The 144,179-nt window shown below is 42.6% G+C and overlaps 1 protein-coding gene and 2 long non-coding RNA genes across 8 annotated transcripts; 1 reads left to right on the top strand and 2 right to left on the bottom strand.

Moving 5' to 3' along the window:
* Nucleotides 1-16,794: 16,794 nt before the first annotated feature.
* Nucleotides 16,795-65,509, bottom strand: CACUL1 (CDK2 associated cullin domain 1). 2 transcript variants are annotated; one of them, XM_083843631.1, is made up of 9 exons: nt 65,002-65,509; nt 58,894-59,020; nt 54,299-54,401; nt 44,592-44,687; nt 39,169-39,271; nt 27,530-27,619; nt 24,096-24,234; nt 20,803-20,846; nt 16,795-19,848 (listed from the first exon to the last, which is right to left on the bottom strand). In XM_083843631.1, the coding sequence occupies exons 1-9, from the start codon at nt 65,492-65,494 to the stop codon at nt 19,808-19,810; spliced, it is 1,236 nt and encodes a 411-aa protein (XP_083699757.1). In that variant the 5' UTR covers nt 65,495-65,509; the 3' UTR covers nt 16,795-19,807. The 2 variants fall into 2 exon arrangements, with proteins under 2 accessions (XP_083699757.1, XP_083699758.1); XM_083843632.1 differs by lacking the exon at nt 44,592-44,687.
* A 22,894-nt stretch (nt 65,510-88,403) lies between these two features.
* LOC310902671 lies at nt 88,404-116,815 on the bottom strand. 5 transcript variants are annotated; one of them, XR_014586895.1, is made up of 6 exons: nt 116,056-116,742; nt 115,718-115,967; nt 95,595-95,692; nt 94,285-94,347; nt 90,686-90,849; nt 88,404-90,560 (listed from the first exon to the last, which is right to left on the bottom strand). It is a non-coding gene; the product is annotated as an uncharacterized lncRNA (long non-coding RNA). The 5 variants fall into 5 exon arrangements; XR_014586891.1 differs by having other exon boundaries at nt 90,686-90,865; nt 115,718-116,815; XR_014586892.1 differs by having other exon boundaries at nt 90,686-90,844; nt 115,718-116,812.
* A 184-nt stretch (nt 116,816-116,999) lies between these two features.
* On the top strand, nt 117,000-118,978 carry LOC310902673. The gene is made up of 3 exons (XR_014586897.1): nt 117,000-117,080; nt 117,161-117,265; nt 117,734-118,978. It is a non-coding gene; the product is annotated as an uncharacterized lncRNA (long non-coding RNA).
* Nucleotides 118,979-144,179: the final 25,201 nt, after the last annotated feature.

Genomic DNA, 144,179 nt, shown 5'->3' on the forward strand with positions numbered 1-144,179 from the left:
GACCACGCGTATTCATGGATGCTGAATCAATCATCTCAGAGCACTTCCAGTGATAAATTCAGCCCCACAGCTTATGTGGAAGGTAGTAAATGTTATTGTTTTCCACTTCAATAGATGCACAGAGATGTGGAAAGTCATAACATGTCATTCACACAGCAACAGGTATATCTAAGGACTCCTGACCCCAGTTCATGGCTCAAAGAGCTATGCTACTCTCCTGTGCAGGAAGAAAAGTGTTACTTGGATAGTTGTTGCAGTCAAATTGCTGGAAAAGTAGAAAAGTTTAGGAATATTTATTTTGGTGAACTGCATCCCTGAACATTGTAACATGCCAGAATGCAAATATCCTTCTTTCAAATAACAGATGGATTATTTTACGAACTTAGGACCACGGTAAAGGTGTGGTTTGCAGTGTGTGTTGTTCGCAGAACAAATAGAAAAGGATGCACACGCTCAGGCGCCAGTTCAGTGCCTTGTCTGGGACTCCAGGAGTCTCCCTCTGCACAGAAACACTTGCAGATAAAAACAAACCCACAGATTTTCCTGAAGCACGTCCTGGACACCATCGACTTGTGTGATTTTAAATGGTTTTATCTTGGCTGTAGCAACAAGCCCAAGGGCATGGACGAAGGTGTGACAGCAGAGACCTGGAGGAAATTAATAAGTACAAAGGAACTGCACACAGCACAAAATCTAAATATGAGAGAGACAATGGAAATGACCCATCCCAGACAGCCCGGAAGGTGAATTCCCACCATCAAAAGGCATCCTTAATCTCTTAGTGCATTAAGCAAATTCTGCAGTCATTGCAACTGTCTAAGCATTTAAAGATTAATTGCAACCAAGGTCTTTCAACATACGGATGCTACAGCATAAAGGTTTCAGGAAAAGAAACAACCATATTTAAGAAGCTAATATCACAGATTCATGTCTCCCAGAGCTTTGTTCGGTGTCTATTACTGACTCTTCTGGTTTTTTTTTTGTTTTGTTTTGTTTTGGTTGGTTGGTTGGTTTTGTTTTTTTGTTTGTTTTTTTTTCCTCTGGGACTCCAAACAATACAAGTAAATGCACTTTGCTGTCAGGCTGAAGGCTTGAAAATCCAACAGATCATTTCTGCTGGGCCTAATTGTTAAATTCAGAGCTAGATGTGGAAAATTGTACCCACATCTTTAAAATGCTTGGATGAATAATAGCACCCTAGATACACATATTTGAATTTCCTTTCCTGTGGCTACACTTTTAAGTGTTTTTCTTTTGCTTCCCCTGTAGACTGTTATGGACACAGTCCCACAGTGACCCACAGAGGGGCACACTATTAAAAGCTAAGCTCTTGGGGCGTCGCTTCTTTCTAAGGCAGACGGGAGGCTGGTTTGGTCACTTGCGATAGACTTTATCACCCTGTACCCTTGTGTTTCCGTCTGCCGGGGCTGGGTGCCTGACGAAGTCCTCACCCAAGATTAAGATAACCAGGAAAGACGTAGAAAACTGGTTGTGACATGAGAAATCTCTGGATGTGACAGATAAGAGCACAAGAACCTGACGAGCATTTTGTAGTCGAGTGGTCCAGTCTCTCTCCAATCAAGCAGCTTCCTTCAAACCCAAGAACATTTTATTAGCAAAAAGAGATATCCAAAAGTGGACGGACATAGCTACAAGATCCTAGCCAAGCACGCAGGACAATTTGGGCTAAGAGCCCAGTTTTTCCCCCCTCTGTCTTTACACAAAGGCCAAGCAGATGTAAGATCAGATCTTTGCTAATTCAAAATAGTAGAAAAACAAAAATGTAAGTGAAGGAGAAACAAAGCAGCATTGCTATCCTATAAAAAGTGTAACTGTTGGTTCAGCGACATAAGATCTCTGCTTTCTTTTCAAAAGGAAATGTGAAAGCAGAGCTAGTGTCATGCCAAGAACACTTTTATTTACAAAGCAAGTCAGGAAATAAGCTGGATTTTCTTAGGAATATGCACGGCTCTGAACCTCTCCTCCGACGTCCAGTCTGCCTGTTCTTTAGGACTCCAGGTATTTCAAAAGGCTCTAAAGCCCGGTTATCATGGTAACAGCTAAGTGCATTGTTCACATTTCACATTGTGGGGGAAGAAACTAAACAGACAAGACCTTTTGCATTACTGAATAGCTGAGAAACCAGCTCTTGCATCTGCCTCTTCAGATAGGGATTTCTACCTGCCTTGCACACTTTTGCATTACTGCTGTGTTCAGGGAGCAGATTAAGACCGAGATGTGAAGGTACAAATGCACATTTGCAACACATTCCCATAACAGAAGCCAGATGGCCTCCTCCAGGTCTGGTAGGAGCCCAGATCTGCCCTGCACGCAGACCACCCAGATGGAACAAAACCCAAATACTGCTTTTGTTGTTTCCTATAAGGAGTTTTGGTCAATTTGTTGTTCCCTGGGGGGGAAACGTTTACTTAGTCTCGATGTCGTTTCTTATTAGCAAGGCTGCTAAGTGAAATGTTGGGCCATCCGACTTCAGATCCAGCAGGACCAGCTGCAAAGGGTAAGGCTGATAAACAACCAGCAGGAAGAGTTCTCTGCCGCTAAAGGTCACAAAGTTATGCAAAAGCAATGCCAATAACCATGTGGACTGATAAAAGTTGCAGAATTTCTAAATCTAAGCAGCAATTGGCTCTTACATTTAGCATTTGATTCGTCACTCGCTTAACACAGAAAAGTCATCATTCCTCCAATTAACATGGCAAGTAGAGAACCAAGGATTAATATCAAGTAGTTGAATGCTCTATTATCCTGTGCTAACAACCCTCCACAAGTCAGAACTGGCTCCAGGCACCTTGGGCACTCGAGAGCACTTCTTCAGAGCCACAGAGGTATCAAGATCAAACCCAGGAAATTAGCTTTCATCTGTAACACAATAGCAATGCAAAAATTTATGACTGCAACTAAGCCTGTAAAATAAGCTCAATTCCTTTTCGTTCGGAAAGTGATTAGGGCAGCATTGTGGAGCAATGGACTTGCGGGAGCCCCATTTGAGCTCACTTTTACTGGTGCAGATGTTCACACTGAGAAGGCTGAGCACTTAAATTGCTGGGAGGTAAATGGGAACAGCAGGGCGTAAAGAAGGATGTGGGAAAGGCTCAACAGGACTGCTGTCATGTTAACATGACTTCGTCTCCACAGGGAAGTCAAACCCTCACACCAACACGCAGGAGGCCTGGCTGCTCGGGGGAACAGGAAGGCCCCGTGGTGCGGAGGCCCTGCCCCAGGCAGGGATGTGTGCACGAAGGTGTAGACAGAACTGAATCACGAAATGGAGCTCTTTCTCCGCATAGATCCATCCCTGGGGGCTCCCCGAGCTCAGCTGTGGGAGGTGATGGCCAGCCGTTGTTGGAGCTGGGAGGCCTCCTGGGGCCTACGAAGACAGGCTTGTCTCTGCCGCCACAAACAGCACGGCTCCTCGGGCTAGCAAGGTGAGCTTAAAAACTCATCTCCACAAGAAGATCAAGAAGACTTCAGATATCTTCCCCTGGCAGAAACAAGAGTGAAAACACCAGCCCGTGACAGAGAGATTCTCCTTCAGGAAAGTGCCCCTGCTCAGCTCAGCACATTGCGCAGCACAGAAAGCAGGCAGCAGTAAGGTCACTTGGAAATTCAGTTCTAAAAGAGATACTACACAGTTAACATTTTCCAGCCTCAGGAGGACAGAATTGAGTTGTTTATTCAGAATGAAGCATGTCTGGCTAATGTAAAGTTTGCTTGTAATTGGCCCCGATGAACAATAAAGTTGCAAACTCATTTCACCAGTGCCTGAACGTGCAGAAAGCAATCTGCCACAGGACATTTTATAGGAAGCACTGTGCTCCAGCATCATGCAGCCTTGTGCTGTGTGAATCACAGCCCATTTAACAGTGACATTGATGCTAGGTTGCTCCAGAGAAGGAAAGGCAGCTCTGCCCATTACCTACCAGCCAACATCATTAAGGTCAATTACCCCATTAGCGCTGAAACAGACCACAGATTCCTTACATGTGAGCAGAGAGCTTCAATCCTCTCCAAGTATCACTTTCAACTAGCAATCACAAAACAGGCACATGGAGATATTCAGCTACTTACAAACAGCACTGAGCACCCAGCAGAATTGGGTCCTTAATTAGGATTTAATAAGCAGCTAATTGTAATGGCAGTGGTCTGATTAGCTTGATGCCTCATTACTGTGAACACAGATCAAGTTGAGAAAGCCAGTCAGCCTTGCAAGCCTCTCCAAACAATGCAACTGGAGTTGATTAAAGCAAGCACTGCTTTTGTGGCAGCTACTAATGAAAAGCAATTTCATAGCCAATGGGAAACTAACAGTAATTTGTGTCACTCTTTTTAAGAACGTCTTTAGTAAGAAGCATGGGACCAGGAAGTTTGTTAATACTAAATAAATGCCAAAAATGGAGAGGAAGAATTCATAGTCAGCACTGCAAAATCAGGAACACTGGACTGGAACGATGTTTGCACCAAAGACAGTGAATGGAAATTACTAACGACTGTTAATTGTAAAATCTCTAAAGCAAACCAATGCATTTCTGAATCATGAAGAACTTAATGGCCTTTGGTTACCTGTTATGTCTATTTAAGCTGTAAGTTCCAGTATAAATTTGGGTACTGCCCCATAGGAGCTGAAATCACGCTGAATTTTGACTGCAGTGTTCAACCTGCCTTTGATCAAACAAAAACATCTGTCTAGTGATTCTCATCTGCCTCCATTTGTAGATGATCATAGCTACAGGTCCAAAATCAAGTTGTGCATTTATTAAAAATAGTATTTATTGCTATGTGTTTCATATATCTTTTTTCTTGTGATTTCAGGAATTTAGAGAAACAGAGTGCTGCTTCAGCAAAATTGACAATCAATTAATTATTTCTGAATGCAAATCAAGAAGGTGTAGCCTCTATGCTCTGCTGCTCACCTGCTTTCAATCAAGAACATGAAGTTTACTGAGGCTAGGAGTTTGCATCTTTGCACCACACGGAAGCAATGTGAGAGCTGGTAAAACAAACTCAAAAGAAATGGCTCATTAAAGAATAAATATTCTGGTCTTGATCTCCATGTATCAAAGTTTCTGCAAGTCATATATGAAAAGTCTTGTACAGAAGGGAATTGAAACTTTTTGAAGTTGATAGTGATATGGAAGATTACCAGTCTGTGTGGGTGTGTGTGTGCGTTTGTTGAAAAGATGCCTGCGAAACAAATCTTTGCCTAGACTGCCCTTCAGGTGAAAAATACAGTGACCTACCACAGAGAGCACACCATGCTGATACCGTTGTGAATCACTTTACACTGGTACAGGCCGCATAGCAGCAAGCAGCTACACCCTGTGTGGACCATCACAGCTCTTGGTTAGCAACTGTTATGAAAAGAAACAATGCTCACAGCCACCAAAGCCAGAGAAATCCCTTGGGAGCCTGAGGATGTGATTTCTCAGCAGTTCAGAGGCATTACTTATTAAGCTGTGGTGTTGACACTGCCTTTCTCCTGCACAGGTGCCAGTATCTGCAGGCAACAGGCTGAGGGAGAGGGAGGACAACCAGCAGAAAAACCCTTATCTCTTTCTTTTTTTCTTTTTTTTTTTTTTTTCTGGACTGTTTCTTTATTGGTTTAGATCCCTGAACTTGCTCACCCTGAGACCAAAAAAACAAAGCATCAATATCTTCACTTGGAGCATCAGTTGTGTGCTTACAGAGTCCATGGTGAACAAAGAGCACCACTCAACGATGTTAACACACACAGAGAGGTTCTCAAGGATAGCCCAGCACTGTTACAAGAGAACAAACATGGATTTCACTCAGCCAGTTAATACAAAACAAGAACAAAGAGTCATGATGCTAGGAAGTCCGGCTGCCTGCTATTGATTTTATACCACAGGCTGCTGAAATCCAATGAGAAAGTCTTTGTGAAAGGCTCAGTCAGCCTTCAGAGAGCTCGTTTCACACCAAAGTGCTGTGGCAAGCACAAGATTTGGGGCTGACCCAGGGATTTCTCCCAGCAGGCTGTCCCTGCGAGCTGCCCCGCACCTGCACTGCCAGGAAGGCTGCAAGAAGAGCAGCGGGTGCCCCAGCAGGCCCCACTCTCAGTTCTCCTGTGCTTTATCCAGGACACTGCTCATTGCCCAGGAGCTCCGTGGGGCAGGAGGTCAGTGGATCGTGGTTTTCTCCAGCTACAGAACAAGAGGCTACACTTGCCTGGCCCACGAGCTGACCAAGAGCAAGCAGCATGCCCATCAGGCAGCCCCAGCCTCTTGTAGCCCTGTCCACACGTGGTAGCGTTTTACCGGTGGAAATTACACCCAATCCTCCTCATCTCCAGTGCTGCACAGAAGGATGGAGCAGCTTGTAGAGGCTTCATGCCTCCTGCTGTCAAGTAACTAGTTGTGATTGCATTGCTGCGAAGCCTCCAGGCAGCAGCCAGATCAGCTGGGCAGCACAGGAGCTGGGAGAGGAATGGTGGCAGGTCAGGATCTGTTCAGCTGGCAGCAGTTGTCACCTCTGCTTCCCTCCTTGAGGCAGAATTGCAGAGAAAAGAGGATCTGAGAAACGCAATTCCAGTAAGGGAACATGCTGCACTGAACGCAGCCAGCTGTGCTATGCAACCGCTCTCTGGAAGGAAAGAGCTACCTAATTACCAAAAGTGCCATTTCTGGAGACTGAGCAGCACCAGTCCTGGCTGTGCATGCTGCAGGATTTAGGAGCAATCTACATCAAAACACTGCTGTGCGTCAGAGAGCGTACAGTCCAAACCAGACAATGTGGTGGACAGCAAGACGGAGGACGTCAAAGGCAGACAAAGACTTTAAGCTTGTAAATTATTTAATGAGGCAAGGAGAGACAGGATTTATCATCATCTGCGCAGCATCATCTAAGGGGAAACAGGGCTGGGAAGACTGAACTAGGGAGACAGACAGACAGGTGCCCTGGTCTGTGAAATATCCAAAACAGAAATGAGAAAAAAAGCAATAATGGCCTCTTCATGGGTGAGGAATGGAGGCTTAGCATGGCTATAGGACATTTTTAAAGTAAAGTACCTTAGTACTTGGAAAAGCATCGAGAATACTGGACAGAAGAGGGCTAAAAATATCTGATACCAAGCTCAGCAGCATTTCCATACCTGGCTGCTATTTCCAAAGTTGAAGCAGGTACCTAAGTGATCAGGTACAGCTGAGGTACAGGAAGAAGTGAAATACAAGTTTCCAAAATCACTGGCATCCTCCCTCTCACCCCCCCCCCCTTACCTTATACTGTAATTGCTCTCCAAAAATTACATTCAAAACTCCATAGTCAGTGCAGTTTCAACAGTACAGTGTGTGCAGAACTCTTAAATCCCCAGGCTCTCTCAATGGCCACAGAGATGGAGAACAGCAGGTAAGCAATCATTGCAAAAACAGGGTATTTGCCTTATTCTGGAAAGATTTGTGGACTTGTTGTGCAAGGGACTGTCGTACTAGCAATCTGTGTGAGAAAAAGCAAAGCTAGATGTTTTTTAAACTTATAATTCTGTTGTAAATGTAAGTGCTGAATACTTTTTAAAATTGTTCACAAATTGCATTACTCTAGCATTAACATTAATTTTGATGTTAGTGACTAGTTGTACTTTATGGAGCTCTAAGAAATACATCAAGCAAAATCTGATTTTAGCAAAGATCTTGCAACTGGAACAAAAAGTCTCTCTCCCTCCTGCCAAAGCCATAAAATTATTTATCAGAAGTCAGCGGGGCTATTCCCACAAAGGTATGCATTTCCTGATAGTGCAGGTAACAACCAGCTTTAGATATTGATGGCTCACAATGACCACAAGCAATTTTCGTTAGTAAATTGTGCAGCCACCCCCTGCAACAAGCCCTCCAGCAGGAGCAGAGCCCTGGGGGACACGCAGGGACCGGGGACATCTTGCAGCCAGACCTGTGACTGCAGGAGCCCAGAGTCACCTTGAGGGGCAGGATGCTGTGCCCACCCAATTAATAGCTTCAGCCATCTTAGGTACCTTGTCGTTGGACTTGCAGAGATGGGGTGGGGAAGGGACAGGCGATGGTTATGTTCAGTCTTGGAATACCAATCACAGTAATTCAGCAGCAGGAGGGAGGGCCTAAGAGCATAGGGGAGGAGGAGACCTACAGAGAAGAAAGGAGCTTCATGGCACAAGCTTCACCCTGTGGAGATGGGGTTCAGATCTCCACCTGCCAGCAGAAGTCCTTCATGAGCCCACTAAGCCAGGAGCGCCTGCCTCCCCCCAGGAGATACCATCTATCACCTCCCAGGTTAAGGGACATGCTGTGGAGAAAATTACCTGAAATGCTGAGAACTATAGGAACATCTTAGGGACGAGAACCCATGTGAAAACACCTAACTATTTGTCACAAGCTGCACGGCCAAAGCCCTCCTGAGCGCTGCTCCAAGACCACAGCACGCAGTCCAGCACCGCACCTACACAGGCCTTCCAAGCAGCTCTGCTCTCCCCGCCCAAGCTCCGTCACAGTTTATGAACACACATTCCCGCAGAGCAGAAACTTGACAAGAGGGAAGACAACCAGGGTCAGACTAGGTGACCACAACCTCCCTTCTCGCCTCCTGCTATAAAAGCAATATAGTCAGGAATACAAATGGTGCTTCCTTCTCCCCTCTACGCTTCCTCTCAGGCGGCGCGCTGCGCACAGCACATGGAGGAGGTCTGAGAGCTGCTTCTGCTCGCTGGGAAGAGGGCAGCAGCTTCCCACATGGCAGGGATTTTTGTTAAGGGCAGATATTGGGCGGGTGAGTGAGGAACATCCTCACACGGCTCTGCGCGTGTGCCAGGCCTTGCTCGCATGCCAGGCCTCGCTCACCCCAGCAATCGGTCGGACGAGTTCAGGTTGGCCAGCACGTGCCCACCTCAGACCCACTGTCCTAAAACTGTGTTTTGTGCTGCCACACAGACCTCAGGCTTCACTCTATTTCCCAAGAGTCCAGACAGCTGTTACCCAACAGGGAAATCCATCTTTCCATGCACTTCTGAGCCTGACAAACTTTGATAATAGTTGTCTCTTCTGCCCTTGCCTGGTGTGCATTTATCCCACCTGCTCCTCAGCAGCACTATGCTCGCTGTCCGTAGAGGAATAGCCTGTAGGGCACCCAGATATTGCAGGCTGACCGCTTCTCCTGCCATATGACCGATTTTCTTTAGCCTTTTTTTCTACTGCCAGTCCCCAAGAGCTGTGCCATTTATTTTGGGCAAGACAAGACATTCGCTCCAAGCTCCTGCTCTCAAAGGGCAGCTTTATGAAGTGGCTACTGAGAAACCAGGCTCATGTCTATGAAGGGTCACATACCTTTGCCAGGATCCCCAGACATACCTCCATCACCACCTGTTCTATCCCTTGGCAAGGGCCCTAGTTCTGATGAAATCCTCATTAAAAGCCTCCTAAGTCGGAAAAACTATCTTCTACCTCCCATATCACCCATATACACAGAGCTGGGGGCCTCTTCCCCTGGCTGCCCACGTGGTGTGCACGCAGAGGGTCTGGAGGCAGCCCTCAAGGCCAGCCAGCTCTGGTGCCACTGGGACACCTGGAGGGGATGTGTGCTCTGAGGAAATGTCCAGCAGCCTGTGCTAAACCTGAACAGCACCTCATGAGGTTGTGTCAGGGCTTCAGGCAAAGGGAGCCAAGCGATGCGACAGCCAATTCAGCCAGTCTGCCCTCATCACAGGTAGCCTTTCCACTCCCTCCTCCACCAACACCCAGAAAACGTCCCTCAGGGAGCCCGCAAACACCTCAAGAGCCAGGCACGTCTTGTCACCCACTGTGCCAGCTTTCATCCACCCCGTTCGCCTCCGCACCATGGAGGTCAATTCTCTCTGTCCCCACAACTGCTCCACCTGACTGGCACAGCTGAAGGACAGAGACCGAGGAGATCTGTAGCACCCACAGCTGGAACAGAGCTCCACTTCCCCCACGTTATACCCATTTTCAGTGGCAAACTGAACTCGTCACCTCTGTTACCATTTCTTGCTAGTGATCTGCCATGAACTCTCGGAGGTCAACAACCTCAGCAGAGCCCAGTGTCTTGCCTACTTTATTGCCTAACCAGTTTCTGTATGTCTGGGCCATTTGTTTAAGCCACAGCCTCACACAACATCCCCATTTGGCTTGTGCATAATTTAGGGAACAGATGAATGCCATATCCGTTGTTGCACAAGAGTGGATGTAGCCACGTGTCTGAGCACTTGCTGAACAAACACCCCAGGTCAAAACCACAGCCTTCAGTATTTCACAGAGAAACTCCTGCTGGGGTCAACGAAGGCAGAACCTCCATCGGTCTTCGTAACATCTTTATAACACTGGCATCAGCCATCTTGTGCCCCACCTTGTTCTGCTGTTGTCTTTCCAACTGCTGCTTCATTTTGTGGTGTGGGTTTTGTCTGCAGCTCTACAAAAAAAAACAAAACAAAACAAAAAAAAAACACTTGAACTATATTTTCTTATTAAATGCAGACAAGAAAAATGTTAGTCTCCAGTGAAACAACCCTCTCACAGTGAAGTAACTGCTGGCACCGTCCTATGGCTAGATACATGCAACCCCTTTTTGAGCACAGAGCTGTCCCCAAGGAACTCCTCTTGCTATCACCTGGTTTGTAAGAGAACAGCCAACGCTGCTACCAAAGGCAGATTACTGAAAGTTACTTTTTCATATCCTCAACTTCTAGGAATTCTTCACAAAATGGGAATAAGCCTTTCCGACAGCTCTGACTCAGAGTGATGGGCAGAAGTGACAGGTTTGGACAGCTTGAGAATAAAAGCAGAGAGAACACACCTGCAAACAGCATCAACTTCATGCATATTGACGTAGACTATAAAAAGGTGAAAGCAGAAGAGAATTGTAAATCATAGGAGCGATCAGGAGTAAATCAGAAGTACTTGATTAGCAGCATATTAACACCTACAGAAAAACAGACTAGAATTGCTGGTAGAAATTTTAAACATATTTAAATTAATTCCCCCATTCCTGAAGAAGCCATTATGTTGACACTGGTGGTACCTAACATTTCGATCTGTTTTGGAACATCAAGCTACCAGCATTTTAATCTTTTCTGCAACATGACTATTAAGGAAAATTAAAATGCAGCTCTGCTAAATGATTGCCAGTACATCATCCATGCAGAAGTGGGAGCAATCAAACCTAATTTGACAACTGCAACCTCACCCAGGGTAATTAATACAAGCAGGGTTATTAAGCCTAGAGGAATTCAGGTCATGCTATTTTGCTTTAGAAAGAGGCAGAAACCTTCTGTTTGCATCATTGCCCTTCCTTGACTGCTCCTGTTGGAGCAGCCCACTTGCGAGCACGTTAGCCACACAGGGAGCCTAGCATGGAAGTCAGGGGGATACGAAGGAATTCAGCCTCTGCAAATCAGAAGACTTTGGAGAGCTGAAATAGAGACTTGGCATTTAACATTAAGTGGAAAACTACAAGTTTCAATCCAGGCATTGCTTTGGAGAAGCTAGAGGATGCTGAAATTGTGCCTACGAATGTACACACTTTTTGCAGAATCTTAGCATGCAATCAAAGACAAGTTCTGAACAAAGTGCTGTCTCCTCTCTGTTCATGACTTGTCATATTCCACATGACCTGGCAGTTTTATTATTAGCTCTCTGTGATTCCAAAAATTCTCAAATATTAGTATCATCAGTATCAGTTCATTAGCCTTAATTTGACTCATATAAAACTAAAGTCAAAATGGCTCAATTAAAAGCAGCCAGATCTGCTTTATTTTTCCCCTCTGTATAGGTAGCTCATGGAAGAAGTAAAGAGAATCATTTAATAATTGCTAAAACATTTGCTTGTATATGACACAAGAGGAACTCACCAGATTAAACTAAGCTTGAAATAAGTCATTCTGAGGATGCACACCAACCCAAAGCTAAATTAGCTCCAGTGGGAACTAACTTCACAAGCATTATCTTTCAGGATGCTTTTAAAAATCAATAAAGCTCTTGAAATACTTTAAATACAACCAAAGACTTGCTGCAAAGTAGCTAAATCTACTTAAGAGTGGAGGTTTGTTAAGTCCTGGGGATTGCTAAATGGAAATCTAAGCACCATTTGGTGGTACAAATAATAACGTCCTCTGTTGCCCAGTATGCACCTCCAGCCTACTTACTTCACTTCAGTAAATCCAGGGACAAAGGACAATCTTTTGTTTCCCTGTTTGTTAGGCAAAGCAAACCCTAACCCCAAAGGTTAGCTATGGGGCACACGCGCACCCTTCATTACACCTTTAACTAAAAATATAGCATCAGGGCCTTGGGTACCCCTGCTCACGCAGCCATCCCAGGGCTGTCCTGGGATGCTCGGAACAGCCGTGCTGATCTCTCGGAGGTTTTGGAAACAAAGCCACAATTTTGATTTCTTACAGAAGAGCCCGGAGATGACATGCTTTGGCAAACGTGCCTCAGAGATGACTCCTGAAGTGTAGGTGAAAGATCGTTCTGCAGCAACAACTGCGGATGTTAAACCTCCGCCACAGCAGCCGAGTTGCTGCCAAACTGCTCTGCTCAGTCTGCTTCGCCCATTTTGGATCTTCAGAGGCAAGTAGATGCTTAGAAGATGAGTAGTTGCGCTGGCAAGCTGACAAGAGGACTTGGCAAACTGTAAGCGGCTTGCTGTCCTGTAATGGCAGATCCTGAAGTGGCAGATGATCAGTTCGTCCGACCTCAGAGGATTCGCAGCAAATAATCAGTGCACTTTTCACTGCAGAAACACTTTGCTAAATAAAATGAATATTCTCTTGCTAAAAGTTTTTCTTGTTTACTTTTACCCACGGAAATCAACTTGGCAATTCCCACTTCATCAGCAGGATCTGAGTGTGATATCACAAATTCCTGCTTGAAGTCGTCATCTCTGATGTCAGAGTTTGGACACTGGAGTCTATCCAGCAACACCTACATGCTACAACAGTGAGCTCAAAAGCGTGAATGATGAGGGCTCATTTCGGTAGTTTATAGCACGGGTACATGCATTCATATGGCAATACAGTAGGGCAGATTATTCGGCAAGCCTGTGGCAAGTCAGAACATCCGATGGTGATTTCCACAAAGTGCTCAGTGAGCTCCCTCACCAAAAGCTCTTTTAAATAAATAATAATAAGTAAATAATAATAAGTACCATAAGATAATGGAGAAGCTTTTCCTTGTGAATAAACTGCCACTTGAAAGCTACAGAGTAGAAGCTGACAGCTCTCTCAGCACAGACAGGTGACCAGCAGACCACCACAGTGCCTGGTGGACCACGCCAACCGCTGTATTCACCAGAACCCAAAAAAGAGGTAAACAGTGAAAGTAGCATCCAGGGGAGTAGAAAAGAGGGTTGGCTACAAAGAGCTACAGGACATAATTACACCAAGCAACACAGTAAGTGACCCAGCTTACTCAATGTTACATCAAATGTCAAAATGATGCATTAGAAAAACACAATCCTAATTTTCCTCTCCCAGGAGGAGCCCTGAGTTACTGTTACCCACAAATGAGGTCTTTGGACTAGAACAAAAGCTCTAAGAAGCATCGATTCCATATGTACTGGTTATCAAGATAAGGCAAATGTTATGCCAGAAAATTATAATAAAGAATTTTTATACCAAACCATGAATCAGGTGAGGGATTTATATCAACAGTTGTGGGTGAAGTTTTTCAATTCATGACACATCCCTTGAGGGAGACACAGAACACAAGAATGCAGGAAGGATCTCATTTTAATTCAGGCGTGTCTCCTGCATATCTGTATTTAATAAGTACAGTGCTCTCTGAAGCAGAAGATTGGAGCCATAACCAGAAAGCATACAATCACTTGAACATGCTTGTAGAAGTTGTAACTGAGGGAACAAATAGGCTAATGAGTTTATTTATATTATAAGCAGATAATCACCAGGTATGATGCACTTCTGCACTTGGACGAAATTCTGCCTAGCATTCATTGGAACAGACTAAAATGTGGTCAGCACAAAAGCACAGCAGAAGCTGTGGCCATTACCAAGATACAACAGTGAACCCCCTTGGGACGACGATAGATACACACTTTTTCCATTAGATAATTTAAAGAGAACTTCAAGGCAACCGCAGGCATGCAGCAGTCAAAACCATGTACCTTGAACAACGTGGGCTATGCAAGGAACTGGGAACAGCAGGTGCCTACTCAATACTAAACAAAATTCATCTAAGAAGAAGAACCAAGCAGGCCTGTTTTCCTGCTGCTCTTGCACAGCTAGGACAGGTCTTGCCTGTCAAGTTCTGCTCCCAGCTCCTCTGATGAGAAAAGTTCAAGTATCAGCAGGCCATGGCTGGCAACACAGAGAGCCAAAATGGAAATCTTGACGTATGCACACGCAGTGCTACGTGGTACCTGCTCAAAGGTTTTGCTTTGTCTTATCCATACAGGGAACCTAAGTCAGGCATCTTAAAAAAATGGGCAATTTTAACACTGCATGCCCTAACCTACTTCATGTGTGAGGCACACGTCACTGCTCAGCCGTATCTGCCACAGGAACAAGTCACTCTGAAGATAAGATGTGAATTTGCAGTACATCAGCTATTCCATGGGAATTGTCCCTGCAGACTCTTTTTGGGCATACGCTCACAGATAACTTACTTCAGAGTCACGAGGTGCTTCTATGGGACAGCAACATGAACCTAATCACACGCACCACCTCACCTCTTCAGCAGCAAACTCACGGCTCTGCATCTTGTATTTCGAAGAGGTGCTCTTGTCCTGACACAGGATAACATCTTCTGCCCATCCCGGGATGGACGTTTACGGATTGCTCTCCGTACAAAACCATTCAACTTGCTGACAGATGGCAGCCAACAAGTAACTCACCTGCTGCCCACAAGAGGAACTGGCGATAACCCAGGTCATCTCGGAAAGTTTGTCTTAAGGAATGATTAGCTGAAACACAACACTAAAGAGACAGTAAGTGCTTTTATTAAATTTGTTTTGATGCCATCATTAGGAGACTCAACTTTCCTGTTCTGTGCTAATTAGACCAGCCGGCAGAAGCGCAGAAAGAGAAACATCAATCAAGGGCATCTGGAGCACCTCAGGAACAGACAGAGACAGCCAGAAGGGATTTCTGAGTGCTCATTGCCTACGAAGTTTTGGAATCCCCTTAAACCAGTCATTCAAGTTAGGTCAACATACACGGATTTAATCCTTCCAGCCCCTCTAGCAAAGTGCAAAGTACTTTGTCAGGGAGCTTTCAACTGAGGCCAAATCAGCAGGTTTGTCTCTAACGCAGGAACCTCCTGAGCCTCCTGACAGATGCTGAGACTTCCCCTCACACGTGACTCTGCTCCCCATTCAAAGGCAGCACATTTTACTAATAAAAATGAATTTACATTCTCAAACCTTTTTCTGTAACCATCGGTACAAAAATACCTTGTCAGGCCTGTATCACACCAACCTGTGGTATAAAAAGTAATATCCTATTGGACAACACACCTTCCTCTGTGCTGTAATTACTAAGAAAATGACACCTACCAAAGCCTACCCTGGTACACACCTTCCACGACTGCCATTTTATCCTAAGTTTGCAAGGCTACTAAAAAAAATCGTTGTTTATCCAGAATTCAAAGGCTGCAGTGCTACAAGCGCAGTACCCTCGATGCAACTGTCTCGGACCAAGTTACGGTGGAGACCAGCAAGATCAGCGAGATACCCATAGCCCTTCCATGGAGGAAAGAACCTTCTCCTCTATCAGCTACAGAATATTTCAAAGTAAATCTACAGAAGGCAAATCCCCGACTCTGCCTACAGTCTCCGCTATCTTACCTAGCGATAAAAGATTCAGTAGGACTTCCATTTCCTTTCACAAAAGACATACTAGCTATGGACTGGGATCAGAGATTGTGCTGAGAAGCTGCCTGACGGGACACGACTACGTGCTGTAGTGCTGACCTGATCTGCGTGCATCTGCCTGGCACAGCGACTCCACCCTCCCGGCTCGCACTTGGCCAAAGGCAGAGCAGGGATGGCTGCGCCTCACGGCAGTGAGGCACCGTGTCTGCTCGCGCCCCTTCATGACACTGTCTTATTCATAAGAGCACCTTCTCAGCTTTCCACGCTTAGGAAAGTGCTGGAGCACTACAGTTAAGATTTCAAACAATCAGAATAGCCCAACTTGGGAGGGACCCACAAGGATCTTCGAGTCCAACTCCTGGACAGCACCACCCAAAAATCAGACCCTATGTCTTGAGAGCGTTCTCCAAACACTTCTTGAACTCCAGCAGGCTTAGTGCCATGACCCCTGCCCTGGGGAGCCTGTCCCAGTGCCCGACCACCGTCTCTGTGAAGAACCTTTTCCTGATATCCAGCCTGAACGGCCCCGCTACAGCTCTATGCCGTTCCCTCAGGTCCTGTCGCTGTCAGCATTTCCTTGGGGTTGTCATCATACACATGAAAAGCATTGATCTGCCACTCAGAACTTGCCTCTGTAGTTTTTTGTTTGTTTCTGTTTTTTTTTGTTTGGTTGATTGGTTGGGTTTTGTTTGTACACATGTAGAAAGGAAATGATCATTTTAAAAGGCATGAATGTGACTGATCAAAGAGCAGGAGTCAAACTGTTGCTTGAATGTAGTCGGTTCACTAACACTCAACTGCAGAAAGGTGTCAAGGAAATCCAACTCTAAAAGAGCTGAGTACTTATCTACGTGGACTTCTTTGTTCGTGCCAAACACCCTCTTGCCCATATCCTACCATCACAGTAGTCAGCAGTATGAAATTAAGTACTACAGCCTTCAAAATCAACAACTGAAATTCGTCTAAAAATAGTTTAATGTAGCAAGTTTGGCTATAGAACCAGTGCAACATAAAGAGGACACCCATCGTATAACCAACTTTACTGCTTAATCTTAACAGAGTAAGCTACAGATGCAACGGATTTACCACAAGTTATTTGGTTAAATTAAATACTGCAGTTAGGATCATGCTGTTCATAATTGTGGCTTTACAGTACCAATGCTTAAGTTGGCTGAGTTAGTTTTACTGTAAAATGCAAGTTTACAGAGAAACAAATAATTTAGTATAGTATGTTGTATTCCGTTTCATGCTCCGTCACAATGATAAAGTCTTAGACAAACAATATTTCAGCATTATGTGAATAATGCCAAAACATACAGAAATTTTAATGCCAGATTTACAACATAATACAGTGCTTAACAAACAGATTTCTTGTGTACGTTGGCCAAGTGAGAATGCTACACAGGACTGAGAAGCATCCAAACGCTACTCGTAGTGCGTATGAAGTGAACCACGCCAACAGGAATGCTTTACCTTCTGAAGGAATTATTCTCCTAGAAGATTGTGTCCCGAGCATAACGCAACACAAAATGAATGTAAAACCCTTGCCTCAGCCATGAAGCAAGAGCACTCACTATATGATACTTAAAAACTTAAACCAGTAAAACATTTCAAAAACAGGAAGAAGAGTTGTAATCTCTCGACAATGACGACAGAACTTGATTACTGTACTATGTGAACGGCCGTGAAGCTGTAAACAAACTCCAACCAAATTTGGTTAATGCATCTACTCTTAACCCAAGAACACTGTCATTGCAGCACAGAGTGGTTTGTAAAGCTAAGGACGCTACCAGAGGTTTTATTTTTGTTTAAAGCCAAAACTGATAAAAACCTGGAAGCTGGCAGATCATTTTTTGTTCCCTACTAGTGTTCATCAACTTCTCCACTGGGTACTGCAGCAAAATTTTTCAAAACACCTGTTTCTGTCTAACGCTGCTTCAACTGAAGTAGCTGGTAGCAAAGCTGAAACAAACGCTCTGAGCATTTGAAAATCCCTACTCAGAGTGGTTTGCTTTTCTACTGTTAGGTACGGGGTTAGACTGCTGGCATTTTTCTACACGGAAAAGAAGACACTAACGTATTCATTTTTACTTTTACAAGAAAAACTTCCTCAAAATTAAATCAGCTTTGCAAGCATGCAAAGAAATATATAGGTAAATCAGACTGGGGTCTCAATCAGACTGTCAAATTGCAACAATGTCCTTTTCCTTCTCTTTTTTTTGCTCCAAATTAAATGCATTGCCAGAGTAGTTGGTGTGAAACTGATGAAATTAAACTCATTTACGTGAAGTCTGGTTACAAAGCAGAAAGAAAATGAAACTTTGTCCCTGCCGCTTCTGTTTTTTTTATTATTAATATTTTTCCTGCATTTTGTAATGTAACACATGCAAGCAATAAAAGGGTTTCTGGTGTCTGTGGTGTGTTTTTCCCCCCAACAGGCTTAAGAGTTGTGCAAGACAAAACTGAATAAACTTTTGCTTCAGTTCAGAAAGGCTTTATATTACCAACTTATTTCTTTTCATAACTAAAGATGATAAAAATAAATCCATACTAATAGAAAAACAGTCAAACTGCTCTTTCAAGTACATTTCTCCCCTCATAAAGGAATTGCATTAGCCATATACGGATTAAAACCCATGTCACAATCATTAGCATTCAGACCTTAGGTCCAGATCTCCCAGCACTGGACTCAGCTGGACTTCCAGCTGAGTTTATACAAGACTGGAAGCAGGAGGCTGATAGGTACATGTGCATGCATTACACCACTCTCGAACTCCCTGATTCCGACTATAACCACTATCACACCCCCATCGTGTCCCTGAAGCAGAAGTAGTGGCACAGGAACCACAAAGTGATCTTGGACGGGTGCCATCATTCACTGATCAGGTGCAAAGCTGGTTTCTGCTGACAGAGATGCACTTTGCAGACCTACTAGCCTGGAGAATTTTGTCCACAATCCACGCTAAAAAAAAATTAGCCTTGGCAGCTAATATTTCTACATAACACAGCATAAAATACAATTTAGTATTTCCTTTAGTCTCAAATTCACATCTCAAACTGTTGCAATTATGGAAGCCAATGAAAAGTTAGAGAGGGGTTTTTACAAGAGTTGGTCCCAGCATTAGACGCTAATACATACGAAAAATGAAAAGGGACAAACTTCCAAGACACTATTAGTGATGGTAATAGGTTCAACTTTTCTTCTTTCCTTCTGAAATTCACCTCCTATCAATACAAGAGAAAAGTGCAACTTTGCAGCGTGTTTGTTCACATCAAGTTTTTCCTCAAGAACACATTTTGCAGTAACAAAGTATGGTCTATAAAGTTGCAAAGTGCACAAGCTGAAGGCACAGAGTACAAACACATAGGAAAACAGAGTTCAAAGTAACAAGTAACAAATAAAGAAAAAAGAAAAACCTGGAATTTAAAACTCCCTGACAGAAGATACATTTATATGGGACCAACTCTTAAAAGGTGACAACTTTTACACTAATGAACAAATACTGCAAAATAATGAAACTTTATTCTTATTATTTAAGTAAAAGATCCAGAAAATACCTTGAAGTTTAAAAACTAATACACTGACGTGTTAACTAGTTTTAAGAATGTCCTTAATATTAAGAAAAGAGTGCAAAAAAGGTTCTTCCATTCTAACGCTTTTGGAAGCTGCTGATTTTGGCTGCCCATTCCCACTTTGAAAGGATTATTTTTCAAGGTGCGTTCCTCACAATAATCGCAGAGCATGAACTTGTTGAGAGACTAGACCAAGGAAACATGTCTTTCAAAGTCATCCCAATTATAGCAGCAACTGACATTTTATCATATAAAGAAGAAAGTCCAAAACTCTTCTTTGAGGCATAGTTCGTGTCAGAGCTTGAGTATCAGCAGTTGCCAAAGGAGGCTCCAGTTACCTCCTGTGCTCCTCCAGTGTCTGTTCTGGCTAGGAATAGAAGCTGATCCAGTATATTCACTATCTGTACCCTCTGGAGCTTGCACAAGTTGATGAGCCATCTGAAATCACATAAAAAAATTGAAGATATTCTCTTATTAAAAATCCGCTCTACGTCCTTTGTCCCCTTACCCAAACAATTCTAAAAACAGCATTGCCTGCGAAACACTAACAGTGGAGCCTGAAGATGATATACCAAGCAAACAGCCATTCATTCATTTCAGGTTATAATAAGCATTCACAATAGAACCGTATGACATTTATGGCAGGAAATAAAGCAAACATACTCTGCTGAAAAGACAGGAGGAAACTTGGTGGAAAGTGTACAATAAAATGAACTGAAGTTAACAGCACCAGGAATAGACACTATTATCCAAACCTGAAGGCTATTTAAGGACAAGCAGTCAAATGCTAGAGGCCACACAGCCAGCTAGCTGCATGCAGAGATACAGCCCCCGAGATCTCACCACCCTGAGGAACCCAGAGGTCTGCCCATATGCTCAAGCTGGGGGGGACTGCAACACACTGGAGGGCAGGGTTAGAAGCCACATTCAGTGCAGGTCCGCATTGTTCTGCTCCCAGTTTGTTCGGAAACACTGAACTTCACTGCACCCAGAACAGACCTCTGCAGAACTACATCTGGCAGATACCCATTGAACATCCCTCGATTTCATCTTAACGCTCTGAGAAGACTCCAGAGCACTGCATCTTTCTTGTTACAGGTTTCCTTGAGATGCTTGACTTTGGGCAAGACTTTCCTCGACTGTTGGGCAAGACAGACACAATCCTCACTGAAGCCAACAAATAAAGCTACAACTACCACTTGTAAGCTGCTTACAAAACCTATTATTCTAACATAAAAGGAAACTAGATTTGTTACAGAGTACAAGCAGCACAGTTCAAAAGGAATACTTGGTAGAGAAATACGCAGACAGAGAAATATCCTCTCTTCTTGCTCGGTGGGAAGAACTATAACCAGAGCTGGTACAGTAACAGAGTAGGAGATTCATACTTACTGTAAGTTAACTCTTCTCCAGCTCTCTTGCGTGACTGGTCACCTCTAGGAAAGAGGAAGAAGAGAGAGATGTTTACTTGAAAAAAGGAAAATGGTAACAAAATACCTCAGCACAACCATCAACTTCTCATGGACTTTTAAAAACAGAAAGTAAACACGGTAGCAATAATACATGACTGCAGGATTCTCAAATTACTGAACAGAAATACTAGCTAATTTTATTTAGTTAATTAGTACAGACAGGAAGTTCAACTTTATAGAATAATATTTTTACAAAATGAAGATGAGAAAGTGCTCATACACACTGTGGTCTTGTCATGCATAAAGTTGTCTTCTTTAGTTCTATAAGGTTTGGTTGAGAAATTTGTATTATATTTAAAATTCTGTGTCTATCAGCCTAAAAGAGTAAGATACGCTTGAAAACCCAACAGTCAGACTAAGTAAGTCCAAGCTGACAGCATTCCCTCTCCAAGCAGGATATTTCAATAACCAGATTTGTATATATACATGTTGACAGCATTCCTCCTGAAAACCCAAAGCAAAATTCCTATCCATTTGGGAAAAAAAGAACACCACTCCTTTTATTCTTATGCACACAAACTCTTAAGGCTGGAAAATCTTGCTCCTTCACAAGTTTCTTATGATGACAGATATACTGCTGAAACTGTTGTAAAAAGAAGAGAGGCTCTGATATATTTTCATCACAGTAGTTATAATTTCACATTTATCTGCTGGAAACTGGTTGAAATTGGGGATTCTAATAATACGAAGCGTTCTTCCTCTAAAACCACTCTTAAGGTGATAGACCTGCTGTGTATGCCTTGATTAAGGTCTTTCACAGGAGAAATACCACTGGGTGACTGGCTTGCGTTCCCATTTTTTGCAGCAATCGTTTATAATAGTGCTGACCAGCTGACTATTTCAACTAGAGCCTGACAGGCCATTAATGCTGGAGACACCTCACTGTGCTGTATTCCTCATGGTTATTGTTGTAGGAAATGCAGCAGTGAAGACATCACCATTTTTTGACACAATTATGGAAGAGCGAATATTTCTTGCTAACCCAGAAGAGTACAAAGGAGGCATGCCAAGTCTGTTAAAAAGAAAAACAACCCTTTTATACATACGTACATATAAATCTATATGTAGAAATATAACCTTATCATTTATAACCTTTCAGAATTTTCTATATTTCTGAACATGGAAGGAGGCTTATTACATCTTGAAATACATTTCAAGGCAAAATGCATTTCAAATATCACTGCAAAATGCCACGCAACAAATATATTAACTGTACTTCAGTTTTAACTTTTACTGGTGACAGACTGTACTTTAACTCTTTAAACACCCTCCAGGCTTACAAGAATACACCAACTCCCTGACAATACAGCTACATATAGAATATTGTGCAAAAACACGTTCACCACAGACTAAATGCAGTCAGTTATTCTACTGCAATGTCATATTTTGCATTGTCTATTTAATAAATTGAAAGCAAGCCACACAGAAAGAGCAGTTGCACCACTAGGGTGGGCCAGTTTTCTAAACCTACAAGCCACATCAACACTCTTCACGTGGCCAATAACTGGAAGGTCACATACTGCAGAAAGCCAGAAGGACAGGAACTAAGACTCTGCAAACAACACGTGACACAGAAACCTTCACTTAGTTCTTCCCTGTATGACCATCCTCAAGCCTTAATCTCTTCTGTGTCCCCACCTACTGTACATGACACAAGGCAGAAAGTTTCCTATGGATTTGCAATGGTTCCAGTGCTACACAATTACTTTCCTGCATAAAACAGGAGTTACTTAACTGCTTCTGAGGATCCCTCCAAGTCTCTTAACAGGACAGCACCCCGGAGGGTGCATTCGCAATGTCCAGTACTGTTCCTACCACCTTTCCTATCTTTTCACACTGTACCCTTCCCACAGTACCAGTCAAAGAACTTTCCAATCAAGCTGACAAGCCCGTCTTTATTTCCAAGTACCTAGGGAAAAGAAGTTTTTGAAACTGATCTTTTTTTGTGGATACGTGCTGTTATTACTTGGAATTCCATTCTGAATTCTCTATAAAATGTGAAACTGGTGAAATGCAGTTGTAAACAGAATTATGTCATCTACAGAATTAAAAAGGTTGAAAAATACATGAAACTAAAATGTCCCTTTTTTATTTTCTTGTGCATCGTGTTCCTTTGTCAGCATTATACATCTGCTCAGTTTCAAACCATCTCAAACTTGTACTTCCTGGACCAAATGCTCTGCATTTCACAGCTCTTATGGTTTTGTTTTCAGTGCCCTATCTCACGCACATCCATACAAAAAAACTTTTTTCTCAAGAAAAGGTCAGTAAACAAAAGCAGTTTTCTCTCTTCTACCTTATAAAGAGTGCACTGACAACGCTATTTTTATTTGGGTCAGTAGTGCAGTTTTGAAGCTCACTGATTCACTACGCTTTGAAGAGAGAGAGCCTTAGATGACCTTAGAGGAAAACTACACAAGAGCATGAAATCCAGGACTACATCTAACAGGAAACATACCCACATCAAGTAGGTGTTCAGACTACAAGACAAGGTTCTCAGTGTTTCACAGGTAAAGTGAAAAAAGTTGTGTGGTTTTCACACAAATTAAACTACCAGGAACTGAGCATGATAGCTTCCCCAGCCTGATCTTGGTTTGTCAGACTACTGCCAAAGCAGTACACAACTGTGGTAATTGTGCTCTGCTCTCACCAAGCCAGACTGATAAGAGCACACAGTAACTGGCACAGCCCACACCGAACAAGATAGGTAAGGAAAATTTTCTACTGTCTCTTACTGTTTGTTCGTCCCCCAATTCAAAGCTCAGTCAGAAGAGAAATTCTCATTTAAACTAAATACCTGGCCTGTATAAATAGCTCTGAAGGTAGAAGAAGAAATCATCAACTTAATAACATTGGGAAACATCATCAAAAAGTCAGCTCAGAAAATAAACAACCAACGTAAAAGGCTGAATGAGACCATGACCGTACATTAGAAATGCAATCAAAGCACAAGGAAGCATGAACTGTTAAGTAAGCTGTTTCATGAAAATATTTTTAAGATTTCTGATCTTCTGACTTTTGGTTCCATCTGCCGGGTTGGTAGTGCTCAAAACATGCAGAATTAGGCCATATTTTAGATACTGAGCTTTGAAGGTTCCTTATTAACTATTAAAGTAATTCTTCAAAATTTTTATGTGTATCCATTCTTACTATTTCAGCACTCACCATCACAATTGTTACAGAAGACTATTAATTATTAATAATTATTATTACCTAGCAAATCCATTCTGCATAAGTTCTCTTTGAAGTTTCTGGTCTTGAGCAGCATATTCTTGAAGCTCAGATTCCACTGCAGGGGGCAGAATGTTTGGGATGAATTTAGAAAATAAAGCTGGTGCCATCTGTACCCATTCTGTAAGAAGGAAAAACAACAAAAAAACATGTGGAAGGAGATCATTTGCAAAAATTTTGCTGTTTGTAAAAAAATTAGTAGCAAATTTATTAAGTACTTTTGTTCTGTTTTAAATAACTTTTGCGATTTTGAATTAATAAAAAACAGGTCTTAAAGCAGAACATATATTCAGACTGTTACAATCAGATATTTACATGTAGATAAAGGAATTTCTTTGTGTCATCAACTTCACTATCAAACTGAAATTCACTTCTTGCTGCGTCTCTCCAGGCCTGCTGAATCTTTGGATGCTCTCAGAGAGGCACTGCAGATGCAAACTCACCTTGAAAAATAGATTACTTGCAGCATTTTACTCTGGGAAGGAGATTCTCCGAACTTGCACCACTCCTCCCTGAGCCTTACCTTCTGGGAAGCACAGTAATAACACCATACAACCCTGCTTCTCCATCCCCCACTTCAGATCAATCAGTGCGATTCTTTCACTGATCTTCCAAAGCTTAGATGAACACTTGTTAATACTCATTATATAATTTTAACTTGTATGAGTTCAGCTTCAGGATAGCAAATGTGATTTAATCTCACCACAACAAACATTGTCTTACAGAAGCAAGATTCGTTACATTCGTTTACCTTAAAGCCTCTTCAAGGCAGATAAGAAACACAGACGACTGAACAAAGGATGAAAACAGGGTTTATAGCAACCGTGTAAGAAGTTCTGAGAAAAAACCCATACTCTTCAAGTATTTCTAAACCTAAATCTTCCAGAGGTTTGTAGCAGTTATCTTAAACTGCATCTTTAAAAAAAGGGGTACTTTTAAGTACACTGGCTAAGGCACATTGTAAGTTTTTATCCAATTCCCACACATGGTTGCTTGGTTAATGCCAAGCTTCAACAGTCTTTCATCAGCAAACTCACAAAGTAATGATTACTAGTGTATATGTCGTTTAAACAACAACAACAACAACAAATGCACTAACCTCCCTCATCATGATAGCAGTGCTTGATAACAAAATAACCATACAGACTTGAAACAGCACTTTTCATCTTATACAATACAGTAAAAAATAAAAATAAAATCCTTAACAACTCCTTCAACAGCTGTGTTCCTAAAAAGAAAAGGAAAAATTACAGAGCAATTCCTGAAGAGATGATTGTGCACATCTCTGTAGGCCCGCTGAGAAGTGTTGCTTTGTGCAACTGAATTCAGCCGAGAGAGAAGACATGCTAAGAGTGGGTGAATTTCTCCATTTCCGTTACCCTTTTTGTTCTTCGTAGAATGGTATGGATGGAAACTTAAAGATCATCTAGTTCAATGCTCCCTGCTGTGGGCACTAATGTCACCCACTAGATCACGTTGCCCAGGGCCCCATCCAACCAGGCCAGGGACGGGGCAGCCACAGCTTCTCTGGGCAACCCGTTCCAGTGCCTCACCACCCTCAGAGTAAAGAATTTCTTTCTAATATCTAATCTGAATCTACTCTCCTTCAGTTTAAAGCTGTCACCACTTGCCCTATCACTGCACCCCCTGACAAAGAGACCCTCCCCAGCTTTCCTGTAGGCTGCCTTTAGGTACTGGCAGGCCACTGTAATGTCTCCCCAAAACCTTCTCTTCTCCAGGCTGGACAACCCCAACTCTCATCCTGGCTTCACAGGAGAGGTGCCCCAGTCCTTTGATCATCCTTCTCAGAGGCTGAAGAATTTGAGGAGCAGGTAATTAGAGTAAACGTGTACCTGTTTAAGCAATAAAGTCAATTACCTGGGTCTTCCTACCCAGCTGTTGAAAGCAGATTTCACAAGCTGTTGGAACAACCTTCATACTCAAAGACCTTACAGACATAAGGCAACTATTCAAAATCTGATTAGGCTCATGACACCAAATCAAACTAGTATCTGCCTGTGAAGTAAACAAGCAAGACAGGGATCATCTGAAATGGATAAGACCACCACCCATAACATTAAGTGCAGTACAACACAACCACATGGGACTGCTTTCAAAAGAAACCATACTTTCATAATTACTTATATACCCTTCCTTTGTTTGACATTGAACAGTGTATAAAAATAAAAGAAATACCATGATAAAAATAGTAGGATGTTAATTTTGTTGTGAAAAATAACCTTGCTTAGTAAAAGTGATTTATCCATGCATTTTGTAAATGGAGGGTCCACCGCATTCCTGTGTTGCATAAATGCTAAAGATTGCTCTACAAAAAAACGAGGTTTTTGTGAAGCTTTCCCATCCCCTTTTCTATTTCTATAAATGGGGACTCCAAAACAAAAATAGACTGAAGCTGGGACACTGCAGTACTACAAACAAAACAAAAAAAAATAGAAAGAAAGGGAAGGAGATCTAATTTGCTTAAGTTTTTTTTTGATTGATTTTTGTTTTTGAAAGATGTAGAAAAGAGAAACATTTTGATTCTGAAGTTTCAGAAGATGACCAAACCATTTCCTTTCCAATTCTCAGGGGCAGATAGTGATTGACAGCAAGACTGCAGTACATCATTAGAGAATGAAAAATCATTTCAACATTGTTAGAACAATACATCTTACTTTTACAAGCTGAACTGCCATTTCAGCATGGAAATCAAATTCACAGCAAGCTTCAGGTACCATTTATTTATGGACATTTTGAACATTTCCTGCGTTGCTAAACTCTTTACAAATGTAGGCTAGAGCTCTGCTCTGTTCTCCAAGTATTACAGAATGAAGGATTTCTGTACAAAATTGATTAAAATCTGCAACACGTCTTTGCTGTCAATAGAATTGTTGCACAAGACATCCATGATGGATGTCCAGGAGTTAAATTAAGCTCCTGCATGAAATAATACCAGTGAAATAATGGCTTCACAGAAGAAACTGTCATTCATCTTACATCAGAGATCCGGCCTTTTGAAGGAGCAGCTCACAACAACTCCCACCATTTCAATACATCAGCTTCTAAACTTCTGCCATAATTGACCCATTTTGAAGCCCGCCTTATCTCTACAGAGCACAAGAAATAGGTCTTCCCATTATCTTCAGAACAGAGAATTTTTGTTGTTGTTTCCCCAACGCTGCCCACCACACGTGATTTCAGTACCCACATGGTTGGTTATCAGGCCACCTGGTGCAGGTCACAGAGATGGGCAGCAAGAATTGGGCCCCCTTTACACAGCCCAACTAAGCACCACAATGGACAGAATACAACACCTTTGCATGTTAAATATACATTAGATAATTAGCAGCTGCATTCATATTTAGTGAAACATGTATGAACCACAGTACTGACAGACAAAGATTTTTCTGTTTTACCTGGTCTTAGTGTATACAGGCCTTTTACAATGTTTGCCATGGTTGACGGAGTTATTTGAAACGGTGTTGACTGAGCTTCCAAAAGTAAAGCTGAAATAAAATTAAGGGAAGTATAATTAGCCATCTTTCTAATAAATACTAGGGTCTCATATTTTCATATATTTTCATACTCATTTTTATATAAAAGAAATACAGTAATTGTGCTTTTTGTTGTTGTTATCAGATGTCCTCAAAGGAAAGAGCCAGGTATCTGATTGACAACTTAATTCTCAAGGGTAATAAAACAATCACCTTCATACAGAAGTACTCTGTTCATATAAAGTAAAGAATGAAAGAATAAGTTACTTCACATTTTCACCTTTTCAGAGAGATAGCAGGAGCTGTGAGGAAAAACCAAGCAAGCAATGGCTTTAAGTATTCAGATACAGAACAGAAGTAAACAAATTTATTTTTAGAAGCACTCTTATACTGAGAGCGTGGTAAACACCTGGAGATTCGCACAAATCCCCGCATTGTATTATGTACCAGCTTGCCTATAAAACTAAGGCTGGATTGAAAGCCTATGAATGAAGTACAAGCAGTATAGAAAATATGCAGAAATTAAATAACAAAGTTGTTTGTTCTTTTATTTAAAAGTGACCGTTTCTGTTTCATTCTTGGTATCCCCTGTAGTAAACACTGCATTAATTGCATCTTCCTCTAGTGGAAAAAACTGTCAGCAGCACGTTTGGTGTTTACATGATGCTATTCAAACATTTATACTGCATTGTATTTGTTTAAGGTACGTACTTACATCTGAATTATAAAAACACACACAAAAATAAAAACCAATATGGTTTGAACCAACTGCTGCCTCCCAATTTTTATGCCTCTCTGAAGCATCTGAGCAGTATATAAACCCTTCTGTACCCGGTATGCAAAGAAGAAAAGACAGTTACAAATCTTCCTAAAGGGCATCTCTTGTGCTTACACACTAGAGACTCTGGTTTTCACACTTCAGAGCTTCTCCAGTTCTATTTTCTGTACCTGCCACTACGGTACTTAGCACAAAAAGAAAAATCTTCGATACTGTTTTTCTCCTTCTGAAACTGTGCAAGTGGCTCATGAAAGAGATTACCAAAGGAAGTATTTTTTCTAAGCTCTCATCCCAAGTAATCAAAGTTGTTATATTTAACCATTACAGATTAATTTATTTTACACAGAACTAGAAGTGCTTGCTCCTTTCAGCTGAAGCCTTGATGGGTGAGGGTCTGTGATTTGTTTTATAATGATGTATTTACAGCCTATTTCCCAAAGATTCTCCAAGCAGCCTTCTGGCAGCCAAGAAAGTTACATTAAAAATGTGCTAATGCTTTGTAAGGAAGACAAGTAGACACTCATGCACAATCCATACAATGCATATATACAAACACACATATTTGATTAACTTCACTACAAGCTTCACCAGTAGATCCGTAAAGTATCCAGGGAACTGTACATTTGTTCTTCATGTACAGATTGCAAATTATGTTCTAAAACTACAACTTGCTTAAAATAAGCCTCAGAATTAATACTGACTCTGGACCACAAAGTCAGTTAAACAACACTTGAATTTTTTAAAAGAGGTTAAGAAACAATTAAATGAACATAGCCTCTTGCTTCTATTTCTGTTCAACTGAGAACTGTGCTTTCCAGTAGCATCCAAGTTCTAACTAGCAAAGGCAATTGAAAAAGACTTCAGAAGCTGTAATTGTTTATGTACAAGACATACTGTGGGAGAGAAAAAAGCTATTCAGAATTGCTCTGGGCACAAACCCAAGCATTAAAGGAAGTTTTACAACCACATAACCAACTAGAGGGCACCTGACTGCTTCGATACCCCAGAGCAAAAGGAAAATTGTAGACCATACATATTCCACGTATGGATGAAACCATAGCTATGGCGCCTATACCATGACCACACTTTTACATGTACTATCATCTTTCTTTTATATATATATATATATATATTTTTTTTTTTTTAATAATACTGGAAAAAGTAGGCAGAGAAAAAAAAATATGGCATATCAAAGACAGGAGATGACGATCACGCCAGACTGACTGCCCCCCTCTTTCCTCTCAGCCTGTAGTCCTGGGGACACACTAGGGCTGCAGGATGCTCCACCTGTTCTTCCTCCCTTCCAGAAGGGGAAAGCCCCTGCAGCCACCTGTACGTACACTCTCACATGTGGTCCTTTTACATGTTCAAGTCGCTGACCAACAGATTTAATTGTGTAATAGTTTAAGAGGACAGTCTGCACTGTACAAATAGCTCACCATTATAAACATGCAATAGTGTTTGCCAATTTATTTTAAGCTAATATTCACCCACAAAACTAATTTCAATTGCAATCCTATCAGATAATGTGTGAACAGACATATTTGCAAAACAAAGCAAGTAAAGAGTAATGAGCAGCCACTTGTTTCTATTCTAGATTGCTGACCATGTCACCCAGCATTATGAAGGGATTTCATGAACAAAAAAACCAAAAAATCAGTGGATGGATTTACCTGGAGATCAATCCTACAGAAATATCTTCACCGCTTTATTGCAGCTTTGAAAAATCAAGATTTCTCGTCTTCGTTTCTGGCAACTGCTTACACCACATGCCACAAATCAGGTTTAAATTGCTCCCTCCTTCCTGATTTACGGTCATAAGTACATCATGATAGCATCGTACTCAGCAAAAGTACAAAGTACTGGCATATATTTAATGTTTCTCAATAGAAAAAGGAAAGCTAAAAGAATATGCTACTCATTACACCGTACAACACAAACTGCCACAGAGTCGCAGGCTGACTGAGGTGGGCAGGGACCTCCGGGTCCCTCTGGTCCCCCCCTGCCCCAGCAGGGCCACGTCCAGGCAGCTTTAGGAGATCTCCAAGGTGACCCCATGGACTCTCTGACAACCTGTGCCAGGGCTCAGCCACCCGCACAGCACGGGCGGGCTTCCTGATGTCCAGACAGAACCTCCTGGGCTCCAGCTGGTGCCCACAGCCTCTTGTCCCGGCACTGGGCAGCACTGAAAACAGCCTGGCTCCATCTCATTGAATCCTCTCAAACAGGGGGGGAAGGCTGTAGCCCAGCCAACACCTTTTCCAAAAGCTTGATACCAACACCTGAAGGATGAGTAACAGTACTGCTAGGACGGGTATTTTCAGAGTGATTTCTGTAAGAAGGAGTAAGAAACCAAATCTTTCTGGATAGATCTGAAAAATGCAGGTTGACAGAGTAAAGGGTAAATGCACGGATGAAGTGAAACTTCTTTGCACAGATATTTGTCTTCAGCTTTGCAACGAAACCTAACCAATTCCTACCCAAACTTTTAATCTTGTATTATTTCTTAAGAAGCTGTGCCAGTCACACTGAAGTTAGCAACGTCATTTTACAGCCTTACGCTTACAAAAGACCGTCAGATACAAAAGCTTTGACTCCTGCTTTTTTTTTTTTTATTTAGCAATTAATGAGACTCCCCAAAACCGAAGCTGCAGACTCCTTCAAACTCCTGCCAGGAGCTCCACCTGCGGCACCCAAAGACAGAGCAGGGTGAGGCAGAATCACACCAAACCTCAGATGAATGACAGCGGTAATGACACCGTGATACAATCTGACCACCTCCGCAGTGTTTATGAACTAAGATCGCATTTTACAGACTAAGTAACCAATATGTAAAGAAGTTAATTACCCTGCAAATAGTCATGAAAATTACTCATGGCAGAATCAAAGAAGAGAAGTGTGGGTTCCCATGATGAAATGCTTTGAGTGCAGGAAAGTACAAGATGCTTTGAAACACCGTTAGGCTGATGGAAGACAATAGCCTTAATGGCCTCAGGATTTTTTCTGAGGAACAGTGGAGGAACTGCATGGGAGTAAGCAAGGTGTGAGCCTGCAGCACTTCACGTACCCTGCAATGACTGAGTTACTCCCCCACTCCACAGTAATGCTGATGTAGCCTGTCCCTTAATGAAGGTTTAAGCTACTTCATAATTATGGTAGGGTACCTGGGGCAAGACCAAGGACCCCAATAATTACAGGAGTAGCAGATGATACACTACAAGTTCAAACTCACTTGTTCATAACTCAAGGTTTACTTGCAAAAAAAAAAACCTAAAAGTTAACTGTTTAAAAAAAAAAGTCTCTTTCCACATTCCTTTCAAAACAGCTATTTCATTTGGCAAACATAATTTTTCCTGGGAGAGCGTTAGCTGTGTGTTAGCTCACAAGATCTTTCCTCCCTTTGCAATAATCTAACAGAACTTCAAAACAAGATATTCGAATAAATCATACTTAAGTGTGGCTTAGGCAGATGTGTTCCAAATTGTAATTATTTAACCATGCTCTTAAAATTATAAAGTCTTCAGAAGCAGAACTGATTGCTTAACAAAGCTGTGAAAGAAAACAAATTCATTAAGGAGGTTTTTACCCTATCGTACAAACTGTGCTCTAGTACCTCTAGTCATTCTAATAGGTATATAACACTTACGTTATTTTGCAGAATAACAGCTCTGATATTCCCACAGAACTTGAGCCCTTACACAAACGTACGTGAGAAATACAGAGAGGCACTAGCAAGGGAGCTATTGCCAGCGCTCAGTTTAAACAAGGCTTACCTGGCATTTTTGCCCTTCGGAATATCATCAGAACACACAAAGTCAAATCAATAGCATAACAAATTACCTTTCTGTCAGCCAAATCATATCGAGTCCATCTGACCACATGTACCCTTCTACTTCACCTCGATGATGTCATTCACCTTGGCTTCTGAATCCCCGTCTTTAATCCCAAACCCCGTCGTCCATGCAAAGCATTTGGCTTCACCATGCCAAATGCAATGAAACAGGAAGGGAAGTGCTGTGACTGGAGTCCCCAGCGTGTGGATGTGGGTGGTTGGCTTGTGTTTGGTTTGTTGTCGGCTGGCTTGTGTTTTGTTTCGTACACCTGCTGCCTGGTTTCCTACTGAATTAACTAATGAAGCTTGATCACGTATTACCTTTTCATTGCTTTAACCCCCGCACAATTTAATAGCATAGTTCAGTTGGTAGGGACCTACAAAGACCATCGAGTCCAACTGCCTGACCTCTTCAGGGCTAAGCAAAAGTTAGCCCTTATGATCTAATTAAGGGCATTATCATATCATCAGTATTATTGTACACGTTAACCACTGATCTAGAATTTTAAAAGCCTTCTGCATGAAAGTGACCTTCCGTCTGGCTTAACGCTCACATTTGCAGTTACATCAAATCCCTCCTGATGCTGCATTTGTATTCTCTTTTAAAAGGAACTAAAATAAGTTCTTATCAACTTAAATGCTTCAAAAGTCTGAAATACATTAAAATGTAGGAGAGAGAAAAACATAAAAAATTAGATTTATAACTAAGAATTTGCCACTAGGCATTTTAATGAAGCCACAGATTACTTTTAAAATATTCATTATATAGCCCAAAAGCTTTATTAAATATCTAATAAAAATGCTACAAACTAAAACTTTCGAGTCTTAATCGCATGGAAAATATTCAGCGCTGTAACAAGAATAAATATGAAAAACAAAGCTATAAATGGAGAAATGTAGACCTTTGGTTTTCTGTAAGTGGAGAGGTGATATTTTCCATGTTGACAATTTTATGCAGACTTATTGAAATGCAAACATTATTCCTATTCCTTTACCGAGGAGCCAGGTTAAACATGACAGCCATTTCTTGAGAATAAAATTTTTGATTAAAAAATTTCCTTGCTTTGTGGCGCTGCAACTTAATCATCACGAAACAAGAAAAATAAGAAATGCATCTGCAACTTTCTAAAATAACTTGGTATTTCAAGTGCAAGTTTAGTTCAGTGACAGAATTTGTATTTAGATTAAGCATTACTTAAAGAATCTGAGGGTGTTTTATAATGCTTGGTAGCAGTACTGTTGTCAGTGTGGTTACACTACAATTACCTAGCCCTGTCAAATCCCAATACCATTTCAGCACAGCTCTTACCACCCTTAAACTGGTGAGAGTGTTGTTCTCATTTACTCCATCGGGTCTGCAGAGCACAGCGGGTATAGAAAAGATTAGTAGCTAAATAACTTTATCTATATTGCCCCAGAGAATGCAGAGGTACCCTCTGAGGTCAAAGAACAGGCTGACATTAACCTGTCAATTCAACGTTTTCATGGAGGAATGGCTGATTATCCCACAACAGCAGAGCCACAGCACACTGGGACAGAAATAGAACATACCTGCAGCTAATTTTCACTGTCAACCGTCTGTCTACCAGTATTTGGAAGGAAGAGTATGGGAGCTTTTCAAGAAGAATTCCAAAATAAATTGTCTCTGGAAATGTATTTGTATACACATACTGTTTTAAGGTTTTAGAATGGAAATTTGGAATGGAAGCGATGGGATTACACTGTTTGCATACATAGAATAAACTAGGAATTAAACATTGTGAACCAAATCACAATCCTGTAGATGCATAAAAAATTAAAGTGGCTTCCAGCAAATAATGCAACAATAAATGCATCCCTTCACCACCCCTCAAGAAGGACCTTTGGTTTTGTGTTACAGAAAAACCCCAAATCTCATAGAATCTACTGTCAAAAGCTGATGGATCAACAGCCTTATAGCTGGGGAAAAAAAGTGAATTAGCTTTTTGTTGTAGAGGAATTCTAACAGACACCACCCATTGGAGTCTAGTACAAATACACTGGAATGGATCAATATTTTCTGCTAGTGCTCCAATACCTTCCTTCATTTTTAAGGCCCTTGGGAAGGAATTTTCTCATCTCATTTCATCTATTGAGACACCCAGGCTGACTCTTCAGCAAGTCACTCCACAGGCAAGTATTTCTCCTTTTTTTTTTTCTGTTTCAAAAAAACTATCATTTTATTTTTCCCTATCAAACTTAAAAAGCAAGAAATATAGTTTTATGAAGGTGGCAGACTAAGGTTGTGCAGATCCTCTTCTTGTATTGATTTCTCCACACAGAAAAAAGTAAAGCAGCGTCTAGGGGCAGAGCAACATCTGGCATATTACAGAAGGAAAGAGCCTCAGCAATGAAGTGGGGTTTCTGTGGTTTATTTTTTTTTTTTAATATACCATACTGCTTCTGCCATCACAGTAGTCACTCCGTGTCTCTGTGAGGAAAATAATAGTGAATCCAAATGCTTGAGGGCACACTCCACGTTAGTGCTTTAGTGCAGGTTAGAAACGTACTTCTGAAGCAAACTCACTCACTGTCCCCACTTACTGCTCCTCGGTTCGTATGACAGAGCTGCCTTGGAGCACAGTAATTTAATTCTTTTTTATGTAAGATTAACCAGATGTGTTCAAACTGCCAAATGGCATTCTGTCCACAGGAACAGGTATTAGCAAGCCTGAGATAACACTCTCCAGAATGCACATCAACATGAACAATGAGTCCTCAACACCAAGATATTGGTGTTTCACACTCTAGATCTTATCCTTTTATACCATGCCACCTGTTAATTAATATTGATATTGTCTAAATTGTGCAAAGAAACTTTCAGTTCTTCCTAGTGTAAAAATACTGATATAAAAAGGCTGTGAGCAATGGTTTCTGTAAGAACGAGAAAAATACAGTGTTCCCCCTATTTTCAGGGGATTTTCTGTCCTGTTTGTGGGTCAGGGTGATGAAAGGCTGTTTCTTTCATGCAGGCCATTTGAGATCGATATCAAAATGGAGGGAAAAAAAAAAGAAATGCCAGCTAAAGGAGGGGAAAAGTCAACTAATCCATCTTGTTCTTGTCTAGTTGCCAAAGGGTGAAGCACAGGGAATAAATAAATAAAAAAAAAAAACAACACACCAACCTAAGCCCTGTGTTATCTCTTGTAGCTGTACAGGCTACAAACCTGGCATCAGTCACGGTCCTTCTCTCAGCCTTCTGCACTGCTGCTCTCCCGGGCTATTCACAAACAACGCTAGATATGGAATGTAATGGTGCAAGGCGTTATGCCACGGCAGTAAGCAGCCAAAGAGATAAGGGTCCCTTGCTTCACTGATGGTAACAGGTTTCTGGAGGTCAACAATACACATCTGTTAGCAACCTAGGTGTACATGTGCTGGCACACCCTCCCTGCGTACCCACAGCATAAACACGCAAGTCTCTGCCAGGCAAACGCCTTCCCTGCTACGTTCATCAATGCCCAACAGTTACAGCCTCATTCATCGTCTGTCATTTTGTACCGAATTTGTACCTGTTGCAACCAAACAGGACAACTGCACAACTTCATCATCAGAAAGCTGTTAGGAGCCTTTTTCAACTTTCAGGTGAACTCTTCTGGTACCTCTCAGAAAGCAACAATAGAAATATCTATCCTACCATCTTTTTAAAAGGATTTTTTTTTTTTTTTTTGCAACATAAATGGCCCTTCTCTTGAACCATACCTCCAAAAACAACAAATTAAAAAAAAATAAGAAAATGGAGCAGCAGTTTTCCCTTCATTTTAGCTGAATCTCAGTGACATAAGTGTGTGTGTGCACGCCTCTTTAGTTTCTGGAAACGGAACAGGGGCAATTCAAACTCTTACAAGTGGGAACCAACTCATCTATCCACCAAGCAGAAACTACAGCGCACTGTTAACAGATAGCTTCTTTCATCTGTTAAGGAACAAGCCTGTTTTGGGCACCCACCTTGAGATCTCCAAAAAGAGAAGAACAGCAGCTACTTACAACCACGCTCTGTCACTGAATTTTACCTGTTGCAAGTACTAGAAATAGAGAGTTTCAGGAGCTGTTACCTATTTTCAGCACATTTAAAGTTTGCAATAATTCCAGACACAAGAACAACCAGGCAGGTTGTTTCCAGGGCACTAAGATTTCAGTTCAGGAAACCCACTTATGTAGTCAGTGACATAAGGACACAGTCAACGGCATAAGGACAGGAACACACTCAGTTCTGGAATTTTACTGCTTACAGCAATCTAATGCAGGGATCTAGAAGGAACACAGACAACATTCTCCTCCACTCCTTCCTCACTGACAAGTAGGCATTATCTGCTTTTTTATTTTTAAACATTTTAAACGTTCTTGTAAATAAGATGCTGTATCTTTGCTTGTTACATTCACTTGAGTGGTTCTGCACGAGAGCGTCTCCCAAGCCATTTCATACAGCAGTCTTAGCAGCAAGAGCCAGCTACAGACTTCATAAGGAAAATCATCAGGTTATTTTCATTTAGTTCCTATGTATCCACTTTAATTTGAAGAGCACTGACCTGATAAACATGTGCAAGTGCAAAATTATTTCATAAAAACACAACTGTGTTCATGGATCTGCATATTATGTAATTGTTCATATATTTACTTTAGCTGCTCAGAAGTGCTCTATTTTTTTTCTTAGTATTTCCTCCAGCCACACAGCACAAGGACTAGGACCTACCAAGCGCCTGAGCAGCATCAAGCATTAAGAACAGATCTAAGAAGACTTTCCCCTCTACTTCAAATTTTAAAAAAGTGTCAGGAGAGAAGTTTTACTGATATAAAATGAAGCTGAAATTTACTTACAGTCCTTCCTGAACAACTTCACATGGAAACGCCAGCTTCCAGGCTGACCGAATGACAAGATGTTACAAACAAAAACCCCCACCTATGAAAAACCCAGCAACGGTTTCAAGAGCAAGAGCAGATATTCTCTTCCTCTAAGCCTAGATCACAAACTGATAAAACTTTTTCTTAGAAAAAAACAGAGGGAAGGCACGCTTCTTCATGCTGAAGTGGCAGCCACATCATCCCTAAGAAACACCCCCAGAATTTGATTTTTGGACATAGACCTCAAACTCCTGGATTTTAATTTCCTAAACATACCCATTCAAAACCTTAATTTTTTTCTTCAGAATACACTAGCACTTTTTTGTTGACGCAAATCTACATCCAATTGCAAAAGATTGTATCACACATATTGAAAATTACATCTGAAAGTAAAGTCACAAAACCCTGATATATATCTTTTTTCAGAGCTCTCTCACTTCTGGAAATGAAGGTAATCATCTCTTTTCTGGTAGGAATTTCATGCTAGAACAGCTGAGAAAATAATGCAGCCAGAATTTGTCATCAACTCAAAAGTACTGTATTATGTGCTGTGTATCTTCAATTATTTCGTAGAAGTCTGCTAACAAGTTTGGAATGGTATTTCGGCATACTTTAACTCAATTTAAAGAGCCTATTATTCAATATTTAACCAAGTCAGATTACAATTAAGAGTTTATACAAGTCCTAAAAGTAAAACCAATAACTAAATAACTTAGCTTTAATAAGTTGAAAGACTAAAATGAAATTCAAGCACAGTGCTTATTAAATAATACTCTGCATACACAGCAACGCAGCAGGTGAGAGTTTATTTTCATTTTTCAATTTCTCCTTTAATTTTACTTCTGTAACTATCACACAGATGGGAAAAGTGTATCAGATTCCGCCCCCCCCCACACCATAACCATAGGTCTTTTCCTTTCGTTGCAACAGATTATCTGTAATTTCTATTGGATTCTTGTATTACAATTCCCAGGAAACTAACTGCATAGCAACACACATCTGACATTACTTAGTCAAATCTTCAGGACATAAAAGCGTGACCTTTGCTTTCCTCATCAAAAAATCCCAGTAATATTTTCACTGCCTGGAACGCATACGTGCTAAAATTAAATCTAGCAGCATCAGTTGCATTTTCCATGGTTCCGCTGGAGGAATCATCTCACCAGGTTTCACGATACTGTTAAACATCTTCGGCCCTAAATAAAACATCAGGTGATAGGTGGGCGTTCCTCATCGACCTGCCATTTCCTAGGTGATCTGATGATGCCTAAAAGCTTTCTGTAGGAGACTTTTCCAGATGGCAAGAACAAGACGGCATTAAACTGCTCATTCTTCATTCTAGTGTGCCAGGTTCCCCAACCTTGCTCACCCACCCCTCTCCCAGGATAGCAGGTCACACGGGCCCTAAAAAATACAGCAAAGATTTTTTCCCCAAGTCCTTCACTCAAAGAAGGACATTACTGGTCAAATAAAGTGAAAGATAAAATAAAACTTGACTCTTAGCACCCATCGTTTGGTATTTTCTACTCGCATTAACACACTGTCTCAGCTGAGAAGCTGCTCTCAGCATTATGCAGTTCACCAACTACCTCGGAGCACACCATGGCAATAACCCCAATGACAGAACAGTTCTTGGGCCAAGCACGTTCTTAATGATCTCTCTCATTATTTTGATAATGAAATTAAGAAGTGACAGCATAACTAGCATTTTATTGTCTTTCTGCTTATGTCATAACCTCAGGACATATGGAAAACATACTGGTCTCCCTCAAATACTCAAGCAACCCTGACTTCACACAAAATATTTTAAGAATAAAACAGTTGGTATGTGCCATATTTGTTCACGTGGTATATCAGAAGTTACTAATTTGGTAATGAAGGCTTAATTTTAATACACTTAATTTTCAACTCATAATGAAAAACAAAACAGAAAAAAACAGCCTTCCTTCCTATGACTTCAAAAGGAATTTGTATTTAAGCCCTCTAACCGTTTGCCATTCTCTCTCTGTTTGCTGTAGATTTCTGCAATATGTGAAACCACTGCAGTTTTCCAGACTCCCATTATAAGAAAAATTCAATAAGCTTACTTACGCATTAGGTTGTAAATGTGCTTTTCTGCAACATGTTCCGTAAACAGCTTTATAAGGTCATCTTTTAAGTCTCTGTTAAGCTTGGTTTCTATGTAAAATTTATTCTGGAAAATAAGACAGAAGTTTTCAAGATTGTTTCTCATAATACAAAATAAAGTTAAACTTCCCCCCTGAATAAAATAGCTCAAAATTTAAAAACCATTGAACATTTGACCTGCAAAGTGCTTCCTTGGTGCCTGCGTTTATATTGCATAGAACAGTCCTGTACAACAAAAGCCATGAATTTAAAATTAACCATGCATGCAGTACTACTGACATTAATAATTACCTACAGATGTGCTTTTTTTTTTTATATATATCTACTGATATTCCTCCGTATTAAGTAAGAGGAATCTGTAGAAAAACACATAATTTTAGAACACTATAGAAGCTGTAATACCAAAATAGGGCTAGATATCATGTTTATAACAAAAAAAAACTTTTTTTTTTTTACCAATGTCTAAAAGTGATTAAGCCATTAAAATAGGTACGTTACAGTAATAAATCATCAGTACAGCTATCCACTTCTGTTGCTCATTTATAATCCCAGAGGACACACACATAGAATGAGTGAACTGCAGAAATAAGCGATATATACAAGCCCATACAAAACTAACCTACATTAAAAATTTGGGGATTCAATTTTCTTGGCCCACTCATCATTAATAAATTCATCTCCTTAGCCCTCAGAGGAAATTCTATTCATGAGTTCCTTGAGGGACTTTAAATCTAATGTACTACTCGGTGCTACTCCTCAACTCCAAGCCTGCAATTAATAGAAAGATTTGTTGCCTGTATTTTATTTATAAGTGAATTTTAAATAACTAAAAAAAAGTAGTTGTTTCAAGGTAGATCTCCTATCATTTCAGTACTGACATGAAAATAGACCAACTGAATTCATCTGGACAACTTTCATTATAAAGAGGTGCATATAGATGTTAACAGAAAACCAACTTCCTCAGAAATTCTGTACTGGAACACATAATAGATTTATTGGGAGAGAACACCTTAACCGTCAGAGCAATCATTACATTTTCTGTAAAATCCATACTGGTAGGCATTAACAAAACTATAAACATAGCATAATGAACTTTGCATGCAGGAACCACTCACATTTTCAAGGCAAGCATTCAGCATCGTTTTTTGGTTTTGGATTGGTTTGGGCTTGTTTTTATTTATTTTGTGGGTTTTTTGTTTGGGTGGTTAGTGGCTTGTTTGTTTGGGTTTGGTTGTTTGTTTTTCTAACCTTTCATGAAAACTGAACCAGTTAGAAGAAAGGCAGTCCTAACAGACTAACCTCATCTGTAATTTTTTCTTTTGGTCAACGGTTAATTGTTACTGCAATCCAAATTCACAGTAACAGAAGAAGTTCTCCTCTACGTTTTCTAGGAAGTGTTAAGCTACACACTGTACTTCGGTCCTTCACCAGACCTGCCTCCCTATAAAGCACTTCTACCTCCAGCTTCCTGACTTTGTGCCACCGGGCAGCCACCAGCTACCGATCTCAACCAGAACGGGACAGGACCAAACTAATTCATCTTACGAGGTGAGCTGACAGACGAGATGCACCTAGCTAAGGAAATAACTTCTCTCCTTCTCTTCCTGTCCTCCAAACCTTCTTACATTAGACACACCTGTCAATGACGTGCAAACAGTGATGCTTTCTTTTGTTCAAGACTTGAAAAGCTCATATCATAAGTTCCATAACCAGAAAATATCAACAACAAAAAAAAAAGAGTAGTTTTAAGTAGAAGAGTCATGACACAGTAGTTATGGATAGAGCAACTGTAAAATATTTCACTTGCATGGATTTAAATGAATGATGAAAAATAATCTAAAATAGGTACTTCGTTTCTAATCCAGAGTGCTGAAAGGAAACAGCAGAAGTGCTGTCATCTTCCCCATTTTTGCTAGCAGAAAGACAGGAACATTTTTCATATAAGATGTCACTAGCTAGGTTATATCAGTATTTCTTGAAAAGAGTGCCAATGTCACCTAGGGATTTAGCAGACGGGTAAAAAGTACCTATATCAATACCTGAGAAACTCGGATATGACAAACATTTCTTCTAGAAAACGCCATAAAGCGATCTGGCAAACATTTTATAATGTGAAGCTGCTAATACTGTTAAAGGGAGAGCAAAAAACACTTCAGAGCCAAATAACCTAAAAGAATGCTCATTACCTCACCCATATACACACACACAATGCCCGCTAGCTAACCAGCAAAGCACAGTGCCTCCCACTAAGAACAGTAACATTTCAGAGGTAATGAAAAAAGTTGTGATCTCAACTATCCAAAAACTACAGGGCTCACAAGTATTGGGCTCATTTCAGACCACAAAATAACTGATTTTCAACTACTTCTCTACATTTAATTAATGATTAAGAACCTATTACCTTCTAAATGCTGGCTTTAATTTTTCTTGAAGTAGAAATGATTTTTATTCTTTCATGTGTGCAGTAATACTGTCATATTTACAGTCTAAGCATATAGAATAACGTTGTTTAGATTTATAAAGAATACAGAATACAACAGTTATTTACTAGGAATTGTTATTTGGAATAAAGCATTATGTGCACACTTCCAGTTTTGTTTGCTCTTTCTGTGGCTCTATCCAAGAACTTTTGAAAAGGCTTAAACCCACTAAATCTTGGAGGGAAAAAGTATTTTGGATCTCCAGCCTTCCTTAAAACGCCCCATGTAGCAGCAGCAGATGGAAAAATCCATCACCATACGAAAACCATTCCTAGCAAAAGAAGGAAAAAGAAGTTTCCCAGCAAGTCAGCCCCCTCAACCATCACTCCAGAGCTTGGTCACCACATACAAGCTGGTTAAGAAACCCCATTCCCTGTATTTCCAGCATTCAAACAGCAATATGGCTTGGTAAGTATCAGTGGAGAGAAGAGAATTGCTGCTGTTTGTTTCAAACACACAGGATTGAGCCTAAAGCAAATTGCAATGCCTCTTGCAGCCACTGAGAGACAAAGACATGTCCCAGTTGTACTAAAAACCTCTCAGTTTTCTTTGGTTTCCTAGATTTTTAAATATGTACATGCATATTTGAAGTTCTCCTAAGCAGTAATATAAGCATCCTCTCAGAACAAGCTTTATCAGTGCAGCTGATAAAGGCATCCCTGCCCATGGCAGGGGGTTGGAACTAGATGCTCTTTAAGGTCCCTTCCAACCCCAGCCACTCCGTGGCTCTGTGATTCCATTCTATGAACTCCACAACCTTGGAAACTCCCAACTAAAACAGCTACATCACTGCCAAAAAAGGAAAACCTCGCAATTCCTGATAAAAAGGCAGAGTCCAACAACTTAGTCCACTTCATCTAAAAATGCTTTGAAAGAACCTATGAGGGTAACTGCAAAGCTGTAATTTATATTATAGAATAATCAGGCTTTCACCTCTTGTAATCATTTTGTTACTGTATTTTCTTGTCTAAATAAAGGAAACTGCTGCTGCTTGAGAGAAAATTCAATTAGATACAACAATGTAAGGCTGCAAGCGGCTGTATATACAAGTACTTCCAAACACATACAGAAAAACTAAGAAAGGAAAACATTTTTTGTCCTTTCTTTTCTAAAGATATCTTCCACATCACGTGCAGTCACTAACTCTCAGGCCTGTTGAATTAAGTCACCTGAATGACAAAGTGTGTGCAGGAATAGAGTTTTACTGTGTTAAAGACATTCAATTTAAAATAACAAAAACAGAGTACTTGCACTTCTTTTGGATCTCACAGAAAACTAGCAAACAAAAAAAATTACTACCCAACTCTTCATTGTACAGATCTGTTTATTACTCACTAACCATTCTACGTTCACGTATCAGTTAGACTCAAACTCTAAAAATTAAACAACGAGGGAATATCAGACAGTCCTCATTAGAGGACACCACAGTTGCGTACAAAGAAGGATATGGAAATCTATTCAGGAATTATACCTTGTCTAGCCATATAGGCAAGGCTTATAATGATAAAAATAGCCCCGTTTGTGTCTATCATGAACATTTTTTTTTGATGTTACAGGTTCTGCAGTCTTAATTGTTAAAGATTTGTTGACCTCCGTGGAAGAACCTCTGTGACAGAGCTGAGAGCATTCAATAAAAGTACCCACAGAACAGCTTATCTCCATTTGTAAACGGATATTAAATTCTGAGATCGCTTAAACACCTGCCTGCAACAAGTCAAGCACACACAAGCAGAAAAATGGCTAGCATTTAAAAATGCCAAATGCAAGGGGGTGAAAGTTTCTCCCTTGTTATTTCATGATAGGAACTGGGAGAAAAATAAAAATCATCACCATGAACACATCGCCTTGCTTACAAGTGAAGCAGTAGCAACTGGATTTCATTTTGTATAAATTAGATAAAGGCTAGATTAGAAGAAACCCAGCTCAAGAAAGACAACTTCCTGTTGTAAAGCAACAAATTTGTATGACGCTGTGCTGAAAGACTAGCAAACTTCATTTCAAGTACAGCCACAAAAACACAAACCATTCTAAAAGATATTGCTTCTCAAACTTCAGGATGCTACCAATAAGAGTAACTTTTTGAAGAGTTTGAGGTTAGGCTATTTAACCTAAATATTTTTTTAAGGTGCTTCTTTCCTAAAAGACAATATTTCCTTTCTTATTTATTTATTTATTTCTAAGCAATGCCAATGTAAGGGCCATTTCTGGGAGAAGGGCAGAAGGGCAAATTCCAAGCTTGAGTTATTCATTACCATAAAAAAGCAATAAAAATTGGCATTTTGACAGAAGTCAAGCAGATGACAGACTTCTTCAGAGGTACAGAAGACTTCTGAAAGTACATACTCTGCAAGACAAACAGTTATAGTCAATGGGTTCCGAACCTCTGCAAGTATGCCTGACATAGCTATGAAAATAAGTTCACCTTCATCCCATCAACACTCTGAATTGCTTTATCAACTGACACAGACATTTACAAAATTTACATTTCTTTCAGGCAGAAGTCCTTGGCTGTCTAGTCTGAATCTGTGCAATTTAAAGCAAGAAAATCATCTTTGGAATCTGCCCAAACTACCAAGCCAACGTATAATAAGCCAATAAACTATCTCAACCAGATAAAAATAATAGCCTACTTGGTAAGGCTTTTTTCCAATCAAAATAAAAATCATTCCCAAGAAAGAAGTATCAGGGCAGAAAACCAGTTGCGAAGCTCTGCGTTTAACAGCATCGCCTCCCCTTCTTCTCCCCACACAACTTGATCAGAACTATAGGTTATATAGGTGGCAAAAGCAGGCAGGAATCATAAATTCTATAAGAAAAACCATTATAGCTGCATTTTACCCTTTTTACTTTCAGACAGCATCTTGCGTACGGACATATGTTATTTGAAAAGAATTTTCTAAAACTTACCATATATATGAAAAGAGGCACAATGCTCTGCAATGCTCCCATATACTGTCCAAGAGCTACGTTAAATCTTTCAATATAGAGATCTGGAGGGCTGGCCTGCAAGAAACCGTAAAAGTCAGGTTGTAATTCGAACAAGAGAAAGATCTGGAACAGCATGGGCTATGCTTTCACGGCAAACTCCAAAATCTACCAAGTATTTGATACACTACATCTACACAAAGCAAGCCACACATCATTCCAGAGTTTCTGCTATCGCTCCCTCCAGCAAGAACAGTTCTCACCAGTAAGAGGTTTCTGCTTAGGACTGCGTGTCAGTGCCCAGCAAAAGGCGCATTGAATAAGCAATACAGCATGCCTAGGGCAAACCTGTATTTAGCATACGCAAATAAAAACAGTCATTAAAGAGCAAACATTCCTTTTGAAAAAGCTGCCTGTGAGGTCTAGGGTCCATAATGAGATTCCATCCAGTGCCGTGGTGTATGCACTGACCCCCCCACGGGCTCCTGCTCCAAGACAGCAGGGTGACGTTAAGCAGCTGCTTGGCACCCGAGCTGGCACGCAGCACGTCCTCCATCCAGCTCCAGGGAGCCCTGTCCTGCACAGAAAGCGTTTCTGAGTTTCAGCTGGGTCACCTAAGGCAAGGCAAATACTCAGGGTGTCGAGCAGGAAGGGCTGTGAAACAATGTCTTCAGATAGAGTTCTGCACCTGGAATCCCGCACAAAGCCCACTGCAGGCCTCCATCTCACAGCACCGCCGTGCAGCCCCAAGCAAAACGCTGCCGTACAAAGCCTGACAGTGCCAACTTTACGACAGGCACCACAGTGACAGCGCTGCTATTTTCTGTGTAAAGTACCACCGTTCTCAAAGAAAAAAAAAATAAGGAAGCTAAAAAGATTTATTCTGCAGCAAGCGAAGTTAAATTGAGAGGGGAAGCAGGAAAATGGGAAGCACCAACCACGGCTTGTTTCATAACTGCCTGGTTCACAACGCCGGGGAGCCACATCAGAGCATTCGGGAGTGCACTTAACTCAGCCAGGGATGGAAGGGGAGCTGGGGCAAAGTGTTCCTCCACTTCTCCCCGCTCCGTCCCAAGCCGCCCACGTTCAGCGCCCCGCTGCTGGCCACCTCCTGCCTTCCCTACGCGCTCCCTCCGGAGGCAGGGGGGTGAGCTGCCGGAGCTTCTGCTGCTCAGGGCCCTGCACGCACCCCAGGACAAAGCGCTGCCTGCCTACAAGAAGCACGCCTTCTCTCCTCTTGCACCACTTTCCTTTCCTAAAGCACTGTGCAAGAAGAGGATGAAAGAAGCAGCAGCAACCCAAACCTTGCGAGAAAACAAGCTCAAAGATTTTTCTCAAGCCAAAGCATCTGCGGTGTGAGGAATGCTCCAGGCTGCCTGCACCTTCAGCACCTTATGGGAACTTCCAGCTCTCATCTTTTAGAAGCAGATTTTTCAACCTTCGCATGGACATCCAAGCAGGGGCCTAATAGAACAGTTAGGGTTCACACTGACTTTTTGCTCCATTAAGTGCTCTCAACCCATGAAACATTTTTCCTTCATATTAGCTTCTTCAGCTTCCCTGCTTAATACGCTTGATGAACACATGGGTAATTCTCACAGCAAACGCAGATACAGAACAGACATTTCAGAAAGGAAAGCAAAAAACTGGCAAAGGAATAAAGAATGTTATTCCATGTGTCGCTGCCAAAGGTTATATATGGTTATTTCTCATTTTGATCATCAGTTTTTAATCTTTTTGCAGATGCAGTTCTCAGGGGCGGCCAAACAAATTTTAGTTCAAAATTCCAGCAACGTATAGCAGTGAGCTCCAGGTTCTCCTTTTCATACGTAATTACATATACAATTTGTTGCAAATCACTTGCAGTGAAATCTGCATTTCTAAGCAACGTGTATTCTTGCTTCCCTCCTTTCTAACCTCAGCTTTAAATATGGTTATACTCTCTGATTTGTAACGACTCAGTATACAACTTAGAAGATTAAAGAAAAAAGAAAGTTCTATTTCAAAAAACACATCAAACAAAAGGAGACAATAGTCTGACACAGGGTGCTGCTCTTCTCACACTGAGTTTGCACTCTTCATTTTAAAGAAAAAGACTGGAGTTGTCTGGACAGTAAAGGATTTAGTCGCATGTGCAGCCTCTATCCCATGGAACACATCCAGCTTGCCGTTCCTTTTCACTGGAGACATTAAGGTTTGAAACCTTTTTTCTCCACAGAAACCTGTTTGCTCACTTCACAAAGCCTGTGTCACATTGAGAGAGCAGTTTTAAGAGAGGAAAAACAAATTCACACCCAACTATCTTCTGGGAACAACCTCAAGCCTTCAGAGAATACCTGAAGTTGTTGACTTGTTGGCTACCTCCACCCTACAGCCGAGCAGAAAACAACTGCTCTGGGTGAAGACGAGGAAATGGGAGAGAAGTCCTAAAGCTCCAGGGGAGGCACTCACTAGCATCAAGCAAAATGCTCAGCCTTGGTCTTAACCTCTGGAAAGCAAAGTCATGACCTTATGGTATCTCATGCTGACAGAGCAGTTGCCGTTGAGTTTTATTTTTCTGACATTGTTTCGTGACAACCCTCACAACTCCGCAGTGAAGGCACAAGCAAGAAGGCACTGGCTGCTCGATCCTCCTTGTTTCCAAAGAAGGAGTTTGACAATCAAACACTCCTCGGTTATTGTTTGATATGTAAACTTCAGGGGGAAAAAAACAACACATAGGCCAAAGAGAGCTCAGTAACAGTGTTTTCACAGGTCATCTGTGAGTTTCTGCACTCAGCGTGGGGAAAACAAACATCTCGCTGTTTTCTGTTCATTAGAGTGTTATTGTACAGCTGCTCAAAACCACCAGCCTGATCTCAATTACTTGTTTCACCAGAACTTCCTCCACATAGTTACGTTCACATTATTAAGACAATAACTAGAGTGGGACTAGCTTTATATAAACTACATGGATTTTATAAACAACCAGGAGTGCATGGCACCAAACTGAACATCTGTTGTCACAAGTAAATAGATGTTGCTAAGATTATTCTATTAAATCAATACCATTAGAGTAGACATGCATTTAAAATCTCTATATATTCTGACATAGCTATTATAAATAAAAAAAAAAAAAGAGAAACTGATTATACTAAGATTTATTTTAATTCTTGGTCTTATTAGCCCAGAAACAACAACACATCCGTTCAGCTACTTTAATTACAGATGGGGGTAAAAAAGTTAAGGAAGACATTGAGTCCTTACAACCCCCCAGAAAATATTAAGTCTTTAAAAACCACTCCTATTGTACCTGAGGGACATATGAAAGCAGCTCTTCAAACAGAGAAAGAAAAATGTGCTGCTAGCCTAAGGTTGTCTTAAAAGGAAGAAGAACCTTCACTCCTCCACGCCCCACTCTGAATCCCATCCATCTGACAATTCAGTCCCTTTGTCAAGAGCCTCTATATGGGGAAACAGCTTAAATCCTCTCCTACAATTGCTCTCATCTACCACTCATAGGTTTAAGAAAAGTTTTCTAGCAGCAAACATTTAACGTGCCTGTTCACAAGAGCAGCGAAAGCATGGTCAGACTTCTCCATTTGTGGTGGGGTTGCATTTGTTTAACACCATCAGCTTGCTTTTGAGAAGACTTTCCTAGCATAAAACGCTATGGCTGCTGTGAAATGCTGATGTTAAACAGCATTTACACATCTCCTTGCACATCACAGTGAACATCTCAGCACCAAGAGACATGAGAATTAACAAAAAAAGACATTTGAGAAAGGATGACACAAGATGTAGATGTCTTCAAAGAAAACAAGCACTAGGAGAGCTAGTATACAAAGTTACCCTTTCCCTGTTTGAAATCTATCTAGTCATTTCAATGAACTTGCGCATACATGAAAAATATGTTTCTTAGTTTTGTTTTCCAATTTGAATGTCACACTTTGACAGAACACATGAAAGAACAAACGTCAGAAGAGAGGCTGCTGGCTCAAGACAACTCAGAAATGGCTCACAAGAGAGAAACGATGACAACAGGTCTTTGTTTGAGAACACAAAGCTAATCTGTTTATGAACACTCATCTGGCACAATCAGCAATATACTTGGTAAAGCTTGCATTCTTATACTGAATGGGCAGTTCCATTTTCCTGGGAACACACTCACTGCCAAAAAGCCAGCACACATGCTGCAGAATCTCTCCCACGCCTGCCAAGAGAAAAGGGAGAACAGCTCTAACTACACAAACGAACTTGTAAGGGGTCTGAATCTTTTAAAGCAGCTTTTGTTCTTCCTCAGTAAAGCATCATTTATTTACTTTGCCCTGTGGACACGATATGCGATCCCCAGGTCTGTGTCACTAGACAAACGTGCTATCAAAACTTTTTATGAAAAACAGGTATCAGTCCCAAGTACAATTCATTCAAAGATTGACTGTGTCACCCTTTTCAAGTCTGCCCTCGAGCTCTACAGCATCATTAAAGACTCGTAATTGTCTCAGAGCACAATCCTTCAAAGGTGTGTGTCGTTTCCATTTCCATTCAACATGTCTGTGAAACAAAACTACATGATATCGAAGCACTGCCAAAATCATTTATTCCTAAGAAATCTTCAGCACCTTCTCTATCCAGTAAATACACGTTCACTTGTGCTGCATTTGCTTACCTCCTTCTGTAACTACACCAGGGTCTGCTGCTCTTGGTTCAGTGGGACAAGAAAGCAAAAGCAACTGCAGGGATCTCAGCCTTTTTGAAAAGCTGCAGGCAAGGACGCTTTTCTCAGGTGAGCTTTCTTGTAACAATGGGATTGCTGATGGCAATTCTGGCAACATGGTGATCCCTACCTCTATCTGAAGTCAGCCTTCTTTCTGATGTCTACATCAAGACGCACACGTTTCTACCACATCTGGCTTTGGATAAAAAGTTCTACTACCGTTCATTTGATCTGATTCAATTGGGTGTGATCGCAGCATTAAAAGCTTGTTTCACAGATGGTTAAGCAATGTTCCCTGGAAAAACTGATGGACGGATGCCCATGGCACTAGAATGGTATTTTTCTCCCTTGGAAATATTATAGAGCAGATAAATGGCCAGTTTGAGTTTCCTCTTTCAAAAACGTACTGTAGATTAACCAGCCATACACTTGATGCTAAAGAACTTCAAGAAGCAGTAATATTTAACATACCTAGTAAGGAAACAGTTAGAAAATGCAAGTTCTCACTTTGTTTTTTCCCCGTCTATTTATGCTCTTTTCCTACAGGCAGGATATAGTGGTGGCAGATTTGTTTCCTACATAAGTGCTGGAGAAACTAATACAACTGTGGTTGTTTCAGGGAAACAACCAATTTTACATTAATAAGAGCTAGTTTGAGTGGTATTTCTATGCTACAAGGAACGAGACATCGATCACAAAGGCGGCTCAACATTTCTTGTTTAGGCTGCAAGCCAAACAGTGCCCATACAGACAGTGGAATCAGGTGCTTCTTCATAAGGGGAATAATGAGCTTCCTCACGCGGGTAGTGTACAGAGCCTGGTCTCACGTGCAACAAAAACAACAGCCAGATATGTCACTGTCAAAAGTCCCATCAAATAGCCTGGCACAACCGTTCAGTTACAACACTGCACTATCTAAAGGTAAAGGAAAGCAAAACATATCTGCAAAACTATTTGGGGTAAAATACCTTAAGGTATAAATATGAAGAATTGCTGTGAGGCACCGAACACTGCCCACAGTTCAGTTTCACCACTCACTCAAGGCTCTGCTTGGCTGCATTTTATAGCACCTGACTACACGGTAAAGCTCGTAAGGTAAACATGACAAGCCACTTGAAGCTTCATGCTTTACTCCTGTAATCAGGAAAAATACTGAAAGTTACACAACTGTTTCTAAAGAAACGAACAAAGAAGTTCAGAACCTAATCTGAAGTTCAGAATCTGGCTTCTGACAGCCCCACCGTGTTTATCAGATTAGTAACTGTCAGATTAATGTTTCACTTATTAACTTCACTGAACACAAGAATCACTTACAGTTGGTGAACTGAACTGTTTCTGGTCAGGATTTAAAAATCAATAGATCCCTTTTTCTCTCTTACTGTAACATAAAAGCCATGCATAACATGACAATTGTTTTTCAGCTCTCAGTCATTTCCTAAAGGAATTATTGAGATTTTTCTAACTAAACCAAATTACTTAACTACACTTGCACAAAAACGTACTTTTGACACAGGCCAGCCATGGGTCAATTCTTAAAATAGTTCCCAGTGTCATTTGATGAAGAGATACGTGATGGACACTATAATTAGTTTTAAATGACTACCAGAGCACATGAGAATATGCTCAGGCCAAACACTTGTCATTAATGCAAATACGGTTTTACTATTTTAAAAAAATAAAATGCATTTAGTTTGAAAGTATGTCTGTGTATCCACCCTATCTCATACACCTGAATGACTCAGCACTTACCCACAAAAACAGCTGCCATTATTTTAAACCAGAACATAATGGGCTATGTCCATTACCAATAAAATGTTTCCAAATAAAGCACCTTGAAAAAAAATCATCAATATGCGTACAGGCGTCATAGGCCTCAAGACAACAGGAAATATGTTCATTTGTGCGTTCTGCAGCCAGCCAATATTTTTTTTTTTCCTCCTAAACACAAATAGTCCAAAATTCTGAGCAACTCAAGAGTTAGGGAAACTTCATTCTCCTAATTACTGGAAGTTTCATGTGGCAACACATCCTTACTCAAGCAGAGAAACTGGTCAGACATCCACTGCAGGAAAGGAAGGCAATCCTCGCTCATATATGGTCTCTCCATGAAACAGCCTGAAGAGGGATCATTTCCTTGTGTAGCCAGGAGGGAGCTAGAAATGTCCTGAGATGCAGGAGGCCCCATCTCAAAGGGCTGCTGATCCAACAACTGGTAATTCATCTCATTTAAACGCACCTCCCGGCAGGTAATGTTCACTGCTTTTCTTTCACCCAATGCCTTGCACGCAGAGCATTCATCAGCCCACCCGCATTTTCATAATGCCTCCCCCATCACAGCTAATTAATCTCTTGAGCTGAAAACCCAGGGGGCAGACCTTGGGGAGCGCTCAGGGTAACAAACAGCAACGCGGCGCAAGGTGACACGCAGTCACCACGAGCAAAGTCAGCAGGGGGACGGATGACCAGGGAGCGTGAAGCCACGGGGACACCCAGCCCAGCCTCACCCACCCGCTGCCACCCCTCTGCTGACTTCAGCCAGAGGCAGGCTCGCCAGGCAAGCTGAGAGCAAAGCACACAGGAAGGAGAAGAAGAAAAAAAAGGAGCTTCTGCAGTGAATGCCACAAAGAAAGAGGATAAACTCCAGCACAGCAAGAAACAAGCAAGAGCAAGTCTGACCGGTCCACTTGGATGCTTCCACAATTTGGTATCTGACAGTTTTACTGCTTTTGCTGCTGATGAGTTGTTCTTGGAGGAAACAGCTTGCTCTGGCATGTTGGTTACGCACAGATATTCTGCAATCCACCTGCCATAAAAACTGTTGCATTTCTATGCAATAAGTTGTTTGCCTGCCATTTCAGTTCTCATGGTATCTGCTTTCTGACATAAAATCAGTATTCCGGTATCAGGCTACTCGTGCCTCTCTACATGTAAAAATATATATGTATCTTGCATTAAGGTGCACATTGACAACTAAACAGAACTCCATAATTTGGTTAAATACTGTTGGCAGGTGGAGCAAGTTTCTCAGAGTTGGCAAATCACCACTTACTGTGCATTAAAAGGATTCACATTATATACTTATTATTTGCCTGTATGAACCAGAAACCTCCAAGTGACCAACATTTACAAAATATATTTTTTGGTGGCGGTGGTAGGGTAAAGACCTAGCACCACGTTTCATCATTAAACCCAATAAAGTAACTAAATGTCACCAAAACCTATTAAGATCAAAGAGATAAGAATATTAAAATACAATGCAGTAATTTCTTAAGAGACAATTTAACAGTCTATAGTTAAAACAGCTTCTTTATAGAACAGATTTTAAGGCATACAAATTTTTCTTCAAGCAGCTCAAGAAAGCTGGATTTACCACCCAAAAACAAAGTCACTCCAAGATGATATCGTGCCATATGACAGCAGTCTTGTCACCTGCCATAAGGCGTGTCTAACCTACATGAGAAACCTTTTGCAAGACAAAGACTGCATTAAATAGTTGTCTCAATTATTCTTTTAACAACAGACGTTCAGAAGACAACCTTGGTTTTAGGCAGAAAAAGTTAATGCGTGTATAAAGCAACCTTTAAAACCAGCTGCTCAGTTTCAGAACTTAGGGAAAACCAATCAAGGACTACCACCCAGAAAAGAATTTGGGGTATTCCCAAACTCAAAGCAAAGTAGCATACCACACTACTATGGGATGTATCATAAGAACTAGCCAAACCCGTACAACTGCCATGATTCCTAGTTCTCACAATCAGAGAAAAAATGTACAGGCTGCACCAGTTCAGCAGGACCAAGGGAAGACTTTATTCTAAATATATTATATCTACTTCAGCAGATTTTTTACAGAACCAAGGAGAATGTCACTGTATGAGAAAAGAGAAATAGTAAAGCAGAAAAGGAGCAGCAAAGAACCTAGCTCAAGATGACCTAAACATTTCCTAGTCAAAGACTGTCCCAGATACCATATCCATCAAATTTAGGTTGTTGCTTTGCTAGCTTTTTATTATTTTTTATAAGGAAAGCAACAAGGGGAGTAGAGTGAGAAGGGAGAAGAACACCAGAATGATCACAGTGATGTGTATTTTGACAGACATGCATGTTTAGACAGAAGTAGCTGCTGCAGTTAACAGCAGTAAGACTGCTTTTGACTGACTGAAATTAGCTCTCAGTTATTAGAAGCACTGAAGGAGCTGCTGTAGTTTAGGGTTCCTACTCTTTTAACAGGTCTATTCGACTCAACACAAGTCAGTACAGAACTCAAACATCAGTTTTGTAAGTGACAAAAGCTGTAAGGAAATAAAACAGCGTTGTTGCTAGAGTGATGACAATGTCAAGAATATGTCTGGAAATTCTAGTCCCAACGTAATTTTCAACAAGCAACACACATGAAAACAAACATGGATGCACAAATAAGATGTAGAGAGGATAGGGATATACAAGTTCTATTAGGACTGCTGTAAACCACTGACATCTAGAGATAGGCAAGAAAAATGCAGAATAAATTGTAGCACACGGTTTTCATATGCAGTTATTCATAACTGGCATTTCACAATTCATATTAAATTCACCTCAACTTCTTCCTTTAGATTTTCATTTTTGTGCTGCTTTTGAGGCACGAGGGCCATAAGCAGTTTATATAGATTAGCACAGCTATGGCAGACATCAATGTCACGTGCTCGGATCATGCTTGACTGAAGTGTTTACATACTAGATTACACAATAGATTTCCCATTCTCCAGTCTTTGATTCTACATTATATTAAACGTTAGGCATTGCTCTCCATCCACATAGAGCATCTCTCAAAGGCTAAGCCATGCTATACAACCAGACCTAGCAGCTGGTATTCTGTCAGGCAGTGAATTAAGTAGTCCTCGATTTAGTAAGCTAGCGTAAATTAGTCTTAATGGCAATCCCCTCCATAGGCCATCTACATGCTGCAATATAGTCACAGATCCCAGGAAAGATAGAATTAGATTGTGCAGCTTCTTACCTGCAGCTCCTTTGAGACTCTCTCTAAGTGGTTAGTTATCTTTTTTATTAGGTCACTATACATCTGTTCCGAATGCTGCTGGCATACACACTTATACACACAACTGCAGAAACAAATATAGGAACAAACGATGAACTTACAACAGTTTGCAATGAGGGATAACAGACTTCAAAATATTTTGTTCAAGTCTCAGTTTAGAGGCTAACAGGTTTAACTGAATGATTGCTGAACTTTTAAATACAGCCCTAAGCTTGGAATGAGCTCCAGCAGACTCTCAGGTCTTGCCTGAAGGCCCCGGTGTCCATCACCCCTTGCCCCCACCCAACTTCGCTTTAATTTACAATGAATTCTCTCAAGAATGCACTTCTGAACAGACAGGGTGACTCTGTCAACAGCACACTCCTAGTCCTGGCTTTTCTCCCCCCACAAATTATAATGTGAATAAAGTCCCCAGGAAACTAAGCAGGTTTAAGGATTATTATACATATACGTTCTAGGGCAAAACCCCTGTTAAAAGATGGACACCACTGGCATGCAGTCACAGAAGTTGTCCTGAAATCATACTAGTGCTTTAAACAGAAGCAGCAAGAAGTCCTAAAATAAGGACGTATACATGTTATTCCATCTATTATTACTTAAATCCTAAATTAAAAAAAATAAAAATATATATATTTCATAATAAACAAAGATGCAGAGAAAGAGCAACAAAACTTTCATTCTACATTCCATGGCTTGGCTGTATTAACTCTGTTGTTCTTCAGCGCCACTTTTGCTTTATTAGAACATTTTATTGTTTTCATACTGCAGTAACAACATATCTGCAATGAGTCTATGTATTGAAAGCACATTTACAGCAGTTGTCAAACTGTTTATATATATGTATATACACACACACATAATGGTGTGCATATCCATGCACACAGGTATGGATATACACATGTACACACACGCGCTATTTTCAGCCCCAAGTTACGTTACAGTATTCATCTTCAGGACATTAGCAGCACCAAGCAGCTTTTACTTTACTTCGGCACTTTCACTCTTTCAAGTCAGCACTTTGAAAGCTAGCTGCTAAAATTCAAGAGGCAAAGGAAGACTTCACCTGGTACCTTGGGCAAGCCAAACCTTCTCCCCCCACTCCCTACTGCGGAAGCAAGCAGTTTAGCCCAGAGACTGCTCTTGGAACATGCACAGACCAACTCATTTCCAGCCAGGTCCAGATCCCAGACTTTAATACTTAATATTTCTAGTAGTACCTAAAGGCTAAAGACATGGTACAGCAACATCACGTCCCTCTATGGGAATAATCACATTCCAATTCCCTACTGAGCGGGCGTTACAAAGGAAAACAAACTGAAAAAAAATAAAAATAAAAAAGGGATTAAAACAACTAAGGGCTACTGTAATTTTGTAATGCAAGGGAGAGGTTAGGTACCAGCTCCAAGACTTCATGGGCCTATCCAATGTTCTCGTGCAGCAACTGACACTGAGTCTTCTGGAAGGTTTTACAAGCAGATTATCCTTAACAGATTAAACATTCCTTTACCTTTCAGAAGTTTTTATTAATTACCTTTGACAACTTCAAAGGCACCAAAAATACTTTATTCACCCTTATGCAAAGTCTTTTCATTTGGCAAGCCATGCTATTTCTTAGAAAACACACCCCACACCATCCCATCTATTATATTTGGAAAATAATTGCCTATCTGTAGTTTAATGTTATTTAAATAATAGTAGAAGTCGTCCTGTTTCTTTCACATGAAGTCTATCAATGACAGATCCTATTTTGGAACAAGCAAGTCCAAAGACATTTTGGTATGATGCAGTCACAACAAAAATATGAATTTAATTTTGATCAAAGAAAGAAACACAGGCAAGGAAAGCCAGAATGACTTTTGTGATCTCTTGTAAACCACCCAGCGAGCCAACAACAACGAATGGCCTTAAGCTTGCTCAATAACTAACCAGTGCACAGCCACTTCCCCAAGTTAACAGCTTCATTTATAACTCTGCAACTAAACTGAATTCTAGAGTACACCTGCTTATTGTTACACATGGCATCGCTACACTTACTTCAGCAAGGCATTCTTGTAGCCAAACACTAGGTTTCATATGTACACGCACGGCATTTTTACTTTTTATCTCAACGTTTCTATTTAGAGGTTACTTCCCCATTTTCAGATCCTGTTTTCAGTTCCTGATTGCAAGCTGATTCTGTAAATCATCCTTGCCCTGCTATTACCCCAAAAGAACTCACCAGTTTGTTAGCCTTTTAGCATAACCAAGCACCTTAAGAAAGAGGGAAGACTCAAGCAGGACATCAGGAGATCAACATTTAACGAGAGGAACGAAGATTTGAGACTTGCAAGTTGTCTTGAAGAATGCTGATCTAGCTGCATTACCTTAGGAAAGGACTGCCAGAATAGAACTTAACTGCTCCCATTTCCCTCATCTCAGTTTCCATTACAACTTCCTGTAACTATGAAATCCTTTTAATAGGAAGAGACTATATACAGGCAGGCTTTGGACTCAAAGATGAAAACAGTCAAAAATCACACCGTGATAACTTATGTGTAAGCTGATCCACGGTAAATATCTGTATACACACCTTACAAGTTCTCTCCCAACTTTCACTGCTTTGGAGTAGACACCTACAGGTACCACCAACCACATCAAACACACTAGCTAGTGTATCTATTAACGTATTTCTAGTCTGCATTATAGAAACCGTGATTCCTTTATTCAGCACAAAGATGATCAAAAAGGCCACTGTATTTTCAGCTCGATTTCACTGTAAAAAAATATAAGATAAGTAGCTGTTTGAACCACTTGAGATAAAAAACAGCCTATTTTTCAGAGTAAAGAACTAGCCTATGGAAACAGAGGATCTAAACCCTAGGTCTGATATATATTTTCTATAATACTCCAAGCAAGCATCATCAATAAATTCAATAAAAAGGAACTCTTTTTCTTCCATCTTCAATCTAGCTTGTCTAGATTGTAAGTCAAGCAAAAGGACACTCTAAAATTAAGTAAATAAATCTCCCAGCTGGAAGAGGCTGTGTCAGGGTAACTACACCCACAGACATAATTTTAAAAGAAAACTTCAGAACTGACACACTAGCTTTATGAGTAACACTAAATTATAACCTATCGTTTTGATAATAGTAAAAATTAATGCAACGGACATTTATGCATCACTACAGTACTGCATTAAGTGTCACCCTGACGTATAAGGGTTAAATAGGAGGAACTTAAAACCTATTACTCCTTTAATATATGTGTTTCTTTTAAAACACACCTACTCTTAATTACAGACAAGTATTAGTAGATGTTAACTGTTTTTGATGCCTGTTTGCACATAGCTGATTTCCAACTGGGGAGAGGATTTTCATTGCTTACACTCAAGCTGCAAAACGCATCTCAAACCAAACTGACCGTCTTTATTGTCTATACAGATGCTGACGTCTAAGTCCTGACAACAGCAGTTCCAAAAGTCTGCAGAGGAAAGAAGAGCTTTACTGAAATTTTTAACTGGAGATAAGAGGGAAGACTGAACACCTGCCAATCTTGTATCTGGTTCCCTAATCCAAACAAGAGACAAAGTGGCTACGAGCAAGTGGGCAGAAGACAGCAGAGCTGAAAGGCTCCAGAACAGATGCCTGCCTTATTCCTTAGGGTGCAACACTAGGTTACTAGTTGTGCGGCTGGCAAGGGCCAGTAAACACAGCAGCAGCTCCCCAGTTTCTGTCCTCTTCACCTACAACCTGGATACGTGTCACCTGTCACCTACAAAACAAAAATACCTATTTCTGTTGCTCTTGTAAGAAGCTGTCAGATCCCAAAAGCATGTAGTATGTTTGTCTAGAGCACTAGCATGGCTTTGAAGCACATCCCCCTGCCACTCCCAACTGTGCACTAGCTCAGTCTGCAGGGCAGTTCTGATGAATGAATAAATTCCTTCTAAAGCAAAGTAAAGCAAAGCTCCAGGCCAGGCACGAATCAAGCGTTCTCCAGACAGGCAAGCAGATGTAAGGGACCGAACTGCATTGCATGCCAGTCCTTCACACGGCTCTACCACACATGCATGCAGCAGGATGGTTGGTCAGAGGGGAGGGAATCAGACCCCATCTACTGATTCAAAGCACACAAATGACAATTGATATGGAAATATCAGCTGCTCCAACTTACTCCCACACTTCTACTGCACCAAGCTGAATCCTACTAAACATTTCAAAATGTTTTTTTGTCATGTCAAGTCAAACACATGCCATTCTCTTCTTCCCCTTTGAGGAAAGGGATGTTGAAACTTCGATGCATTTCTTAATATATGATGCCAAGCAACTGTGGTAGAGCTTACTATAATGTTAACATTTTACACATTTTCTTCTTTAGCATTTATTCCTGTTAACCTGGGATATCAATGTATCTATTTGTTACCTATTCCAACCATTTAAGAATATTGTACTTTACGTAACCTTCCCTCTTCCCTCCCCATAAATACAACAAATGACATATGCATAGGCCACAAGACAGAACAAACATTTAAATTAAAAAAAAAAATAGGTCATGAAACACTTATAAGATTTCCTTACCTGTATATTTGTTCATAGGAGATAGGGATGTAGTCACCAGGACTCTGAGTTAAAAGCTGATCTATGGCACTGTCCAACTTTGGCCAATATGTGCTCTTATAGTCTTCAATTGTTATAACATTCATTACTGCAAGGAGAAGACAAAGCTACAATTAGTGGTTCTTTTAGCACAACTTTAGCCAAAAGATCATAACCAAGTGAACTAGCTGCAATTCTGATCGCACTGATAAGCTGGCCTTAAAAAAAAAGAATAGGAACAGTTCACTTCTGCTAAGATAACCTCATCTAAAAATAAAGCCCATACTTGAATCTGCATCTTTTTATTTAAAAAATAATAAGAAAACAGAAAAGCTGCCAAACCAGCGCTTAGATAAATTTTAGGGGCCCAAGAGGCAGGGGAAGGGAAAATTAAAAAACAAAAAATCAACTCCTAGGAATTTTAACATGACAAAATTTATTAAAAACAGCACATTTAAGTCACTTGACTACTAAGTTACAGAACTTTGTGAGAGCCCAGAAGCAACAACTCTACCGAGTCCTCGCAGGCAGAAGAGCAAGCTTTGGCCAAGACCGACGAGTTTTAAGACTAGTCCTTCCAAGCAGCTGCATGAATTTTACAAGCCTCAGATGACAGCAACAGCTTCCTTGGCCTAAAAGCTTACACAATTCCCTCTGCCTTCAATTGCAGTTAGGCTCCTGGGAGACTTTTCTGGATCTGCATTTCAGTTCCCCCTCTATCTCCTTTTCCCCACAGGAGGCATTTACGTTAGCACCATCGCTCCCTGATTTTACTCCAGCGCTTCCCAACTGCACCCTCTTGCGCAAACCACAGACACAGGAGAGTTTTATGCTCTCTTTTCTCCGGGAAGATTTCTGAACTACCTGCGTACGCGCGGCTCAGTGCCAACAGCAGCCACGTTAGGAGGGGCAGTACCCCTCCCTTCAGACACCTACCTGCTGGCCTGTCACACCACCACAGCTTCTCAGCAGCCACTCCAAAAAAAAAAAACACCAAACTCAGTAACTAACAGCACAAGCTACACTTAACATCAAAACTATCTACTTCAGGAAATCTGAAGGCATTTCTTCATTTGAGCACCACATGTGGGCCAGTATTACATGGAACAGAGACTACAGATAATTCCCACCCCGAACTGCCGGGTTTAGACACCACACAGAACTACTGCTTTGAATAGGGCCGCACTGTAAATGTGTGTCTAAATGTAAATTCACTGCTGGGTTTGGGAAGCAAGATTTACAAAATGTTATTTCCATCAGGGCTTGAAGAGAGCTCAGTAGGTCACTGCTGGCAGCATTGCTAAGAACAATTTCAAAGACATTGGACAAAACAGTTAAGAGCATCTTGATGAAAAGAAGAGTGTGAAGAGGACATAGACTAAAGAGAGGTGCAAGCCAAGAAAAGTGTTCAAACACTACCTGTAAGAGCAGGTACTACCCATACCATGAGCCTTTTGAGGGTATCCCAGCCAGAACCCTTGCTGAGCAAGGCATCTGAGTGCCCAGCTGCATGGCAAGGATCCGCTCCAGGTCTCAGCCCACACAGAGCGCTGGCCCGGGGCAGCTCTCACCCAGGGGCCCTACTACACACCTGGGGGCCTTACTACTCACCCAGGGGGGCCTTACTACTCCCACTTGCACTCAGCAGCTTTGAGTTTGGACTTTGAGGTTTGCATTTCACCTGGTTACCTGAATAAGGTGGATCTCTGCAGAGTGCTGGTCCACTGAAAAGATTAAACTGCAGTCAGCAGAAACATTAGTCCAAATCCTGGTTGTGGATTTGAGTGTGTAACAACACCCACATCTGGTTTAACGCATTAAGCTCTATTCGTTTAAGAGAACAGAAGCAAGTAAGAACTGAGAACACTGCACAATGTAAGTATTTCTTTTAACACCGTGGAAATAGAAGGAGGCTGCAGGTAGGAAGGCCTGCCCGTTAGAAGCACCCCACAGATAAAGGTCACGATGCTTTTATGACCGGCCCCAGCAGGTCTGCAGAGGAAACACTCCTGGGTTCCAAGTAACTTCCTAGAAAAGCTTCGATTTTATTCAAAAGACTCTTACAAGTATTATTTCATTTGATTTCTACACTTCGTTTCTGAAAATAAGCCAACCATAATGTTTACAAAGTTAAGAGTCCAAGGACTACCCGTTCAGTATCACTATTTTTATTCTCCTAATCCAGAAAACAAGCTCCTTTCAAGTCTCACCAGCTGCCACAAGCCGGCAATACCCTTTTAGTTTTACAAACACACACAAAAGAGCAAAGGATGGCTCAAAGCAGTATCCTACAGTCACAAACTCTGCAAGAACAACCTCAAGGCCAGGAAGGAAAGGAATCACAAACAGAAGGAAAGAAAGAAAGAAAAAATATTGACCCTTTAAAAACATCTTTCCTTTTTTTTTCCCCCATCTTTTTAGGATGACATCCTTAAAGTTTTCCCTACACTAGGTATTCAAGATTTAAAAGAAATTTGTCCAACAACCTCCATTTCCATTTTGCAAGGCAAGGGTGATTCTGAAAGATGAGCTTCATTTCCTCGAGACTTACTTTTCTGGGAAGTGACACAGATATTTTGTAACAAGGCATGCTAGAATGCATGATTTTACCCAACTACAGCAAGTCTGATTTCTCTCCCCGCCCCACCCAAGTCTGATTCAATGGAAAGGAAGCCAATATTCTCCAGTGATTTATATTTCACAAGTAAAGCTAGAGAAGCAACTGATGCTTTTCCATGCACCAAAAAGTTCAAAAGAAAACCTGTGCAAGTCAAACGCAGCAGTGAAATCATTTAGGTGAGAAAGAATATGCATGAGCTTCATAGGATAGCCTAGATATTTCAGCATCACAGCCACAACTGAAACACACCCTGTCCCAAGCTATCAAGCAGAAGAATGGCGAAAACACTAAGATTTAAAAAAAAAAAAATTAAAAAAAATCCAAGAGTAGGCATACATTGCCCACAAAAGCGATACAAAAAACTAACTTACAAACTCACGTCTTCTGCATAGCTCAAAAAAAGATGCTAGAAAGGTAAGAGGCACAGAACACGAAGAATTGAATAATAGTAAAAATCAATGATACCATTGATTCTGTTATTTATGTGAGGCAACTTTACCCGAAAAGATACTCAAAAAGTTTACTATAGTCGCATAGAAAAGCTGTCCTTTTAAAGCTGTGGCTAAAGCTATGTCCGTCAATTTTCTGTCATTTACTCAGTCAATAAAAACAGAAGCAAGAGAGCAGCAAGACATCTCTCAGAAGTTTTGATTACTTCACTTCAAGAGTGAAATATACGAAGCTTTATTGCTTCATTAGCAACGCTCACTACAATCCACAAATATTTTGTGCAAAGAGCAGAAGCTGCAGACACGTGCCTGACATTAACGCACAGACTTGCTGCCACCACCGTAGCTCCACGCTTCTCCTTTCTTTCTCAAGACAGACACTTGCCGAGGAGACTTGCTACGTCCTCTGCCCGAAACATCCTAGCACACCTTAGCAAGTCCGTGAATCTGCGGCCTTCAGTTCTTTCCTGGGTTTAGTGATACGTTTCTTCATCTGCACTAAGACTGGTTAGTAAAAGAAATGTTGAGCTCCTTGTTTTTTCCTCACACCGTCGGTCTATGCTGTGTTAAACTACATTATGCAACAGGGTGGGCAGAGATGTAAGGGATATGCTGACACTCACAGCCTCACGTGCCCATCCAAAATGAGCCTGGCATTAAACACATTCATAACCACCCTGGCTTGAAAAGGATGAGAAAAGGAAAGCTACGTTTCCCCCCACAATTAGGGTATGCTGCAATTGCTAGCAAGAAGTGGTTTCCCTTAACGTACTAAAAGCTCTGCTCTTATGTCCTCCCCTATGGCCTTTAAAAATATTTTTCTTAATAGAACTGCTTTGTAAATCCTTGGCTATGACTGAATTGAATCAATGCAAATAGATTTAGTTATAAGTTTACCGCAACATGGAAAATTGTCTTTCATTGCTCTAACCAGAATAAAAGCCATTAAATGAGCTATGCATTATGATACCTGATTTCTGATTTTACTTCTCCGTCTCACCCAAATCTCAAGGGAGGAAAACTGCATTTGTCTCCCCTAGAAAGATTTTGAAGTTTCCGTCTAATCTTCTTCCTCCTTTAATGCACAAGCTGAATTAGACCAAAAAAGGGCCCGCTAGACTGCTTTAGTCTGCGACTAAAAACATGAACAAAAGGAATAAGCTGCGAGTAGTTATATACTAAGATACAGGCAACAGATTTATCTTGTTTTGGAGGAAAGAATCTGGACGGGGAGCCCAACCTGAACGTCACTGGAGCTCCAGTTACCACAGACAGCACTGCAGGAAACCGTCAGCCATCTGTGCTTCTACGGCTCACCTGCAGGACAACCTAACCGAGCTGAATACTGCTTCGTGCCCTGCTTCATGACACAGGCAACGAAGGAGCCTTTTTTCTGAGGGGCAGAAGAGAGCAGACAACTTTCTTATCGAGCTCAAGCCTGACAAGCAGCTTCTGCAGGCATGCTGTGCCACCGGGAAGACACAGCAGGAGAACTCGCACACTGCCTCCCTTCTCACTGCACGTTCACCTCACCTCTGAAGTGACCTCTCGCTCTTTTTCCGTATGTGGAAATTACACAGAGGAGATCAAGGGGTCTTCCGTCAGCATCAGGATTAGAGCATGCGGGATCCCTGCCCAGCACCTGTACTACATCACTGGACTTGCGTCCTTCACGTACACACACCATCAACACTACCTACAACGAGCAAACGTGCACAAAAGCTCTACTGACCGCACTGCCTCGCCGAGGTTTGTATTTTACAAGGCTTAACAAATGCTGAATATCACTAAAACAGCTGTCACGTTGGGAATATCGAGGCTGGAGAAATGAAAACAAGAAGCCAGAAGCCACACACGCAGCAAAATCACGCAGAGCTTTCTCTTCTGCCCCGATAGTCCAGGACCAGACGGAAAGCCACCTTCCCATCTGGGGAAGGTCCAAAGGTCGCAAACACTTTCTGGAAAGCGAAAGGAAGGAGGAAAAACGCAATCTCTACATTTCTGAATTGGGAGTTGAGCAGCTCGCTTTAGCGAGGCCAAGTGACATTTCATTTCAACCTCCGCGAGTGTTTACGAGCCACCCTAAGGCACCTGGGGCCCTGACGGCAAGGCCGGCAGAGAGCCAGGAAGCTGAAGGAAGCTGGGAGCCTCGGCTTCAAAGCAGCCGGCCCTGGCAGCGAGCCTGGAGCCACGAAACCCAGGCGGCCAGGGAGCCAGGAGCCCCAGCTTCTGCCTTCCGATCGGCTCTGAAACTGAGCTGCTGAGGAACTATACGGGTGAGCTGGCGTGGAGGGGAAAAAATAGAAAAGAAAGAAAAAAAGGAACATTTCCAAACAAAATTTCAGCATGGCAATTGCTACAGTTAAAGGAACGTATTAGCCAAATTCGTGCTTTCTGAGAGCCATTAGAGAGAAGGGCCTATTTTGCCTAGAGAAACAACTTATGTAAATACAACCAAAATCAAAAGGAACAGCAGAGAGATCTTCCCTTCCCTTGCCCTTAGCTCAGCAAAACCACAAAGAAAAATCTCTATATTTGCCACCATTACTGTTAAAAACTAGACTCAAAAGATGACTTGAAACTACTTCCTCGGCTCAGCACACCCGGTGCTGCTCTCAGGCCTTCCCAAGCGGGGCCCTTGGAGGCCAGCGGGTTGCTGTGCGCGTATCCCCCCCTCCGCTGCCTCAACGGGCTTCGCGCAGGGGTTTGCAGCGTTTATTTCTGCTGCTGTCAAACACCCGGGGCTACCGTGTTTTTTTCTACCGAAACCTGCAGGAAGACGCTGCCCGAGCTACGAGCTCCGGGCGAAGCCACCACACGCCCCCACCACGCCACCCTGCCTGCACAACACCCCCCGCGCCTCGCCACGAGCCCTGCGAGCAGCAGGGGCTGCGAGCACCGCGCAGGGAGGGCTCTCCCCCCCCCCGCCTCCATGGGGACAAGCGCTGCGAGCCACCCCCTCCCCTCAGCCCCCCGACACCCCCCCGGCCGGCGGGGGCAGCCCCGGCGGGGCCCACTCACGGAACTTGGAGGTGGAGGCGTTGATGTTGATGGCGGCGGCGATGGCCCCGGCGCCGGCCGCAGGCCCGGCCGCCCCCCTGTGGGCGCCCCCCGGGGTCTCGGCGCCCCGCAGCACGCCGTTGGCCTCGGCCGCCCCGGGCAGCGGCGGGGACCCCGCGGGGCCGCGCAGGAGCCGGTCCCCGAGCAGGTGGCGCCCGTAGCCGCCGCCGGAGCCCCAGTTGTTGTGGTTCTGGTCGTCCATCGCGGCCTCAACTCCTCCTCCTCCTCCGCCGCCGCCGCCTTCCTCCTCCATGCTCTCCTCCTCCTCCTCCATCTGGCCGCGCTCAGCGCCCGCCGCCCATGGCGGCCGCTCTCGTCTCCGGGCACGGCCCGCGGCGCCCGGCCGCGTAGCGCAGAGCGGGGCAGGACGGCCCGACACTTTGCGACAGCGGGGCTGCCGCGGGGCACGCTGGGAAGTGTAGTTCGTTTTGGGGGGGGGCGGCCCCGCCGCCATTAGGGGGTGGGGAAGACGGGGGAGGTCCCCGCGTTGGGCACGGCGGGCGCCAGGCCCCCCTCAGCGGTGCCCCGCGCGGGGTGAAGGCGGCCTCACGCTGGGTCATGGCGTTCCTTCCCTCCCCTCAGTGAGGGGGCGCCGGCACGAGGCCTGTCCGAGGCTGTTTGTGTCGTCCCGAGCTCGGTCACGGCTATAACAACAAATAAACTGTCTGCTTTCCTTCAAGCGTAACTGCTCCAGGGCTTGTTTTCACTCGCAGTCGAAGGTTCTGGCTGCTTTGTTGGATAAAATGACACCAGGATTTTTTTTTTTTTTTACTGAAAATGGGACTTCCACTGTCTGGGTTTTCGCTTTTGGTTGGAAAACAACAAAAATAAAGCTGTTAAAAGGAGAGGTGTCCAGCCTTCTCCCTATTTTACCGTGTCACAAAGTTTTCCTATTTTATAAAAGCAGATGCCATTGATTTCACTGCACATCGGAAGGGGTCTCTTTTGAGTTGAATTTGAACCCAGTTTGTCCCTAGTGCATTCTTTTCATTTATGTTTCAACTAACAGTATTTTCCTTAGATATCAAGATCAAACTCTGTGACCACCAAAGGTTTGTTCACACCAATACACAGCACTCAGGGACCAAAGGCTGACTTGGTGCACCACACACAGAGCCCAGGTGCAGGATTTGCACGCCTGTTGTGGTGCTTGACCTGTTGCTGTCTGCACCTTAAATGCAGCTGGAAAAAGGACGGGATTTTGTTGTTTCTGTTCGTGGCCTTTGCTGCATCTTCGGCTGAGTAGGATGTGTGATAGCATGCAAATATCTGTAGTCACTTACTGTGAATATTAAACTTTGAAAGCTAAAGCAGAAAACCATTTTTAGCTTAGCTAAGTGTTGCAATTTTCTGATAATTACAAAGAAACACAAGTAAGGTTTGCATGTCTTCACTGCGTCAAGAAAGACGTGTTTGTGCTCTCAACCTGCAAAGCAACTCCGTTGTAGCCTCCTACTCATCCACTTCCACTGATCTCAGCAGCAGCGCTCAGGATGCCAGTATTTAAGAACACCATGACCTGAGGAGAAATCAGGAACTTACCAGTACAGTTTTATCTTGATTAATTCCAGAAACTCTCATGTTAACATCTAAGAGCAGTTAAAAAAAAAAAAAAAGCAAGACAAACACAGTATTTTTCAATTCTATGATTTCTCATATTCTGTTTCATAGCCTCCTGTTGCACACGCCTGTTATTGTTACTGTCTCTGTAATTTACTGGCTGGCTGGGGTCTTTTAATTTTCTTTGCCATGATGTTTAAAGGTACATTTCCTTTGTAATCCATTTCACAACGTTCCTTGCACCATGACTACACTCACTGCACTTCCTTGTGGCAGAACTCCAAAAAAGCTTGGGGAGTACTTCACTGTGGCGTTCTCTGTATAGCCTCCTCTGTTGCCTTATGCAACGAGCTGTCTCATCTTACAAATTAAACAAGGAGCTCTTTCTTGCCTCCCATATGGCAAGTGGCAAGCCGAAACAGTAATCTGTGGCTCATGCTATTTAAACACGACTGCATGCCGATAAAGCTACTGATGGAGGATGGACAAGGGAGGTTCAAATGCCTGTTACTTTTGAGACGTATTTTGGCAGTGTCCAGGAGGTGACCTGCTCAGGCTCAGTGAACCACTCATCCCTCTGCAGCCTGGCAATCTGTGGCAGTCCCCTTCCAGCAGTGACTAGCACTTAGGGCAAGCTGATCAGTGTAAAGTTTCCAAGCAAGTGCAGGCTACGTAAGGCGGGCTACGGAGAGATGACCCTTAGCATTTCTTTGACTATATACAGACTGCAAACACAGTCTGTCTCATCATATTACAGTCTTGTAGCGTATGTGATAAGGTCTTGAGAACTAAAGGCATTTATGATTTAATGACTCGCATTTTATCAGCAGCATTGATTTCTTTGAAGGAAGGAAATACAGCACAAGCTGAAATCACAGCACAAGCTGAAATCAACTGCACCAAGAGAAATCATCCTTGCCATCTCCCACAGGCAGAAGAAATCCAAAGAACCAGAATATTTCAGAAGTAAAGAAATCCCAGCTGCCCACTCCCCATAGAGCAGGGGCGTGCTGATGCCCAGTGCCAGCCATGGGTGGAGGAGAGAAGCACCCACCCTCCGTGCCACCAGGGAACAGCAGCATGAAAGCTGCTGGTCACAGCCAGACACGGTGCTCCAGGGGCACTTATTTGTCCCTTCTGCACCTGTCATGTACCAGAAACATATATAGGTATGTTCCTGTTGCACAGCGCAAAACAGAAATTCATAGAGGAAAATGTTTGCACCTCACATTAAGCATTAATGAAAGATGCTAAATCAAGAGAAATTAAATGAAACTTCAGATTGTCAGGGACGAACAGGAAGAGACATGTGGTTTCATCCCTGTGTTGTGACAGAGTCCAAAAAATATCCTCCTGAAACTCCAAAGAAGTCATAGGAGACATGCTGTGTTCTGCTCGCGGTTACCCTGGGTGTATATGCAAAACCTCAGTGGGATAATTTGCACAAGGGTAAATGGGAAACTTTTGCACTAGGTTTATGTGCGTACCTGCTTGTGTCCTTCAGCACATAAGGCTGCATTCCTCCTCTCCAGCCAAACAATGAGATCAGGACCCAGAAGTGTATGAAGCTGTTTATGATGCAGATTTACTTCCCAGCCAGCTCCCTTTTCTCTGCCCAACCACCAATGTCAGCAGCGTACTAAAAGCACAGTGACTGCTGAGATTTTTCTGACTTCTCCACTAGTGGTCACCTTCCCTGCATGATCTGTGCTTGATGGCAGGGCCCTGCATGCACTAATAGGCCTTAATTACCCTGACCAGCCTCGCACCCCCACCCCACAAACTCTCTGCCCTTTCGTCCAGGAGCTCAGGGCCGATGGTTCAGCCCTTCCCTGTGCTGTTTTGTGTCCTGTTACCTCTCACTGCCAGGTCTCCCGGTGTTACTTTCCCTCAAAAACTACTTGACAGAATTATTTGAAGGTCTGTGTCGCTCAGCCCCTGGATGTGAGGACAGCTCTGGGTTCAGCCCATGGAAACAGGCAGGAAAAAGACTGAAGAAAGGCAAAAGGATGGATGGTGAATGTATCCTGTAATTTTACAGCCCATGTATTTTGCTCATTGGATTCAGTTTTACAGCACTGATACAAAGCACAATTCTTTTAGCATAATCACACTGAAAGCATTTTTGTGGCATGCGATACAAGTTAATCCTTCTTACTGTGGGCATGCCCTGACTATTCTGCCCCATAAATCATTATCATAAGGAACTCACGCTTAAAAAATAAAGCCTATTGGCCATTATTCATTTGGTTGTTTCCTGAGTCTTTAGTCAGCCAGTCCAAAAAGTCTGGTTAAAACCCCTGGACCAGGGGACTGCACGTCTCTGGGCCATTGCCACCCAGAGCTCCCAGGACAGCACAGCAGACCATTTTCCCAGATAACAGGCTTAGGCTCTTCATCAGCAGTGGTGAATTCAACACAGCAAAAGAAGGCAGAGGACATTTCACTGAGGCTGTTTTTTATGGCATTAGATGTCAGCACGCTCCCCTGGGGCTGGCGGGGCTGTGCAGGTCATTACCCACACAAGTGCATCCAGTGGCACACACTTATCGTGTATCATTTGGCGATAAACACGACAGCCCCGGTTTTATTAAGGCAAAAGGAAGAAGCAAAACAGCATGTAAATTTTCTGCCGTTTCATCATGTTTTCTCATTTGACTTGCTCCATTATCTCCTGGTAATCTTCTGCCATCCTACGTCTCTGCGCATGTGTGCAGGCTATTGTAAGCCCTCTAAAAGCACACCATTTATCAAACAAGTGCTCCTTGACTAAAAGCAAAATGAAACTCAAGGCTTCTCAGAGCAATTTGTTTATTGTGTCATTAAGTATTTCATTTCCTTCCTACAATGTATTCAGAGAATATGCATGAATCTGTGAAAACTTAGTTCCAGTTAAACAAAGCTAAATAATAGAATACATCAGGTAATGGTTTCTGAGAACCTGATGATACTTTTTTTTGCACTAATTTCGTTATGCTTTAAATCTTTGATCCAGGTTCCCCTTTCCACTTCATAAGCTGAGAATTCAAATACAAAGATGTGTTGGGCATAAAAGCACAACAATTTTAGTCATTAAAAAAAAAAATAGGATCTTCTCAGTAGTGAGCAACTTTTTTTTTTTTTAAAGGGACATTACCAATACAGTTAAGCATAAATATATATAGGGAGTTTTATAGACTGTCCCCAGTTATGTGTAACAGCAGCATTGTGCTGGTTACAAAGAACCCTCCATGTAACAAAACATTCTGGTTTGATTTTTTTGCAAAATAATTGAAAATAAAAACAAAAAAAAACCCACACAGTATAAACATTGATGGGCAGATCATCCTGCAAAGTGAACTGTCATTCGCCTAGAGGTGGAGCCAGTCATCTGCAGGGCTGAAACACAGAGGAGTGATGTTTTGTGAGCAAAACAGCAGGAAAACTGAAAGACTCTAAGTCAGATACTTCCTTGAGTAATGGCTTTATGTGTGTGATCACTAGTAGCGGGTGGCAGAGTACTGGGGGTTCAGGATACCTGTGTGATAGCCACAAGACAACTTTGGGGAAGGGAGACTGGGGGAGTGGAAGGAGGACGGAACAAGAACTGCACAGGAAAAGCAGTACATAAAGGGGAAGAGAACAAGTATGAGCTCCGCTACACAGCAATGCTTTGCTGCCTTCCATACAGAGCCCTTCTGATGGTTAGTCCTGCAAAATGCTTTTAAGCTTCAGGCAGCGCTTCTCTTGCTGTTTCAAAAATAAGTCTTTCTAGGAGATTTCAATCAGATAGTAGGAAAGCTTTCTCCATTACGCTTTTCATTTGCTGTCACAACTAAGACGTTCTTGGAAATAATTTGGGCACCACATATCCAGCTGGCCTGAACCATCAGCACGCAGCAACAGAAGAACTGGCGCCTAGTCTTTGTTTTGTATTAGATAGGGGATATCAACTTCCTCATTCTTTGTATTTTCTCTGGAAACAGAAAAACAGCATCCATGGTTCCCCCTGCTGGAAAATAATGCATGCATTCACCATGTCTAAGTTTTAAACTGGTTTACTGTCTTTCCATAAATATGAGAAGAGAGGAAATACTGGTCCATTAAAACTTTTTCTTTCAATAAGCTGAAGGCTTTAATGACAGTCTCTTTTTGGTTATCACACTTACTGCCTGGTTTCTCGGTTTGCTTTTAACTCAATACTTAAAGGAAGCTCTGCCCACGTACCCTTTGGATCTGGTGCTGCTTCCCACTTTCCATTCTGCATTGGTCAGGGTCAGATCCCTTCCAAGATCTCAGCAGGCCAAATTGTCCCATCTGGGAAATATTTTAGGGTGAAAGGAATAATACAAATGCAAGAGGTTTTACAGACAAAGAAAATAAGAAATGTGAGAGATTTTTTGTGTTCTTAGCCAAGGAACAAAGCCACAGGCAGACACCAGCCTCTAGCCCACATGATTACTGTTATTACCAGAGCAGCAAGAGGCCCTGTCTTAATCAAACTTCACAGTCAGTGCTTCATCCTCGTTCCCCCAAATCAACCCAGTGCTTTGGCATCATTCACCAATTAAAATCTCGTCCTGCCTGGTTTCCTTGCTCAGTCCTCTCTAATCTTCTTCCTACTTCAGCTATTTCTTCCCTTCAGCCTGTCGTTACCCACCCAGGTTCTGTTTGTGTCCCAGCCCTAACTTGCTCTCCTCCCACCTCCGTTGCTGTCAGTCATATAATCTCAGCACAGCAAACTAGAAGGTCAACTGCAAAGAGAGCCTTTGATTTCTCTCCCAGCTCACTACCTTCTCTCTTTCCTTTACCTGTTTTCTGAGGCACAGTGCCACCCCCCCGCAATGAGAACAGAAGGAGAATGAGGCTTTTAAAGGATTCCTAAAACTCCAGCACCCTTCAAATGTCACCTTCTGGTGCTACAAAAAATATCCGATCCATCCCTGTTGTGGTTGTTCCATGGTAATAAGTAACATTAACAGATTATGCTTCAGGACAAGGAGTTTCTCTGCTCCTGTCCTTCCTGCAAGCTGCTCCTGACATTTTATTTCTAAGTCAGAGCCCTATTCACTTGGTTTTATAGAGATCTTCTTTGAAGTCAAAGCAGAATTCAAAGACAATACTCTTTCATCTTAATACAGTAAAAGAAAAAAAAAATGTGTTTTTCTGTTAAACAGCAATTTCTAAGTCATATTTCCTTCTAGGGCAACTTTTGTTGGCAGAATTATAGTGGCAGCAGAGCTATCATAGCATTCCTGATGCTTTACATTGCAAACTCTACACGTTTTACATACGCTTAAGCCTAGAACAGAGGGACTTAGCTTTTAAACAGCTTAATTCATTGGTGCAATTTCTTTGATATACACCAGCTAAAAATGCTGGATCCAAAGATCAAAGTCAAAAAGAAGATGCTACAAAACAACAAAGTGAATGGAAAACAATGTAGGAGCAAATATAAACAAAACAAGCTTTATTTACAGAGAATAATAGGGCATGGGAAAATAAACAAATCACTTCTCCTTATGTGTATTCATTACTGAGGCTTCAGGCATGTGAAAATTTTACTACAACACTCACTGCTGCAATGCATAATTAAGAAAAGCACAAGGAAGGCTTCTTATTACAGCAAGAAATCTCAGCTGATTCTAACCAATTTTTTCATATAACTTTCTTCAACACTTCTCTGTTGAGGTGTAATAAGAATTACCATATTGTAGGTGAGCTTTTTTGTGCTGCCTTATAAAAGAAGTTAAGTTCTATGCAAAAACAAGTAAATAAATCACTAAGGAGGAACTGGATGAATTACACCAAATTATATACTTAGCAATCTGTTACCTAAAAGCAAATAAATAAATAAATAAATAAAATAAAGAAAGAAAGAAAAAAAGGAAATAAGTCAGCAAGTAGCCTCTCTAGTGGGGTAGCTTCACAGACAGGAAATGACTCTAAGTTCCCTTTAAATGAATCTTCTGTAAGCAGAATAGGTAAAGAAAAGCCTGTGTGACAAAAATAAGGGGAATTAGGTCAGCTTCTGGACTCATACGTCAGTGTAAATGCAGCACATCTCCAGCCCGTATAGTTCCAAAATCATTTAAAGTGATTGTTTTCAAGTCAATCTTCCATCGTCCACCTTTTTTTCCCACCAGAGGCCAGAAATAGCACCTCATAATTTATCCTCTATGTCAGGTTTTGTAGCAGCTACCCCCTTCTGAGCCACTGAACGCAGTTTACTGCATCTGCTTTCCATATACACACTAGGATCGTATTTTGTCTATTGCATTCACCTGTCAAATATTGTTTAAGAGAACATGCTTCAGATAATGCTAGGAAATGCTACATCCACAGGACTACCCTTGTGCTTATATTTCAGTGTGTTCATGAGCTGCTGGGAAAAGCTCTCAGAACTTCATCAACCTGCAACACGTGGCAATCAGCTAATGCTGCTAATTTGCGTTTATGAGTTGGGTGTCAGAAACTGATTGGCTGGTAAGTTTATAAGTTCAAAATAAACAGTTCCCTTGGAGCCAAACATTCCAAATTTCTGAAAAAAAAAAAAAAAAAGAAAGAAAGAAAGAAAAAAAAAGAAAAAGAAAAAGAAAAAAAAAAAAGAAAAATAATAATAAAAAAAAAAAAGGCGAAGCCTCCATGCTCTTTTTCCGAACACGCAGTATTGTGACCTCTCTGGGAAGTGTCTAGTGTGTCCCCAGAGCCTTCCCCAGACCTTCTCAGGTCAGGGTGCGAATCCGCTCCACGTTCTGCCTCTTCGGAGGTGAGACTCAGGCGTGACAAGCCCGTGTCCCTCCCCATCGTGACCTTGGTGCCCTGCTTTAACCAGGAACAAAACTAGGTTTCACGAGTCAAAAGAGAGTGGCTTTTGGACAGGTGCATGTTGTGGGCAACAGGGAGCAGGCCCAGGGCCCAGGGCTCTAGCCAAGGCCGTGCTCTAGCAACATGGCCGCTCTGTGCTATTTCCGCAGTAGCTGTCGACAGGATTAAAAGAACAACTCGGGTGACAGGAGTGTTCTCCTGAAGTTGAACCTCACTGAACCAGGTTATTTGTCTGTTTCCACACCCTCACGGTTCAGAAGCAACAGACTGACAATTCCCGTTATCGATGTGTGCAGTGAGACTCAAGTCAATGGTGACTGGCACCTGGTGGTTTGTACACTTTTATGTCAGTACCTGCCTCTTCATCTTTCAAAAAGCAGAAAGAGCAGCCAGTCCGAGCTGGAATTCAGCCGGCTTCATGATAAAAAGAGAATTCCCTTGAAGAGGTAAGTATTCAGCCTCTGCTTTGTTCAGCACCACCTCCTGAATAGCAGGAATTAGATTTGAAAGGTATGCTCTTTCAAGCAGCTCTTGAATAGGAAAAACTATAGAAGACTGCACGTTTTTACAAAGAAAGAATGTGCTCTTCTCCACTTACTGATCCCATGCTCAAAGAGCACAGAAATCACCTCCTGCAGGTGCCAGGGTAGGAGAACAAAACAAAACATAAAAAGAAAAACGGATATTCTGGTAACTATGGAGAGGCTACGAGAAAAAAAACTAGGTCACTGAAAACAGGCAAAGCACAGGCAATGTTTTCTATTTCCACTCCCCTCCTCTCTCTACTCCCCCCAAAGCATAAATAGTTCTATGCTGTGATTCACTGGAAAGCTTCTCCTTCCCTACTGAATATTGAAAGAGAATATAATTGCTTTTTCCACATACCAGTGATGATGAGAGAGACCAAGATACATTTTCTACATAAATGTAAAAGCATATTTACAAAAAGCAATATTTCATTCATTACAATTACTCCTGCAGGAGCTGGAGAGCTTCTAGCAGAAGTGACATCGTCTCAGAACAAGTACTGAAAGGAAGTCAGATAAATAGAAATCACCTCCTCTTTTGTACAACAAAGCCTACTTTGCAGCTTAACAAAATCTGCCTTTTATTTTCTCATAGTTGTTGCAGATTTGTTGAAATACCAGCCTACAGCTTGTATGTACATATACCTATATATAATAATATTAATATATTTCTATATGTAGACTACATATATAATAATAATAAAATTGTCAATTATTCCAGCTGTGACCATATCATTTCCTATTGAAATACTTCATCTTTTGTAATTCTTTGCATTTTGAGTGTTTGGATTTAAACAATATTGGACTAAATATTTGTTACACCTCTGCACACTTGTTACACCGCTGCAGTCAACGAACAGAAAGAGATTAGGCTTCAGGGATACTTTTTCAACAATGAACGTATGTAATTAGGGGTTGTGGCCAGTGAAGGGAGCAGTGGACTCTCTGTTACAAGCTTCTCCACTTAGCAAACCTGTCAGTGGGTGATGCGTGCTGGCTCACAACGCAGTGGCCCTTTCCAGCTCTGAAAACCTATAGAAGTGCTCTCTGCTGATAACATCCTCTCCGTATGCAGTCTTGCACACAGTATCAGCAGCAGACCTGCTAGACCTCCCAGGCATTCATTCCAGGAGAGCTTGCATCACGTTAAATCCCAGAGCTCTCATGCAACTGAAATAATGGTGTGCCCTTGGTCAACAGCCGCTTGCTCACTGTCAGTTCACTCCCTGCGAGAAAGGCACCACCCAGCAGCAGAACCCAGTGCCTATCACACAGGGGTACACGGCTGGGAGATCAAAGTGATAAAAGTCAACGTGTACACGGTTTTTTAAAACACCAAGCACTCACAGAGCCAGAGAGATGTCCCTTTGCCTAGGATACACCTAGCTGTACAGCAAATGCAACGCATCAATTGCCGATGTTATCAAAGGAAATGGCATTTCCAGCCACATGGGAAATATGTCAGCAAAACAAATGGATTCAAATAAACAGCAGCAGAAGGCACATAGAAATATTGATTCATGGCTTTTCATCCGCTGTCCTTTTCAAACGGTCCCCTTCCAGCACTCAAGCTGCTGTGATAAATGCCTCCTCCCCTTCCTGTATTCTTCACTATTGAGAATACACTTTGTGTGATTTTTTTTGAGCAGGGAGAAAATAATAGAGGAGAAAAAAAAAATAAAAAAAATAGAAAAAGAGAGAGACCTATACTCCTCAGTGATTCTGGTTTTGAGCCATTAGTTTGCCCTGCTGTATCAGTCACTGCTTTGCACATCTCCCTAATACAACAATGGTTGATTTGTATCAAGGAGCTTCTCAGTAAAGGCAAGGTGTTTAAGAAAAATACTGAATAAGCGTCATTAAGAGAAGAATAGCAGTAGGAATGCATCAAAGGAAACAAGATCAAAATCACTCTAAAATGAGCAACTGCAGCAACTGGAAAAGTCCTTCCCATTCAGGCAGGTCACTTATTCAAGCCCAGCCTAAATCAAAAGTGAAAATTAGTCTTCTGTAGCTGCGGAGAAGAGAGATGAGAGGTCTCTCTACTGGCTTTCTGCTTGACAGACAGCCCCACCATGAAAACAATTACTGTCAGTTCTAGCAAAGGACAACGCAAGGTTGTAGCTTCGGCTAATTCATTCAAAACATCTATGGAAAAAAAAAAAAGAAAAAAAAAAGTTGTAATGCTCATTTTTTGAATCAACCCCACTTCCACAAGCACATTTGTGGCACCTAACAACAGAAGCACAGGAAGGATGTACGAATAGCTTTTGTGAGCTGCTGGTCTGTGAATGGACAAACTGAGCAATAGCAGAGACCTAGGGCAGCCTCAGAAACGTGTGGAGGGGCAGCTGTGGGGCTACCAGCAGAAGTGCCCTCTCCCGCTCTCCCAGGGGAGCACAGCTTTCTTTGACATTTGCAAGCAGACAGTATTTTAGCAGAGTCACCGATGCCAGCTCTTCACAGAAACATTATCTGAGGCTTAAATTAGCTTAAGCGTTAGAGGAGTGCCATCAAAACCTTACGGCCACCCTTCGGCACACCCAGTGGCCTGGCTTCTTGAAGCAGAGCCCTGCTGCCCACTCGAGTCTTCTCAGGCAAGACAATTCGTCTTCAAAACGGAGGCAGCAAAGAGACATTGCTGGTCCAGTCCCTGCACCCAGCTCAACAACTCGACAATTGATACAGGAAGGGAAGGAACGCAGTGCTTATCCACACACACACTCTAGTTGCCCTTTTTTACAGCCATAAAAATGTCATTATGATGGCACGAATAACCGCCCTGATGAATTTCAGGAGTTTCAACCCATCCTTTAAAGGCAGAAGTCATTAGCAAGTATCTGTCTGGCCACTGACAGCTGAAACAGTGAGAAGACCAATCATTTAATAACAGTTAAGGTTAAATACATTCCTGCAGTTTATCATCATTCACTCTCCCTAAACGTGTGACATGAAGAAGTAGACGCTGAGAAGGACGCTGTGAATTACCCGGTGTGGCAGATACAGCCATCAGCAGCGAGCTTTAACATCAAATCAATTTAACACAGGAATGTGACAAACAACGCCAGGGGATCATCATAAGGCATTAAAGTTCCCATAATATCAGCCTCTCATGTATGCAATATATTGGAGGCAGCTCTTCGGTAGTCCATAATGGCCCACCTGCCACTGCAGTGATATATGCACTGTATATTAAGGAAATGAAACAGGTATTATGCGTGATACATCTTTTTATTTTATTTTTTATTTTTTTCCCTTGTTTGTGGCTTGGGGAAGTAAGATCGCAGCACCCTGTCTGTCGGGATTAATAGTATTTTTAGGGCTTTGTTGGTATGAGTGGGGGTGTAATTTGTGAATAAAGGGTTTGTTACATTGGGGAAAAACAGATATTCAAGCTCCCACCATGGGTCAGTGGAAGAGAGAAGCCCAATTTGTGTATGGTCATCTCTTAGCCATCCACAGGCTGATTTAGTAACAAGTTTTTAATTAGATATTTCAATTCTGGGCCAATGGACTGCTTTACAGTGGAAACTCTTCCTATAAATTACATGTGTGAGAGTGCTCTGAGACCTTGGGTAGCCACATTAGAGTTCAAGGTTCATCTCAGAGTCAGCAAAAGCAACTTTAGCTTCTCCAGGGGACTGTTCACAGCACTTCAGCTCCTTGTGTGGCCAACAGAGAGAAACAAGTCCCATGCCTGAAGAGCCCAGCGTTACTAAGCCTAAAGGAAACTGCCTGAGCAAGGTGCAGGTGCTGAAGGCGTATTCAGGCACGGCTTCCTGCAGGCTGAGGAGGAATTTGTCTGAGGACAGACAGACAGCTCGGTCCTGCTCCCAGCTTTGTACAGACTCATTCTAGGCAGCTCATAGCCTTCTCCTCCATTTCTCCTACAACTGGTTTAATATTTGCTGATGGAAACTAGCTGTGCTTTATTCAATTCCCCATCTGAAGCTCTAGAGGGCTTTCAGCAGAAGGGGAAAAAGAGCAGATCTAACTTAAACACCCTTTGTCATACAATGTTTTTAAGCCTGTCTCTCTTCCGTATGTTTCCTGACAGCTCAGCCCAGCCAGCCTGGAAGCCCTGGCCGAGCAAGTGTACTTCTAAGGCCAAACTGAATCAGCTTCCAAGAAAACGCCCCGGTGAGCCTAGCCCAGGCACACGGACAGGCCCCACAGCATCCTGCCACAGGCAGGGCGGCCCCATCTCATCTCACTACAAATACATGCAAGGTTTGGGCCTCCGGAAGGCTGCCTTGCCTCTGTGTGGTTACAGCTGATTCCACGTATTCACCAGCTTTTCAAGAAAAAAAATAAATAAATAGCAATACCCATGGCCTTCTGGTTTTGGTGCTTACTCCATTCTACCTGCAAGATAGGGAGCAAAGGTCCAGCAGAGCGGAAATCCCCACAGTGCAAGGACCTTGTGTCACTTCATGCGGAAGGATGATGAAGGAAAGGAGAGGACACGAATCCAGAAAGACGAGATGTGTTTAGAAAACTGCACTATTACCATGAAATAACTGGCTGTTCCTTTCCCAGTTCTCTATTCCAAGGCTAACTTTGGCACAGAAGGGGAGATTTAGGCCTGAAAAGGTTATGACTGGCTCCTTAACAGCCACCCACCAAAACACACGCTTTTTTCCCCGAGCCATGCCCCATACTTTATTCCAGGGACGAAGCTGGAAGAGTGAAGTTTTGCCACAGCTTCCCAGCTCGGAGCCTTGCACACCCCGTGCTGGTTACGGCAGCTGGTGGATGCTCTCCCTTACCCCTGCAGTACGACAACTGAGCTACCTCATACCAGCAAAGAATCAGGGAAATTAAACTGTAACTTGCAGCTCAACACGGCTTTTACATTGGAATGCCAGTGCACAATAACAAGGCAAAAATAACAGCTATGTCTGTCACCTCTGCAACAGCAGGCAGCTTCTCGGTCCAAGTTTCCTGTGTAGTCATTTATAGCAGCACAGAGCAGGTGGAAGCCGTTGCCATTCTGATCTGGCAGCGTTTTACACCCACTCTGAGTCAGTGTAAATCACTATAAAGAGGTACAGCGTAGGAGAGCCAAACGTGTAGCACAAACAGTCTCCTTAAGACGAGCATTTGGGATCGGCTAGTTTCCTTGCTTACTACTGCATACCTGAAAAATAAAATTAGTCTGAGCGGGCAAATGAATTTGGAAACGCTCTGGAGTGCTGACAGAACAGAGGTATCGGTTTCGGTATTAACAGGCACCCAGCTGCAGCACAGGGCTGGAGCAGGTGAAAATCCCAGCTCCAGGCTGCACATCACCTCCCAGGCAGCTCACCTTTCGGAGCTTGTCTCCCACTCTGGGGAGGGAGAGAGGCAAATTCACTCTTCTCGTTCCCACCGAATTTGCATCTGCCATTCGGAATCTATGTTTTCTTATTACAGAGCTGACAAAGTGACAGCGATAATTAATCTTACTGTGTACGGAGCTGATTGATATCAAGCAGAATTAAACTACTGTAATCAGGTTAGGCAGCTGCAGATGTATGAAGTGCTACACTTTATCAAATCCTGCAGGCACGCAATTTGATTCTGCGTAACAAGAAAGAAAAAAAACTATCGAGATAGTGGATAGCCAATAATACAACATAGAATTTCGTGAATGCTTTTTTTTTTTTTAGCTCTTAAAAAGTGCCACACTTGCCAGCTGTACACAGGGTGCCATGACATGCTAATACTGGCATATCAGAATTGTCCAAGTAGGCTTCACTGGATGTGCTCTGTGTTCAAATCAATACGGGCACGCACAGACTGGTCGTGAGACAGCAGGCCTTTGGAACTGAAGGCTCCTTAACTTGGGTAATGGGAGTAAATGTGCAGATCTATAGGGGTGTGAAGTGGTGCTGCTGAGGGGGACGCTGAAACAGAAGCCAGACTCAACGAGGACAATTTCTGTCAAAGGCTTTCAGTGATCGATGTCAGCTGCCATCACCGGAGGAGGAGGGAAAGCCACGACATGAATATTTCATTAAATTAGGCCAACCTGAAGTCTCTGCCAGAGCGTGTGACGCAACGTGTTTTCTCTGGGACGCAGGGTTTTTCTTTCACAATGGATTGCATCTTTGTCTTGCTTCACCGGTTTCTGTTTCTTCCTGAGCTGAACACTTTTGGCTCTCGTAACAAAAGGCAGGGCTTGTCAGTGCTGGAGACACCTGGCCTCCCCTGCCAGCTCCGCAGCAGTCCCGGCCCTCCTCAGCATGCTCCCCACCAAGCCCTCGTGGCAACGGTGGGCAACTGGCTGAGCTCTCAACAGCCAGCGGAGCTGCTGCATCCTACAGGATTAAATGCTCACAGGTTTTTATTTGATGCACCTTACGTAGCTGAGGCAGGCAGCCTAGGTACTGTCTGTACAAAATTTACTAACCCCTTGGCATTCATTCCCTTTTTACTCAAGATGCTTTACATTTAACCCAGATAATAAATCTCCTGTACTGGATCTTGTTCTTCTTTCCCTGTAGAGAACTAAGCTGCCCTGCACTCCTATAGGCACTACATGCTCTTAACACATCACTCCCCACATGGATGTTTGTTTGCAGAGGCTCACCCGTGGGGAACAGCTTATTTTCATTAGCATCCTGGCCTAGGGTTCAGCACAGATCCTGAACCTGAGGAGCATACCCCAGCCTGCCCACTTCATCTCCTGTTTCGAAGATTTTTTCCAGACTAGCCAGTCCTTTATGGCAGATGCCACCAGAACTGAAGGCCTCTGGTGCTGCTACTCCACCAACCATGCTGCCAAGCACATCGCCCTGCCCCAAACACGCAACCACAAAGCAGGATGTGCCCACCTGTCCTCCTGACCCTCTTCTCCCACAGCATGGAAGCAAACGTTTCTAATCTGTTGAGGCAATGAAAAATTTGTAAGTAGAAGTGGGTGAGAGAGGAAACTCCTGTCCTCCCTAAGGATAATTTCCTCCCTAAGCTCTCTAAACTATGCATGGCAGCATTTACTGCATGAGTTTCTGCCTGTGAGAGCAATACACTAGTGCTGGAAGAGGCCTTCTAGGTTGCTGGGACTCACACCTGCTCTCAGAAATCTCTCTTCCATGTAAAATTGCTCATAAATTGATCAAACTCTCTCCTTAAACTAATTAAGTCTGTGGCATCTGTTGCAAGGCTGTATCCTGTAATGCCTAAAAGCTCTCTGCCAGTTTCCAGCCGCTGTTCATTTTGCAGCTGGTTTACACTCATTTGCTCTGTTTACCTCCTATCAATTCCATTGAGTGACTCCTTGACCTCATATTATTTAGTGTTGCATTGTGCTCCTTCATGCTCCAACGCCAACAAAAGGAAGTGCAACCACAGTCAGAGAAGAAAGGAAGAATCATACAGCTTTAACCAGTTATGCGGGGATGGGGCAAACGTAGGTAACAGCCCACAGCTCTTGCTTGATGGAAGGTCATTTTTCATTCATGCTTCTCCCTTCTCTCCAATTAATAGCATCTCCCTCCCAAAGACTAGCAGACTGGACAGCACACAAAAGCAGGTAAAAGAGAGACAAAGCTCTTAAAATCAAGCAGTTTCATCCTAGTGAAACATTCCAGGTTTGACTTTCTTGGCTTTCAGAGCACTTGTTTTCAACACCTCCTCTTTCAATAACCAAGAATCAAACTTTCCAAAGTCTTTCATGGAAAAGCTCCTAAAATATATCACATAATGGCCTTTCGTATAAATAGAACCAAGGCAATGGAAAACATCTTCTGGGGCAACAAGCAAAGAGGTAGCTTAACAGAGAACGATTACAGACCTAGGCTTTCTGCGGCTAACATCAGAAAGTTTATTTAACTGACACAGGACTGGAAAATTGACCAGAAAATGTTATAAAATATTCCAGCTTATCTGAGAGCAAACAAAACAGCCTCATATACAGTTGTACCACCCTTTCTAAGCTAAAAAAAAATAAAAGCATACTGATGAATTCCACAAGTACAAAACCATGAGGAGGTACGGACTATGATCATGAGGCATTTAAGTATCTACAGATATCTAACTTGGTTTCAGATGAATTCTTGCGAACGGGCCAAACTCCTTTCCTTCCTATGTTTAAAAATGTTTGAGACTTTTTGAGGTTACACTGAAAACTCAATTTTTTTTTTTTTAAAGAACAAGTAACTAGTGGTCTCTTTATTGGATTATACTCTAGCCTCTTGTTGTGTTTGAAGCTACTGCTGGTTTGCACCAACACAAAGTGTTCAGGAGCAAAGTGAGCAGGGACAAGGCCGCCGTTACTGCTCGCTTCCCCTGAGGCCAAGGGGGAGCCCAGGCTCTGGGAGCCCAGCAGAACTGGGCACTGGTTCTGCACAGGTTGTCCCAGTTTCGCGATGAGCTGGCACTACTGATGAGCTGCTGGAGTGGGGGATCAGACCTTACTTATTCCCAAAAGTACAGGGAATAAAACACCGCAGGCCTGGTCAACTGACCTAGTTCACAGATTCCAGTGTTTACACTGGAAAACAAAGCGTTGCTGGTGGAGGTTTTTTGTTTGGTTGGTTATGTTTTTTGTGTGTTTTTTTTTTTCTTCCTGATAAAAAACATGCCAAGCCTTTCATTTTCACATTTTCAGAACAACATATTTTTTTCTATGTCAAAAAAATGTTTGGGCCAACACAATCTTTTTTTGGCTTTTTGTTCTATGTATCTGTGGGAAAATTAAAAAGTCGGGGAGCTGGGTGACACGGGGATCAACCCTCAAACATTTTCCTCACACATTCTTAGCTTGGTCAGCAAACCAAAAAATCAATTCTTCACCCATTTCTAATGCTCAGGGCCACTAAACGTGAAACACATTCTTTTCCATTAAATCATTCCTCATAAAAGGCATGAAACTCCATGGGCAAATAGCTTTAGTGTAGATCTGAAGACACACAAATTAAAATCAAACCGGTGTCCAGCAGCCCCTTTTCCCCACAAATGGTGGGTATTGAAGGGGAATGATTTTCTAGAAGTTAGTGCACATGTGGGTTAAATTGTTCCATGGGCGTTATGATGACTGCTTTATGTTCAGCATAAATAGCATTTTACTGTAGTGGCTACTATACAGAGAAAGGAATTGGACATATTTCAATGAAACATTTTGTTAATCACCACTATTTTCAGGTTAGTTTAATCAATAGAAAAATGAATGCTCCTGCTCCCAATGTGCAATTTTCTTTCATTCCTAGCTTCACAGAAGGGGCATTTACATTCATGTAGACCGGAGGACAGCAGTGTGAACAGGTCCCTGTGCCTGCCGCTCTGGAAAGCCAGCAGATGCTCAGGGATGGAGATATAGCGACAGACACAGCCCCATGGCTTTTGACCACCAGCTCTCAGAGACAGCTCTCCCTCCTTCTGCTCACAGTCTGGGGCAGCCCAAGTCTTTTTGTTGGACTTGGACAGGTCAATATTGCCAGCATGGGTAGGGAGCTGCTAGCCAGGCCCCAAAGCTGCACGCCCATCAACGAGCATTGCTGGTCCTGAGGCTACGGCACGGCTACTGCACAACAGGTCCACGGGACAGGGTCAGGGACATCATCCAAGCCCGCTCCCTCCGTTTGAGTGTCTCATGTATTCTTCCAACAGTAATTCTCATGCCTCCTGATATTAGGAGGTGCAGGGCAGGCATTACTCCTGGGAGTTCAAGTGGGGCAGGGAGCCTGGCTCTACTTCTTGCTTCAGTCCAGCCCGCAGAGCGCTCACCCTGCAACTCGCTCCCTCTGGGGCATCCCTGCAGCTGAGCAGTGACTTTTCCTTACCTGCAGGCATGCACACACGGTCAGAACAAAGCTGGAGTTGTAACTTCATCTTACGGCTTTGTCACAGCTGTCACTAGTTTGGGAAAAAGTCATGAAACTCCTCTTCCATTTTGAGCTAACCACTGAGCAGCGTGTTAATTTTCTGGGTCAGCATCCTAGGATTTTCCTTTTCCTAGCATGCTGTTCAGCACTCTCCACTCTTTGACATCATGTACAACTTCTATAGCAAGAGAGAGCTTAATCCTCTCTGAAGTAATTTCTTTCTTCTTTTACGACTGGAGCCCTGGACAGTCTGTTATGCTTCAGCCCCAGCGCTATATTTAACTCAGCCATCTTGTTCATTCTTCATCTCAACTACAGCTTGGCTAAAAGGAAAAAATTGCAGTCATGAATAAAAAATACCAGGAAGAAAGTCAAATTGTTCAACATGCTTTTGGGCAAATCGCAGCATCTGGAAAGGAACCGTTTTTCTGCAATGTTCTTCGTGCTGCTTAGGAAGGATTTCCATACAGCTTACTGCTCAGGGGTGAAGTGCAAAAGAGTTAAAAATATACGTCCTGAAGAACATAAGAAACGGGAGAGAATTTGAAACAGATTTCACTACACTGTACAATAGCTCAATGCTCTTCATGTTAATTCTGACAGTCTTTTCAGAAGTGCATGCTCATTTTCTTATATCCACAGGATGCAGCCACAACACGATGAAGAGAAGACCATGAATGAGGGCTGCCTTATTCTGACATCGATCATATGGCTGTCCTGTCTCATCTAGATCACGTGCATACAGCCTTCACCATCGCAAGGAATGACCCCAGTACACAATATTCACAGCCCTGAAATGTCTAATGAGCAAGAATGAGGTGTGTTAGGTCTTTGTCTCAGCACCAACCTTCAGCAACTTTATAGCTTATTTAATACTGTTTTGCTCATTTTCAGAGGCACGTTTTCCTGAGGCATGTAGTGCTTGCAATAGGGGAAAAGAAGACAACTTTTTCAGGTATCTGTGCCTAAAACAAAGGTCCTGCCTACAAACAAAGGTACATGAATGTAAATAGTCTGCTCCTCAGGAAGATAGTGGATCCAGATAATTTTTTAATGATCTGGGGACAAAAGTTGCCAATTCTGCCTCCCTTCAGCTGGCTTTCTAAAGATGACATTTTTATTTTCTGTTTAGCCTGAGTGCTCACAACTGAGAAGCTCCAGGTTTTAGCCTTTAAAATGTTGGTGTGATTGACAACCCACAGAGCAGACACCTGCACACACACATGCTTACAACACAAATGTTCGGAGAAGTCTACATTCGCAAAAATGTGCTGAAAAAGTTCATCAGCAGTGATAATTTGGTAACAATCTGCTCCGTTTCATACTTTTCTCTTGGTGACAGCACAAACTCATGCAAATCTGCGGCGTGTTCCCAGCCATAGAAGGGGCTCGCGTACACATTGGCAGCAAATGAGGAATTTGGCTTTCAGACCTAGAAACAAGTGAACTTCAAACCCACCCACAAAGGCATGGCACATGCATTAACAGAGTTTCTAATCCCCGTGTACCAAGCAAGAACTGCTTTTCCCTGACTCCAGACCCTTCTTAACTGTTCCCCAAACCTGGAATCGATGCCAAAGTCACTGATTAGACAAAAGCACTAACGCATTTGTTTACTGGCTGGTTAAAGGAAGAGCAAACTCCTTTCACATTTTACACTTCAGATCGGTCTGCCAAACGAACCAGGAAAAAGATGAGCCAGGAGAAATTGAAGCCTTTAGCCTGTGACATCCTGCTCTCAGCAGGGATTTCTGTCGCAGACAGATGCTCCGTATCCCCAAGCCTTCTTTATGGCCATGCTTCCAACCACCGCAGAGCGGCTGTTCTCCCCTGCACCCACAGCTGCAGAGGGACCTGGCAGGAGAGGATGCTGCCAGCCACCACCCTGTGGCCAGGGAAGTCTTGCCTGTTTCCAGACCCTGTGATAAATAAGGGAGGTGTGGGAAGGCCAGTTGCTTCGCACCAGCCGGCCGGGAGGTTGGAGGAAGGCCAACCTCCTCATTGTTCCATGAGGCTGCTCACAAAGACTCTTTTTTTCATTGTTTTGCATCCTTTTTGTTCCACCAGACCCACTCTAAATAGGCATTTCCTTCGCTATTAATGAAATCTGCTTCAATTTCAAAAGTTCTGTTTGCAGGCTGTAATCTCAGCCCCAGTCCAATTTAAATATCTGTTGTTTTGGTGGTGGACTTCTGGACTACATCCCTCCAGCTCAATGCCAGAAACATAACGGAGAAAATTTCCCCCACCGTTAGAAGCCATCTGGTTACGCTGCTCTGAAAAGTGAGACAGATAAGGAGCTGTATGATACCCGTGTAAGGCAATTTGCTGGCCTGTTTATCATACCTGACTCTGGGGTGCACAGCTTTATTTTGATTTGATAAAAAGCAAAGCGGTACAGCTGCAGCACGCTGCTGCTTCACTAAGCCGACAGATGGGCATCACTGCAAGGAAGCCACATGGCATTTTTTTGTTAAACTCAGCTCATTAGGTTTTATCTGCAATATGTTGCTGTATTGGCAGAAAACCTTTCGGCAAGCAGAAACATTAGCCAAAGTTTGTCAACAGATATCGGAAAGATGCGATCGTGTCAGGATGTGTGCCGAGGCAGGGCTGTGGTCTGGTTGCTTTTAAGTGCTCAGCAGTCTGCACTTCAAACTTCCTTCGGTTCGCCCCATAATTTGTGCCGTAATGGTAGTCCTGACTAGCATATTAATAGAGCTGCTATTCACAGCTTGCAATTGTCGGTGCGTTTCAAGACAATTCACAAATTGTGTTGTCTGAATAGGTGCAGAAAGTTTGCCAGCAAAACCTGCAGAGTGGGAAGTTTTCCTTGCAGATAACAAAAACCTAGATACCCAACTGTCTTTAGAAGTGAAAAGTACGTTTCAAAGTTGAGAACTATGTCTGCTTTTACAGGCTGTATTACTCGGCGATGTTTTGAGTTGTAAGCAATCCTTTCCTGTCTTAGGTCACTGGTTTAATTCCAAGAGGGCAGCTTAACTTTCTGCGAGAGGAAAGCGAAGTTAAGTTCCGTGCGTTAATAGGAGCTTCAGCTACAGATGGGTAAATTTAATATTTGGAAAGCAAACCAAAGTATTTTCAATCCACAGAAGAAATACCAGACACTGTGGAAGGCCTCTCCTCGAGGCAGGGAACTGCAGGGGCTGCTCAGGGTGATGGCAAGCATCTCCATTCTGCTGGCGTGGGAGACGCAGCCCAGGTCTGACTCAGGGGCCGGGAGCAATCCCTGCCCTCTGGGACAAACCAACGTGCACCAACTCACCGAAGGCCATTCCGTCAGCCAGGAAGCCACCACGTCAGCATTCTAGCCCAGATCCCAAGTGTGTTTTTGAAGCAACTGCCCTACCCATCCTCGCTCTCCAAGCTTGGGGTGGCATCCACTGGATTGCTCTTGGATGAAACAAGACCACCAGATCAGCTGCAGTAATACCCCCCAAAATCACACAGTATGGATGTCAGGGCCTCAGCACATTTCAGCCTCCACACCTGCAGCACTGAATTACTTGCTAATGCAAATGCATTGAAGAATCTCTCTTATTTTAACTCACCGGTGGTTTCATTTACTTCAAACTCAAACCAAATCAAATCAAACTCAACTAAAATCTAATAACTCCAGCTTAAACCAAAGTGGGAATATCCACACACTTTTCTTGTTACTCTGCATGTGCCATTCAAATACGATGCCTTGAATTAACCCAACCAACTCTGCATCTAACTGTAACGTAGTATCTGTAAAAGAAAATATTTTTCAGCAAGGCAGAGGGTTGAGCTATGTTTTCCATTAGTGGAAAATGTGATCACATTCAGAGATACTTGGTATTTTTATACTGCCTCTTATTTTTAGCTGTTGCTGTATTACAGCAGCGCCCATTATCTTGCTATAATTAAAGGTCACTGTTCCTGTTACTATCTATAGCTATAAAACTTCGTGGTAGGCTGTCACATCTTGACCCTAAATTAATAGATGTATCTTAGATCACATATTTCCCCTTGCTTCAGTTGCCTAGCCAGCACGCATGTAACACCCTCCAGCTCTCAGCCATTTTAGGAGCGTGTCTGAAAGGTGCTGCCAAGGGGTGAGATCGCCCTGCCTGCGGGGGATGCAGCCCTACCATCACTGGTGGCAGACACCGGGGTTTCACCAGCAAGGAGCAGACAAGATCCCACTGCAGGGAACGTGCCACTGCTTTGCTTGAGCCTTGAGCTGTTGGTCTCTCTCTCTCTGCATGCCCACAGCCTGGCAGCAGCAATGGTTGCCTTTATTTCCACTTGAGAGCACGGAGCACACCGTCCGTCCCCAGGGGACACCACTGAGGGTGGCAGCGGGAGCTGCCGCCTGTGGCAGTCCCAACCCCACAGCAGCGGTACCTGAGCAAAATAAGTTCAGGGAATCACTGGCTTACACCAAAATCCCTTTGGGGTGGATTTGCCTTTTTGCTTAATTTCTGCAGAGCATCCAGCAAAGTCAAATGCTAACCCGTAAGTAAAGTTCACTGGCATTTTTGTAATTCAAATAAAGAATACCTTGGACATATTGCCAGCTTGCTCTATCCTTACTTCTGCTGCTGTGCAGCCAGAGATTATTTTACAAAGGGTAAAATGGAGTCCGTGAAAGCAAAAGGTAGTTTCATGTGTAGAAATGAATAGATATAATGTTTGCTATATGCTTTTCGGCCTTTTTGTGGTCATAATGATCTGAACCTCATCACTGGCACTGCACTGAGACTACAAGAGAAACATTTTTCTCTCTGAAATAGTCCTCTTTCCCAGCAGTCCATAAATTCTGCCAGTTTCAACACCAGAAGCTGTCCTCCATCTCAAACACTGGACGTTTTTCTGTACTTTTAAACTTCAATCTTGCTGTTAAAAAAAAAAAAAAAATCTAGTCACACATGAAAGAGCTAAGCTCCATGGTAATTGAACAGCAGAGATTCTGTACTCCAAATTCTGCCTGAGAGCCTGTGTGGATATTGCCTTTCAAGGGCAGAAAGGGGAATGGCTTCTCCTGATAGCCATTGTATACAGAGATACAACAGGAAAAAAGCAAAGGTCTATCAGCGTGGTGGGAGGCAATGGGAAGAAGAGATGGCAGGCTCAGATTTGGAGCAACACCCCCAGGTTTTACCTGAGATGGGGTCTGTGTAAAGCATTAAGTCTCAGCTCTGCTGAAAGTAAGAAAAATCTTCTGGAATCGAAGTGGTAACTGATATTCATGAAAATGTATGAGATTAATGTACTCACTCGGCACTGCCCTTCAACCTTATAATGAAAGCAGTCAGGTCTGAGAAGAGACGGCAGAGAACGAAAAGGAGCAGGCAAATAGAGAATGGGGCAGACAGACACAATTCCATTACGTACATTTTACAGATTTGCTGGCCAAATGCTGGTCTCATTTGCACCAGGTAACACTGGGGTTACAGATGATTGACCCTGGTGACCTGAGCCACTAACTAACCCCAGATCTCTGCTACTGCTAAGCGTGCACCTGAGCCTGTGAGAAGCCACTCCACAGGAGGTTTTCCTGATCCTAGGAGAACTGCCCTGGTGGTTCGCTGCTTGGCTTTAGGGAAGGGGCACAGGACAAAAAGGACCGAGCCCCCTGCCAGATTTCCTGCAGCCATGCTCAGTGCTGCACTACGAGCATCAGGCAGAAGGGTCTCCAGGGCTTGGGTGTTTTGCTACAAATTTAGGGCAAAGCACATTGTGCCACAGGAGATAAAGGGCCCCCAGACCAAGAGTTTTGTTACAGTTTTGTTCCCGTTACTTCCTCCCTCAGTCCTACCACCTAGCAGCCCTAGGTGCTAAATCCTCATCACGCTGCACCTTGCGGAGAACATCTTTCAGACCCTGAAAGTCTGCCTTTGGGACTGCCTTCTGCTACACATCCAAAGGCCAAGGCCTTCAGCAAGCAGTTGGGATGGGTTCACACAGCTGGAGCTCCCTCTTTCTTGCCAGGAGTGTCTCCTTCACACTAATCTTTCTCCTCACCATCTCTTTTTCTGAAATACTTCATCAGTTAACCATAAGATCCCATCTGCGGCATTTCACTTCAAGGACCAGCAGGTTTTGTGTGTTGGTGCTGTCACTGCTGCAGAAAACAGGATCAGGAACAAGCATTTCTCAAGCAACTTCCCTGTTGAACCTCAGGAGACTCCCCTGTCTCTCCCTATTTACTTCTAGATAGCAGAGCTGCATGTACCAGACATATTCTCTTCAGAGCCTCTTGAAAGCAATCATCGTCCCCTGTGATGAAATTTCTCAGGAGATGAAGGAGTCCAATACTCTGACATGCTGCCGTTTCCTTTTTTGTTTGTGCTCTTCCCTTCATCCTGCAGAGGGTAATCATGATTGCCTTGTCCTTCATCCTGCAGAAAAGACAGGTGTGTCCTATATGCTATGCTCTCAGCCACTCTTTGGACACCCTTGCCTTATTCCTGAATACTCTTAATCTTCAGCACATTTTTACATCTTTACATTTTGCTGATTATCTCGACAAGATTTTCATCTCCCTGTGCTTTCAAAGTAGAGCAGAAGGAGGGGCACTGAGAGAGAGCAGGTCATTCCGTCTTCTGCCAGTCGTTGTCTTAAAGGAGATATTTTGTGCTGTATTGATCATGTCTCTCCTGCCTTTTCATTAACATCTTCACAGAAGAACTAGACCTTTATATGGTACTAAGTCACATGTAATTTTGGAGCCAAAAAAAAACCTTCCTGTTGACCTCTTTGTCTACGATTAGCCATAGCAACAGAATTTGCAGTATCACTCATATAACCTTCCAGACATGATGCTGTTCCTCTGGTGTACCAGAACAAAAAAAAAAAACACAAAGTGCAGCTAAAAGAACTGCAGGAAGGACTTTGAACAAAGTTGAGCTCCCTGAAACCCTCCTGTGGAACAACCTAGCGATGATGCACACCTACCTTGTTTATAATCACTGTGTCTGGCTCAATCCACGCTGTAGAGTCTCTTCTAAAATTGTGGTGTAGTTCAGTTGTTGTGCAGCACATATCCCCTTCTCCACTGCTCAGCTTTGCCAGTATGCCAACAGCAAATATGCGTACAGGACATTCAACATAAGACTAGACTACAGTGAAAAAAATCTTGAAACATTGGAAAAAAATATATATATATCTCTACCAAAGTACTAACTGACATGGAACCTCCTCAGAGTAATATTTCAATACTTCGAGTTTCTTCACAAGTCACGTACCTTGTCATATTACATCCCCGTCACACACTACAAACTGCTCTCCAGGGCAAGGAGGCAGATGTTTGTGGTGTAGGAGGGAACAGGTAGTCCATCTGGGAAACAAAATTCCCACAAGACATCCTTTTGATATTTCTAAATAAAACATGATATTCTCAGTTATCTGACTTAAAGAGGTAGGGGGAGGAAGGAAAGGACAAAGCAGGGACTTTTCTCAGAAACTTCAATTAATTAAAAGTCCGGTTTGCTGTTGACAAGCTGTTTCAGAGGAAGTTTTCAGTCCAACCTACCACGTTTCTTAATGCTGGAGCACACGTGGGCCCACAGGCTGCTCAGAGGAGTGAGGCCCAGGCATGTTTGGGGATGAGATGCTGCCGAGAAAGGGGAACGGCTCCGCAAACTGTGGTGTCTGCTGAAATCAGCTTAAGGGGAATTTTTTTTTCCTCACTAAGTCCCACTTTAAAAATCAAATCCCACTTCCTTTCTTAAGGACCACGAAAGGATATGCCAGCCCCAAAATGTGCCAGTACTCAGTTGTGGTGCACATTTGACTAAAATCAGATAGACTATGATGGGGTCCTGCTCACCCTTCCTGTGTAGTAAACCACACGTGTGTTACTGTGCTTTGCCCTCCAACACAAGGAATATGTGGGTGGATTGAACACAGTCTCCCTGAAAGGTGTAGCGATAGCTGCCAAGATGCTGAAGGTTTTCAGCTCCTATTTACCCTGGTGGGAAGGGAGGAAATGCAGAATCTCATCTGAGACCCTTGCTTTGCCATTGTTTCTCGTTTAAAAGGGCTGTTTTTAGCATTATGAAAGAAGTAGGTCAAAGATAACCCTTGCCAGTTCCCTCCTACCCTCTTTGCAACTGATGTGGATTAGCCCAAAAAAAAAAAAAAAAGCAACATTTTCTCACATAAGGATGATGCAAATTGCCTTCTCATGTTTAATTCCATCACATGCGAAAGGCTGGCTGAGCTGCCCACATCTCCACTGGATTTTATTCTGTGCGGTTTTGCTGGGTCACTAGGGCTTCCCCTCACCCCTTCCCTACCAGCGCAGAGAGGACGTTGTTAGATCTCCTCTTTGTATTTAGGAAACCAGATCTGCCCCCCTACTGGGGCTGAAAACCCCAGGGGAAAGAACAATACTTTCTGACCTCCAAAGTATTTTCTGAACGAAGCAGATCCTTTATTTTTCACCAGGGGCCACAGAACAAAGCTGGTAGTGATCAGTCTCCATGAACCAAAGGGTATTGGGAACCAAAGCAACTCGGCATTCAAAGTGCCGTTCCCCCAGAGATGAGTTCCCTCCATTTTACTTTCCTGGTTTTGTTTCCCTCTTCTGTGGCTGCATTGTCCTCCCTCCATACTCAGCCCAGCACCGAACAGGGAGAGCATCAAGGTCCAGGCTGATAAACAGCAGCTGCCTGCCCCTGCCGTACTCAGCTGCTCTTTTTGTGCTTTAATTGACTCAGGTCAACGAGGACTTTATAGGCCATTTTTTCCTTATCTCAGGAGTAACAGCGCACACATGGAACGAAGACATTTATATCTAGCCCCAGGAGCAGCGTGCTAGCTATATTTATCTTTCCAGGCATTTGTGCCAGACTCATCACCATGGTACCTGCAGAGGAAGGACTTTTAACAGGGGCCTTTTGGTAGGGAAGCCATTTGGTGGCCATCATCCAGCTACAGGGAGCTGGGAAATGCAGGGGACCACCAATGTTGCTCTTAACATTATTTGGGAATGAGGGGAAATGTCTTGTGAATCATTTCTTACTTGTTGCATCGTAGTGCACTGGGGTATGCTTTAGTGCCTTAACTCTGCTTGCAGGCTGAAGGTTTGTAGATTTTTATTAATTATCCCTACAAATCACGACAACGGTAAAGACAAAGAGGTGAAGTAGCAGTGCTGTTATCCCTTCCAGCCCAGAGGATGTCGTCTGTCCTGCCTGATAGATTTCCCTGATCTCAACAAGGGTCCTGGGCTGTCCCCATGCCAGTCACCTCTCCAAGAGGAGAGAACCCATGCAGCCATCTCACATCCACCCGTTCTGGGTTGCAGGCCAGGCCCAGAAGACGACAGAGAGCCCAGGTGCCAGGCAGCTCTAACAAGGGAAAGCAGTGGGTTGGATATTGGGCCCCACTTCGTCATTTGTACGAGGGCCCGGAACAAAAGCACTGCAGCACTGCTGCAGACACAGATAGTGGAGAGAGAAAGGCAGAGACATTGGTCACGGGAAAAACAAAACAAAACAAAGCACAGGGAAAATGTGCTTGCTGGGATTTTCAGACCGATAGAAGCTGGGCTAATTTAGCAAAGATTCACAGATTAATCATGTTAACACAAATCTTAGGTTAAAAAAAAATAACAATCCCTCCTGCAATCCTGAATTACTCTAGCCTTTTCCCAGGCTAAAACTGTGTTTTTGAACTGGACAAGATCTTCAGCTGGACTAAATATTCTGGGATAGCTCAAACTTCTGCTAGGCTAAATGCCCAGGTTGGACTAGCCTTCTAAGGCTGGAGCGGGGCTGTGTGTAAGCCAAGCCCACAGGCTAGACAGTCTTCTAGTCTGCAGGAAACCTTGAAAACTGTACAGACCTTCCTCTGCGCCAGAAGTCTAGGTTGACTTCAGTCCCAGCTAATGAAGTTTGCAAAAGCCAGAGCAAACCACTTCTCAGGCTGGACTCTCCTTCAAAGCTGCAACCAGCTCTGTAGCCCAGTAATCACATCTCCCATTAAGCTCCAGCCTGCATAACCGTGCTGTGTGAAGTATCACTACACTCCTCCAGCTCGTCACAGTTAGGAAATAGAAATAATTAAGTTTATTCTTAACAAATTTGCAATAAATAAAAAGGATCAAAATAGGGTTATTTCCAAAATTATCATTTTTAAATAACATTTTTTTCAAAACACTGACACTTCAGGTTAGGAAAAAAAAAAGAAGTGGCTAGGAAAGGTTTTGGAAAAGTGTCTCAATAAGACTAAGATTTATAATTAATAAAAAAAGCTATTTTGTGACTGGAAAGACAAAATTTGTATACCAACAACAGCTGAAGTGGTTTATCTCAAGACAGCACCATGGAGCTACCAGCTCTGCTTCCTCCACGATTCAGTGCAGGGGAATATCCCCAGCTGAGGAGGAGGAGGATGCTCACTTCAGCTCTGGGAGCAGCCTTGCTGTATGACAGAGGTGCTCTACCCAGGCCTTCAGAGGGCAGGCAGGGGGCTGGCTAGATCATTAGGAGAGATCTATAGCAGAACTGCTCTGCCAATACGAGGTTTTAATTTCAGGGAGACCCTACCTTTCGCAGATCTGTGCATGGGGAGGACGTTTGTTCATGCTGACAGCCCCACCTAGGCTGGCCCTGAGGAGAGGAGGAGGTGGTGCTGCTCAGAGCAGAAGACAGCTATTGCAGCAGAACTACCACAGTATATGTCCTAGCAATATTTAGTCCAAAGGTTTGATCATTTTGAAATTAAATATAGCCCAAAATGACTAATTATTGCTACTTGTCATGATTTGTTTGCATGCTTTATGTCATGGCACAGATTAATATGTGTGTTTTGTTTTGTTTTCCTCTTGTGCTACAAGGTTTACAACTAATAACAATAAATCTGCTCTTTATGTCCCTAGTCATCCCTAATGCTCTAAAGGCCTTGCAGCAAAGCAAAACAGATGAAACCCTAATTACAACGATGATGACCAAGAGCTGCAGCTGCATTTTTTCCAAAGTGCTGGTTTGGTTTCAGCTTTAACTGTGTCCTAACTAGACATGTTTATAGATCACAGAAGGCAGGTTTGTAAGCATAGTCAGCCAGGTCATCGTGCAAATCAGCTCAGTCCCATTTCAACCTGCTGGGCTCCAGCCCCATAGAAGGACTTGATGTCAGTGGAGTTACATCACTTTACAGCAGCAGAGCCCATTACTTTTAAGAGCTTGCAGCGCCAGAGTGGATCTTAAATATTGAAGGTTTTATCCTGAAATGGGCTAAAAAGGTTCCCATGTCCTCAGAGCAGCAGGCATTTGGAGCATCTCTGGAGAAACACAGTCCTCTGCATAGTCATTTTCAGTTATCATCTGAGCGAGGCTATGAACATACTGTCACGGTGGGCAAAACTCATCCCTGTGAAGACAGCCTGCACAGAGCATACCTTGGTTCGAAGCTCACTTTGGTCTTTGAAGTGAATACAAATGAATTTATACAAGGGAAATACACCATCCTCTTTAAATTATCCTTCTCACAGCCCGGGAGCGAATGCACAGAGGGGTAACATGAACGTGCATTCAAAATCTTTGCAGATAATATAGGGTCAGTGCAATACTCCTGCTAAAAATTTGGCTGAAATTAGAGAAAGCAGCTCTAACATTTCTAAAAGGAAAAGTATAACCGATTCCCTTCTGTGCTAAGGCTCAATAAGTCCAGCATGAAGTATCTATAAAACCAGCAGTATCTCAAGAAACATAATAACCAATCGTATCTGCATAACTGATTCTGGTTATTTATACATAGCTAGTAAAATTTAGGAACTTGAAAGCGTATGAACCTGGAAGAAAAAGGCATTAAGACTTAAATAAACGTGAGGTGCTATGAGAAAGGTAATGCGGACTACCTGTGGTGCTGTAGCTGTTGCAGAGTAGCTCAGGCAATCACTTTGCCCACAAAAACACACCACCAGTGATTCATCTTGAAGAACGGGAATGTTTTTTCCTGGAAAGAAAAAGGAACAGTTAAAAGTGTGTGGCCTAGCTGAAGGTCAGGCTGCATCTCCTGTATCATCTTCATACAATGAGCTTCTCAAGGGCTCTTCTGACACCCTGTCACAGGCAGAGGGGGCATATTTACCTTTCTGCTGCATCGGTATCAGTGGCTTTACCCTCATGTAATGAGAAGATATCAGCCTATTTTGTTTTTCATCTTTTTCCTCAGATGTCAGCTCTTATTTTTTTCCTAATCTACCTAAGAGTAAATATTGCCAGGAGCAAGACTCGCCTTAGAACAGCTCCTGAATCATCTATCTCCTGTTTTCTGAGAGCATTTGAATTAGACCGAGAAAGCCACCCTGTAGTCATATAAGCTATATATCGAGCATACTCATTTGATTACAATCTCTTTGGTTTTCTGGACTAACATTTAAATCGAAAAAGACATTTAAAATGAACTAATATTAGATATAGGCCTTGCAGGCAAAACACTTGTGCAGAAAACTTAGCATACTGCAGTATGACAGAGGGGGAAAAAATCCTGTGTTTTATGCAAATTGTAAGAAAGAAAGAAGAAAAAAATAGAAACATTACTGAATCCACCACTTGGCTGTTGCTTTATAGACAAGTTCATAGACAGAAAGCAGTAGTAACTTATATTCTCCACATTGAAATTCAGAATACACTTGTAATATAGTGGATTATGGCTTTCTGAAATATTAGTTTTCTTTATTTGCTTTTGCAGGTAGTTAAATTTAAGCACGAGTTACATTCGCTCTCATCCCCAAATGTAAAAGGTAATCAATTGCTTTAGCACTTTCAATTTCTTTCCCTGCCCTCTTCCCTTCAGGAGATTTAAATTGCTTGCCTGGATCCCTCCGTGAGCCTTACTCTCACAAACAGAGGAGAGCCAATTCATAAGGCTGTTTGCTCCTGTAAGTGCCCTCTACCATGTCCTGTTTGTCTCCAGCTGCTTCCAGGCACCTTCAGGCTCACAAGACCTCAGTGGTGGCTCAGCAGGACCACGTACCTGCCCCTGGCCTCCTTCTCTGCACGCCTCTACAGAGGAACAAACCTGCATTAAGATCCACAGCCTGTATATCTAAAGAGGCTTTCCATCACATCACGGCCAGAAAGTTGCCTCCACGGCTAAGACTGCTGAGACCATAATGTGTTTGGTTTTTTTTTTGAAGGAGGTCTTCTGGGGGCTGTGTCGGGCTGTGTTCTGCTCCTGTACAGCTGCAGCACAGGGGGGGGATCCAAGCTATGGCCTCAGCCTTACCGAAAGGACCTACTTGTATAAAGACCAGAGCAAGCATGACGCTTCTGTTGGTGCAGTTTCAATCTTTTTGGCATTTAGCAGGCCAAATCTATGTTAAAAAAATAAATTAAATTAAAATTAAAAAATAATGATAATATTAAAAAAAATAAGAAGCTTATTTAAAACTTCTTTTTGACTCTATCTCGGAAAAAAAAATGTAGCCACCTTGAGGGGGCAATGCAGGCACCCTCACCTACATGTTTCTATTTCTCCAGGACTAGCAGTCATTCTGTAAGCAGGGGCTGACGGCCACTCACTGCACACATTCCTTGCAGCCTCGTCAGCCGCCCCACGTGCAGTGCTCAGTGCAGGCGTGCTCACTGTCGGGCAGCAGGAGGAAAAATGCTGCCACCAGGCCAGCGCCTGCCACGGCGGATTTGCAGAATGGAAACCTGCAAAGCCTTAAAGGGTAAGGGCTGGCAGCGTGGCTAATTCTGCAAATAACTTGCACGCCTCCAAAGGGAGGCACATCTCTTCGGAGAGATATGGAGATAAGACAGACAACCACGCAGCTGAAGCTGACGTGCACAAGCAGCAGGGGTGCACGGCTGGGAAGCGCCGGCCAGCAGAAAGCACGTCCTCCCTGAGCCCCTCACTGCACCCTTCCTGCGCTGCTTGCTAAGGACTTGGCACTTCCTGGCTCCCTCACTTAAAAAGCTCCCTAAAAGGTGAAGGAAGCTGTGAGAGAAGTGAAACACTCTGCAAAAAATGCAGCCACTTGAATTCGTTACGCGCACAGCAAGCCTGTAATCCCATCCCCATCCTCACCTAATGTCTAGTGACAGCCCATCAAGTGCTTCCTCTTTATTAAATTCAACTGTGAACAATATTAGCAAAGAAATATGGGTTTTAATTAATGCTCGCCTTGACCATAAATGAAAGAGATCTTTAATTTTTTTTTTTTACTGTATTTTACTAATCAGAGACATTCAATATCTTGGATGCTAGTAAATTAATTCTGGACTAATGAAGTTAAAGGAGGTCATTTGTTAGAGAAAACTGATTACATATCGGGATCTCCTGGGGACCTAAATGAGAAAATCACTATAATGAAAAAATATTTTAAATGATGCAGGTCAACCGAGTAGATCATTAAGGATACAGGGGGGTTGGAAATACTAATGACAGTAAGACAGGGAAATGCCAAAAGGGAAGTGGGCTAACATAAGTAAAAGAGAGGCACTTACAGTGCTAGGTTGGTTTGGGTTTTTTGTTAACACCATCCTCCCCACCCCCCACCCCCCGCACACACACTTCAATAATTGAAAGGCATGAATTTCAGAGCTTGCCTCAAATTAGTCACCTGTGCCCAGCTATTTCAATGACAGCATAACAGCAGTGCGCTAATGTGTGTTACGTGAGTTAAGTTATTGGCGGAGAGCACAAACTCCCTCCATAGTATAAAGCGCAGTGGCACTGAAGAACCCAAGCCAAAGTATGGGCTGCGTTGTGTGAGACATAGGAAAAATATGAAAGGGGAAGGGAGGGATCCCTGCATCTCAGAGGTTTAATTTCGACAAGCAAACAGCAGCCATGGGAGAGGCTTACAAGGTACATTGCAGCATCAGGTACAGCAAGTTTTTAAGCCTGTGCTTAAAACACAGCTAGCCAGAGCGATGGGAGTAGTGCAGCCTGGGTGAGTGAGAAATGTCCTCAGGGGCTGGAGCACACCAAGGCCTCATTCAGCAGTAAAATGATGCCCAAAGCTTTGCTCTCAATGCCCTCCCCAAAGACACCCAACGCCGTGTTGGCTTTTGTGGCTGCCACTGCACGTGAAGCTCATGGTTTCCAAGAGCCCTTTCCTAACTTCCAACTGCCAGTGAGCAGGATTTAGATCGTTCTTTCTCCTGACACATCAAGTACTCTTCTGAGAATCCCTGAAACGTTCCTCTTGCCACATTCATGTCACCGTGGAGGATGTGACTTAGCCTAATCCCCCGTGGCAAAGCACATAAGCACTCAACACAATGAGAGCCTCTACACAGCATTATACAGCTCAGGTTTGCTGAGTTTTACTGAGCCATTTTACAGAGCTTCAGGGTACTCACAGAAAAAAAATAAAGTCAAAAAGGTGATTGAAAATAGAAACCAAACAAGGGAGGAGGTACAAGCAATGTTATCCCACGTCGAGTAGCAAATGTAGCACGGCAAGGGAAGTCACGTGGAAAAAAAAAAGTGTCTCTTCAATAGTACAAGGATGGAGGATCATGAATTCAGGAAGCCAAACAATCTAGGGAATATTAGAGGAGAAATTAATATGCTACTGAAAGAGAAACATGGAAACACCAATAAAATTAGATGAAAAAATATCTTTTCTGAAAAGGGAAGCAAAGCACTGGCACATCTGTATACAAAACATTTCAGAAAGCAGTTAATTCAGAGGACAAAAAATACCAGAAGAGATCCTACATGCACTATATCCACTTTTCAGGATTTCTTCACCAAATGAGACAGAGAAATACGCTAGACATACACAGCAGATGCAAACTACAGAAATGAGTACAACGGGCAGCTCCATCTCAACAAGACGTAATTAGATTTGAGGAGCCAACACCTCAGGCAGAGCCTGGAAGGGCGATCAACAGATTACAGCTTGGAAAACTCCCAGAATTGTAAGGCTATAAAGCCAAATTCTTCAGGGCATTTAGACAAAAACTCATCCCCTCATTAAATGGAGCATTTGCTGACATTCCAGGAAAGACGACTAGGATGAGGCTACCACGCTATTCCCATGTGGAAGACGGAAATTGTATTAATTACTGAGGGTTCTAATGATTTATTTCTTTTATAAGTGCAGGTATTAAAATTAGTGCTAACAGGCTGATGATGAGATGGAGATTTTTTTTTCAATGTAAGCATTTCTGACCTTTTAGTTACCAGTTGTTTAATTGCAGTCTCCAAATAAGTGGTGATGGCAATTGATTTGTGTTCATTAAACTCTGTCACAGAACTAATCTGGATGTAACAATGTAAAGACAGCATTAGACTGAGTTAAGTAACTACAACAGTTATATTACGATGATTTGAATTCAAAGTAAGCAGCCTCTTACTGAGCTGAAAAACAGAATTTCTGCAAGAGCTCCTTCATTAGGTATTCCTCAGGAATGGAATTAGCCAAGACTGCTTTTCTCTTTTTAACTGCCATTTCAATCAAAGTATTCTGACAATCCTTGGATGAGAAACTCCAACAGTTACAATGCAAACAATGTAGGACCCAACTTTCGTTTCAGAGTAAGCATATTATTTTGAAATATTACGATATCAGGTGTTCATTCAAAAAGTCTGGAGTCATCAGTTATCTGACACGTAAATCAAAGGCCTCAATACTTTGCACGTGTATGCAATATATAGTAGAAAAGGCTGCAATAATCACCTATTGGTCCAGTGCAAATGAACATCAGGGAAAAGAAAATGATAGTTCTACTGGCCTGAAGAGGAACAGATCATTGACACAATGTGCTCACTCTGAGGAAAAAAAAAAAAAAGAAGAGATGCCTTTAAAATTCCAGGAGAAAAAACAGAGACTGAACAAAAATACATTAACTAGTTAAGCTTGCACAAGATCTTGGACCATTTGAAAAAAATATTCCAATAAAAATTCCCAGCATTTTTTAGAAGAAATCTGCCACAAGGCTGCTGTGAGCCTTTAGACACTGCTCATCCACAGGGAGCACTCTGCAATATCCCTCAGAAGAAGGATGCAGAAGGCTTCCTGACATGAAACACTGCTACCCGACAGCTCAGGGCAGCCTGGGATAATGAAAATAGGAGAACCTCTAACACCATACAGGAAATAAAGACGGAGCAAACTCCTTGGCAATAATTGAATTTCTTTGCAGGAACAGAGCTTTCAACTACTCAACTTCACGTATGAGATAAAAGCATTGGAATGCCACTTAAAGCATTCTGTAATTATAGCAGCACTGGACACATGAACTTGGCTCTCCTGCATGTGCTCATATTGGTGTAAATCCGTGTTACACGATGGAGATGTTAACTGAGTGGTTGTTGTGGTTTAACCCGGCTGGCAGCTAAACACCACACAGCCGTTCGCTCACCCTCCCCCCTCCCTCTCTGGGATGGGGGAGAGAAACGGGAAAGTGAAGCCTGTGAGTTGAGATAAAGACAGTTTATTAAGACAGGAAAATAATAATAACAATAATAATAATAATAGTGATAATGGTAATAGTATTAACAATAATAATGTGTAAGAAAACAAGTGATGCACAATGCAATTGCTCACCACCCGCTGACCGATGCCCAGCCTATTCCCGAGCAGCCGGCCCCCCCACCCCGGCCAGCCACCCCTATATATTGTTTAGCATGACGTCAGATGGTATGGAATACCCCTTTGGCCAGTTTGGGTCAGCTGTCCTGGGTCTGTCCCCTCCCAGCTCCTGCTGCACCCCCAGCCTGCTCGCTGGCAGGACAGAGCAAGAAGCCGAAAAGTCCTTGGCCTGGTGTAAACACTGCTCTGCAACAATTAAAACATCAGCATGTTATCAGCGCTCTTCTCATCCTAATCCAAAACATAGCACCCTACCAGCTACTATGAGCTACTTAACTCTGTCCTAACTGGAACCAGGACAGTGGTTTTGTGCAAAGGTAGAAAACAACACCTTTGGACTTGCAAAAGGAAAAATGCACCAGCAAGCAGACATCACACGTTGCTCCAGCTATTGGAGCTCCACTTCCAGCTACAGAATATTTCATTCATTCATCCAGCAGCCACTTAAAGATGATGCAGAGTATTGTAACAGAAAACTAATTGCACAAAATACAATACACACAAGGACAACATCCTTTACCTTTATAATTACAATAACAGAAAGCTCTCAGAAGGCGTACGAGATCTGAATGGTTACCAGACACTCAACAGCTAGCTCTCTCAGGTAGAATATGCAAAATCTTTCATTACAGTTGCAAACTAACTAAATATGAGCAAATACATTGGGTGGCAGGGAGCAGCTTTTATTCCTGCATGAAAGTAGAAGGCAGGTTTAAGTCAATACTACACTGACCAACATAATTGTCTCCTTACTGGAACATGAGAAGTATTCGCTGCCTTACCCCACCTGTGCTGCTGTGTGCATGCAGCCTGTGAAATTTCTGTCCCACAGACTGTGTGAGTGGAAAAAAGAAAAAGAAAAAAAAAGTAGAAAGAAGCCTGCAATTTATTTGATGTTATCACAATAGAAGAGAAAGTAGTATGACCAGAAGTATCAGTGAAGTACTTCTCACTCCCCTACTCTTATGCAGAGGATTACCTTTATAAAACAGCTAGTTGCAGCTTGAATCATAAGTAAGCACTGAAGTGGAGTTTCATTTTACTCAGGTGCATACATTTTCTCACCTATAAAGCTTAGAGCAGATGTACAGTGGGACATGACTGATGTTATCATTCGGCATGGATGACCCAAGTAGAAAACATGCAATGATTTTCTCATCAGTATACAGATTTTGAATGCAGTATATTACCCATGTGATGTTGAGTAATAATTTCTCCATTCCTAACCATGGAAGAATCATATATTTAAGTATGAATACATATATACATATTTAATTTAAAGCACAGATTGACCTAAGTTACAACATTGCAAAATAACGCATTTCTGCTCTCCAGAGATCAGTTCTGCTTGCTGATGGAAATTCACCGTGCATGTCTCAAGATGTGCCCACATCCAAACTGGAAGAGGACATCTGTGAAACCTATTCTGATTATTATAACTTGAAAAGAGTGTGGGGTTTTGTATGTTTTGTTTTTTGGTTTGTTTGTTGTTGTTGTTTTTTAAATCAGTGAAGCATAAACATTAAAAACAACTCCTTGTCTCTGTCCAAAAATGCAATGGAAACAACATTAAAGCTTAGCAAAAATATGAGTTCAATAATAAAAGGGAATCATAACCAACAAGCGTGCTTCTGAAGAAGCCAATTGACACTGGTTGTTGAGAGATCCCTCATCCCCATTTAACACAAGACCTTCTTACAAAGTTTATTTTTCATTTTTAAGACAAGAGTGAACTTCAAGAGATTTATTACTAAGACACAGCCAATAAATCCCTTCTTTTATTTACCATTCAGGCACGCTTACAGGGTTTCAGACCATGAGATTTGGCAGTATATCTTTGTTCTCAGTTACTACTACGATGGAGTAGACTGCAAGCAAGTTAAAGCACTGTTTCAAAATCAACATCTTTTCCTCATGGCCAAATATTGAATGGCATCATATCACAAGAGCCTAAAGTAAGTCCGGTAGAAAACCAATCTGTTATTCTAACCACTACTTCCTACAGCTGCTAACTGTAGCACAGTAACTAAAGCATGGGGTTTTTGCACAGTCCTAAGATATTGAGTTCTCATGGCTGTGAAAGAAGAGCATGGCTCAGGCTGAAGCAGTCTACTTCACACCACTCTAATCTTGGTGCAATTAGAGAATCGCTGACAAATATAAAACATATGCTTTGTCCAAAATCTCAGTGCAAATTTGTGTGTGTTTGTGTGGATTGAACTATTAGATTTGGAAACCCATAGCAACATCTAGAATAATATATATTGCTGCTATTATTATATACAAGAATCTCTAAAGCCACTTTTAATCAAAAGAGATCTTTTTAAATCTATACCTGGTTTTAGTGACATTACTGTTAATGCAGCTGATGAAATATTAAGCATGCAATTACTGTACATGCTCTATAAATGGCTTTCCTGACATTCAGGCTACATAGAAGGCTGTACCAAAATGAGAGGGAAGATATTTTTCTCAAAAGTATCTTTTTCCCAGAAAGAGATTCAAGATTAAGTTGAAATCATTTCACTAGATGAGAGCCCCAAACAAATGCCACATTTATTAGGAAAAATAAAAAATAAAGAATAAAAAAGACTGGAAGGGAAAAAAACAGCCGAGCTCCCAGTTACTGTCTTGAAAGAACGTGGGGCAGCCACGCTCCACACCTGGGGCTCCCATCTGGTACACATTGAGTTGCTCACAAAAGGAAGAAAGATAGAGGCAATCTGAGGCAATCTTCTTAAGAAAGCTCATTACAACCTTGCAAGCACAAGGCACGTATGAAGAGCACAGGGGAAAGGTCAATTCAGAGTCATTTTTCCAGGAAAACAGAGCATTCAGAACTGAGAGGCAGCCGCAGCCTAATCCCCAACACAGCCCATGCTACATGCAGTGCAAAAAGGTCCATTTTGCAGGCATCCTGTTTCCACCCCACCCCTGAAACTGCAGCCATCACCAGTATTGAGCGATAGTGCCTAATGGACTGCTCGGATGTGCTGGCGTAATTGTATCCACACGCGCAGGTGTCAACAAGGCTCTAACACGAGCATTCGCAGAGCTACACGATCAGTCAGGTGCACGAGCTCCTAGTAAAACTGATTTCCCAATATAACCGAAATACAACTCCTCGTGTAAGCAGCGTGCTGCATCCTCTCCCTGCTCACGTACTCGGGCGTACGCGCTGATACGATGGCCATTGGCGTAAGGAGGTAGGAGCCCTACTGAAACCGTTTCACTGCGGGACATTTATAACCGGTGAAATTCCCTTTGTGATTAGCCCATTAGAAACCTGTCACCTCGTTGCTGATTGCCGTGGTTATGGGCAATCTGCTCATGATTGAGGCAACGTGCAGAAGAAAAAAAACAACAGTGTAGGTCCTTTTAGTGTCAGAGGGACAAATGTAGCTTCTTTGCATGCAGCATCGTTGCTCCTGGACACTGCCAGAGGCTGCTGCAGACAGAGGGAGACGTCTCCTGTTCCGAGGCATTTCTCTCTGCTCTCCCCATGATTTTTCCCTTAGAAAATGTAAGAAATTGGCTGCCAGACTGGGGAACCCTTGCTGCTCACCACTCACCCTTACTCGTTTCAGAGTGGTGCCAGAAACCCTCATTGTCCCTGGACCCGAAGCTCCTACATTCCTGGCTCCTGTAGCACAATTTTGTTTCAAAAAGAGCATCATCAGTCCCATTCTATTATACAGAAGCCTCTTCAGGAAAAAAGCATAGCTGGAAGGATCCCAACAGCTGGTATTTATCCAGGAGACTGATAATTGTATGCAACATGGGCCTCAAAAAATGATTAGTACGGTAGAGACAGCTCCTGTTTTATAAAGCTGTGATATAAAGGAGGTCAAGCTAAATGCAACAATCCCTTCTGGACCTAAATACTATAAATCTACAACATCATTTATTTTATTCATCGTCTCATAGCTAAATGATTATGTTCACCCTTTCCCCTAGCACATCACTATCAGTGACAGATTCACAAAATAATACTGCTCCAGACAGAATGAAAGGCAATGCATTAAAAAATAATAATAAAGACAGTATTTACATATTACTACCAGAAGGCATGAAAACATTCATTTTGGGTTTACATTGGGCTGCAACACCTGCATCAGAACAGATGTGTTTTTAAAAATAAATAAATAAAATCCAGTTAAAATTACCCATGTGACAACATCTGACATTTCTGGCATATTGTATAGTTTTCATGCAGCTGGATTTCTGCATTCAGTATCCTAGTCTTCTGGATAAAAAATGGTATTTCCCTTTGCTCACTTATGAGCTTGGATCTGGGATTCTGGATGATAATCTAAATATTTAGACTATCATCCAGGACTTTAACCAAATCTATTAAAGAGTCTTTCTGGACTTATTCTGATGCAAAATAAAATGCTTTGTGCTCTAATGGAAGAATTACTGATATTAAAAGTTCTGATCCTAAATGTACCACAGAGCATTTCTTTGTATATCAAGCGGAGCCTGAAAAGCTGCTATTCTTATCAGGTTTGCATTTTATAGATAAGCATTAACTGCACCTTATCGGACTGGTTGACACCAGGTTTCCCCGTGCTACAAAGTTCTGGCTTTGCAGAACCAGCAAAGCCGGGCAGTTCTTAGCTGGGAGTGCCACAGGTTTAAATATCGTTAACGTATTTTTGTGCTCATCTCTCTGATTAGCTTTTTCACAGTGGTAACTTTCCCTGTTGCTAGGACAGACTCGCTGGCAACCAGAGGAGAGGTCTGTAACAGCTGGAGAGACAAAAGGCAATCACAGAGGATGGGCATGAAGGTGCTGGCCTTGGCAATGCACTATACAGCCTGCAAGCACCACCCCAGGACCGGCTGCCCCACGGGACCCCGCGTAGCCCTGAGCATCTGAGCAGGGACAGCACGAAGGGTCCAGCTGGTGCGATGCTGCCCGACACACGCCTGGTGACAGCGGTGACGCCAGTGTTGCAGAGCTGTGTATTGAGGTAGGGTACTGGAAAGAAAACTCCACCCATCAGGATATCTGCCGTAAAATAGAGTTAGCACTTCTCCTGGCGGGGTCCCGGAGGGGAGTGCAGCAGCAAATGCACCAGGTGAAAATTAAAGCTGAGAGAGGGGGGAGAATTTTACTCCAGAGAGAAGGTGTTGAGGGGCAGAAAGCGGGGTTATTCACAGCCTTTATTCTTCTTGATGGCTGCCCAGGATAATAAGAGAAGAGGCATAATATGGGAAGCTAGGAACGATGAATGCAGTAATTGGAAGATATTTTCATGAATCTTTCACTCTTACCAGGAAACAGTTGTTGTGGCGGTTTGGAGCTATTCAGGAGCAAAATACATTTATGTGAAAAAGAAAAACGATATTCACAAAGCTATCTAAGGATTCAGGTAAGAACCATTGACCTGTGTAGAGAACAGACATCAGAAAGCGAATAAAGAAATGATGGGAAGAGAAGGCACTGTGGAAAATAATAATCCAAAACCTCACTAAAGCATTGGGAGACAGCAATCTGGTTTTATGAAGGAGGCTCTGAAGGAGAAGAGAGAGCCCAGAGGAAGCCACTGCCAAATATTTAAGAACAGAGAATGAGGGATTGAAGGAGATCCCTGATTGATTGAAAAGGAAGGAAGGACTTCAGATGCTACTTCTGAAGCAAATACACAGGTGAAAGCTTGTATCTGTACCGCGGGGGGGGGGAGAGGACTGCTGTATTCTGCGTTTTTAAGGTAGCAGTACAGTACTTGGCCGCAAACAAGATGTCTCACAAGCTGAACACCGACAGGCTTGTGTTTACAGCGATCCTCCTCAGGAAATCTCCCTTTGATGCCGGCAGCTCACCTCCTGTCAGGACCAGCAGGAGTGCTAGTCAACGGATGCAGCCAGAGACGTTTTTGTTACCCTCCCACCCAGGTCTGCTGAGCGAGCTCTGGATAACGTGCAGCAGAAGCAATGACCACGCTCCCTGCCCTGGAAGCATCACCTGCACTGGTGGCACTGGGCTGGGACCGGTTTGCCGAACTGGTGTCTGAAGAAAAGACTGTGGATAGGCAGCCGGCAGGCTACACTGATGACAAATTGAAAGGGAACTATCCTAAGCTACTTCTTCAAAGAGGGAGGACAAAATTGTCCACCACCCAGAAACTAAAAAGCAGGTGACTCACTAGAGGAGGTGAGTGTTTGGCTGATTTGCAATCTTTCACGTTCCTGAGGTTATTTCTCTTCAGATGAGAGGAACAGGCTTGTGCTGAAGCACCAGCTCATAACCCTGACACAGGGGTTTCAAATCCTGGCATTGCTGCCCGCTTCCCCCGGAGCGGTGAACATAAACCAACTCGCTGGCTTGTGCCTCAACCTCCACGTGCAAAAATAAAACACACAGCAAATCCGAGGAGACTGGCACAAGCTTAGAGCAGTGAATAACAGGGCCGTAACAGGGATCAGACAACTGAAATCAGTTTTGGAGGAGTTTTTTTCCTTCCAAACAAGTAACTTTAAAAAAAATAAATAAATCTTTCTTACAATTGTGAGATCTCAGCTGGAATATTGTAACCAGATTTATGCAATCACACTAAGAAAAATGTGGAGGATTTGCAGTTCATTGAGAAGATATCAACAAGACTCATAAGTGCAGAAAAACATGATTTACAGGGGAAGCTGGAAACAACTGGCTTCATTTACATTGTAGAACAGAGTATTGTCTGACTATAAGGCAGTGTTTCAGTCACTAAATAGCTAAATGCAAAAATAATTGATAATAAAACTAAGTAAACAGCTGCCCAGGCTAGACAGAGTTGGTTTTGCTATGCAGCAGGGGGAGGGACTCACTCCTGACCTCTGAAGTCTATTCCAAACTTAACTATAGCAACACGTATTATACAACGTACTAATGAAATAAAACATTTTTGTTAAATACCATAAGGCAGAGTGAATCTCAAAGCTATTAATACATTAATTAAAAAAAAAAAGCCAAGCCTATCTCTACACAATGGATATACATATTAGGACATGCAGATACATGGCTTGGGCAAACATCAAAATCAATTACATTCCGAAGGACTGCTTGTCTCAGCAACTTGCATTTCTTGTAAAACACTTGAGAGATGATTCAATAATCAATCCTCAATTGCCCAACAATTCATCCCATTAAGTCATAGCCAGGAACATGCACGTTGACCACAAGGAAACTTTCTTAGCCCCATGCAGCTAATTGTTTTCTTGCTTGAAGCCTGGTGTCTTTAAATAATTCTGGCTAGCAGAGTGTCAGATGATATTCCCATTTTCCATGCAAACACATAATCCTTTTCTGAAGGCTGCTAAGCTCTTTGCCACCAAAATCAGTGGAACTCCAGCTGTTTACATCGGATCTGTGAAAGGCTTTGAAGATGAAAAGAACTGTGCAAGTGCTAAGTGCAGCTATTTTGGCAAGGAATCTAGACCAGAAACACAGGCTGTTACACACAGACCCTATTGTTTCCTGTCAAAAGTCATCTTTATCAGCATAAAGGCAGAAGCCAGCAAAACCCAGGCAGTCACATTAAAAAAAATAGTTTGAGATCCAACAGGATGCTTGCAGAGGCACTCTCAGCAGAAGGGCACAGTAAAATTTTACTTTGTTTCTATTACTAATCCTTTCTGGTATCAACGCTAACATTTTTTAATCATAATTATTTGTTCTGACATAGCTTTTGAGCAATCTCTAGGCCAAACTGGTGTTTGGAGGACTTCCAGCAACATGCTATATGAAGGGGACGTAGGCTGAGGTGAAAAGGCTGTGTGTGAGGAGCAGCCCGAGGTGGGCAGGAAGTTTTCTGGGGCAAATATGAGAGAACAGGTACAAAGGGTTTTGTTTTGTTTGTTTTCTTATTTTTTTGAGGGCGGGAGTGTTTTGTTTGTTTTTTGCTTTATTTATTTGACTGCTTTGTCTGGAGAAGAAACAAAAGCATCGAGGTCTGGGAAGAAAGTCTGAAAGAGAAACAGGTAGACAAAATGGCACTGGAAACATGCTAAAAGCAGGTAGGGTGCTGTACAAACTCATTCATCAATAAATGTAAATAAAAAGAGAGTGAACAATGAAAAGAAGGGCACTGAAGAAAAGATTGAAGAAATACCTCCAGATGAACAGGCTGTGTATAGGGCAGCACTCCTGGAAAACATACCAACATATTGTTTCAAGGCAGAACCTAGAAAAGTCTGCGAGGACCCAGCCAAACCTGCTGTAATAATTTCACGAAATCTGAGCAGACTCCGCCAGCATCACACAAAGCGTTAGGGTGAATTCTGCAGACAGGTGACATCCCCAGAGATTGATCGAGCCAACAGAAAACATCTACAGCAAGTCACTGCATGTGGCAACAGCAGGCAAGGTGATGATGGAATGGTTCAGGATGACCACTGAAGTCAGACAAGGATACATGTTCTGCCCAGATTTATTTCTCCTCGTAGCTGATGCTACTAGGTTCTAGCCTAATGATGGCCATAGCTTGGACAAAAGAAATGGAAAATGCTGAGCTGTATGAAAAGCCTGTTGATACATCAGTAAAATTGACCACACCCTGGACCACAGGGACTTTACAGAGAGTAACTGAAAAAGTGGATTAAAAGAACATAAAACTCAACCCAGGAATTTTTGGAAGACTACAGAAATAAGGCTGCAGGTCCAGGTATCCCAAAACCCTGCAGGCTTTGAGGATTCCAGGCGGAGAATGGGTATTGAAAAGATGCTGGAAAGAAAAGGACCATACCTGTTGCTACTGACTGCAGATAAATCAAAAATATTACAAGATGTATAAGGTTAAGGTTATTTTTTTAATAAAATTCACGGTTAAAGGAACTCAGCAAGCAAGAGAAGAAAAGTCAGCAGCTGCAGAAATGACTTCAGCTAATGAATTACAAGGAATAAAAAGGTCTAATGACACAGATATCTTATTTCACTTCCCTTGTTGCTGTTAACAGGCACACTTCACGTGCAAGTCTGTGGAGCACAGAGGTACACAAACTAGCCAAGCAGCATTTAGCCTAAGCTTTCCAGTGTACAAAATAAAATGCAGCGTCACGGAGACATGGATCCGAGCCAAAGCACCCTGGGGCCAGGAAGGCTCAGCTCAGTCCTGCAGGTCTTTGCATACCCCAGGCTCCAAAGAGGAGCACAGAGGATCGGCTGTTCTGCGAGAACTGAACACATTAATCATTCATGGATTCAGACTATTGCCCAGAAAAAGACAGCCACTGTGCGTTTACGCAGTCCTTTCATCATTTCCCATCTTGTAATTGATCACCCTATGCAGTGGGTCAGGAGAGTTTCAGTAAATTCCCTTGACAGCAGAAGGCTGAGGCTCTCAGCGTAGACCTCTACAACAGCTAGAAGCATGGATCCAGGTTTTTTGTTGTTGTTGTTTTTTGGGGGTTTTAAGACCAGCTTCCTATTCTCCATGTGTCTTTGCAGTCTTCACAGAAAGTATTTAAAAGGGTCAGATCTGCTTCCTAGGGAAACAATCGGCAGAATAGACCAGCATGGTTTCTTCATCCCCTATATCCCACCCTGTATTTGCAGGCTGCATGATCGGGAAAGAGGGACCTAATGTCATCCTGCTATATCTTTGTCATCCTCACCTCACAAAGAAGCAAAGGGCTGCCCTGCACCCCCACATCATCTAGGTTGGATCGTCAAGTCCAAACCATCAAACTGACCTCCCAAGTCCCAGCACTAAACCATGTCCCCTAGTGAAATTCTTCCTAACGTCCAATCTAAACCTCCCCTGGCACAATCTGAGGCCATTTCCTCGTGCGCTATCACTTGTCACCTGAGAAAGGAGACCAACACCCTCATCACAGCAACCTCCTTTCTAACAGCTCTTGATAAAAAAATAAAAAATATATAGATAAAACATGGAGGGAGAGGGGGGAAGAGTAAGCTTTAAAGCAAAGGCTCGCTGCTATGGTGAATTTCCAAACATTGTGTGAGTCACTTACAAAGGAAGTTTCTACATGCTTATGTTTTCCAGCTCAAATACTGTAATTAAACTACCTTAGCTACTGATTGGGAAAAGCTTTATTATCGCAACAGCTAAGCCTGAAGATGAATCACATTGCCTTTGTACACTGCAGGTGGTTTATCACAGAAGCCACCCAATTGCCTTTTAGGACAGGTGGCATTTACTGAGAGAAAAAACACGTTTTGTCATGTTTGTCTAAGCAGAAATACAATCCCAACCATTGTCTGCTCTCAAAAAAAAAAAAAAAACCACCCTGAGAAGGCAACATTTAAAGGGGAGAGAGAAAGAGACTGCAAAGCTGTTCTGACACTAGTGATTAAATCCTAGGAATTTATGAGTAGGAGATGAAAAACCCAGCAGCCCATTACTGATACCCGTTGCAGACAGAATGTGTTGTTCACAGAAGGGCGTTCCTTCAGCAGGAAAGTGCAAAATGGGCCATGTACGATCAAAGATGTGGCCATACCACTGTCATGTAACGAGCCCAAATAAAGAAACATAACGGCATGATCCAAAACTATGCATTCCATTTCATCAAATATTTCAGGGTGAGGTTTTGAAGAGGGCTCTCCTTCCAGGTCATCAGCTAAAGCAACATGATTTTCTAAATAGTTCAGTGACCAGAGCATTGAGATCTTTTGTTATTCCAGCCAAATTAACCTGAAAGTTGCTGGGTATTGAGCACCTTAGAAAATGCCATTGAGGGTCCAGAATGCTTCTATCACATCTTTGACAAAGAAACACTGCTCCTTCCATGTTTACAAGGGGCCAGATAAAGCAATCCCTACAGAGGGTATGAATTTTGTGGGAAACAGAACTGAAATTGGGACTAGACAACTGAGCCCTCAACCAGTATGATGGGTCAGACTTGGGTTTCTTTTTCTTCTTCCTTCACCAAGGAAGCCACAGGAAAAAGCCGTTGGTGTTCTGATCTCTTACCCACATTTTATCTCATGTAACAGTACTTATGACAGTTCTTTCTTTTTCTGTAGAGAACTGATATGATTAAACCAGGGCAAGAACAAGTCACGTCCAAAAACATTCCTTAAAAAGGCAAAAATTAACCACCCTTGGAAAAACAAGAGAGGAATGTGAGTAACACAGCATTTCCTGTGGCTTGTATACTTATCTCATACTGTAATGACCAAGTGGCTTACTTGTCTCTACCCGTTACAAAAGGGATTCTTTGCATTTTCACGTGGTTCAGCTCTACAACCAACCACACAGTTTTACTACTTTGTCTTGGCTATTTTGGTGCTTAGATACTCAAATCCTTTTCCCTTCCCCCAGTAAGTAAATTTTCCAGGCTAAAGTTCAAAGTAAATTCCAATGTGATTATATAAACACATGCATACTGTAGATTGACATCACACAATGCCATTCTTTGTTGCTGGATTTTTTTTTTCTTTTTAATTTGCAACAACTTCTGTACGCCTGGCTTGCTTCCTTAAAATAGTAGCTTATTACACCCTACTAAATAAGACAGGGCTGTATTTATTCCTCTGGCAGTTTGGATTTTGTAGGAAAAAAACGCTCACGATTTAATTCATAAAAATAGACCTACAAAGGAAAAATAAGAGTAACAGACCTTATGAATCTCCCTGTTTATTAATGCATGTGATTAGTGGAGTGGAGAGAAAGCAGGTTTATGTGTTTCAGTCCATCATGACTGTGAAATTGAACTGTAAATGGTACCTAGTGCAGTCAAGTGAAACAGACACCATGCAGCGAGTTAATGGAAATGTGGAGAGCTTTTCTTTTTAACAAAGTACTCGAGCAATTATCCCAGCACACCCACAGTGAAATGAGATAAAGTTAGTCTGTGCATTACAAAGGCTGTTAACTGCAAAATAAATTTACTGACAGCCATTTGGAACCCTTGGTTCATTGTTCCTTTTTCTGCACCTATTAGCTAAAAATGACAAACAGCTAAAAATGAGCAGCCCGTGCTTTGTGGGGTGGGAGAGCAGCAGCCTGGGATGTTTGTTATGGGCACGCACTAGCCGACAGGGAACTGCTCTAGGTTATAGATACTGCTTGCCCCAGAACACAAATAGTCCAAGAAAGTAATGCACTTTATTTTCATACTCACCTAAAAACGAGGTGAGGTTTTCACAGAGATCTGCAGCAGCCTCGTTCTGCCACGCAGCCTATGCAAGCGTTACGCGCTTCTGACAACCCCACTACTCTTTTGCTGCAACTGCCTGTGTATTGTACACCAACCTTTTACAGCAACAGCAAAAAGATATCTAAGCTTCCCCATGGGCTCAGCTTTCCCATCTCTTCCATGACTGCCCACAGCACTGAGGAACGAAGGTCATGTTTGAGGCGTTAGCTGCTCCGGTACAGGACCCAGGAGATTACCCTCTGAAACCTACCCTTGGATGTATGTTTAGTAAGGACCTCCTGCTCTCTCAGCAGCTGTGCAATGATACCAGCACATCCAATGGTAAAAACTGGTGCCCTGGGGCAGAATTCAACCCCTGGATAAAGCCAGCCAGGAAGCCCTGCCCTGCCACGCACAGTGCAGGGGTCTCACGGCCACCCCAAGGGGAGCTTTAATGGGAGCTAACAGAGCTTCACTTCCCAAACAGAAAACCTGAAGCAGACACAGGAAGAAAGGCTACCCAGAATGCATTCATTAACGTTCACTATGTTTTTCTATAGGTTTTCCACCTCAGGGAAAACCCTTCCCTCCCAAGCCTTTGCTAGCCAACACCATGGTTTGCTACCTGCACACCAGAGACCAACTTATTTTATGATACACCCAGTGGAGAAGGTGATATGGCAGTGATGTCAAGAATGTTTTGAAAAAGCAACCAATCCTACATATCAATTGCAACTTCTGTTTTAGAAAGTTATTTATTGCCAGTGAGAACTGTCTTTGGCCTCTCTGATATATCTCCTTGCGGCACCAAATGTAGCAGCACACTATTTGTTTTTTATCATGCTATTTTGAGAGCAGCTCAAATGCAAACCAGCATCAAATGTAGCACATTGACCCAAAGTCAATCCCTGTTTCATGTAATACTAACGACGTCTCTTACTCCCACGGCAATACAATCTAGTTGCCATTTGCATTTCCAGTGCAGATGAAAGGAGAGGGTTATTTACTCACTCTTCCGTTGCTATTCCTAGTCTCTGTGCTGCAGCATCACCCTATTCAGCAGGTATATTGACTTCCCTAATTCTCTATTCTAGAGCACATTGTCATGGTTTGTTGCTATTAGCCTTAGTTACCCAACCTCTGAGAGCACCCCTCCCTTCTTTTCAGGGAGGTATGATTTGAAGATCTGTATCTTTTGGCCTCACAGCTATTATTTATGGCTGTCAGTCAGACAACTGAAATTGAAAACTAAATAACCAGTGCTCTCCCCCTTCACGGACCCATTACTGTTGCTTCTTCCTGGTTTTTATTCAACGTGATCACAACTTTTATTTCCCCTAGTTGTGTACATTATATAAGCATCCTGTGCAGCCCTGGCACAGCTGTATCACAAACACTCTTCATCCCCTCCACAACCTTAATCCCAGACCCAGCAAATAAAACCCTGGGAACTGCTCTGATTTCCACCCTCCTGAGCCATACACAGGCAAAGCCATCCTCACACAGACCCTCACTGTGGGCAAGGTTTGTTGTAGCTTGCAACAACAGTTCAACATGGGACCAGTCTGGACCCTGGGGAAGTCGCTGTTTTGTCCTGCCCAGAGCTGCTAATGCATGTGCACTGGTTCCTCTCTCTGCCTTGCAGCACTTCCATTTCTTTGCATGTCTGTCAGATTCTTTCCATGTTGCTTTTCCTTCGCTGTGCAATGTAGCAAGATGCCAGCTTTCTATTTTGCGTGCTGTGTGCACTCTGGATCTAGCGTTGCGCTTGAGATGCTATCAAGTAGCCAAATGTGACACGTTTTCAAGGTTGGCCTCAAGGTAACTAACTAGGGGAGTGAGCCTTTCAATCACAATCAGATACCAATCAAATAAAAATAGATGAGGGCTGACAGTGGACTTGTATTATTATACTGTCTATTTCCAGCTGGTTTAGGTCAGGATGTTTTTATCAACCGGGTCTCCGACTCACCTCACTAGTATGCAAGGAAGGCAGGAGGAAAAGTGGTTGTTCAAAAATGGAATAATTTGTGATTGATAGCTGAAGGAAAACGAAGACAGTAGTTATCCTGATTTATTAGATGTAATTGTGCTTCTGGCATCATTGTAAGACAAAGCAAGTCCCAGAGATAAAATCAGTCTGGGGGAGGAGGGGAACCCACAGCTGTGAAGGCATAATTTCAAGAAGCAGCTTCCCTCCCTCCCCTACATAAACATGACGTCAAAGTTACTGTAAACCCGCAGCTACCCAAACAGCATTCGTTGTGTCCTAGTGCATGGCACAAAGTTCACTACTGACTTCAAAGGAACAGAAAGATACAGAGAAATTTTACCTTTAATTTGCCGTGTTGATATAGATCAGGGAGATTTGTAGGCTTTGATCTTCCCTTATTTAATTAAGCTCAGATGAAGTCCAGTTGAAACACGAAGTTTCAGCTTCGGCAGGGGACTCTCTGGCCCAGCAGAGTTTTCACCAGTCTTTCATCTCCTCCGATCAAAGCACCTTACCCTGACCCAGCTGATGTCAAATTATTCTAATTCAATCCCAGTGAAGAATTGTCTCTTATTTGCAACTGGGGCTTCCTGTGAATATCACAGAGGTATCTCACATGGAGGAGCTACGCTGTTGTTTACCATGTTTGCTCCAAAATACATATAAAAGAAAACAGACCTTGACTACTCTGCAAGTAAGGGCCCCAGCCAGAGTTCTTTAAATGCAGGGAGAATTACATGCATCTTGAATCAAGATCTAATATAGGCTTCAATTTTTCACTGATTTTGTTGCTAATTTTTGCACCTGTAAAGAATTTAAACAATGATTTTGAGCGTAGCCAGCCTGAGGATAAGTGGTCTGATTTAGCTTCTTATTAAACAATTGTGCTCAGCTTTCGCAAATTCATCATTTCACCTGAACATGTTAAAGATGATTCTAAAACTGCCTGTTCTCCAAAAATGTCATTTCTGCATGTTACATCTTCTTTCCTGATTTGTGTTTTTTTGTGTTTTTTTTAACCTCATTTTCGTCAGAGGGAAACTTTGGTGTCACAGTGACAATACTGCTGTAACCCACAAAGCATGGCACCTGATTAGAAAACAACGTTCACACTTTTGAAAAGGGATACCACCAATCCATAGGTCCTAAGCAAAACCTTGAGTCTACAAAGAGCTCTGCAGAAGCAGCCCTCTTATTCTGGCCACTGGTGCGAAGTCCCATCAATTCAGAAGGACTTTCTCATGTAACGTTCCTTCAGGGCACACAGGTGAAGGCTATGTCTCATCTGCAGCCCCCTCATCCTTCAGTGGAGGTGCACAGCACTACTGTAGACCACCCAAAACCACCAAATATCATGGCTGTAGCCACCCATGGCTGAAAGAATTCTTTTATGATCCAGACTGATTTACCTTCCCTCTAGAGAGTGTGATGGTGTGGTCTCAGCAGGCTTATAACAACCTACGAGGGCCATGGGGACATGAGGTGGGCAGGGCACACACAGCAAGTCTGGTTTTCCACCATCAAAACTGTTTTTGCATTGCAGTATTGACAAGTCAAACAATGTTCAGGTGCTTTGAGAGGTCAGGTGCTGCAGTTAATTATCAGGGAAATTAGGAGCACCCCATCACTGACCACATGCAAAGCAAAGGTTCCTACTGAAGGCCTAAAAATTATCTGTCTGAAGACTACTCATTACCATAAGGGTCTGTGTAAATGTTGCTATAACTAATGGGATTTAGACCTGTGCTTGCTAACGCTATCACAACCACTTCTTTTTTTGCAGGAGGAGGATCTTGGTGTTTCCAGAAAGCAGATGTGTCAATGGGAGTTAAATGTCACCAACTACCTTTGGCTGATTAAACTATGTTTTGCTACATCTGATACAATTGTAAGAGTGCACCACGCTGATAAGGCACACGTTTTGCACAAAATGTCACGCATGTTTATTATTAGATTAAGCTGCAGCAGGTTTAATTTTAGATCTTTTGATTCAAGTGGTGCAATGAAGATTAAATGTTAGGCATTATTAAAGATGCAGATGTGGTTATATGGAATTATAAACCTCATTAAGTGCAATGTCCTAGACAGGCTTGTGAGATAAGCTACAAAGGACTTCCTTACCTCATACTAAAGTTATTAAAATATTAAAAGGTAAATTCAATCATAAAAATATTACGATAGAATGAAACTGATACTTTAAAAACCTTATTACAAAAAGCTACATTCCTTTCATGTATAATTACTTCCCTCTCAACTTAGATTGCTGGATTTGATATTAAAATGCAAGTATTTTTCCTCTTTTGAACACACATAAAAAGCAAATACAATGGAGCCAAATTTCTTTCACTCCTTTCAGCACCTGAGTCTTGAAAGGTCCTGCTCCTCATTGTCAAGCATTGAATTCTCATCGACATTGAAGTTATCCACCAACAATTTTATCTGGTAGCACAGGCATCCCCACTTCCATGGATGAGTGGCTAAGACGCAGCTATCAAAGGAAATTTATGAAGAGATTTTGGAATGTCTGAGGTGGCTACATTCAGAGAAGAGACCAACAACATAGAATCTGGCAGAGATTCACAAAGAAATAAAGGAGGATTTTCAGATCTTCTCATCAACTTCTTTAACATCAGACAATTGCTATAGCCTTCATTTTGTAGAACAGTAAGGGTTACACGGTGAAATTTGAAAAGTCAAAAAAACAAGTTTAGAGTTAATAAAACAAATTATTTTATGAGGCACTTAATGAAGCTGGGGGGCTCATTGCTATGAGATGTGGAGGTTCCATGTCATCCCACTTCAAAATATTTCCTATTGGCACGGATAATGAGAAAGAATATCACTATGTTGCTTCTGAGGATGAAAGATCTATAAGAAATAAAAGCGTTGCTGGCCCAGAGCATCAGCCAACCACTGACTGATTGCAGGGGTAGAGAAAACCCTCCCATGGGAATTCCTTAATTGCTCAGCCTTCCCTTGCAAGGGTTTGCTCTGGCTCTTACTATCAAGACCAATGTATTGCTTTGACCTAGTAGGACAATTGCAGCTCTTTCACCCTACATGGAGGTAGAAACCACTTCGCACACCAACAGTGCTTTTGCAGATTTTATCGAAACCATATGAACAGCTGTACCCAAGTTCTGGACATATTCCCACCACTTCCAGTAAGCATTCCTTCGTTGCAAGATGAGGTATGAGCTATTGAGCTATGCTAACATCATCATCTGACTGTTAGGTTTTGCAAATAAGCAACTTGCCCTTCCCGGTTTAAAGCATACCAAGCATTTGTCCTAGCCTGGACCACCTTTTTTAAAAAAGCCCATTAAATTCTTCAGTGCAAGTTCCATGGTTTTCTTCTATTTTCCTGTTAAACCTCTTTGACTGAATTAGATAAAGGCCATCCTAATACACTGCAAATGTAGAGACAATGATATTAATTCTCATCTGCTCGATGACTGCATTTCTAAAATCATGCAAGAATTTAAGAGCATTTTCTGTAGGTACATTATGTGACTTGAATGAACTAAGTGACCACAACAGATTTGATTCATGATAAGATATCTGAATTTGCTTGTTTGCGAGACTTACTAGATCAGATAACCTGACTTGTCTTTCAGCACAAAGAGCAGGTCTCTTCAGATAAAGCTGGAAAAAAACAAAAAAAGGAAAGAAAAAAAAAAAAAAGGACCAATTGATTTGATTGCATTATATTTTACATTAGATGATCCTTTTGGGATCCCTATAAAAGCTGGCATTGATTTAAAGCTATCTGTCAATGACTCAAGGCACTTGATGTCAAAAATGGCAAGATAAAAAAGCTTGTTATACAAATAAATCAAATAAAGAGAGGGCTACAACAATGATTTTTGTAAAGTAGGCAATCACATTCTAGTATGTTAGAGTCTGATTATTGCAGCTGTAATGAGGATCTGAAAATAAAAAAATTAATATATCTCACTTCTACTAGGAAGGGAATAGGGGAAGTGGGAAAGCAAGACTTGTAGCAGAATATCCAAGTCTTTTATAAGATTTTTGTGGTAGAGAGTTACAAATCCTCTTGCTTCTTTTTAGCTGTTTCTCTGTATGACAACCTGAACATTTTTAGGAACTTTTATCTATAGTAATTTTCTCCTATACATAATCCAAGTTGTATTTTGCATGATTTTTTTTTTTTTTGTATCAAGTAGAATAAAACAACAGGATTTAAAGGGAAATATCATTTGGCTATGAGAGTTTCCGAGAAATAGCATTTTCATCTTTGTTTCCTTGCCTTTTGCAATTTTAATTTGGGAAAGCGCATACACTGTGAAATGTTTACTTAAATATTCCATTGTTAGTCCATGCTCCAGGAAGAAAAATAATAATAATAATGTTACTTTAAAGTTCAGTTCTTATGGTGTGGGTTGGTTTTTTTTTGGTAGATAATTTTTTAGCAGGAAAAAAAAAAAAAATCAAGGCTCCTACTGAGAGCACTTTGGAAGAAGGCAGAAAGTAATAAAGCACCATCATGAATTCAGATGTTGCAGGCAGAGCTACTAAATAAAATACACAAACGGGGCAGCTGGGACTGTTGCCTTTTCTTCTGCTCTGTAAACATAGGTCTGCAGAACATAGATTGCTTCCGTAGCTGGAAGTAATAGCAGCTCCCATATCCTCTTTGAGCAAAACCAGTCATGACAACATGATCTCTTGCACAGCCTGTACTTTTTAGCACACGGACAATTGCAAGATGACTCACCATGCTTTTAATTGCAGCTTTGATCATTAAATCTTTTTTGAATTACTGAAGACTCTATTTCCGCTTTTCAGTTACAAAAATCATCAGAAAAGGATTTGAGGTTTCAGGTTAGAAGGTTCAGCTTTTCTTTTAAAATCCCAGCTTGACTCAGTGAGGAACCACAAAGTGCTGCAAACACTAGGACAAAGTGACAACACCAGACCAAATTCCTTAGCCTCTAACATCCTATGTTGGCACCTACCTCTGTATCTCATCTGCCATTTCCAGGGGAGAATTTTTGTTGCTTTGGTAACCTACTGAAACACCAACTGTCTTATTTGCATTGTAGTTGGCCTGCTTCTGGCATGAGTTACCCACAGCTCTTTTTGGATTAACCAGATGCTGGTAGTATTTTTCAGCGATGTTTCATCCAGTAGTCAAGGAAGGCACCACTAGATGGCTCAAGGGACTGGTAGGCTGTATCTACTGCAGCAGGTCTCCAGACAAGGCACTTGGTGGCGGCCCCCAGGAAGTCTTTGGCCATGGAGGAACTGTTCAGGAAACAGAAGAAAGGACCCAGCTTTGTCCTGTTTGGGACAGACGTCCATCAGCGTGGTCCCAGTGGTGCTATGCACTGACACTCCTCTTCACACTCACCTGGGGACAGTGGTGTGGAGGTGCAGGCATCTGGCACAGAGCAGACCCCAGCCTTGAAGTAGCAACCTTTAGGTAAAAGGAGCATCTCCATAGGTACCATTCCTTTGCAAACATGTTCCCATGAATGTGGTGGCGGCCTTTGCACCTGAACAAAACACCGTCAGCCACACCAGCGGACAAATCAGCAGGAACCTCTCTCTGCTGAGCACACACCACTCATACCCCACACCTCATGAAGTGCAAGGGCAGATTTTGTTTCATAAAGGGCCTGCCCTGTTCTAGCAAAGCCCCATTTCTGTGTGATGCATCATCAGTCAGTGGAGGAAAAGGATGATCCCTCACTGGCACGAGTACATAGCTCAGAAATTCTCATTCTGGCTCTATTCCCTTGCACAGCCACACAAATCCCAAAGCAACTTGTCAGTGACTTTTAATTCAAGCTGAAGATTAACGCAGTTGGTAGTCATAATCACCAAATGTTTTCTCAGTGATGTAAATCCCTTCCCCGATGGAAACCCAGGACCTTGCCACAGCCCAGCTTGCGAGGACAGTTCCTCTGTGCCCACTACGTGCAGAGAATGAATTTAAGCATTAGCTTAATGGGCTTTTAAGTCTCCCTGGTCATCAGCCCCAGAGAGGTGCATCCAGTCGGCTGCTTCTAATAGTTAATTTGTTTCACAATTGGAGAGGGACTTTTTTCTCTTTAGCAAGCTCTTTAGTGGGACCACTTCTCCCCTAACTAACATCAGATCTTTCTAACTTCCGAAGAGTCACTTTAGATTTACATACAGGGGAGGCGAAACTCAGTTCCTTATTATACAACTGAGTTTGTCTGCCAAATGAAGTGCAAAGAAAGAGCAAGAAAATTATAAATAATGTTGATAAAAGCAGTGAAAGAATCACACTTCTTATCCAAGTGTTCTCCTGGAGTAATTCCACCTTTGTACAGTCTTAGCCCTACACCAGCACTTCATCTTCTCCCACTCCTCGGCAACCCTCAGGTGGGCACAGTCTTACTCAAGTCAAGAGGAACTACCCTTCTTATGGGGAAGGAGGAACTTCCCTTTCTTATGGGGAAGGGTAGGAGTTGTAGTATTTTTAATATCTAAACAAGCTTAACATACCTAGTAAATAGAGATTTATAAGCTACAGAAACCTGGTAAGCCTTAACTGAAATGCAGCAGTACAGTAACCAATTTATTTGGGATCTTTAGAAGTAAAAAATGGGTCAGTCCCATTATTAACAGAAACTTTCTAGCTGCCAAGAGAGCTTTCGGGCAGCCAAGGACTCATTGGTAGGAGTTTCCACAAATCTTGTTTTTGTCAGACTTCTCACAATAGGGCAACATAATCAGGTGAAATTAAAATGGCCCAGTGTTAGATAGTCAGCAAAAAAAGAGGGCCCAGCCTTCAATTAGTGTCACCACTAACAAGCCTTGTGAAAGATAATATAATGGATCTTGGCTGATTTCCTGCCAAGTTCCCCAGACCTCACTTTGCTTTTTTGACTTTACATGCAGTATCATATTTAGCAAGACTAATGAGCCTGCATTCCTCTAATGGGCCCACCCCAGCATGTGAGGTTTCCTTTTTCTTTTGTTGATGATCTCCCTTTCTCAAGAAATCAATGTTTTGAAAAAGACAAAGAATAAGGTCTTTGCAGCATTATCACTCCAAGGTCTCTGCTCTACCCTTACTTTCAGACTTTCAGAGCACACGAATCATTTTTTGCTTTGCAGTTTTAGAGCAAATGTTAAAAAAAAAAAAAAGAAAAGATATCTTTCTGCAGGGTTGGAAATGTTTTGCTCCTACTGCAAAGGCCCAGTACAGCACAAATTGTTACACTTAATTGGGGAAACTGATGGAAGCAAACAGAGAAACAGAGGAGAAATAAAAGGAAAATATCAGCAGAATTCATACAAGAAACCCTTCCTCTGTTTTCTAAAGCAAAGGGTATGAGCACAAGCCATCCTTCATCAGTGAGGCATTCTCAGCTTCATCCATGAAAGCTCTGCTGGAGAGACAATGGGTTGTAACAAACCTTCCCTGCGAGCAGAGATAAAGGCAGCTCCATAGCCCGAGACCTGGAGCAAAAGCAGAAGCAAGACAGACCTATTTTGGTGGACCTGCGTTCGCGTTAGAGAACATTTAAATAAACTGGACATACACAAGTCCAGGGAATGAAATCATGAGGGAGCTGGCTGACTTCACTGCAAAGCCACTCCTGATTATCTCTGGAAGGTCATGGTGATCAGGAGAGGTTCCTGAGGACTGGAAGAAAGTGTCACTCCTGTCTTCCAGCCTCAGCCATTCTGCAGCTCGTCACACCCAATGCAAATCACATGTAGCTCTCAAACAGGCCAAGCTCTCAAACAGGCCAAGCAACACCCCGGTTCAGCTGCATCTAGCAAAAGGCCATGCTGGTGAAGAAGCTGCAGTGTAACCAGAGCTGGGACAGAAGCAAGCAGGCACTACAGAGGGCAGTGCATCCGGACTGCTTGGAATTCAGCATAACATTCAGCCCGTGTCCATTCAGACACCAGGCAATGGGGCTCCAGGGGTATCCCTGGCACTGACCCCTCTCAAAGAGCCCAGGGGCATCTTTTAAGTGTCTGACAGCCCTTGGAAACATGAAGAATTTGGTACAGGATTTGCAACTTCAACCAAGTCTCCCACACATCCTGCATTTTTGCTTCCTAGACAAACTAGTAATCAACAGCAAGAAGAGAACAGCTCCACTTCACTTTTGGACATCATAAGAATCAACAAAGATAATGACTACTACAGTTTTCTTAAGGCATTAGTATTAATAAAATTCATTCTGAAGGCCGAGACATTAAGCACTAAGCAGATGATGAGCTCCAATTGCAGCAATTACTGATTGACTACGTAATGTACCCTGGCTTTTGCTAATGTTGTCCTTGTCCTCTTCTCCCCCCTCTTTGTCTCTTCTCCAACTGTTAACTACATCTTTTTAGGCAATGGGCTGCGGAATGAGACTTCATGCATGAGGTCTTTGGTTTGTTGATCACAGTTCCCCAAGTTCCACTCTTCTAGTGATTTTTTTTTTCACTTGTTTATTTTATGGGGGTATTTATAGGGTCTTGGCCCTCTATCCATCTTTCTCTTTTCACAAAGCCTGTAGGGACACAATTACCTAGAGCACTTTTTACACCTTTGTGAAGTGAAACCATCCAACGGGTTCTGATACCATCAGTAAGGTCATTTTCCTTCATGTCAAAAATAAATGCCTGAAATTAAAAATTTTCCACAATTTTCTTCATAACATTCTTTTTTAGAAGTTTGGATGAAATCCTTGGGCATTAATCTGCTTTTGGCACTCCAGAGAAAACTTCTTCCTTAAAGAAGTGCAGTACATATGAGGACGTAGCCTACAGAGCCGGGATTTGAAGCAGAGGTAAAAATCAAGTCTCTTGGTGAGACTTAGTCAAGTCAGCTGCTCTGCTGTTCATATTTACACAGCAGTGGTGCTCAACTGTAGAATTAAAATCATCTAACACACTTTCATAAAGGTCAGGCAGCAGATGCTGCCACTAGACCTGACAGACTCGCTGATAAGCTTCACTTCCAAGCAAAGCTTATGAGAAGAAAACAAACCATCAGCGTTTAGTATTTCCAACAACACGTGTGCATACGCAAGCATACATCTTAGCAGTAAGTTTATTTCTTCATTTTTAGTAGAAATATGCACTGCTGAGTCTCAACGTTTTGAAAACCATGCCACACGCACTAAGTAAAATTGATATTTTAAATGAGATATGTGACACTACTGTGAATAGCAACTCTTTAAGTACAGTCAAGTGTTTGTGTAGCTAACGGCAAATGAGATGTGTTCTGAAGAATGAATGGATTTTGCTCTAATATACAGAATATCTTTGCATAGTAATAATGGAAGAAAAATCAAATTATTCCAGAGTATAGTTAGGCATTGAGTGCAGTTATATGAGAATATAAATTGGAGAGAAAAGGGCCATATCTCTGCATTCTCAACAATCTTTTATAGGTAATGAATTGTTTAGAAAATTTAGCTAAGGAAAAGCCTTTGAATTGGAGTCTGACAGTCCTTCAGGGTATTCTTAGAGGTTATCTCTGCAAGGCAGGTGGATGAGGAAAGAGACAAGCTTAACCCTATAAAAATAATTATGATATATTATTAGAAACTAATGGCAATCTTTTGGAGTCTTTTCAGCAAAGGCACCACTGGCTGCAATTTCTCTCTGTCATATGCTTAAAAAAGGAACTCCTAATGAAGCCTACATTCTGGTAATTTCTCAAACTCTGTGAAGTTAGCAAGAAACTTTCTGAACTTGAAACTTCACATACTTCAGCATGTTTCCATGCTACTATTAACGGAAACACCCTACTCAGGCTGCATGCAGCAAGCTTCAGTCCTTAAATCAGCATTAGAAAGCTGTTGAGACCACCTGGTCTTGTAGATGGAGTGTGTACCTATGGTGAGATGGTTGGAAGGAACTTGATGTGGAGACACCATGGTCGTCCCTCTTTCTCCTGTTCTTGTACCCCAGGAAGAGAGAAACTTAACTCTGTATGAAATTTCCCATGTTGCATCACCATGTAGGATACAACTAAGACACTAAAGCTGCCACAGCCACGTATATACTGAGGCAAGAAAGGTCTGGATGTCAAAGTGGTGAAGGAGAGCTGAGGAACAAGCTCCAGTGACCGGATGAGAGGTTGAAGGCAAATGGGCATGGGTGACCAAACCTAGAAACACTGATCAAGTACTACATCTTAGACCTGAGCTTGAGAGAAACAGACATCCTTGATCCCTTCAACAGTGAGAGCCCACCATTGCCATTTTGAGAGCAGGATTAGCTCAGGTCAGTAGTTTTACCACTTGCATGTGGAGGTCAATGACTTTCTCTGCCATCATGAAATAACCATATCTTTACATGCAATGGAATGGTAAATACTCATTTTCTCAAAGTAAATTAGAATAATTTAACTGAATGCCACTTATCTGCATTCTGGACTTCCTCTTTCTTTCATTGCACGATCTTTAAATGATGACATGACCTCAACAGCACATATGAATCTTCAGTGCAAAGACTCTGAATTGAATCCAAGTTTAATTATAAAACAAAAATGTCCTCAAGGAGAGTGAATTAACGTTCTTTGTACAAAAGCAGAAGAGGCTGTAGTGCTCTCAGGAGAATGTTACATACGTCATAAACAATAGCAAAAACCAAGCTTGTGCAAACGGGAAATTTCTGGGAAATGAGTAACATGGTGAGCTAAGAGATTTTCTTTTTTGAAGGCATTTGCAGAAATGGAATATAGGAGAAAACAGAAAACATTAGAATGTTAACATTGAAGCTAGCTAATACTTTTAGTAAGAACGACAGGCCATCTCCATCTATGAAGGCAGTCTATACCCAGCTAGACACGGCCCTGGGCAACCTGCCAACTGAGCCTGCTAGAGCGGGGTGGGTGGATGAGATGATCTCAAGGTCCCTTACAACCTATTCTGTGATTCTGTTGCACTGAAAGCATCAAAATATTTTTTCTTTATATTTTCAAAGTAAGTATTTCAGCATTTCTGCTTCAAGCAGGGGAGAGTGCAACTAAAGATTTCCCTTCCAAACTCAATAACTAGTTTAGAAGTGCTAATATATTTCTGAAGTTTTAAACTGAGATATGGATTTACATTTCAGGTTGAGAAGATAAACTACTTTATTTTTATTTTTTTTTTAATTTGTGGGGAGGGAAAGACTCAGCAACTTACAAAATAAAGGTCTTTCAGTCTGAGCCAAAAGGAAAATTTTTGTTTGTTTGTTTTCCTAAAGGTTTTTTGTTTTGCTAAGATAAGAACATATGCTTTGACCTGATTTTTTTTTTTTTTTTTTTTGAGGTGGGGGAGTGAGAGGAGAGAATTTTAAGACTCACCCTTGGAAAAGAAAAAAAAAAAAAAAGAAAAAAGAAAATCTTTTTTTCCATTTCTGTTTCTCAATACAGTTATGTTAAGGTTAAAATTTTCTTGATTTCTAACATCAGTTGCATGATGGAAAGAAAAAAAAAAAAAAGTGGAACCAAACCAGAGGGACACAGTTCTGGATTTTGGAAGTAATTCCAACTAACTTGGAGCATGAGAAACCCCAATCTATTATTTCACATTTTGAAAGATGAAGTGAAATATTAAATTTCCATCCTATTTCTTCTGCTTAGATTTGTCCAAACAAATTAGAACATTTCAGGAACTTTTCCACTTTCTTTCATCTATCTGGTTATTCCAGAAGAGCTCACATGTACTATTTCCTCTTCTTATCCAACCACTTGAATAACATCTGCCTTCTTCCTCAGCTTCCTAAAATAACTACCTTTGGTTATTTGTTTAGCTACCTCAGGTTAGAAAAGATTTTTCATTCTCCAGTCCAAAATAGCAGTCAAGTAATGAACTTAGGGCTCATCCCAGCAAATATTTAATTTGGCAAGTGCTAAGTTTTAACTTGTGATATCTCATCTTTGCATTCAAATATCTAAAACAGGTGATACATGCATAATGCAAAAAGCTAGAAGTAAACACCACAGCATTTAGAAAATAGCTCCAGGTTTTTTCCATGGAGTTTATTTCTGCTTAAAATGTCAACACAGAATAATTGTATATTTTGTTTAGAGTGACAGCTGAATTTTTCATGTATTTGCTGTCTTTTGATGGCAGATAAGTGGGAAGGGAAATGCACTCTCTGAAGGCTTTTATCAACGAAAATCACAGTCAGAAAATTGCACCATGGAGCACAGCAATATTTCCATACTTTACTGCATTTACAGAGAGAAAACTGTCATTAGCGCTAACAGGGTGTCATATAAAAAGCGATGTTTCTTTTAATGGTTCCTTTATTTGGCCAGAATATTTCCCTGTACAGTTGCAGGGGGTGGGAGGCCATTAAAGCAGAATTTAAAGCATTAGGCTTTTCAGTGAAGTGCAGCTAATGTTTTAACGAGGGGATCCAACGAAATTCCTTCCAGCTCTGTAGACTGTGATAAAACCCAGGATGGGACAGACTCACCCTGGGGAATCTGTTCACCTGTATTGCATTTGAACAAAAGGGCCACTATCTTGAACTGAAGAGGGAGCAGAAACACTTCTATGAAGCCTCGCTCCGCTGTACAAACATCCCTTGTTCCCAGAATATCGGGATGGTTCTTCCTGGTGCCCTTCATGCATGGTTTGTAGAGCAAACATATCAGGAGAGCATCAGTAAAGGCAGCTGATGCAACCACCATTTCCTGGGAAGAAGTTCGAGAGGGCTGTTTGTTTGTTTCGGAGTCCTCCGGAGTCCAACTGAAAGGGAAACCCGAGGCATCTCAAGAGCACACCTGTAAGTGTCCAGACCGAGGGAACACAGGGGCTGCACTCCAGCAGGCGTGCTCACCGCTGGGCACCCACCTGGGCTGCTGCAGGACCCCTGGGGTCTGCTCCTGCCCTCCTACCAACTCAGGTTAACTAAAGCTGCCAAAGCCCTAACTGTTTTTGCTAAAAGTGAGGCCTGACTCATAATACAAGTCACTATTTCTGCTGTTAGGAATGAAATTCCCAACGAGCAGACTCCTGTGGATTCACACGAATCATCACAGCAGCTATAAAACCGTTTCATCTCTCTATGACTCAGTCGCGCTGCGAATATTTCAATTACTTGCAAATTTTATAAACAGAGCTATTCTGGGATCCTTTGGAAGCACTGGTCTCCTTCTCCAAAGGCTGTAGTTAGTCCAGTTAGTCCTGGCTTCATCTGCCAGGAGCCCCTTCATCTTGGGAAGTATCTCACCCTGCTGCTCCCCCTTCATGCAGTGGCTGTGGCTGCTCATGCAGGAGGCGAAGGAAAACATCTCCTAAAACCCAGCACACGGGATCCAGCCACCAGTGCAGCACCATTTGTGCTCTGCATGAATTATTACAATAAAAAAGGCAGTGGCTGCCTGAAACAGATTTCTTCTCAGCATAGAGGTGAAAAATAGCCGAGCCTCCTCTGCCATCTGAGTCTGGCAAGTGACAAGAAAAGCTGCACCCATTCTCTTCCAACCAAGTGACTTGAAACAAACAAACGACAAAAAAACTCAAGTGCTGCTTCTGACCCTAAATATTATTAGTACTAACATGGGTGTGCCTTTAACCATTTGCCAGGGAAAAGTTAACTGAAAAAAAAATGAATAAGACCTCTAAAAATTCTCTGTCTACACCCTGACTATCCCAAATACCTTTAAGCTGCAGCTACGATACCTGGTATTACAGGAGGCCCCTGAGGTAATGTTGCAGTTAATGAAAGTCCCAGCCCAAACCATTCCTTTTGCAAGCCCAGGGCAGGACCCCAGCCTCTCCGTGAGAGCAGGGAGGTTGCCTGGCTGATCCTGGGGACAGCAGCTAACCATTTGGTTTGTTTCTATTAGGAAGAATGCAATTCTGGGTGGACTCACAGACCTGAAGACTCCATTTATTCCCTGTTGCTGGAATCACCTCATGGTTCAGGCATTATTTTCTCCATACAGGTGACTGTCAGAACTATCAGAGGATGATTTGTTTTTGTGTTTCATATTATGGCTTTCACCTTTAAAGCACTCCCCTCAACTATTTACCTAATCCCCGCTCAGCATTCAGAAATATCACGCACAGCAAGTATGAAAAAACATTTTTCTTGTTCTGCTATATTCAACTCTCCAACTACTCCTCCAGTAAGGAGCTGGTTTTCTCTTTACTTGAGATACTTCAACATTCCTCTAAGAGCTGATAGAAATACTGCAGAAAATAAGTGGTTTTATTAACTTCATAATAATTGATTGGATAGGGCGGAGCTAACTCTCTCTAAAAATATACAAAAATAAAATTAATAATATAAAAAAAAAGGCAAAACAAAATGATAGCCTAATGCCCATAAAAGCTGAGTTTACTTTTAAACAAGCTTACTTTCAATTGGGAGGCAACAGGGAAAGAGATAATGGTTCTCAATAAGCAAAACTGTCAGACACTTCACTGTACAATGTTGTAGCTAAAGTGCTGCAGCCTTATTTTTTAATTTAAATTCGTAAGAGACACAAAGTAGAGGAAAGTCAAAGACTCTCACAAAAACATGACCGTTGTCCTTTACATTTCTCTTCTTCCTCCTGTTAGGAACCCCACTGTCTCTAGTTCTTTCACAAATGAAGGAATTAAAGTGTTGAGTAGGGCTTCAAGGAGAAGAAGAAAAATGTTACATGAGCAGGTAGCGGCGCGGGCCCAAGGCCATCTCCTCAGAGCCCATCTGTCTGCCACCCAGATACGCGAAAAGTCTGCAGAATGACTTAGCTGCACTTAGCTTATGGTCACTCCCTTGCACGGAAAGTTCTCAGAAGAGATGTGGAAAAAAATAAATAAATAAAACCAGAGATACTGATTAGAAAAGATGTAAGGGCTATTTTCTCATTGGCCCAAGTAATACCTTACTAAGGTTGCACACTTCCGACACTTTCAAGCACATTTCCTCTTGGCGCCCAATTATCACAGAAACCAAGTAAGGCAATCAAATTCTGCCCAACCCAACCGCTGGGATTTTCCCAGCAGAGGAAATATCTGTATCCAAAAAAAAAAATTCCCTAAGACTTTTCCTACATTTTACAGATAATTCAGTTGCTGTTACTTTACAAGAGTAGATCTAGTAGGTTTATTTGGTCAGTATATTTTATTCTGGTCTTTAGCACATAATTGCTTATCTTTCCCAAAAAGGTAGACCTAGTACCTTCATTTTTCCTCAGAAGAGTTGTTTTCAAGGGATAACTACACAAAAATATGGTATAAAAATATAAATAAATTATTCTGCAGCTTTTCAGAACAGAATAATTGAAAAAACCTTACAGATCACCCAGTTCATTTCCCTGATGATAAAAGACCAAGAGGTTTTCATGTAATATAAACCTACAATATGAAATTAAATATTACTTGAACATTCTCCTGTCTTGTAAAGAGGATTAAAAATAATCAAAAAACTTTCCATTGTATAATTGACCTGATCACAGAACTTAGACTACTGTTGCCAGAAGCGCTACCTCTCCAAATTCATGTTTTTAGCATAGTTATGTGGAAAAATGAACAGTTTGACTGCAGAGTGTGATATCAGTGTTATGCCAAAGCCCAGCTCTGTGTACATATACGTGAAGGTAGGGCAATGAATTAGAGGTACTTACCACCAGGGCTTGCTGGCTGTAGGAAGATGAAGTGTAGGATATTCTAAAATGTGTTCCACAAAACACACTATCCCATTATAAAAAACTTTGATATTAACAATTCATTTCACTTGAACTAAGAAGTGGTTTGAAGTAAAGGCACTATCATTTCCCATGACTGTCATACTTCACAAACACCAGGAGACACTGAAATGAAACTTCTTTTGTTTCACAGAAGAAAATGCTACTCTGGAAGCAATCAGTGGTCAGCAGAACATAATAGCAGTTGACATTTCAGGTCAATATGAAAGCAGTTTGGAGCCAGCCATTTTGGAAGCGCTCCAGTTTGTCACTTCATTGCTAACGAAGACAATGTTGCAACATGTTTTGTTTAATATAAAAACTAGGATAGGATCATGGGAGAATTATTTTCCTCTTAACTTTGCCCCCCTCCAGCCCTTTTTTCCAAATGCAATTGTTCTATTTTTAAAACACTCATTTGTTCTTATTGTTTTTGCATCAAGTTGGCAGCTCACCCATCTGTCTCCCACTGTGCTTAAAACGATGTCACGATCCTGCCGTCCCAAACACAGTCCTGATGTTTCCACTGAGCTAAAACACATCTGCAGTGACAGCTTTCTCTTAGGAGTGAAGCTATTTTTGAAACAATGACAACCTCACCAGTCTGATTTCAGATGCATTTACCAAAAAATCCAGTGCCGCCACATGCAAGGCACCAGGAAGTTCATTGATTAAAAGAAAAAAATAATAATTAAAAAAAAAAAAGAAGAAAGAAAGAGAAAGAAAGCTTGTTTAAAGAGATCCTTACCTTCCCCACGCACCTTGTTTGATAGCAATGCCACAGAAAGGTGGTTGGAAAATGAGGCTGCCTGTAGGGCTGCCCTTCACCTCGGTCCCACTGTGACCCCTTGAGCAGGCCCAGCTCCAAGGAGACCCCGCGGAGACCCTCAGGTCCGTGACAGAAATACCAGGTGAGAGACGCTTGGAAAATTGCTACTTGCTCCATGTCAGCTGGGAAAGAGACAGAAAGTGAGCAGGTAACTGAACCAACTTGTCAATGAAAGCCTGTTTCAGCATTTCAGACCCAATCCTTCAAGTGACTGAAGGAAGATCCTCTATTTTGCAGCTTCTGATGCAGGGACTAACCCTCTCTTATGGACAGAATCAACCTGCACGTGCTTTTATTTGCCTAATAGCAGTGAAATCCAGAAAAAAAAAAACAGAGACTGAGTTGCTTTCTTACTCTTAGAGGTCTCCTCTGTGAACCAAGCCAGAGGCACACACTTGCCGTAGGTGTTTTTCATGGAATAAATAGGTTTGACAGATGACTATATCTGGCAAGAGCTGCACCCAAACTTGTTGATTTTGTGTTTGTTTTTGTTTTTTTTTTTTTTAAGAAACTGAAAGCAGGGACACTGAAGTGAACTGAAGGAACTTCTACAAGAAGCAACAGCCAGGCCAGTCTCCTCAGAGGGACAAATCCCAAGGAGATGATTTTTTTTCCCTATTACATTAATGAATATTCTGTCACTTTAGTAGGGCAGGCATAATTGTTCAAGCTGCTATGCTGAGACTAATTGCCCTGTCGCTTACAATTAGAGGTGCTAATACAGTCATTAAGACATTACAAATGGCTCCTGAACATCCTCTCAGGTCACCATGATGTACCGAGAGCCCCAGCAGATTAGAAAAGGGAGGAAGAGACTGGGGACCTGTGCAGGTCACAGTGCCACAGGAAAACATGCCACAGCCTTTTCTGCAAAATCCTCCCTGGAAGGCCAAGCTGAGGGAGAGCCAGGTGTACCCCAGCAAGTTGTCCTTCCCCTGCAGACAGAAATGTCCCCATCCTGACAGAGCCTGCCTGCGAGACCCACCAGCCCATCTTCGAGATGCTTCAGGGGCCTCAGGCTCTTGGGCAGAGTTAGTCCTCACAACAGGACTGAGTTCATTTATAGACTTTGCGAAGGGAAAAGATCATCCTGTAATTGATTTCTTCTGTCCACAGAGCAGCCAACATACAAGACAGTGCAACGTGGTGCTCTTAATCCGTATTCCGTGGCTGGTAAGTACAATTGCACCCAGTCCCACAGAAAACTTCTCTCAGTCAATGACACCATTAATACCTGGTGGGTGCCAGGCTGGTGAGTGCAGCCTGTGGGGCTTTTGCCACGTCAGCTGGAAGAAGCCCCGTTTGCATGGAAGACTCCAACTATTTTCTGCTTTAAGATGATTTGGAGGTGCTATTTTTCAAGAGTTCAATTTTAAAAATGAGGCAGAATAAAAATCCTCTAAAAATAAACCAGCTCCTCTGAAGAGGCTTGGCGTCCCCCTGTCAGGTTTCAGCAGCCAGGAGAGAGAACGGTCTGCCTGGCGTTGGCTCTCCGCCACGAGGAAGTTCATATCTAATATAATCAGGCCACATTAGAAACAACTGAGCAGATAAGAAGCCAGATGCAACCCAAACCACAAAGCCTCCATTGAAAATGCCTTTTGACTTCAGAAGAGGGAGAGGAAAATGAAGAGAGGATTTCAGATTCGGGGCCCGATTCTCTTCTCAGTTGCCCCAGATTTACACCATTTACACTCCAGCGGAGTTGGTCCCAGTTCCACTTTGCTGGAAGAAAGGCAAGTGCTTAGCTCCTATCAGCTGCAACAACATTTCCGATTTCTTATCTCTTTCCTAATTGCCATTCAGAGGACAGTGTGATTTGTGTCACGTCCAGCCTTTCCCCATTTACTCTGAAGGTTAAAATGTCACAACGGGTGCAGAGTAACCAGCATTTGAAAAAAAAAAAATGTTTGTAGATACACAAGTCTGTTATTGCAACTCCAATGAGAAAATAATGCTCTCTTTGTACCTGTTTTCTCTTGATAGACAGCTTAAATTAGGTTGCTGAATAACTCGGTACATAGAACAACAGTAAACCTGTCACAAAAGCATGTTAATCAAAGCACAACTGATACTTGACATCCCCCGGTGAAAGGCATTTTTACAGTGTTTCATTAACATTGAAAGGAGGATTAAGAGGCCTATTTCTTGATTAATGTCTCTCTCTGACTGGGGGACGTAATCCTATCTGTAACCCCAAATTACTGGAAACAAAATTAAATTTCTGCCAGCAGATCATTCCAAGCACATATGACATTGAGCACTAAAGTACTGGTTTCTTTACACAGTTTATCCGACCTGCAGACACTCTGAGTTGCTGGAAGTGCAGTGGGAGCACCGAGGCTCCATCTCCCAGGAGAGGCTGTGCAATAGTCCCTGGGCTCTAGGGGGACTGTACAAATATTTGGCCAATGTTTTTAGTGTCCAAAATTATTGCATATAATGACGTGGGAAAATCTCTGGTGGCAAAGTAAACTGGGTTGTTAAAGAAAGAGAAAATTTCACAGAGACCAAAGGTTAGAGAGAAGGTACTGGACCAGCCTTGCATGCCACACCAACTGCAACAGTGAAATATTGCAGCTGAAATAGTCAGACATCTTCAGGCTTTGCGAGGAGAAAAGGAAGCCGGTTTGGAAAAAACAGTACTGGGATTTCTGACAAGATATTTTCCTGTTCTCTTCCCTACCAGGTGACAGGTACCCTCCTGGGACCCCTACGCTCTCTTTTGGCTAGCAGCATGGTCTCGAAGGCACTCTTCCTCCGCACCATGCTTTTACTTCTGGAGCTGAAACCATCGGGCCAGGAATTGGGCATCAGAAGTGCACGCTCCCAGCTTGCCCAGCCCTGGCTCCCCAGCAGGGGCAGGGCAGCCTCTGGGATGTTTGCTTTCCAAACCCGTGTGACTTGCACCAGCAGTGCTTGGAGGCTGTCTGTGCCCAGGGGAAAGAACAAAAGATAATAAAACCGGCATTAATTTCAGCCTGTCCAACACCAGACAGGGCAAAGACGCTATCAGGTCAGTAACTCAGCTGCAAACACAGCCCCAGCCACCTGCCAAGATCCCAGTTTCACAGGACTCAGTGCTCACTCCAGGGACAAAATACAGCTAAATCCCGAGAAACCCAACACAGCCGTGTGTCCCACGAGGTAAAACCAAGCTAGATGCTCCATCCCAGCAGCAGGTGGGTGCATCCCCACGGAATTCGGCTGCTGTTGCTTCCAACAGCAAACACCAAGGGGGTGTGCAGCGGCCCAGGTGGCCATCACCTGCTTCTCTAAGACGGACTGGACCAAACCACACGCAGCTCTGCTGTTGTAGCCACTGCTCCCTGGAAATGGTCTCTGCCTGCCTCAGAGTTTGTCTTCAGAAGACCATAGTTTAAGTAGAAACTTAAATTTTCAGGGTAGCAAAATGCGCAAGACTAAGGGAGTCCTGGACTGCCAGCAGATGTGCCTCTACTTGTGTGTACCAGTATTCCCCTCACCAACACTTCCATTTTATTCCATCAAAGCCAGAGCTTTTCCCAGTGCAAACTACACACTCTGAGCTGTTAACACCTTGCCTACGGCTACACCACGTTTCACCGCCAGCTCCGCTTTGATCTTCTCTTCGGCTGGTCTGAACCTCACGTCCCTCAGCCTCCCCTCCGGCAGGCACTGCTGAAGCCCTCTGCTTTCAGCCCCCGTGTGGGCACAGCCCCAGGACCTCCCGCCCCAACGTACCGCCAGACCACGTCAGAATCGGGCTCAGTCCTGAATATCTGGTAACTTTTCTTAAAAGCAAAACACCATTTAAAACTAAGCTCTGCAAGATGGCAGAGCATTAAATGCATGCTTTAAAAACACCATTAAAACCATGTGCATGTGTCTAACCTGGATCTCGGACCAGCCTTACTCCAAATTTCTACGAAGCGGACAAGTTTGCAACCCATGCACTCCCTCCTTAATTTTTATTTCCCACTGGCTCCTTTGCACCAGCTGAACACCTCTGCTTTTACAACTGTTTTGTAGAGTCAGGTTAAAGCAGTCTGTGGAAAGGGCAGTGTTTAAGAAACACAGGGGGCCACGTAATCCTCAAAGTGTTTTAAGGGCAGTAAATAGCAGAACCCTCCCCTCCTTCCCATATGCGTTTCTTGGCAAACCCGGCAGCAAGTTAACTCAATATACGCATATGGGCAAGCACATCTGAGATAGGAGCTTTGAGATACCTCCTTTTATAGGATCTGTAATAATTTAATAAGCTACATGCTGTTCTGAGTGCTTTCATGGGAGAGTGGGGCTGTTGTTGTTTTAGCCTTTATGGCTTTGCTAAGCTTTGAGCTGAGGGCATGAGACTGTACAGCAGTAAGTGCTCTGCAAGTTGCCTAGAACTTTCCATTATGCCATTCATATCACATAATCTTAGTGCTCTTAAACCTGACATTTCTTATGCTATATCCACTCCCCAAAGAAAAAGCTCTGTCTCTTGTAGCCATTTTTAACATCCCAGTAGTTCTCAGAGGGTCTTACCAAAGGGCAGGCTTAAACTCTGCTATGGCAGGTAAAAATCTAGTCAGCTTTTTTCTTAAAGGAATAAAAAGAAATATATATCAGGCATTCAAAACTTCAGGGCGAAGACCTTTAGAGAAGGATTCAGCTAGACCTCCTTTTTGTAAATCCCACTTTAAATACTCAGTTTCTTCTGATGAAATAATGAGTCTCTCATTTGCAATCTCACTTGTAGGGAAATATTTACACTGCCATACACTGGCTTATTTATCTATTAAGGGCGCCATATGGCATCAAGACTGGCAATTTAAGTGGGAACAGACAACAAATAAATGGGGTAGAAAGCTAAACTTTAGACTGTGGAGAGGATCGGTTCAGGGATGAGCTTGAAGAGAGACAAAAAGAACAATTTCCCCAAGGGTGACAGGAGTCTTGGGACCTCTGCAGCCTGCCCCACACAACACACCAGCCCACCAGCCCTTCCAGCCCCACACCACGGCTCTGAGAAAGGAGAGGGGTCCGAAGGGGCGGCCAGGCAGGCTGATCGCTGTCAAACAAGGAGAACCAATGCTCCCTGGTTCCTGCTGTGCCCATGGCAGATGTACAGAGCAGGCTTGGGTCAGAGGAACCGTCTGTGGTGATCTGACAAAATTCCGCACAAATCAGTGTCTTGACAACACCTCTCCAGGCTCTAAAAGGCAGCTTTGTGGATGGGGGAAAAGCAAAACCTGTCCAGCAGCTCACTGTCTTGGGCTCCTCATATTACTGATGTTGGCGAGGGGGGAGGGAAGATCTTCAGACCGAGTTTCTCAGGCTCTGCCCTCATCTATGTTATGCTCAATTGAAATTTTCTGCTCTCATTTCTAAGCACGGACATGACTCGGTGGTGCACTATACAGGGGTAGAACTCATTAATCAAGGACAGGATCATCCTACTGATTTGCTCTCAACAGAAAACAACCAGGAGGGTCAGTGGGGAGGTGGAAGCTGGCAGGAGAAGGAACGGACAGGTTTAAATATTCTGCATTTCAACAGGGTTAGAAACAGCCAATTGGGTGACCCTGCCTTGATGAGGCAGGCTGTATTGGGATGTCCAAGGCAAGATACTTCACATGTGGAGCAAGAACAGGAGCTGCCCGCAGGTGCACACAGGCCCTACGCTGAAGCAAAGCCAAAAGCAGGCCCTACACAAAGGATCAGGAGACTTCCCCTGCTCAGTTCTGTCAGGTGCACTTGACCACCAGCTCGTCTGAGTACCCTAAATGACTCAACCCCCCTTTTATTTAACAGCTACCTCAACTTTTCCTATTTACAATGTTATTTATCACCATTGTCTTGCCTGGTCCTCATGCTCACTTTGGATTAGCGCACACAAAGGCAGAGGTCAGCGCTGGAAAGAGGAGCCCCTCAGCAGCACGAGGAGGCAGCAGCACGACGAGAGGCAGCAAAGCACGTAGCAGTGACAGGGAGTCACATCTGCAGCAGTAGCTTTGGCTTCAGGGCTTAACCTGCGTACCTTAAGCAACCCTGTTACCCCCACCCCCCAGAAAAATGTAACCCCATTCCCTCTAGCTGGACAGCAGCTGCGAGTTGCTGTGGGCTGTCTCCTGTGATTCCTGACGCTGCCTCGGTACCAAAGGCACCTACAATAAAGGGGTGTAGGGCTCGGTACTCTATCCTCTAGTCAACATTTGATTTTAACAATAAGAAGGTCAAGTCCTTACGCAGCCCGGCGGCACCATCCAGACTCTTTGTGGGCAGGGGGAGACAAGGAGCATGCTGGCTTCCAGCTCTGCTAAGGCACGAAGCATCACGGACAGCCTGCTGCAGCCAGAATCACCCAGTGGTTCTCCTACGCCAGCTCCTGCATGACAGGGAACAAGGCCCAAGATTTCTCAACAATAACTGGAACGAAGCAGCTTTTCTACTCATTTAAGACTAAAGCCCTTCCCAAAGTTAGTCCTACAGGGCAATTTTACCTGCCAGGGTTATGGCATTGTTGAAGGTGTAAGCAGTGTTGGAGTGTGAAGTTTTGGGGCACAGAAATCTCTTTGGTAACATTCAGAAAATAAAATGTTTTAAAAGGTTTGTGTCTAGCATATGAACTATGTAGAAGGGAATTCTAGAGAGCAGGAAATTTAAAAGTGCCTGAGGTATGAACATTTCCACAGCTACCTGATTTGGAAACCAAGAAAAGGGAGCAGAGTTTAGTTTATTATGAGGTTGATTTCTTTTCTGATTTCTATAAGAGAATGTTTTTATCATGTGAACTGAGAGGCAGTGCCACAGCTAGTTAAATAGAACAAGTGGGAGAGAGAAGAGAAACAATTCTGAAACCTCTCAAAAATGAAGGCTTTCTCCCAACTCAGGAGCCATAAATAAAATCAAGTATTTGCCCTTGGGGAAGAACCTAACACAGCTCGGGTTCAGCTACAGGAATCACACAGAGGCACATCTTTGCCCGCCCTCCCAGGCTACTGCTGTGGTTCCTCGTCACTTTTCGGTTTGGGAATCAGTCACTCTGTGCATTTAATGGCTGTGTGCTAACAAAAGTCACCCCAAAGGAGCCAACAGAGACAATAAAATCCAGACAGGCCTGTTTTGTAACAACTGCAGCTCCCTGAAACAGGACTTAAGCCTTCCAGGCTCATCCTACAGCCTGCACACCCCACCAACCCTCCATCAGTGCCTGGGTTTCCTACGGTGCCACAGAGACCCCATTCCTTACAGGACAGTGTTTTGGCTGCAGAGCTTTTTGCTGCCACGGGATTAGGTCCCCATCCCTGAACACGTGCTCCATAGGAAGCTGTCCCAGGTTGGAGGGCTTATTTCAGGGGAGGTTCCCAGTAAGCCAGTTTACTCCCCTGTGAATCATTTGTAACCCAAGTTCATGAGCAAATGACCCATGGATGAGTAAATAATGTTATAGCCAGCTACCCTGCCAGGTGTTTAAATCAGTCACAAATCCAAGCACAACTGGCCAAATCACTTTTAATACCACCTGCATAAGTCCAAAGTCTCTTCCCACTGAACTCTAGAGCCATCCCAAATCTACTCCAGCAAAACACGAAAAAGTGTGGAAAAAGAAGAGTATGAACAAATTCTTATTCAGGCTGGCTTGCAACAGTTGGTGACATTATTGGTAACATGTATGGTGACATGTACTCTTGGAATAAAAACTGCTGCCATAACCTTGTAATTAAATAAGAGAATACCTTAGTTGCACATAATTTTAGTTTCAGTTTTAGATAGAGTAAATCTGTGTTCATCATGCTCATTAAAAGCCTAATTTCCAGATGATTTGCACTCCCCCTTAAAGACTTTCTAAGCCAGGTTGCCCTAACCTTGAAGCAGATTAAATAACCCAAAGAATGTGCTGTGGCAAGGGGATGATGAGGCAATATTGTAACCTCATTTTCAATGTGGCTTTTTCTGCATTTCAATTTTGCATGTGTTTGCAGAAAGGTAAAGCTTTATATTTCAGAAAAACCTTTCAAAGGTATTATACCTATTAACCATAGAGCAAGATAAACCAAACCTTGAATATATGAGCTTATAACTGCTCACAGACTGCTTCAAAGTACGCTACAAATTATTTGTAAAGAAAATAAACCACACACAAGCATGTTTACACCCTTAAGCACTATATGGAAGACTTGGGAATATTTTTTAAATAAAAGCTGTCAGAACAGCAGATGCACCATTACTCTGTTTGGGAGAGGGCGTTCAGATCTCTTTATTTTTCTTCTGTTAAGTTTATTTAACCTAAATGGAGATGCTTTCACAAGTGAAGTTGTTGGATTCTTCCTTCCTGGGCTTCGGGTTGACAAGAGCACCTTTGAACACCTGTTTTATGGCACAGAGGACCCTCAAACTCCATAACATCATCCCCAAAGACACTCCAGAGCCTGAACGGAGCAGCAGCTTCCATTACTTCTAACTCCTCAGTCACCTAAAATGACCCAGGACCTTCATGGGCTCCAGAAATGAGAGTCAATAAATGGCTTCAGTTGGATGGGGCGTTTGCGTCCAGTGCCCAGTGCCCGGGTGTAGGGACTGAGACTTACAGATGAAATGTCCCCAGAGGGACCAGGAATGTGCCTACAACAGCATGGAAATGCTAATCTGCCAGCTTTCCAATTCCAATAACAACATTGGAAAATGCTGAGTTTTCCAAAGCTGATTCATGTGTATATGGGGGGGGGGAGAAGGGGGATGTGGTTTTAACACATCTTGCTCCTGCCTCCTGTTCCTCTCTGCTTCTTTGAATTTCAAAATTCAAATGCTATAATTGGAGCGGAGTAAAAAGACATAATTTCTGTCATATGAAAAACTGACATTTTGGCATGTTTTTTACACTGAATCAGAACCAAAAAAAAAAAAAAATCTAAAATTTCTCATGAAGCAACGATCCAAAAAAATCCAGTTTTGAACCCATCCATATTGATACATTTAAAATTTTGTTTTGAGAATGTCAAAGCAATATAACAAATTAAATCCTCTTTAAGTATATCAACATTTTGGGAAGAATCTAAACAAACACTGAAACAAGGATTTTACCATGGCAAAACAAGACAAAAATGTTCCTCTGCTGAAAATATGTGTGCGATTGACACCTCTCGAGAAGCCATTCTGATTTTGATGAAACTGCATTTCCTGACAGAAAATTGTTCCATCAGAAATTTTGATTAGCTTTCCTATAATATAAACAAGTTAGTTTCATACATGCCTGGAAGCAAATGTCAGCTGGTAATATTTTCATTGGTTAGGTGCCTCCCCGTAAATATCCGTATATTGCACTGAGGCCGCGTTGGTTTTCCCCCCATTTCCCCTCCTGACACAGAGCGTGTACATTTATCATCTGATTAAAAACATTATTTATCTTTATATAAAAGCATATATTTCCTAACAAGCCGAGACGTTTATAAATAACTTGTAATACTACAGCTGAGTGCTAAACATCATGATTTAGGATGAAAGAAGAAACCTTTCTGATCATTGTCCTTTAGTGTTTCAAAGCTCATTTTTCATGTTTATTCGCTGTCACTGGCGATAAGTGATTGCCTTGCTGTATTGCATTTCCTCTGCAATGGTGAGTTGTTTGCAAAAGGAACGGAGGACAAGCTGTCACATCAAAGAGAAAAGACTAAAACCCACCAGGAGGTGAAGCAGGGGTTTATTGTCTTTTGCCCTGGGTTTTGACAGTTAATTAGCTCTCGTCCAATTTATGCTTGCGTGACAGCTACTCTGGGGTCAGCAGAAACAACTCCAAGGTGAGGCGAATGCAAAGGATACGAGACAGGAAGACCTGCTACGGAGCCCCGGGAAAGCAGAGGGCTTCATCTTCCCCCCGCAGTCACGACCAATGCACTTGTTCCCTAATGAAGCCTTTGACTTGTTTATTTTTCCCCTCACCACACAGAAGCTTCTTCTGACAGCTTTGGGCATGGAGGAATTGCCAAAGCGACTGCTAAATTAAGCAGTCAGCATGGCACATCTGTGGACAAACGCTGTCCTTCCTTTGCTTCGTGTCAGCTGCCTTGGGAGGAGGAGGAAGAGGAAGATGTCAGCGAGCAGGTGGCAACGTAGGGCTTCATCCAGAGCCTGCAGTGCTCCGTGGGGCTGACTTTCTGCCCTTCAGGATCGTTACACCTCCTCAGCCGCTTCTTATTGCATCCAAAAACCTTTCTAGACATTGCAAAGCCAACGTGCTTAAACTCTCACTACCCTGTTGCTGCTTCTGCTGCCTCTGTTTTGCCACCTGCGCTATTTTTGTGCATTGCTGCTTTGAAACAGGGAGCAAGCCATGCCCAAGCAATGCTCCTGCGGGCTGGAGCAGGAAAGCAGTTTTCACACCCTCTGATAAAACCTTTGCTCGTATCATATGTCTCAGCAGCAGTGAATGCTTAACCCCGGGGAAAGTGCTGGCCTACTTGGTCTGCTGTGAAATGCAGCAAGGGCTTGCCTCCTAACAGAGACTGGATCAAATCAGAGGCCATGTAAATGTCTCAGGGGAATGAAACAGGCAGTAGCACTCGAAGAAAGAATTGGAAATGGGATGCAAATGCACTTTGTATCAGGGTAAACACCCACTGAATGGGAACTTCTAAATGCAACTGAACCAGCTGAGGCTCAGAGCGGAAAGCCAGCCCTGAACACTACAGAGGCTCCTTGGCAATGCCTAAGGCATGGCTTGTGCCCCATTTCCAAGCATAAACTTTGTAACAGGCAGAAAGCGTCCTGCTGTCTCAAAAAAAAAAAAATAAAGTTTATCTTCTAGACTTACCCTTTCAGATCTTGCCCAAGCAGAGCTCAGTAGAGCTCTGCACATGAGAAGCATCTTTCCTACAAAGACACTCCTAAAGGGACCATCAAATTTAGGCAGGTGAAATATGGAAAGCACTGCTGTAAAACTGACACTGGCACGATACCCAGAGTCCTATCTCAATAACATACTTTCCCTGTGATAGCACCTGATGGGGACCAAGGGTTTCATTGCTCCCTTCCTGCCCTGTGCTCCTGTATGGGCATCCCAGCAGCGATGCCACCACAGTCCTTTATACTCTGTAAAATACACTGCAAGTTCACCAGCAAATTGTGAGCCTGCAGCATGGAATCATCTGACTTTCTCTATTAAAGTCATTTCTGGGGAAAGTTCACCAAGTTCAGGCTCAGGTTCACCACCGAGCTGCCTGAGTTAGGATCCTCATCACCTCTCTTTACTTCCCTTGTCAATGGAGAAGCAGACGTCCCGCTGCAGCCCCCAGAGCTGCCACCATCACAAGGCAAGGTCCCTGACTACAAGCGACCCTTAGGGAGAGCCACCCCAGCTGGGTGCCTGCAGGTAGGTGGGGTGAGTCCAGCTCCTGCAGCCTATTCTTCACGCTATCTGGCATAGCCTTATATTTTGCCACAAAACACAATGCTATCTTAATGAAGAATGAGAGTTAATATAAACTGCATGAAAGAGGTCTCATGAGATGCACACAGCAAGCCAAACGACGGGCTAAACTTAGCCTGTGAGCTTGTGGCTTTGTGTTTCGCTAGGCTGTGAGTCATTGTGTGGGGTAGAAAACCGTCTCCCTCCCCAGAAATATCATGGAAAGCAAGCAACCCCTCGCATTACAGCCGGAGGGGCTCTGCGCAGCAGGGGCCAGAAGCGTGTTACTCACAGGGAGCCCATGGACTTGGCAACGTCGCGGCTAAATCTGCTGCCTTCATTTCGTACAGGCCGCTGAGCAACCGGCGGAGGAGAACCACTTGCAGCCAGTCCCGATCCAGCGAGGTTCAGGTTAGAAATAGGATGAAGACCCCTTCAGTTCAAGGTCACCTATCTCCTCTCTCGTCCATTCCTTGAAAGCCTCTCTCCAACCTCCTCTCCTCCCCTGTGCACAGCAGAGGGCTGTCCCCAAGGACATGGTCCCTGATTGCTGCCTCAGGCCATGGAGGCTCGGCCCGGGAAGGCTGCCAGCCGGACGGGGGGAGCCAGCACCTCTCAGGGATTAGCAACAGCCTGAAAAGGCCTTTCTTCTGCACAAATTTGGAAGTTTGAGAGCTTGAGCGTGTGTGCTAAACACTTCCCAGCGGATCTAACAGATTGACATTGGCAGATACTGGGAGATTCAGCACAGCTCTCCCTCACCCTCAGCAGCAGGCACGTCAGGGGTCCCGGTGGGTTACCTCAGCGTGTCCCTCAGCGCTGCAGACACCACCACTCACCGCACTGCGTCCATTTTGCAGTGGGGGCTTTAAAAGAATAAAGTACTGACTAGTCAAATCAAAGGGAAGGCAGATCAGAAACCCTGAATCCTCATCTGCTTTGATCGGGATACAGTTTCCTCTGTACACACTTCTCCT

This window comes from Anser anser, assembly GCF_964211835.1.
Source record: "Anser anser genome assembly, chromosome: 7".
In the NCBI taxonomy this organism is placed as follows: Eukaryota; Metazoa; Chordata; class Aves; order Anseriformes; family Anatidae; genus Anser; species Anser anser.

Coding starts and splice junctions, on each gene's coding strand:
- CACUL1 (XM_083843631.1), bottom strand. CDS start 65,494: ATGGCGGCGGGGCCGCCCCCCCCCAAAACGAACTACACTTCCCAGCGT. Junction 59,021..65,001: donor CGCCTCCACCTCCAAGTTCC/GTGAGTGGGCCC, acceptor TTCTCCTTGCAG/TAATGAATGTTATAACAATT. Junction 20,847..24,095: donor ATGCAGAATGGATTTGCTAG/GTAATAATAATT, acceptor CCTCTTTCCTAG/AGGTGACCAGTCACGCAAGA.